This window comes from Copadichromis virginalis, linkage group LG11, assembly GCF_057382275.1.
Source record: "Copadichromis virginalis isolate Kocher_CV1m ecotype Utaka linkage group LG11, C_Virginalis_male_GT1.1, whole genome shotgun sequence".
NCBI lineage: Eukaryota > Metazoa > Chordata > Actinopteri > Cichliformes > Cichlidae > Copadichromis > Copadichromis virginalis.
The window spans coordinates 34,503,455-34,646,131 of NC_140628.1; the positions used below are offsets into that span (position 1 = coordinate 34,503,455).

Consider the following 142,677-nt stretch of genomic DNA (forward strand, 5'->3'; position numbering starts at 1 on the left):
TGCAGTGCAGCTTTGTTCTGGAGCTTCCCTGCTCTTCCATGGATATATACAGAAAACTGACAGCAGGGAATAAAGAACAGAGTAGATATCAATGACAGCAGATTGGTATTTCTTTATATTTAACCTTTCATCATCTAAGTATCATACAGGCTGCCTGGATGTATTGTTTTACTGGCTGTAAAATTAAAAAAAAAAAAAGATCTTACAGGATCCTTTGGATTTTCTCTTTAGCTCAAAATGGTTGAAAAGTTAAGGTAATGTTAATACTGTAGCTGGTAAAATCTTTATGTCTTGATTTCTGTGTTCAGACAGATTGCTTTGTGCATCTGTGAAGGTCCTCTTCTCTCCAAAGCCATTCAATTTGAATTTTGTCTCTTGGACAGAACAGTAATAGAGTCACAGCCTCTTACGATGTACTGGGATCCCTATCTTGGGGGTTTGTTTGTGCTGCAGTGTTCATGCTGGGCTTCTGTCCTGAAACACCATAAAAATGTTCCCTGACTTTGCTCCATTTTCATTCCATCTTTGCTTTGTTCTTAAATCCATTTGAAATCATACCTTAACAAGATTAACCAGAAACACCGGCCTTTATAGTGAACAGCTTCAGCATTAAAACCACCTGTGGCCCCACCTCACAGCCCTTGTAATAGGTCAGATTTGTTAGGCCATGGACTCCAAATCCTCAGAAGATGACTTTTGATATGAAGCAACAAAAAGTAACCACCAGATCCTTTAAATCCTCTGAGATGCTAGGTATGACTTCCATGGATCAGACATGTTTTTCCAGCATGTTTTCCAAGATGCTTCATCAGATTGATATCGGGGAAATTTGGAGGTTAAGTCGTCACCTTCATTTTTCTGTGTAATGTTTCTCAAACCATTCAAAAGACCAATATTTATAGTGGATCAGAGTGTGTTAGTATTCTGAAGGAGGCTAATTTCACATCAGGATGGTGCACAATTAAAAGAAACATTCAGGTAGCTGGTATGTAAAGTCATAGCCACATGAAAGCCAGAACCCAAAAATTCCCAGCAGGATGTCTTCTATAGTGCATCCTACTGCCTTTCCTTCCCACAGATAAACAAGAGAAAGAAAGAAAAATGCCAGGCTACTTACCTCACCTTTTCACAGTCCAGTTTTAACATTTGTACATCTAATACAGTTACTGTCTATAATACAGTCCCGATCAAACGTTTAAGACCATTTGAAAAATGGCAAAAAATCATATTTTGTATGGTTGGATCTTAAAAAGGCTTGAAGTAGAGCTTCAACATGCAACAAGAAGAAATTGGAATGAGACAAAGAAAAATTTTGAGCATGCAATTTATTGAAAACAACACTTAACCTGAAACAGGCTGTTTTACAGCTGATCGAAAGTTAAGACCACATGTCTTTAAAAGGCCAAATCTGTATAAAAATGTGGATTCATTGTCACTTTCTGCCAGGTAGTCACACTGTCACGATGTTCTGGTGGTAAAGGCAAATAATCTTTCCCTTTTTGAACACAGTTGGGTTGTTGAACTGCATAAGCAGGGTCTCTCGCAGCGCACCATCGCTGCTGAGGTGGGACGCAGTAAGACAGTCATTTGGAATTTCTTTAATGATCCTGAGGGTTACAGAACTAAAAAGTCAAGCAGAAGACCCAAAGAATTTCACCAGCAATGAGCCGGAAGATCCAATTAGCTGTCTGTCAAGACACTGGACGATCCTTGACCCAAATTAAGGCTGTTACTGGTGCCGACCGCAGCCCCATAGCCATCAGACGACATCTGAGACTGAAGGGCTTCAAAACAAAAAATGTCTTCAAAGGCCTCGCCTCCTTGAACGCCACAGAACTGACTGTTTGGACTTTGCAAGAGAGCAGCAAACATGGGACATTGAAAGGTGGCAAAAAGTTTTATTCTCTGATGAGAAAAAAATTAACCTTGATGGTCCTGATGCTTTCCACCATTACTGGCATGACAAGCAGATCCCACCTGAGATGTGTCACAGTGGAGGGGGCGCCGTGATGGTCTGGGGTGCTTTTTCTTTCAGTGGAACAATGGAGCAGGTGCGTCAAACAACCACTGGTGATGCCCAGATGTTGCAGAGAGCATCCCTCATGACTGAGGGCCATCACCTGTGTGGTAATGACTGCATTTTTCAGCAAGACAACGCTACAGTACACACTGCCCGCAGGACAAGGGACTTCTTCCAGGAGAATAACATCAAACTTTTGGACCATCCTGTGTGTTCCCCTGATCTAAATCCAACTGAGAACCTTTGGGGATGGATGGCAAGGGAAGTTTTGAAAAATGGACAACAGCTCCAGACAGTAGAAGCCCTTCGTGCGGCCGTCTTCACCACTTGGAGAAATGTTCCCAGTCACCTCATAGAAACGCTCGCATCAAGCATGCTGCAGCAAATTTTGAAGTGATCAACAATAATGGTGGCGTTACTGAGTTGATGTTTGGAACTTTGGTTTCTGTTTTGGGGGGTTTACGGGGGGTTTTGGAGGTGTGGCCCTAAATTTTTGAACAACTGTAAAACACCCTGTTTCAGTTTAAGGGTTGTTTTCAATAAATTGCATGCTCAAAAAAATGTTCTTCTCACTCCCATTTGTTCTTGTTGCATGTTGAAGGTCTACTTGGAACCGTGTTAAGATCCAACCATGCAAAATCTGATCTTGTGCTTCTTTAATATCTGCATTTAGTTTAACCATCCTGAATTAATTAATTTTTCCACGTGCATGGACTTTTCTCTAAACTAGACACAAAACAGGTGCTGCATCTTCTCGGATCGTGGTTATTAGTGCATACTCCTCATTGGACTTTAAACCCACCTCCACTTAAGACTAGTTGGTTTGGAAGGGCACCTAATGCGGTGGACCCCAAGCAACAGCACAAAAACATTACTAATGAATGTTAAATGGAAAATATTAAACACAGTAACCACAGTTTATATTATTTAATAGATTATTTAACAAATGAGTCATTAAAGTTTTCATGTGCATGTGCTAAAGCACAGAGGATGTTCATGTGTATATAAAATGTGAGTCATTCTCAGGCTCATTCTCTGTCACCAGAGTGGCGAGAAGGAAAAACAACCTTGGACATCAAAGAGCCTTTAAAGACTGTCGAAGCCGGAACATTCCTAAGGTCGTCACAAAGACCTGGCCGTTTTGCATACACTTCTCACACTTCCAGGGCATCTCCAGTTTCCTGCACTTCTCCTTCCTCTACAGCTCGCTGGAATTCCAGCTGTTGATAGAGAGTCGCCTGAGGCGAGAGAAGCCCCGTCTTTGCGTTCAGATCCCTGTAATGAACTCCTCAAAACATATACTTATATTTCAGTTCAGTGGCAACCGTAACCCGCAGTGACATGTGATGAGAGCTGCAAGCTACAATATGTAAAGTGCAAAAAGTACGAAAACCCAGACTTGTCTCTGGAGCTCATATTATGGGATGAACACAAATCTTCTGGCAGATACTCACTTTTTGGTGTTTTGGTGGAGGAGAATGTTTTTAAAGATGCAGAGAGATCATGCATTATTAATGTGTTGAGATCTGGGCCTGATTAGCATTATTTTATGTATGAACAGAAAGAACCCGTTCACAGAGTTTCTCTCCTTATGCCAATTAAAGATTGTTAAAGTGTTGCATGGCTGCACTAACTTGTTTAAACCTTTGTCTAAAGATGTATAATACATGTAAACTGAGGTACCAACCCCTCTTTTTTCTTAAATGTTAATCCTCAAAGAATTTTTACCTTTTTTCTTTTTTTCTTTTGGACCGTTGAGCCTCTTGGAGATTTTTTTTACTTTTTTAATGGCTCATTGTTCTAGTTTTAAATCTCTTAACTCTATTCTGTTGGTTCACTCCAGCTTCCACTCATCAATCAACTTAATATCCACCAGCAGGAGAAGGCAGCCTTTTTCACTGAAAAGCTGAAACCATCAAACTCCATGAAGACAAAATCTGCATCCAGAGAAGCGGCAGAAGTAGAATTGAAATCCCTCTAAGTGCTGGGTGAGTAGAGTAATGGTGCACTCCTGAGTATTCAAGAACTCTCTATCTTCACTTATCTCAGCGTTTCAGACCTGGCAGGTTATCTGCCGGGGGCCTGGATAGGTGCAGCTTTGACTTTGTTGTCATTTTGAATGAGCAGTTTTCAAATGTTGACTAAAGGTTCTTCACCCATGCGTTGCTGCTGTGTGCCAGACAAACAAAAAGTATTGCCAGGCTTTTTACCCCAAAGTTTACCATCACAGCCAAATGCCACTTTCTTACAATAATCTGAACCTAGTTCTAATTTAAACTAATTTAAAAAATGTGGTTAGAACATATGGTTTCCTGTTTCACTTGTGTTGTTTGGGTGAGTATTTTTTGTTGTTGTCTTGTTTGTTGGTGAAATCTGCAGCCCACAATCTTCATGTTTTTAACAGACATAACCACACACACACACACACACACACACACACACACACACACACACACACACACACACACACACACACACACACACACACACACGCAAGTGTGTGTTTTTAAAGCTGTCTTGTTTTTTAATTGCTTGCATGTGATGTGTTCATGGGAACGTATATTTCAGTTGTAACAAATAACCTGGGCTACACTTCCTCATAAAGGGCTGTGCATACTATAAATAGTATTTTATTTATAGTTTTTTTTAAATACTTTATTACATGATTATTACCATGTTAGTCTCTCCCTAGTTGTAAAAATCAGTTACCTTTGATCAAGTTCTTCAGTTTTTGTTACAGAAAATGTAAAACATGCATTTTCTGTAATGATGCTTTGATGTGAAGCTGGTGAAACATTTACATCAACTTCAACAACTGACAGCTTTGGCTCCTCCTAATACAGCCACCACTTCCCACCTTCACAGGAGACATGCTGTCCTAATTTCAGTTCAGTCCCTAAACAAAAAGGATACTTTCTTTGTTCTTTTGAAACAGAGACACACAATAGGATCAAACTATTGAGAAAGGCCACATGATTCAGCTGTGGTGAAACATGTGGAAAAAAAGGGGGGGTCTGATCTTACAGTGGGAGGAAGGTGGGTGAGGCCGAGTGTGAAAAATCAGTCTGAATGACTGAAACTGCAGGAGAGAGAAGGCCAAGCTGGATGGGATGACAGAATAACTAATGTGTAAATACTGAATTTGTTTGAGTATGCTGACACCTGGTGGACAGAGCGATTAAACTTGAAGACCAGTTCAGTCTGGGTGTTTAGACATACTTCCATCACTAGAGGGAGACACTGGATTTACTTTTCTGTCTGCAGAAAGGCAGATTGTACCTCCTTCACTGAGAAATGCTGGATTTTTTGGTCAGGCTTGTTACAAACCTGTACTTTTGTGATAGTGAAAGAGGATTTTCTAGTTATTTAAACTTGCAACTGCACATTTTTGTGGCATTTCTGTACTGTACTTTGGTCATTTATCAGATAAAATCTATTATGGTGTTGGAGAGCTGTTGCATATTCTTTTACACCGTTTACTTGGTGAATCTGTCCTGTGTAAATACTTGAATAAATGCCCTTTAAGTGTATCTTTTTACAATAGTAGTTAAAAACCCTGCAGGCTAATTCAGGGTGTTATTTGATGACCACTGTCCCTTTTAATTAAATGGACTATATAAAACATAACCACCCACCCACTCCATGACATGCTGGTCAGTCACAGGAGCTCGTTCAGTGAGAGACTGAGATTACCGAAAAGCACCACTGAACGACACAGGAAATCATTCCTGCCTGTGGCCATCTCCCTGTACAATGCATCCACTTAACACACTGTTTGCTGCTACAACTACACATGTTTCTTTTCCAACTATTTATTTATGAGTGACTTATGTATGTATGTATGTATATATATGTATATATTGTACTATTCTTAGTTAGCGTATTGTCTGTCTTGTCTTAATGTTGGTTTAAAATGGAGCACTGTAACAAAAAATAATTTCCCCCAGGGATCAATAAAGTATTCTGATTCTGATTCTGATAACGGCCCATTAAATAACTGCAAATAAGAAGAAGAACAGGCCAATGAAAAATATGTTTCACTACAGTCAAACACAATTACATAGAGATGAATTACTACTAGCAAAACAAGATGCAGACAAGGGATAAGGCAGAAAAACAGAACAAGTTAACAACAGCAGCAGCAATTTAGCATTTAGTATATGACCTAAGTCCCAGTTGTGTTAAGTCTCTCTGACTGGTTTATATTCAATATTTTAATGCTGATATTTGAACTGAAACTCATAAAGATGTTTTACTAAGTGGACAGAAAAGCTATCCTCATTAGCTCTCCCCTCTCTACTTTCAAATCTTTACTGAAAGGCTAAAAACACTTCTTTGAATCGAGATTGTAATAGTTTGATCCATTTAACATTTCCTTTGCATCTTATTTTTTAAAATGAGAAGAAAACATATCCAGTTCTTTAATTTCTTCAGCCTGTGACTAACCTACAGTGTTACGGTTGTAGGTGCTGCCAGACTGGATGAGTTCTGGTTGTTTTAGCTGCTGTAATGTGCTCTGTCTGTGTCCAGTTAACTTAATGCTAACCAGAGACACAAACCTTGGCTGGAGCTGTTTAGATAGCGCCACTGCTGGTGCTACAGAGAGGAAGACCAAATCCAGATCCCACAGTTTGGCTGTCTGTAGGTCAGCCAGCTGAGCCAACCACAGCTCTGATTATTGCTTTGTACCCGTCTGAACAACCAGATTTTTTCCCCCTTAATGCCTGTACAGTGTGTGACAGCAAATAGGACGTCTGTAAATTTAGGTTCCAGGTGTCTCAGTTCATCCCAGTCAAAGGATTCCCAAATCTGGATTAGAGTAAAAGTGACAATTGTATTTCTGCAAATCCAAGCACAGGCCACGGAGACAGAGAGAAAAAGTACAAAAAAAGCTCTCCTTCCTGGATACTCGAAAACAAACAGAGCGAGGAGGTCAAAAGAGCAGACCGAGAATATGAGGGGTTTGGACAGGTCAGGAAGCTCCGTGAGATGAGATGCCAAGTAAAATAATGCAGGCATGAATGTGTTCAAGAACTGGACCTTGTTAAGTCACTGCAAACCCACAATGTCTGGCATCCTGGACTGTAAAGCAAACTCTGATTTGTTGGATTCAACATGTGTTTGTTTTTGCTGTAGTAAAAACCCTAAAGCAGCAGCTGCAGCACTTTGATTTCTTCCCATTAGTTCATGCAACACCAACATTAGAGGCACATGAAGTCACTTCGCATTAGAGCACCTGAACCCTAAGAGGAACATCTGTGGACAATAGTGCCATCTGCTGGATATTATGTTTCAATTTCATGGTGGATTTAAAACAAATGCTCCCTGCTCAAACCGCCAAATGCAAACAACTGCATGCAAGTTTGTTGTGTCACATTCAAGCTGCAATAAAAGGTGCTATAATACTCAGATTATGCTTCCCTTAAAGAGTCATCAGACTACGGTAACAGACGGATGTTGAAACAATCCACCCCTGAGACACTGCAGCGTAAACATCATGGAGAGAGTTTATAAAGAAACCGGGAAGCTAAGCTGTGATTTTGGTGCTCTGAGGGGAGGCTTACAGACATCAAAGAGTCATCTTGGGAAATTCCAGAACGGGGGAATTCAGTGACACTATTGCTGTGCATTTATGTTGCACTTTCAAAGCTGTTTTCAAGTCTTTTGGACATCCTGGTTTAAGTTTTTCCCATTTTTTAAAGCACAAGATGCAAATTCAGCTTTCAGTTAGGGTGTTGTGCAAATTGCCTATATCTGTGCACCCAATGTCCAGCAATGTCTCATATAACAGAAAAATCTGTATTTCATTTGTTAAAATTCACTCTGAAAATGTTTAATGAATGCTGTCTTGTGTTTAACATACCTGTGATTCAGCTGATATCATAATAAAGCATATTACTGTTAAAAAAAAAAGTTGGTTAGGCAATTTTGTTTCATTGTATTTTTCTCCTGTGTATGATAAAATCACCTTTCTGAGTTTATTTTTGCTTTTGTTCAGTGCCACAGTTTCACTTCAAGACATATTTTGATCTCTGTTGAGTTCCTAATTGTAAAAATTGCACATACATTGTTTTCTTGAGGCCAAGAAATCCTTTTAAAAACATGGATGTAGCAATAAAAAAACAAACCCTTAAATATGAGTGAAGAGTAGACGTTTACAGGATCATCAAAACCTTTAACAGAAAAGATAATACTAATTTATTTAGTCTGAGTTTAGTCTAAGTTAATTTATTTTTTTGGTAATTTAGTTTAAAGACTTCAGTAAGCAGAACAGAGGGAAATCTTTGGATCTGTTGGTCACTATAAAAAAATCGAGTTAAGTCTTTTAATGTTTTCTAATCTTCTTCAGCACTTTCACAGGAAATTTATTATCTGTATCTTAATCCTCTTTGTCCTGGAATGCAAACAAGCAAATGCTGCAGCATTAAAAAGTGGTGACAGCGATCAGCATTGCGGGGGAATAACTTCCACTCAGTCTTGCGTCTTTAGTTACCGTACAGTAGAATTTGGCAGGTTTCGCTCTATTGTATTTCTTTTATTGTGCTGTCTTCTCCAGCCCCCGTACCCACTCCTACATATTTTCTCCATCCCTCCAAGATGACTGTTCCTGAGGGCTAGATGAATTCCACATTTCTCCCCCTCCGAGCTGTCACTGCTCCACACACAGCTGAGGCTCGCCTTAAAAATGAGACTCAGCAGGACGTGGGATCTCGCTGACAGCTACGTCTGAAACAACCTGGTGGAAATGGAGATTCAGTCAGTCACTGTGAGGCTTCATCTGATGCTCTGCTCGATGCAGCCTCGAGTAGCTACCCAGGGTGCACGAATGTGGACAGGTCTGGGGGTGCATGGCGGTGCTGTGGTGAACCACTGCACCTGGTGCTGAGTGGCAATATTGTGAAGATCTGCCACAGCTCGCTGCAGATGAAGGGAGCGTTTTACTTAGTATGCTCAAATTAAGGTTTTTTTCTTAGCCACAGAGGTAATGCAGAGCCAAAGTCAAAATTGGATTCACAAGTAGTTCTGAGTCATGTCCTACAGTATTATTACTGGAGCATTCACTCAAAGCCTGCAGTTTAATGTGTGTGATGGCAGAGTGGAAAAACACTTTTTGTAAAATGCTAGGAATAAAATGTACTTGAATGTTCTTTGTAAATTGATGTTTGTTCTATTTGGTATTGTTTCTTTGACATTAGGTGAAGAATGGAAAGAGAGATGATATTAGCCTTTTTTGGTGTGTTTTGAATGTGAAATCCTGAACTCCAACATAAGCAACTTGACTGTGATTGTTTTGTGCTAAATTAAAAACAATTTTTTGAACCATGTTTTACAGGAAAAGTCTTTCAAAAAGGTAATACTAAACTTTATTTCCAGTCTGTACTTAAAGCTGTTTTAAAGGGATTTTTGACTACTAGAGGGCAGAAATATGTCTTGGCCACAAAACCGTATTTACAAGCATAAACTAGGCGTTGGTGTAAAAAAAAGAAAAAAAGAAGTCTTATCTGTTTTAACAAAAAAAGCACAAGGCCAAGATTGTGTGTGAGAGGTAGCAGCTCTGCTACTTTTGTAACTGACCCTGTTGCATATGTATTTTATAGGAGTTCCTTCTCAAGGCTCAGATGGGGAGGAGAATATTTAAATCAAGCGCACAAACTGATTTGCTAATGTTTGCGACACATCATGTACCACTAATGTCAACTATTTGAAGCTGAAAAAAAGCATATCCTATGTTTTGCGCTTGACATTGAGATGAACTGACTCCACCTGTGTTTCTAAAGCAGCATAACGTTTGTAGAGCACCCATAAAACCAACCACAACTATAAGCAAAATTCACCTGGTTCACTTGTTTGTGTGGGGTTTTTTTATGTCCAGTGGATGAAATTCAGTATTTACTTTCTATTTGGCTTCAGTTTTGGCCTCAACCAACTCCTGGAGGGAATATCTGGCTATTTAGCTCGAAGCTGTTGTCAAACACACGTGTATCTAAAAGCTGAGAATCTTCCGTATTTGATGACCTGGAAGCCAAATTTACTAGAAGGACCTGCAGCTAACTTTAGCATATCACCAACATATAAGAAATCGAACCCAAGGATGATGATGAAACTTTTAATGAGACATCAACAGCTTCATTGATATGTTCTTTTGATCATTAATTAGGTAGTTGGAGAGCTTGTCAGAGAAACGAGGCTTTTTCACTGTGTTGTTTGACATTTTAACGTAACATTTTTAGCTGACTGCACTGACATTTCTAGTCAGCACGCCACTTCAGCAAACAAACATTTTCTATCCAAAACCTTAGTAAATAACCATAAAAATTAATCATTTAACATTCCTATTTTATATTGTGTATATTGAAACACAGTGACAGTGACCTCACAGATGTGAGAGAAAAATTACAGGTCTTTATTTGAAAAAAAGCACAAATACTAAATTCCATGACCCGATACTGGTATTGGTTCAAACATCAAGGGCAAAGACGAGTGCCTTTTGCTTTTGTGCAACATTCTGACATAAGTGCACTAGCACATCAGGGCAAAAGAAACATCCATATCAACCACACTTTGTTTTCCATTTCATTTACAGCCAGAAAGTGTGTGTAGACCTGTGCCAGTATGCTTAAAATCCATCCCCAACCATTAGTCCACACCAGCACAGATCAGTACCTTCAAAGGCTGTGATTTGTTACAAATCACAAACCTTCGGTGTCCGCCTGGCTGACAGACCAAATAATATTTGTTGTGAAGCTCATATTTCATGTATAGTAATGTAATCCCATCATCTGAATCTCCTCTGCTCATCACATACCACGGCCATACAAAAACAAAGCAGCAGACACTCAGAAAGAGAAATGGTGCACATGCATTGACTGATTTATTTATTTGACCCAGTAGAAAGTTGCTCTTCAGTCTCTTAATAAACATGGCGAAGGTTATTTGCATGCATGGGCGGCCAGACCAGCTACCAAAACATAGAGAAGCTCAGATTACGGCACAAACAAAGGGAGTGCAACTTCATTTGCTTCTTAGGATGCCATTTCTCCATTTTATATTTGCATATACTCGTGAATAGATTATATTAATCTTCACAATCTTTAGATCCTGTCATTTCTAACTAAACTAAGCAAAAAAACTGGCATTATCCAGTGTTTACTTGTGCTCTTTGCAGACTCTATCAGTCAGCAGGTCTGACATCCAAACATTGTGTATATTACGAGTGCCAGAAAGAGGGATTAGATGTAAGAAAGAGTTTAGCAATAGGGAGAATTGGTCCAAATTAGGTCCAACAATTATCTTCAATTATGGCAGTGGGAGGACGCAATCGCACATCAGCACTGATTATTTGTGTTTGGAGGCGGAGGGTGCTGTGGGTTAATGGGTGCTCCATCAGAGGAGGGAATGACTCATCTTCTGTGTACATCTCTGTAGGGTTTCTTCTGGGTCTGATGTTATAAACAAGGATGTCCAGAATGGTGAGCAGGTGAAATGTGACAGATGAAAGAATGTGAAAACTATTTATTTAGAAGAGAGATGAGAGGATTAGGGATTAAAATGAGTGAAGTGAGCAATTGAAGGGTGGAAAAGGAAATAGTGATCGGACAGCAAAGGCTTGGGTAGTGAAATAATAATAAGCAAGCAGAGTAAACAGAAAGAAACTATAGGCAGAGGAAGAAAGGTTTAATGAACCATAAAAAGACAGAAAGAAGGAAGAAATAACAAGGAAAGGATGGAAGGAAATGAATCAAAAACAAGATTTTGGCAGAAAAGAAAGCAGGGGTGTGGCGCCAAATCCAAGGAGCAAAAAATAAATAAAAGAAAAATGAATAAAGAGATTTCTGAAAAAACGAAAAAGAAGGAAATAAATGTAAAACAAAGAACAAAGGAAAGGAAGCAATGATCTAAAGAAACAAGCCAGGGCAGAACAATAAAGCCTAAACATTTATTGAACAAAAAAACGCTTGTCGGGAAGAAAAAGAGACACAAAAGAGAGAAACAAAAGAAAGATGATTAAAAAATGCGAGGAAAGTGGGAACAGAGAAAGAAAGAAAAAACACGAAATACTAATAGTTTGGTGGAGCAGGCAAGAAAGAAAAGCAATAACATTTGGAAGTGAAGACAAAATTAAAAAAAATGAAGGAAAAAAACATATGAGGGTGGCCGCTAAGAGCAACAGTGAAAAAAACAACAAAGGAAAGTAACAAAGTATGATGATAGGAAAGAATGAAGGAAAGAGGGGAAGAAAGAAAGAAGAATGAAAAAAGTAACTGGGAAGAAGGGACAGATAAAAGCAATGAAGGAAAGAAGAAAAGACAAAGAAAGAACAAAAGAATAAAGGGAAGGAAATGATGGGAAGAAAGAAGAGGGAACAAGGAATAAGGGGGGAAAGACAGTGAGGACAGAAAGAAAGAATGAAGGAAGAAACTGATTGTTTATGGTTCAGCTACTGAAACACTTGCTGATACAAGCTCATATTAGAACAGAATTAGAGTTAGCACAAAAAGATGCTTTATCTGGAGTTACCTGATTTCTTGTTGCTTTCGATGCCAGTAAAGTTCAGTGAATGGATCTGAAGCTGAAGCAGAGCCGAGCTAGTTGGAAGCAGCTGTGGATTTGACTTTTGTGATGCGAGCTCAGCCCCCCCACCCTTCGATAGGATCTCCATCATGCTGACAGCCATGTTGCAGCTCTGTTCATGATTCAGATGATGAAATATCAGCAGGGCTCGGTGGCTCCTTTCTGCATTCATCTCCTGGGTTGTTTTCTTTGCTCCTCAACTCCTCCGACGGCATTCAATCAAGCCCACCTTCAGTGGGTGAGACAGGACGTCCATCCATTACAGCTCTCTCACACACACACACACACATGTGAACACACACTGTAATAATCCACATGGCCATATTAATAAATGTTGGATTGCCTGTTTAATTAGCAGTGGGTAATTTGAATCCAACAAGCACAACTATTAACCTTTTAACAATTCAGCCTTAAGAGGGACTAAAAAAGGTGAACCCATTCATCTTTTAGCAAGTAACTAATTATGACAGGCAGCAAATGTGCAAAAATCTTTTACCGTCACAATATTTTTATAATTAGGAACATCCTGGAGCAGAGTTATGTTGATTGTGGTTATATAACAATAATTATTTTTAAATCAACATATCCTAATGTCTCTGAAACAGCTCAACTTGGTGAAAATGCTGTAGTAAGAAAACTAACAGGAACTAGAAAAAGAAACCATATTAGCTTCACTTTGTTGGTTTTAGAATCCTCATAATCACTCAACTGCTAAATTGAGAGGCCCCGTTGAATTTGTAAATAGCTCAAAGTACCATGTTATTCCAAAAAGAGCACTTTGTTCTTACAGTGTGTTCAGACTGGACACAATTCAATCCAATTCAGTGTCGTTTATTACAATAGTTGCCTCGGGGGGCTTTGTAAAGACACAACAATAACAATCACACAACCTCCTGAGAGCAAGCTCTAGGTGAGCGTGAGAAGATAAAACTTCCTATTAAGAGGAAGAAACCTCCAGCAGAACTATGTTCTGATTGGCGACAGAGGGCATAGTGTTTGCTTTTTTGTGTTATTCATGCAAACAGAGTCACTGAATTTCTTTTGTACCATTTTGGAACCAAATGTTCAGCCCTAACAGCTAAAGCTGACCTACTTCTTTCCAGTGATGGAAAGAATTAAGTAACTGGAATTAAGTAACAATAGCAAACTTTCAGAGTGTCCTACAATTTTGCTCTCTTTTATTCAAATTCTCCCTTTTTTCTCTTATAACAAAGCAAAACTGAATCCAGCAGATCCAGCTGCCGGCAACTGGCAGCAGTTATATAGTCCTCAATTTCTTATTATCAGTAGCATCATAAAAACCCCATAGTCTATGAGAAAATCTCATAGCATCAAGCTATTGTTTCACAATAGTTTTTTGAAATAAATTTTAACATTTTATTCATGACCTTGGGCATAACTTCTAGGTGTAGCCTGTGGGTGGAGGGTATTGGGTTTGGTGGGTTCGAGAGATCATTTCTCCTTTTTTGCAGATGAATATGGTTCTGTTAACTTTATTGAGCCATGACCTCCAGCTTGTGCTGGAGTGGTTTTCAGCGGAGTGTGAAACAGATGGGAGCAAAACCACCTCCGAGTCCGAGGTCACAGTTTTCACTTGGATAAGGCCAGAGTGCCCACCTGGTGGACGAGTTTGTTATCTTGGAGTTTTGTTCATGAGTCAGTGGAGAGTGGAGCACGAGACTAACACATGGATTGATGTAGAGTCAGCAGTGATACAGATGGCGTACCGGTCTGTTGTGGTGAACAGAGAGCTGAGCATGAAAGCGAAGCTGCTGATTTACTGGTTGATCTACGTTCCAACTTTCACCTTTGGCACTCTGGGAGTGATGGAAAGAATGAAATTGCTGATACAAGCAGGCTAAATTAGATTTCTTCATAGGGTGTGAGGCGCTCAGTCATTTGGGAAGGATTCAGAGTAGAACCTGCTACTCCTCCACGTCAAAAGAAGCTACTTGAGGTGGTTCAGGTATCTGATTTGGCTGCCTCTTGTGCACCTCCTAGGTCAGGTGTTTCAGGGATATCTTAGGGAGATGAGGCCCCATTTTGGCTCAGGACACGCTGGTGAGATTACACCTCTTGGCTGTCTTGGGAAACCCTTGGTCTCCACCAAGAGAGCTGAAGGACGTGGCAAGAGAGAGAGAGGTCTGAGGGAACTCAAGATCTCTATTCACTTCTGCCGTTGTCACCCAGAGCAACAAAAATACAGCCATATTTGTGTCATCACTGCGCCTTTGCGTGGAATTTGTACCAAAAGAAAACTTCACTTCATGTTTGATCTGAAACAAACCATGAGATTGCAGGCCTGCTTGTTTCCTGTTGAATCAGCTCTTTTGATGTGTTTACTTTTAAGACTAGGAGTAAATCTTTCTTTCCTAACCTCAGTTTCCAGGGGACCTCCAATGATGCACACTACCGTATCATTAACTTTGTGTCTTCTCTCTGTTCTGCTGTTTGTGTTTTTTTTCTTCTTGGTTCTTGCTTTCCATAGCTCTCCACCTCAGAAACGGCATGTTTCTGATCTGTGGTTGGCCCAATCAGTGTGCCCAGTGTTTGTTTATTGTGCCTCAGTGCTTCTCTCTCCATTCTCCCCTCACCCAGAAGCAGACACCCGCTGTCCCTAAGCCTTACTCTACTAGGAATAAAGAGTTTTCCTACTTTTGACAAGAACTGCTAATTTTTGTAAGGCCTTCCAATTTAAATTGCCCCAAAATAGCAGCTTTCAAGATTTGGTCCTACAGGAAAGCCTGAATGAAAGCAGTGGCTGCAGTAATAACATCTGGAAGAAAAGGAATACATATGACATAATGTGACATAGTCATAGTGTTAAAAACTCCATGAAAGGAGGAGATAGGTTTTATTTTTCTCTTTCAGACCATCAGGTGCTTATTTTTGTAACCCCAATAAAAGACGTAAAGACACATATACTGATTTCTTTTTCTTCAAAACCTATCCAAATGAAATTAGATTGGTAAAGGTGCAGTGTCGTTTTGGTAACTTCCCACTAAAAGCATTCAGACTTCTGCCTTTCCAGTGTTCACAATGTCATCAACCATAAAGAGCAGTATATTTCCATTCATCATCCTATCTGGATGCATCCTATCTACTCTGAGCTGTACGGCAATGTCTTTTTGAATTGTCCTGATTAACATTTGCCTGTAAAACTGGCTCTTTCTTCTCCTTGTAATCTGTGCTACCTGGCAAACGACAAGCTTTTACCCGTCCGTCTCAGGGTTGTTCATTTGTGTCTAAATATAGTTTTTTTTTCTGCGCTTAAAACAAAACAAAACCCACCACAATATGAAACTTTTATAGAGAGAGAATTTTTTAAAAAGAAGCTAAAACAGAAGCTTGTTGTGAATGGCTGTCCCAAACAAAGAACAAATGATTTGTTTTCAAATTTATCTGAATTACTGCAGCCATAATTTCAAACTCAGCTGCACTCCCACACACATACACACACACATGCATTCACAGACTAAGTACACCGTAGAGACAAATTCCCCCTTGATCTTTCCCATGAACATGTCTCTCCGACTCAGGACTCCCTCGGCTCCCTCCGGGCCACGGTGAATGACTCTAACTATTTTCTCCACAACGAAAACCTCAAACACAACAACAGCAAGTTAGTCATCGCGACCTGCCATAACATCTTGATTTGTGTTATAGCGTGGGAGCTGCAACATGCACACACAACACCGTTCTGCGCAGCACCTTTTGAGGGATCAACTAATCAGTTGTGCATGAAAAAGACTCCCGGTTTTGGAAGCTCCCTGCATCTCTCCCCAAAAAATGATTTATGAGGCCAAATCATTCACAGCACTCACTTCCTGTCAGTGAAATCTCCAGACGTTCTCTTCTGTTTTATACTGTCACGTCCCATCTAGATGGCTGCCTGTGGAATTTAGTGCACTGCTGGATTAGTCTTGTCCGCACATGTGTTTCGCTGCGGGAAGCTCTGTGCTGTTTGACTGTCCTCGTTCGCTTTTAACAGTTTTCCCCCCTCTTTTTATGCACAGACTCACTTCGTGTTTTCTTTACATTTCTTAATCATCTCCTTTGGCAGTGAGTTAAGCATTCGTACTGACAGAAATACAGTGTCCTGTAAGACTTTCAGGCTCCTAAATTGTTCATACCCTTGGCTTTAACTTTGGCTTCATCATTTGGCTTGACGACTTCCTTTCCGATGCTGCTGTGATATTTTATGGCCTTCTGGTCAGGCACTTGAAGATGCTGAAGCACTTGCGCAAGAGCAGACAGAAAAGACAGACAGAAAGGTAATATTTCAGTGACTTCAGTATTCGTCCTGTCTAAAAGATCCACTTTTGCTTTTCACATGCGAATTGACTGTTCACCTCCAAGTAGCGACATGCTCTGGTGGTATTTATTGATATGCAACAGCTTCTAAGCACCTAATTGGCTATTTTGGAACACACCCGACCTGTGATGGCTCCCTCAGCTGCCAGCTCTCCTCCCAAAATGGCTGTCCCAACCACAAGCCTTCGGTTGGCCCAGCACTTTTCATAGAGCTCGGCTGTAAATCCTTTTTCTTTTCCCTTCTCTCTCCCTTGCCCTCTAACGTCTTCATTACCCAAGTTGTTTTGTCAGCACACCATTGGGTGTAACAGAATACCATACTGACCAACATTTAGGTCATTTCCTCCTCTTAAGAGCAGATATTGCTCCGCCGCAAAGGTAGCCGGATTGCCAGATTGGAGCCCTGGGTTGCCAGATTGGGGACCCGGCTAATCTAATTAGAGAGTGAGGGAAAGAGGCCCATGGGGCCCGCAGGACTGGGACTGTGGTGGAGCCAAGACTGGTTCCCCCTTTTGAAAAACTATGCACTGCAAAATACAATGTGGTAATGTCTGCGGGCCTAATTCTTCCGGAGGGGAGAGAGCCGGACTCTGTGCTGCAGACAGCCACATCCCTCGCTTCAGAGAGAAAGAAGGGGGGCAAAAAAGAAAGAGGGAGCAGAAGAAAGAGAGTCCGAGGATGATTTATGTCCTTCTCTACAGACGCAGAAATAAATCCAGGGAACCTAGTGGGGGGGGGCAGGCCGTAAAGCACGAGATCAATTCAGAGCTGGTTCCCTTTTCTGAAAAACCCCAAATGAGCTAAAATCTCCTCCCACGTCAAAGTCAGTCGCTTTGTTTTATGTCATCAAGGCCTTTTATGATAGTGTTCCCATTCTTAAGGGTGGGGGCGTGGTCGCCTGTCTGTTGACATATGAGGTTCAGTATCTGGAGTGAACTCAGGGCTCACGAAGCTGATAATTAGGGTCTTCAGTAGTGAACGTGGTGATAGCTGCGTGGGAGGCCCCTTTAAAAGTGCACCTCTAATTTGAGCCGTAGAAGTTATTGGGGTTATTGCTCCTCGCTTCACCTCCAGCTCTCAGCGGTGTGTGTGTGTAGCCTGCAAGGTGTCTTAGATGTCACTCACGTTTTTATGCATGCGCACGCACACACTCACATGTGTGTGCACCTCCAGGTGGCTGAGCGCTGCGCATATATTTCACACCCACTCTTCTACGATCAATTTCACCTCCTTGCATGCGTCCAGTTAAGTGTGCAACTTTTACAAGTGGGAGAGGGATCAGTTTTCAACTCCCCCAGAAATCCCAGCTTCTTTCCATCTCTATTAAATGGACCTGATGTTGACCAGTAAAATGATCGCTATGCTTATATGTGACCCCTTGAATCTGTCTACAGCACAGAGGCAAAACGCAGCCAGAACATTTCCAAAAGGCAGAATTAAACAAGTGTATATATACAGATTAAGTCAAGATTTTCTTATTTTGCTAAACAGTCTCACTCACAGTTACAAAGAAATGTCATAAAATAAAATGTACTCAGTGGTGCAAATATGCTTTGGTACAAGTGAATTCAAAAAAAGAAACACAACAAAAATTAAATGGTATGATATTGTTTAAAATATTAAATAGCAGCAACACTGTAATACAATTTTAAGGACAACATTGAACTGTTTGTGGGTTTCTTTTAACATCACTTGTTTAATCAGCAAAACTGAATTTTGAGGAGACTGTAAAGAATAAAAATAAGAAATGAATAATAACATCGGACCCGTAACAGAATAACAGAACATTTTTATAGTCAGCTGAGTTTTTTATCTTTCCTTGCAAAGGCTGCATGATTCAACAATAGACAAACAAACTACAGAAAAAAAATATACAGTAAATAATATTGTGAATAAAGGCTTTTCTTTTCCCTCAATCATTTGTTATTATTTATCTCTTTTTGCTTTACTTTGGACTTGTGTCCTGTATTTGATCAAACTTTATATAATACGTAGGTTAATAGCCTAATATTACGAGCTCATTTTCTTTATTACTTCATTTTTTTAAACCTTTCTGTCTATATTTCTTTTTAATCGCTTCTTAAATGAATCAATCATTTTCACTTCAATCTACATGTAAAGTTCTTGATTGAATGAGCTTTTTAATCTTTGTCTCAGCAGCCTGGCTGTACACAATGATATATTTCTGTTTCCACTTTCAGAAGTGTGCGATCAACCTCACACAAGGTGCCTCCAAGACCTACCAAACCTTATGATTATTGATGCACATTGGCCAGTTCAAGCCTTAAACCAGAAAAAACAAAGGACAAAAGGATGTACAAAACCACTTTTGAGATTTTGCAGTCATGTGACCTTGAACTTGTATGTCAACATAAGGTCAGCTTAGGACTAGTAAGGCCACAACTACGCAGGCCTAGAGACTGGTCATTGACACCGGTCATTATGGAAATTTGTATTCCCAAACCAGTTGGTAAAAACCTCCTCGGGACAGCTTTGGTCGCTAGCAGCCACTGCTACACAAGCCAGAAACACAGACTTTTAGTACAAAGTACAAGCTGCAACTTTTGAAAACAGTTGACATCAATGCTTAGGCACAACTTTTATTTTGAAGGCATGAACATTACTCGTCATTGATGAGAGTTTGCAGAAAAATCAGTATTTTCCATGCAAACTGCAGGTGACTATGGCAACCTGCCAGCGACCGAAACAATCGTAAGGAGGTTTTTGGTGCAGCAGTCAGATTTACAGGAACCACTTGCTAACCAGCTGGGAAATACATCCTCGTAATGGCGAACAGCTGTCAGATATGTGACTTAGCTCTAGAGCTGGCTATTCCTGACAAGTTGATAGGCTATCAGATCCAGTATAAATGATGTATAATTAACTGAATACATTTAGTTCATTGGTTAAAGCTTCAACCTTGCTCACGTTCTGGGGATTTTCACGACTAAGATGGTTAACGTGTGATTTAGGGTTTAAATAAATAGCAAATGTTTTGCATAACATTTTCATACGACGTTGAGTCAAATGAGCTGATATCCATCATGCCACACAGCAGACTAAATAATTTGGCACTAGCTGTCATATGACACAACTAAAGAGTCAGAAGTCTTTCTCAGGAGTTGATAGAGACCAAAAGACGGTCACAAGAAAGCTGGATAATTGACTTGGATTCATCAAGTGGCTCCAAACTAAGGCTAATTGTTCCTTTTGTCTGGTGGTTATGTTAAAAGGCGACCATTCACTAATGTGACAGAAGCGGCAAACACTAATAGTGCTGTTTCAATAGAATATGTTTAATTCAGCTGAATTATCAGTGGTTTTCATTTTTAAACAGGAAAAATCATTGTGCAAAATTTTGTTTACCCCTTACGTTTCCCCAGAGCTTTGATTTTGTCACCATGGAAAAAAACGAAGAAAAAAACAGAACATGCCCCTTTTCAAACAGTAAAAAATATTTTGAGTACATTTCACAAACTGTGATTAAAATGATGAATCGATTCCTCAGAACAAATCGCAAACATGCTCCTTTCTGATATTATTATAAACCACACATATCCATTGGTTATGTGTGGAAGCTTTCAGTTTACAGTGGGCTGAACATGAATTTCCCTCATTATAATATAATCGCAGGGATCCCAGAGGAAAACATTTTTTGCTGCAACACAGTTTCTGGCACAACAGCCTGTCTTCCTCTCTCCTTCTTTCTCACACGTTGTAAGTCCCGGACCAAACCCCCTCATCACTCCTCCTCTCAATCTCTCTGACGTTGACTGATTGTGCTTTGTTGTGATTAAAGCGGCCAGATGCGCTGGAGAAACTGGCCAAAACCCCCGTAAACTCACAGCTCTTTTTCTATGCCTGCTCTTTCTTGTGGAGAGCAGCAGGAATGTCGGCCATCTTCCCATCAGCACGGGATGCCACAACACGCTCGCTTTTAAGAGCGTGTTTACAGTGAAACGTTCCGCTGATGTGGGATAGATTTATTACTTATTTACTCTCTGGCTTGGCCCGGCTTTTTGTTGGTCCCACTTCTGATCACTTTCGATGCCTCACGCCAGACCACGAAGTGATGGTGGCATGTAAACACATCCCAGGAGAACTAGAATCAAGGAATGTGTATGTTAGTGTTTGTGTGGGTGTGAGATTGAGGCAGGGAATCAGTGCAAATATATCCATGCAACGTGTGAGTGAGCGCTTGTGCACTTTTCATTATTTGTTAATTCATAAATCTGCGCGCCGGTGTGCGTTTGCACATGCACTTGTGCTTTTGTCTTTAAACTTTGTGTGTGTTTCTGCAAGTTTGAGTGTGAATGTGTGCGATCTGCCTCCCACTCAGCGCTCCCTAATTAGTCGGATGTAATCAGCGCTTTATAAAGGATCAATCAGGTGGAAGATAAACATGGCATGGTTGTGTAACACACTTCATTAGGAGAGAAAATGGAGCCTGTGATCACACAAACAGCTGCACTTTGTGATATTTCTAATGTTCATTTAACTTTCACACTCTGGTTCAGGGGTGAAAATTTTAGCAATTTTCCTAATAGACTGTCTATAATAATAGTTTTGGTTCATTATAAACTGGGTCGTATGTTGTGTTTTCACAGTTTTGGAAACATGGTTTAGCAGGAAAAGAAACACAAACAGACAATCAGGTATGTTGTAATGAATCCAAGTTTAGCTAGAATATCTAAACCACATTTTAACCACATTTGGAGACAGAACAAAAGCAACTGCACTTGTCAGTACGGTCATTCCTTATTATAATACATGATCGTGAAGCAGGAAGTTGGTCTGTAAACTAGGATGGATGTTTACATTGGATAGTTTGGGTAATAATTTAACTGTCCGCCTTTGTTTTTTGCTTTCAGATATGTTTGGTTAACTTTGACGTTTGTCTAACTATCTGACTTTTTGTGTTTCTTTGTTGTTGTATTGTTGGACTTCTTTTTGGCCATTTTCCACGATAACATATATCTGTAAATGACAGGGTAAGTAATCAATAGGAATGGAGACATAAACTAGAAAATTTATAGTGACTTTGTTGCATGAATCTAACCACACAAGTGAGGCGAACCTAGCTCTCGGGTGTTGGAGTTGTGCGTTTTGTATGCCAGCCGTCCGCGCCAACCAAGCCCTTAAAGTTTGATAGTCAAAAGAAGATTGTTTCAATCTACGGCAACATAGCGGGCCTCGGTGACGACAGTGATGACATCTGTTAAGTCGGACACAGCATAAACATGAGGAGCTGGGGTAGCGGTGCAAAGCGGCCTGCAAATGAGCAGAAACGGCTGGTAGGTGCCTTAAATAGTGTCCATTAACTGGATGCAGATCATTTGAGCCATCAGCTGATGTAGAGTGCCCATTTTTTGTGGGGTAGGTAACCTGTCTCTGTGTTGCCCACACTCAAGATTGGATAGCAAACTGATTATGATATTATGTTTTTAGTAAAGGGTTGTAGTTCCCCATCCGTCCATTTCAAGTCAAAATGTCTGTGATAATTAAGTTGGGTCAGAGCAACATTTGAAAAAAGGGAGGACTAACTTCAACTATGGTTTTCTGCATGACAGCCTCTCACTTAACTGAGTTTTGCAGGCATTCACACAACGGTCGAGTCAAACTGCACTGACTTGACTCTTTTCTTTTTCAGCTGTTCTGTTTGCTGCTGTATTAATGCTCATTATTCACTTATAAATCTTTGGCTGTCAAACATATCATCTCAGATTAGACTCTAGAATACGTTCATGATTGACTCAGTGACTGCAATGTGCCCCAGTCGTCATCACCATCATCATCATATGAGGTGTTTGTGTTGATAGGCAGCCTATCAGCTAATATACTGATAGCTTTCACCAGATGTGACGCTGTGCTTTATGTCCAGATATCTCCAGTTTGGTGTTGTGTGCCCAAAGGACATTGTTCCAGAAGTCTTTTGGTTTGCTCAGATGTCACTTTGCAAATCTAAGATGTACTGCTATGTTCTTCTTAGAGAGAAAAGGGCTTTATGTCATGAACTTTAACATTTAGCATGCCAAGTGAGGCCTGTAGAATCTGAGCTGTAGCTCTGGGTTTTTTGCAGTTTCTCTGAGGATTGCACAGTCTGACCTTGGGGTGAAGTATCAGGGACATCCACTCTTGGGAAGACTGGCAACTGTCTTGAATGTTTTCCACTCGTGAATAATCTTTTTTCCCTTCTAGACTTCAAATTCTTGGAAATTTAAACCTTTCCCAGATTGACGAGAAGCAAAAAGCCATACACCTGAATGCTCCAGACCAGCAAAATGCCAAACCTTCTGCTTTTATAGAGCCAGTCACACACATGCTCATGATCAATTAATGAAGATGCATGTGCATCAGCAACCAGCTGCTATGTCTCTTCTTAATTTCCATGGAAACAGTGAGAGTGTACTTCACTTCACATGCAAAGTCAGGTGAACATTTGTTTTCACATTGCATTTAGCACGCTTTTTCATCCACATGGTGTCTTATGGTGTATTAGCACATTATCCTCACAGTATTAGTCAAGTCTATCTTGCATGTGTCGTGTACACCAACATGTAATCTGTACCTCCTCTCTGTGTTTGCACTGTAATAATTTGGTCTTTGTAGAATGTAGCGGAATTTTGGACAAATTGCTGAGAAAGTTATCTGGTGATGGACAAGTAAAAATAAACAGTTACCTCAAAGGGAATTCATTGTATGCAGCTGTTTGTATACTTGGCAAATAGCTGTGAAGCATGCAGCAAACACACATAATGAATTTTAAACTAAAGAGTTTATTTATTCAGAGTTTATTTATTCATTTCACAGAACATCCAAAATTACAGTAACAGTGAGTTTTTGTTCAAGACCAGTCTTTATCCAAATGTCCAATTCTGTCACAGTGATGGGATTTTTTTTTTTTTAGGGCCTTGATGGTTTTGCAGTGGTTTGCAGGAACATTGTCAGGTCACGGTGGCCGAGGCATTTTACACCCACTGCTTTTAATTTCAGTGTGACTTGTGAACCGTTTTATTTTTCTTGTTACACTTTCTTGACATTGCAGCTTTAAAAATAGAGACGTAAATCAATTTTATGGAAAACTATCTGGGATCCAAAGTGGCAGGCTTCCCACTCTGGTTCCTGAGTGAGTCTGTTGCTTCAGACCGACAACATCCCCATTGTTTCCTGCCGGATGATGAACTGCAGTAACGCAACTGTCAAACCCCAGGTGTTGTTCTCTTCTTCTCTCCCTTTCTGTCTCTCCTCTCCTTTTCACCATTTTCTATCTTAGTATGGAGTCATTTTAAGCTTTGTGTAATCACATTTTGCACAAGCATGCAACATTTTCTGTCTCAAATGTCCTACAAAATATCTGCAGGGAGTATATGTAGTTATCATCACCAGTGAATCATGAAATAATGCTCTGTATTGATGTTTCTGCCTCTCACTTTCTGGCTCATTTTGTTTTGGAAAACAGCAACACGAAATCCCTTTTTGTCCCCCTCAAGCTACTCATCAAGCTATCAAGCTGACATGGTCAATACTGCAGGACAACAAAGCATGAACACCCTCAGAATGCATGTAAAGTGTATAACGGGTAATTATGGTTGGTGAAGGCTTGCAGCTACAGGCTGTTGCACCTGTCTAAGTTGAACCAGCTCACAGTGGAAGGTGGAAAAAAAGCAGAAAGAGAAACTGTTAAAATGTGTGTGTTCCCCTCTGTGCAGCCCTATGTTGTGATACCAAATGCACTGGAACATAAATTATAGGAAATCGCTGGAACAAGGTGACCGCACCCTGCCTGTTCTCATTCATTCTCACACTGTAGTGAACAAAAAGCGAGCTGTAGTGAGGTAGGTAACTCACTCTCTGCTTGTCACTTATGGACGCTTGTACTTTAAAGGATCCCTAGGCATCCCATTTAAATTTGATGGGTACTGATTATTTTTCATCCTGTAGGTTTAATGTTGTGAAGGGCCACACTTTAACTCAACCAATCAAACTAACCAAGTATTTTGTGATACCTAAACATAAACTGCAAGTGATGACAAAAGCAAAAAGCAGTGAAATGAAGTGCAAAACACAAATCATGGTCGCTTAACTCACCAACATTTATCTTAGCCCACATCCACCCCTCTAACAACCGTGCAGGCTGCACCAGACAATGGACTTCAAAGAAGTATAACAGGAATCACTACTCAGCCATCCAGCTGTCTGTGTCCGAGTCCACAACAGAGTAAAATCAAGGCTTAATGTAAATAGACCCAGTATCAATGAGTGTCTACATTTGGCAGAGCACTACTTAACATCCTCTTAGTTTCCCTACAACACCAGGAGCATCTAACAGGATGGCAGAATTTAATGCCCCAGGATTAGAAAGTGTTGCCAAGGGCTTAGTGGAAAACTTAGTGTACTGTCACATTTCACTTGAATTCTACAAAACTCTTTCCAAGACTTGGGCCCAAACAGGATTGTGTTCCAATGGCTGGTTTCATTTTTGGACCTGGCTCCCTGTCTGCAAAATACCAGAATTTATTAGGCTCAGATGCCACTGAGGCAGACTTTTTATCTCTCAAGCAAACAAAGTGTAAACAAAGGCCATGCAATGTTAACAGCATTTCATTAGACAAACGATGACTCTTGTTTATAAAATGACAAATGTTATAGAGGATAATTAGTATCATGTTACTGCTATAACAACTACACTGAAATAAATATTTGCTGTTCAGTGTACTATCTTCAAGCTGATGACTGAATTCTTCCAAAGACTCACAGAGATTGTAAAGAAACGATTAGCTGATTGTGGTTTGTGACACAACAAATAAAGAATGGTCCTTTTTAAGTTTTAAGAGCGGCTATGATGAAGCAGCTTTAAATCAACAAAAAAAGCATGTGAACAGTGTGTGAGCATACAATAAAATAACTGCTAAATAATTTGCAAATATTGTACGACAAAAAGTTTATTAATCAGCCCTGCCTTCAAAGGTGAAAAAAGGTGACGTATGAGTCTGCATGAGGTGCCAGGAGATTACTTTAAAAGGAGAAAGACAGACGATTATGAGCCAACATATATATCCAACACAGCATTTAGTTTATGTATGACTTTAAATTTAGATGAAATAGGTGTAATTGATAATTATGTAATCCTTACTATTCCTCACTAGAGGTCAAAGTTGTTATACTTCTGTATTACAGCAGGTTTGTGCTCAGAGTAGGTATCATTATCTTTAGAGATATATACCATATTACTGTTGAGTGTAGTCCTTCAGTGCACATTAAACATTGCAGTTCCTATGCGGTCATGGTTGGTCTCTTGCATTCCAACAGGAAGTCCCTCCTCCTCCTCCTCCTCCTCCTTTTGTTTTAATGAAGCCCCTGGGAGGTTCTGGAAAGCCCTGGAACTGAATGCAGTCCATCCCGTCCAAACCGCCGCCTCCTCTTCAGTCCCAGCGAGCTTGGACCAAACCCTGCACTACCTCCTGCACACTACCCTGTTTCCACAGCAACTGCAAACAGGACGAGGACAGGGTCCTGTTGAATACAGGGCTATGATTTCAACAGATGTCACGACACGCAGGCAACAGAAAGGCTCAGCTCTGGTCAGTTTATAGCGTGACTCCCCATGGAAACGATCCACGGGCAACACATTTTATATATTATCAGGGTTTCTTTTATGGGTCATCATTTTTAATAGGGCAAAACATGAAGAGGACCTCAGCTGGCTTAAAGTGTCACCACATAAAATTCAGGAAATCGATGCTACGCTGTATGACAACCTATTTAACCCTGCTGGTATTTGCACCCTTACAGCATGCCTCTGTATCCTCCTATTGTCCTGGCCATGCGTCATGTCCACAAAGCTAAAAGGCTGTTTCTCCAGTCTCTTGATTGGGCGACGACTTGGGATTGTTCTGGACCACAGTCAGGGGAAATGCTTGGGAACTCCACTTCCCAGCGTGAGAGGAGACCGAGAGCAGAACGGCTCCCGGGAGGCTCAGCCAGTGACCCCTCTGAGTGCAAAATATGCAGAGGTCACGGGGTTTCTATTGGGCAAGAGTTAAATCAGACTGACACCGAGCAGCAATAACCCTTGACTCAAGAGCTGCTGGGGAGACACGCTATTTATTTGCAGGCAGATAAATGTCAAGCAAACGGTGTTGAATTTTTAAACATGCCTTCAGCAGAAAACAATCTGTGATGTAAACTGAGCAGAGTGAGGAATTTCAGCTCAGTCAGAACACGGAGAGGAGATGCCAGAGGAGGAACGTTTTATATCTCTTCACAATCATCTAACAATTTGCACTTTTAGTGATTGGCAACCTTCACATAAATATTGTATTATAAAAGATCTAATCCAATACATCAAATATATAGTGGAATAAGCCAACGTTTACTTTTAAAATATGGGTTTAAGATTAGGCTTATGATCACATTTTAATTTCACTGATATTATTGTGACAGAGACGACAAGCTCTCACATGCTAAAATATGTAGTAATTATAATGTTTCAGTCTATGTAAACTTCAGTGTCTTCAACAGACACTGGACATGTTGCCTACAGTGGCAGGTATCTATATAAATAATGAACGTAGGATACAGACAAGAATATTTCAACAGTTCCATTCAGGATCAGAACTGAAGAAGCTTCCTGGATGAGAGGTGAAACGTCTTCAAGCAACTTAAAGAAGTCCAGACGCTTTAATGATCGTTATACCCAAAATACAATGAAATTATGTGCTGGGCCATTCAGTGTAAAGAAAAACAAGGAAAGCAATTCAAAAAAACTGAAAACATAAACGAAAGACAAAAGAAACGTCAGCCAGCTTAGTCATTTTCATGGATAATTGCACATTTCAGTAGTAGTTTAAAGTACGGTCCATGACTAATATATTAAAATATATTTACATACAAATACCTATACTTAATACTGGTAGATATACTCAAATAAAGTGGTAACAATTCAGATTTTGCAGACACAAATGAGACTGTCAATAACTTTATAGCATGAGAAATGTCAGATGTTTTATAGGAAAGAAAAAAAAATGTAATGTAAGTAACTTAAGTCATAACTTCCATATGTTTCAGTGTAAAAATCGACAATATTTCCCCGTCACATTGTAGATAAGGTCGTTTTTGTCTTATGGATCGATTTAGCTTCCTACTCTTCCTCTGTAATTATGCATTATTTTGGAATGCATGATTTTTGACTATCCGATTGCACTCTGATAATAACTTTGGGGTAATTTGTTTCTTCTTTCCTGTAAAACACCTGGTTAATGACTTCTTAAAATGAAATGCAGTACAATTATTTATTCTTTCCTGTAAAAACTTGAATTGTTACCCCTTTATTCTAGTGTAGCTACTGATAACTATCTGTAGGTAAATATAATTATATCAGAATTTGACAAAAGTAATAAAATTCCATTTAATTCTAGGGGAATAAGAATCTCAATTGTGGGTCATATATTGCTGTGTTATTGTGTTGAAATATCTTATTCAGTTAACTGTACATGAAAAATAACAGTCTAAATGATAAAATAATGAACTGTAATACTATCAGGGGCTATTGTGCCTGTAGGAACTTTAATTTTGTTGCTATCAAGGTTGAATCTGAGATGAGTGGTGGTGTGTTTTTACTTAAGTAAATGATCTGAATATTTTCCACCACTCCTCAGGGCCAGAAATCGAAATATTGTTCTCTCTAGAGAAGCGTGCATAGTGCACAACAAAAAATACCAGAGCTCACTAGTCGATGCCGCATTTTCTGTCTATTAATTTGGATTAGAAATGAGTTAAGTGTAAATATCAAGACCTAGCTTAAAATTAGAGCCCCTTTCTATATAAACATAAAAGAATGGTCCAAGTTGATATTCTTTAATGTCTATTTGGATCCATGTGTGTCACTACCAATACAGGTAACTTTTGCAAAGGACTCTGAAGCATGAGCCAGACCACAGACTTTCAAAAAGGTTTCTTTTATTGTAATTCAGATCAGGGGGAGGGGGGGGGGGATCTCAGGTGAGCCTCTTTTAACAGAACAGAAATGGTCTTCTTCCAGACAGCAGAGATGAGAAATGGATTAATTATGGCCAGAGTAGTACTGAGGGTTTTTTTTAGCAGCGATTTTGATTTGAGTACTTGAGCTTTTTTCTTTCTTTCTTTTCCCAGAACAGGCAGAATAGGGAGTTTTTTCAGGAAATACAGGAAGCAGTGGAGGGTATGGAGGCTGTTGAGTTTCAGGTAAGTGAAAACATAACATGCCAGCTCAGGATTGCAGGTGAGTATTTTCCAGTAGCCCAGGGAGGTCTCAAAGGGTCTGGTGGCAAAGTAGTAGTAGTATGTTTGGCGCACTTGATCCAGGGTAACTGTGAACTCCAAACAGAAGGATTTAGGAAAAAAAACACATTGTAAAGCAGCGTCCAGGTCCTCGCCATTATTTGTAGGATGAAACCCAGAGGTCAAACTCAGAATAGCTCTAAAGGCTAAAGGAAAGACTCTCCACACCTAAGAAATTAACTGAAGTCCTCTAATGTCTATGTAACTGGTAAACATGTTGAACTAGGAAGTTACTCGTTTTAGTGGAGGTTGAAAGTTTATTTAGACCAAAAGATGAGCCGACTTAGAAGATTTGTCCAAGTTTATTTTTATAAACAGCAGTTGCCTCAAGGCATTTTTTTTATTTTAAGGTAAAAACACTAAATGAACACAGAGAAAACAGAAGACCCCAACAATCAGATGACCCCCTCAGAGCAAGCACTTTGGCGACAGTGGGAATGGTGGTAGGATTGCTTTAGGTTCCAAAAGTTTAGCCTCTGGACAAAACTTTCATAAGAGGGCATCAGGTCTAATTCTGCAAGAACCAGGGGAGTAGGTAAGGTTAAACCTGAAGTGACCAAAAAACAGAGACCACCTTGCCTGTCTGGAGTTTAGTTGTCTGGCGGATTGCAGATAGGAACGATTTCAACATTTGACCAATGCCTCCGCTCCACAGCTGACAGCTTGCAGGTCCCAATATTTTTGCTTTGCTCAGCAGAAGTCCGATGTTGTGAAAGGAAAGAGCAGGAATGTAACTTACCGTGTGGGCCTAACCACACCAGAGTCAGAGGCCTCCACCTCCACAATGAACTGTTAAATTAAGCCATTGGTTCCCAAAGTGGGGGGCTGGGCTGGGCTGTCCAAATCACGGACAAACAGTATCCCACAGTTGTTTATGTTTTTAAACCTATTTTGCACAGAGAGACATTTTTTGAAAAAATTGATAGTAATGTGGAATATTATTACACAGTAAAGAAAAAAAAAACTACACGTAAAATATTACACCATAACAATGTTTTTATTTCCTGTTATTTAAAAGAGGTAGCAGTTTATTTTATTGCAACCTGTAAATTATTGCAGTTTACTTTAATTTGTTTAATTGTTTACAGAAAGTTTGAGGTGTGAAATATAATGCAATGGAGTTTGAAAACAACATCTGCTTCAGTGGAAAAGAAAAACGTTTTTGAGGTGATGCGAGTTTTGTGACGGGAGCATCAACCTTACTGTAGTTCATGATGAATCATTGGCAGAAATAAACAATTCTTAGGAATCAGTGCGAGTGCGATTACTGCACAAATGAACCAGAGTTTGATTAAAATGAACTAAATGCCGTAGGTTCAGGAGTGACACCCACCATGTAAGATATTTTAGTCTGTCATCAGGAAAGGAACAGAAAGACAAAAAAATCCCACCAGTTGCCCGAGTCTCGGGAGTCTCTGGATCAGAGTGATGTAGTTGGTTCTGTTATGGGAGCCTGAGGTAAGTTTGCATGAACTGACTGAACCATGCTACACCACTAACCAAGGTGTTCATGGGTAACTTGGTGCTACCAAAAAGGGCTTGATCATATTGGCCAAGCAACATGCATTGATTAGATATCATATGTGTGGCTGCAGAGTCCGTTTGGTTAGATTGTTCTGTCAAAATCAAACAAACAAGCGAGTTTTTCAAAGGACTCTGAAGCAGGGCTTAGATCACAGTGCTCGGTTTTAAAGGCTTTATTTTACTGAATTCAAATCAACTGAGGGAGACTCTGTAGTTGGAAAAATCTCAGGTGACTGTTCACTTAACTGGAACGTTCTTCTCCCAACGAGGAAAAATAGATTAGTTTTGGCCAGAGTTGCACCAAATAATATTTTCTGCCCTCAATTAGACCACAAGGTAGAACCAGCCCAGACGCCACCTGAAAGTGCAGAAAAGGGGAAAGGCTACAGAGAGAGAAAAAAAGCCAGCCACCCATGGAGTGTGAGTGCTTACTGCTACTGGGTTCACATTGAAAAGCTCAGTATAAGCAACACATGTTTACACAAACACAGGAAACTAAGACAGTGCTGGTTGTCTTGTTGTTGAAAAAACACATTCATTTATCTTTGTATTGCCATGTTTCAACATGAAAATCACACTCATATGTATGCAGATCACTTTCATAACCCACCAGTGGAGGTCACTGTTCTCCTGCTGCACTTCCTGTGACCTTATGGACAGGAAGGCTGCAGGACCTATAGGTCCTCAGGTCACAGTGTGGAGAGATTTGGTAGTAAGGATGGATCAGACACAGTGTGGTCTACACACTGGATATAAAGTCAAACACACCGATAATACAACTACAAGACACGTACGTGTAAGTGAATATAATACGGCTGATAATCACAGCACAAGAAGTGACTGAACTATGTTAGCAACGTATTCAGTTTGGATTTTAAGACTGATGCTATGGTTGCAGTCTATCTTGCTATTCTACATGCATTTTTCTATTTCTAGACTAAAACCACTTGAAAGTGTTGCAGATGCTCATGATCAAAAGCTTAAACCAACAAATTTGCTTTGATCATAATGCAAAGACATGCGGAGCTCTTACTATTCAGACCACCAGTAGAGTGTGCGGCTGTAAAAACATGGCAAAATGGCATTTAATCCCACAGACATCCATTACGTAGTACCTTTGCAACAAACAAACTTACCAAAATCTAATTATTCGACAAAAAAGACAAAGAAAGATAAAAAGAACAACTCATGCAAGGAACAATATGTCAGACATATGTTACAAAGATACATGCTAAAGATGAAAGGATTTTCAAAGAGACATATTTTAATCACAATGTACAAATATATTAATGAAATAAGTCTCACTTTTTTTACTTTCTTGTTGTAATTTCTCTGTTCCTAAAGTTGTGCTATTTTCATTGATAAATATCCACCAAAACAAGAACGTGGGGCACTGTCAGGCTGTATAAAATAAAATGCAGCTAATTCCTCTTCAAACTCAAACAGCTGTTTCCAGTTATTTTGATTGATTAGACATCTGGTCAGACTGAAATGTGAAGAAAGAAAAATAATGTGAAGAAAGTGTATTAATGATGATATTGGTGTTATTTGTCCCACCTTAACAGGTGCAACAAAGCTAACAGGAGGGTAAGACATCAGCCAATCACAGCCACACCCACACACCCTACACAAGAGGTTTACTCGGGACAGAACAAAAAAAAATGCTTTAACAGCTGAAATAAAGACAAAATGAAAATTGATGTTGACCTTACTTACACAACTGGAAGTGAAAAAAAGTTGGTTCAAATTCAAATGCAATGTTGCCGTACTTTACACTTTATTATCATTAGCTTCAAAATGTGATCTAAGCCTGCTTTTAGAGCACCAGGTTAAAGTACAAGTATAACCAACCTGGGAGTTGATTCACTGGATGACATTACCAATGCATACATACCCATCCATTTCTGATTTGGTAATAAAGATTAGACTAAAGTTAGGAAAAGATCATCTTTTTGGCTGAAGTTGCTGTGGACATTTTTCCCTGTTAAACCACACTATCCTTCTAATTATATCCAAGAGGTGCCAGTGCCTGAGCACAAAAGTACAAAAGCTGAGTAGTGAAGGATGTTTCACTGGAGGGTATTTTGAAAGAAAGCAAATGAAATCCATCACCCATAAACAAGTTCAACACCAACATTTTTGCAACTCATTGAACAACATTTCTGCGTTATGTAATAGTTTTTTTCTAAAGCTGTTGCAAATCAGTCCTGTATGAACGTAGCTTCTAAGAGACAGTGTTGTAAATGAAACTATCATTGATCCACTATGAAAATAATGATGATGCTGAGCAGAAATCAGACCGATGGCACTGGATTAGGTGTTAATGAGATTTACCAGCCCTAACACGTTGACTTGCATTAGTCAGAAAACAAGTCGGTCCCCCGTATGGTAAGTCGACGGAACAAATTCTCTGGGAATCGTCCAGAAACCCCCAAGAACCCAAAGGGAGAAGGAAGCCGTTAAATCATAAAAGGTTGACTTCACTCTTCTGAATGATTTGCCTTATTGAAACAGCATGTTGAAGCTGGACCATCAGAGGGATGCTGGAGTGATGCAATACGACCAGAGCTCTTCCACAGCGACTGGACCAGGCCTGCAGCATTATGTGCTATAGTGTGGAGCAGGAAGTGTAGTGTGCAGGGTGGTTTTGGTTGGGCGGTAGGTGGGCAGGCGATCAAATCGAACAAATAAAAAATCACTAATGGGCCGGTTCACAAATTGAGAAGTCTGGAGTTGTTCCCCGCCTGGCAACCATTCCCACTCGTTTGGAGATGGTGAGGAGTGTGAAGGGGGTGAAATGAAGGAGGGCGTTTACAAATTTAGTCTGGGAGGAAACGAGCTTAGCACTGCGGCTGGCTGAAGCCGGTGCCGCTTTTGGTTTTGGCGGTTGTACTGGGTCCAGATCTAAATGGAGGTTTTAGTGTGGCGACCCCGGGCTGTTTGAGGTGTGGTCTGACTGGGTGCGGGGGCCCTGCACAGCATCACACACGTCTACTCAGGCTCCAATTCCTTCAAGCTGGAGGCAAAGGGGAACCATCACACCAGGCATTTCCAACCAACCCCCCCATTATAGATGATGATCTCACCCCGGCTGTCCACGGCCATTACAGACACAGAAAATGGCCACCTAAGAGCAGCAAGTGAGTTAGATGACACCATTAGAGGAGCATAACAGACTCTAGAGACACATTTTTGGCAGAGGCATTATCATCAGCGCTGTGTTATGTTTGAAATAACACCTTTTCGGGGGGAGAAAATGAGCCTGTTTTTAGCTTGTGTTTTGAATCTATCAGATTAATTTTGTACATTTTTGTCAAAGGAGCCAAATCATTTTTTCAAACAAAACAAAAGTAACAGGAAAAAGTGGAGTGTGCGAATGTTCCCGGCAGCAGTAATATTAAAAAAAATACTTTGAAAGTAAAAAGGTTTATGTTTAACAAGTGCATTTTAAGCAGAAAAACCTTCCTTCTCAGAGTTTAAACAAAACATTCTTTCCCCATCATGTAAACAGAAATGTGTCGAATCTCATGCGAGTAAAAGCACAAATGTACTTTGCCCATCTCAAGCCAAAATGATTTTAAAGCCGTCACAGGTTTTTCTTTATGCTGTCTCACTGTCACTCCCTGAGAGGGCTGCCGTTCCCTTTATGCAATTGAGCTGTAAACGGAGACAACTTTTACTGTCTCTCTTCATCATATATCACTGACATCCCGCGATCCTGCATACGGACAATATTCCTGACAACTGCTGTAAATCTGCGGCTGAAGCTTGAAAGGAAATGAGCAGCGACGACAGCTTCCACACCACCCGCATACATTCATCCCGACACAGCCACTGTCCCTGTTCTGTTATTACTCACAAAATCAGCTCAGTGTGATATGGTATTTGTCAACGAAGCTGTAGCACATTTAAGTATTGTCTCCTTATTAAGAATCTGAGTCCTAAAAATATGTTCAAGTTAAGGAGCCGGACAAAAATGAGTAAAAACTACTTGCTGCTACTAATTTTAAAGTGATTTTCTATTGATTACAATCATGAAAATTGCTTGTCTTCTAACACATTTAATGCTTGCAATTGTTTTAAAAGAGATAATAATACAATTTATTTAAAAAAAATCACTGTACTCACTCCATCTTGGGTCAGGAGAAATCAGTGTTCTAACTTCTGCAGGTTTCTACTTATTTACAAAGACACTTCAGTTATCACGTCTGTACTTGGCTGCACGCTTTAGAGGCTCACTGAGTGTTATACACTCTGAAGTGTTTCCATATTAGCCGGAGACTAAAACAAGAGGAAAATCTTTAGTACTGATTACGCATACACTGGGCCTTTTTAAATGCTCATATTAGACTCCGAAGCCGAGAGAGCTGGCATCAAAGCTTTTCTGTAGTGAAGCATATTACACATCCGGGCCCGTTAAATTTGGGGATTTGAGTGCAGCAAGTGGCAGCAAGAATAACTGAAAGGATTTAGTTTTATCATAAAGTCTGGTAAGCTGGTGTGCCAGCAGATTTCTTTTTAAATGCAGTATATAAATATATAGTGTTTTGTAACACACTCTAAAGTTGCTGCATGTGGACATACAGGCAGCAATTATAACTTTTCCTAAAAAAGATATTTTACATTATTACGTCTGTGTTTTTCTAATTCGTGTTTGAACACGTGAGCCCCATAACGACATATTTGTTACATATTAACAAATATATAAACATCTTTGTTCACTTCCAGGTGCCATATAAGGCTAATTTACATGCTGAATAAAGGAAATATGAAAACATACAGTTACCCTTCTCTCATTTTTTCATTTCTTTAATGCGTATAACAAACTTTCAACACATTATTTCTTTTATGGCTCTGTTGGATTTTTGTTGTTAGCTCTGTTTGCTTTTGATCATATCATTGCTTGTGTGCTTATCCGTGTACCTCTGTATTGGCCTATTTGCATTTCCAGTTGAGATTTTTCTCTTCCAGGCTCTCAGGGGCTTTTAAATCCAACTACACAACTTCCTTCTATTCTTTTCTTCTAATTTTTGCTCTGTTTTGTATTTTGCCTACAAGAAAAGAAAAAGAAGAAAAAAAGAACCCTTGGAAGTTTTAATAACATGTTAAAGAAATGCAGATATACTTTTTCACTGTTTTATCTTTTGGCTAAAGCCAGAACTTTCACTGTTGCTGGCTGGTAACATTTCAGCAATTAGACAAAGTTTGGTAATTTAGCAGCAAATGACGATGTTAACTTTAAACACCATCACACACTCCTTAAATTAGTGTAAGAAAAGGAGTAAAGTGGTAGTTGCATGTTTGTTTTGGTGACGGTGGCACTGAGCTGTGGTTGCTGTAATCTGTCCTGCCTGTGGGACTGACTGACAGCCACAGGTTGAGCAGCAGGTCTTTTACCTTCAGTTTCTGTCTACTGTAGAGAAAACATGCTGTCCCGAGCCCCGCTTTAAGATCATTGCAAACACAGCCTCTTGGTAGCCTCTTCTTTTGAACTTTTTATGCTTTACACACACACACACTCACCTTAAAACGTCATGTCACATGTCATCACATTAAAAGTCAGACAAACGTGTGCTTTTGGAGGCCAACACAGGTAGCGGTGGATTTACAGCACCACGGTTTGTGCCAGTATTCAGAATATCATCAAATGGGGCCATTTTTATTTCCAAATAAGAGTTGGGTTTTTTTTTTTAATTTCAGAGTTGAAACACATTTGAAAATGCATTTAAACCATCATGCAACACTGAAAATCTTCACTGAATACAAACTAATGACGTTTACTTTTAGGGTTCGGTGCTCTTAAAGGCACAATATGTAACCAGTGTCAGGGATTACATTTAATTTAAAAAAAGAAAAGCTAATTAAATATATATAAATGTCTGAAATATTTAATTGCTTTTATGAGGGCAATAAGACTCTTTGATCCTTCTTTTTTAACAATAAAAGATGTCGGCTTTAACTATGAGTGTATCCCTATTTTACACACCAACACTCTCGCACTTATTCACACACTAGAACATTTTGCCTCATAAAGCTCACAAGGGCCAAAGACTCGGACCGACTGAAAACACCCACACCACAGGCCATCGGTGCAGCGAGACCAGCAATAGGATTGGAAACACGTGTGTATTAATACCTGCTCAAGACCCTGAGCAAATATATAGCCTGGGCTAACCTGCTAATAGCCTTAATTTGTAAGATAAACAGTAGAAGAGTTTGACACTCACTCACCTAAGGTGCCTTTCCTCTGCTGCGCTGCCTCTGCTGCCTTCAGAGGCTTTGGAGGGACTGGGGGGGAGCGACAGCGGCAAAGTTACAGCCTGCCTCCGCCATGCTATCTGTTAAAGTAATTTTCCCTCAAAGAGGAATTAATTTCCTTTCTCAGGCGGCTCACAGAGCCCCATGGCACAGCCTGACTGGATCCCCAGAGCGTGGAGTCATCATGACCGTCTCCCTCTAAAACCTGGCCGAGCCATGAAAGCTCTGAAGCAGCTTTGACTTTTAATTTTGTTTTATAGATTATATTGATTTAATTTATACTGTGTATTCTTTTCATTTATACTGCGGGCAGTGTGCAAGTGTGCTTTTGAGTTTTAGAAAACAGAAGTAGGAAGGAAAGGAGATATCTATCAGATGATTATTCACCTGTATTTCACCGAAAATGTAAAACCCTTAAGTTACAATTTAATTCTATTATATGATTACATTACATAATAGATGTTACATTTTAAATTACATGACTAAGAAAATTTAATTGCATAGAACCATTTTTATAATTCCCCCATTAGGTCAATACCATACAGCTACAAATCATTATTATGTCTCATCTTTTTCTTCCAAGACTTTCTGTCTTAAATGAGGTTGACAGGAGAAAAATAAATGAATTTTATTTGATTTTATTTGAGCTTTAGTTGAGCTCTGGATATGAATAATTAGAGAAAATAAAAGAAACCAGTGACACATTCACAGCTGTTTTCCAGCTGCTATTTTTCCCCTACTTCTCACAAAGAATGACTTTTCTTTTATAGCCAAACAAATTTAAAGAGAGACACTAATGTTAGGAGCAAAGAATTTATGAACAACTTTCCTTCTGTTCATTTCCTTTTCTACACTCGAATACTCTCCACATACTAATATTATACATACACACACACATATATATATATATATATAAATAAATAAAAATAAATGTATATATATATATATATATATATATATATATATATAAATAAAAATAAATGTATATATATATATATATAGAGAGAGAGAGAATTTGTTACAAGCATAGTTTATACAAAAACAATGTGTTGGCATCTAAAATTGTATACAATAGCATTTCCACATTTGCCACGGCAATTATTGGTGATAAAAAAATAGTGGAATAAAGTTTGTTATTTCAGGAAGCAGATTCGTGACCTTCATGACCTCGTATCAAAAGTCGAAATGTATCCATATCGGTTTAATGATGTGTTTCATTTCAAAATGAGATAAACACCATTTCCAAAAAAAAGTCACATTCACAAAATGATTGGTTACACTACATTAAAAAGGAACCGTGGTCATTCTAAGTCTAGCATGGGCAAAACGTTAGCCTTCCTTTCACTCAAACACTTATTTTGGAACCAAACTTTTCATATTTGTTGCCAATAAGTTGCAAGTCTGCGTCGCAGTGACAAAATAGCTCTCTTAACATCACATGATCGTGATAGTGATGGTTTAAAGTGACCTTTAATGGATGCTACAAGCATCCTGCCCGCTACCACCAACTTTTGACAAAGATGGGGTGACACGCTGAGTTAACCCCTGACACCTCTCCTTCGATCTCTCTTCACACTCTCTCCCTTCCCCTCATACGACCTCCCTCTCCCTCCCCCAGCCCCACCCATGAACCATTAAGGCTGTTTTCTTGTAGGAAAAAAAGATGGCCACCCGAGGTCAGATCCAAGTCCAAAATAAATTGCCTTCTTTCCTGAGGCTCAGCCATTTTAATAGTACAGATTTATTATGCTGTGCTTTTTGGAGGGTGATCATATGTATGTGGTCAGTAGCGCGTATGCAGTCTATGACCCAGCCTCCCTCTCACGTTACACCCTATTTATAACATCCCCTGCGCTGGCTCCCCTCGTTCTGCAGTTCCTAGGAACCTCCTTCTGCTCCCAGCCTAGAGCTCCAGTCCCGTGTTCCTCCTGACATCTGAGAGGCTCAGCTGCAACTTGTCCTGGGCTAACTGTTTATCCTGTACAGCCGGGCAACTGGCCGCATGCTCTGGATTACCACAGGACACCCATTTCAAAACACATTTTACTTGCTGCTCTGACTATTTTTTTGTAACTGAAGAGAAAAGTTTTGGGATAGTCAAGGGAGAAAGGGAAGCATCTTGGATATGCGCTTGTGATCTTTCTGTTTTTGGTTGATTTAGTAACATTGCCTCTTACGCTTGCCCTTCTCGCCTTTCCTGGAGGGCCGTGTGTGTGTTTGCACACAATGGATCACACACTGTTCGGCTGCCTGCGGAGCCCCCACGCCCCGGCGCAGGCCCTACATCCCGCCTTCACCCAGTCTCCCCTGGCGCTTCACGGACGCTCGGACCACGTCTCCTACCCTGACCTGGCCTCTTCGTCGTCCTCCTCCTCTACCTCCTCACCCTCGCCCTGTATCATCTCCAGCTACCCGGGTGACGACAGCCTGTTTCCTGGGCAGCACCACCACCACCCTCACCGCGGCCACCTGCCCTCCCAGCAGCATCACCACCCACCTCAGCACCATACATCTTGGCATATCCCGCAGATGCCGTCACCTGGCAGCAGTACTCGCCACAGTCTTTGCCACCCACACTCCCACTCATCCCACGACAATGGGCCCACGCCTTCAGACCTGGGCCACCCCGGTGGGCCCAGTATGTGCGCCAGCACCCCCAGTCTAGGCAGTGGCAGCACCCCTACAGGGGCCTCTTGTGTGCCTGCAGACTTTGGCAGACAGACTTTGTCACCTGCTGAGGCCGAGAAGAGAAACGGCAAGAGGAAAAGTGACAGTTCAGGTAAGAGAAGCTGGGATTTTCTGAAGCGAGAAGTGAAGCAGTTCTAAAGGCAGAGATTTCATTCGTGTGTTTTTTAAAGCTGACACATTGCACAACCCGAGACTTCATGTAAAATACATTGGAGGCATTTCTAAAATCTCTTTGTTCATTATTTTACTTGGATAAACATTTTAACATAAATATCAGCGTTTAAGAAATTCCACACAGAGCTCAAGAATAACAGAAACATCTGTACACATCACTCTAAATCATTCAACAGCACGACTGTTGGGAATTCTGCAGCTCTGATACAAAAACAAAAAAACGTCTGGAAAGCAGTTTGTAGGTGCCGGCTGACACGCAGCAAGGCAGGAGGCGACAGGCGGACTGAAGCGTGGAGCAAAGGCCACATCATAAGTGTGCGGGCACATCTGACTACTGGCATGTTTTGTTTAAAAATCACATCTGGTTTGTTGCGACACTTTTTAGAGAGCTGAGAATAAAGAGGGCAGTAAAGAATTAATGTCATGGATTGTAAAAGACTACACCGGTGCCTCATGGCACACTAAACAACCGGGCGGACGCAAATTGTTTTCATTTACTAAAAACTGCAGTTAAAAGAAATCGCAGGTTTACTGAAGTAAAATGAAAGTGAAAATATTTGAGTGTCATGTTTAACAAAGGCCAAGTTTAGATAGGGAACTTCCTACTGTTACAAAATGAATGTAGCTAATCATATTAATATTTGATCTTTTTTCATTGATTTTAAATTATCTTATTATCACAACAAAAAAAAAAACACCACTTAATTCCTATAAAATTTAAAAGACCATTACAAGTTTCCTTTATTTTTATCTACAGGCAGTTGTATGTTCAGTACAGTAAAGGTCCCGAGGGCAGTGAGCTTTAACAACACCTTTTTGTTAAATTTTACATTTGTGATTCTCCCAAAAATCACCCTTGAACTATGCATGTATAATCATTTTATTGTTCTTAAATCGGGCCTCATTCATACAAATGTATTTAAAAATTCAAAACCACAGATAATTATAAAAAGCACACTTCTCACAAATCATTAATAAATAAACACCTTTTTAATACAATTTTTAAATTGATGCTAAACCAGCTGATGACCTGCAAAACCTTTGCAACCTGCAGGCACCACAATAATCAATCACACAATGACAAATGGCCGGGGTCGGGTCGCAAGAAATCTCACTAGCAAAGTGATATCAGTGAGAGTTTCTCACAGAAAGTCTGCTTACCAGTTTGTTTCCATTTGAGGATTGCAGCCTGTCATTGCTAATCCTGCACCCTTTGGATAAGGTCTCTGTACTCACAGTGCATCATCCGCAGTTGACCGGTGATATTCCCACATCTCCACAGGATACTTGGAGAGTGTGTTTTTTCTCCCTCTGACTGGTTGGGTGTTGCTGTAGCTGACAACAAGTTTATATACCAAAAGTTGGGGAAATATAACAGGATTAACTTCAGACTGACTTTAAATAATAATACAAAACAAAACACCACTGGCACTAATTTAGTTTTCAATCCAAATTCTGCGGTGATTATTAGAAACTCCATAAGTGAACTGAAATATTTGCCATTTTACAACATAAAAAGACAAAGATTTCAACGTTTTATTTTCCTTTGCACTAAATGTCCAGTTGTCCACATGCAAAATGTTGAAATAGTACATTTAACCCATTAATTCATTACTCTACCTCCTACTCCCTTTCCTCTTTTGTCAAATCACTGGAAAACTGAGCCCTTGCCTCCAGATCCCACTTCCTCTGCAACAATAGTCACTGCATACTCGTTACATGTGCAGTGCATTCTCCCAATGCTAACACCAATCATGCTGATTATTGGGGCTAACTAGGCTGCTGACTCATTCAGCTGTCTAAATATCAGAGCGCTGCCTGTTGCATGAGATAGAGCTCTGATTAGGTTTCACCATCTGGACGAGAAACTTGAGCGAAACCTGAATTTAGATACAGAAATAATAACAAAACCCGAGAGCTCACTTCCATGCTAGAGTTTACCCCCTTTTTTGCTCAAATATGAAGCTTCTCGGCTTTCTGTCTTTAATACCCAACTGTGAATGTTTCCTTAAGGAAGGACGGAGGGTCAGCTAATGAGATGAGTCCGTGTGTCTGGTTTCTGGGGAACCTGCAGCAGACTTTCAGCTGCAGTGACGGCAGAGGGCCTTTGCTGAGTTTCTCAGTCACATTTGCACAGTACTGTCAAGGGAGTGGTCGTCCTTTAAAAGTTACTAGATTTTCTGTGGGGAACAATAAAAGGTGCTTCAAGTCTTATTTTGTTGAGGCAGAGTTGTAAAACAGACGAGTGAAGTGCCGAAGGCGTTTTGCTGGCATTCAAAATTTCTTTTAAAGCAGTTTAAGAAAAACATTGCGGCATCGTTGATGTGTTTGAATCCTTTTTTGTGCATAAAAATAAAATTTTAAAAAATAAATACATTTTTCAGTAAAGGGAAAACAACCAGTGCTTATGTTCCCAGCATAAGAAAAATAACCCGATCATTATTTTATCCATCCAATCTTACATTATTTTTTAAAAGCGTCACTCCTGTAATGCGCTAAGTTCATTTGGGAACCCTCAACGATGTGCCCTGTCTGGGTGCATGTATTTTTCTCATATTATTCCTGCTTTTTTGTGGAGAGATGAAAGTTACAGGGAGAACCTAATTGCTGTGGTGTAGTGGCTGGGTCATAAAAGCTCGCCGCTTGTTTCAGCTCCAGGCCTATTGGTCTGGAGCAGCTGGCTCTGTTATACTTTTATTTCTCTTTACACAATGTCTGTGTTTACCAGAGAGAGTGGATGAACACATCTGAAAGGCCTGCTTCAATAAGACACACACTGTAGCAAAAGGACTGAAATTACAGAGAGGGAAAGGCAAGGTCAAGGGGGAGCTGGACACAAGTTGCGGGTCAAGCAATGATCGGTTTCATTTCATAAAACCCGTGAGGGAATTCTTGCAGTCTTATATATGTTTTGTTTGTCCTTGGCTCTAAAACTGTGTGACTACCATACAAATATAACTTTTGTAGGGCAGTTTCAGTTTACCTCTCATCTTCTCTTCAGACTCAAGGGAGTTATTTTGCTTGAGAAAATATACACTTAATTAGAAGGAAGATTCTCTTTATGACAGGAAAACAGAACCAGCAGGGGTCCCCGATGGGACAAATCTGAGTTAAAGTTGAAGTTTCCTCTCTTATGTGGCTTCACACTTTGCACCGTTTGTGAGTCTGGCTCTGAGCTGCACGCCTATTTACAGTTTGGCTTGACGTAGACCTGCTGGATTAACACACACGACAGAACAGGACCGCAGATGAATTAGCATGCAATCGCTGCTGCCTTCAACTGCAATGTGCAACTGAAGCGTGTCCAACAGAGAAACCACAAAGACTGCTCAGAATAGGAAAATTTTGGAGGGCAAATGAGCCGTATGTGTTTTCTTCGGAAAGTTTGTGGAAATACCAAAACAAAAAGTATTTTTCTGGCATGATGAATTAAAGTGGAGATGTCACAAGCTAGGAATTTATATTTTTTTAAGGAAGTGCATAATTTGTTCCAAGTTCCCACTTTGCCCATATTTGTATTACTGATATATGCATTTTTGAAGACGTTCATTTGCAGCTTCCTGGATTTTACATATCTAACATCTGATCTTATGACTGCAGTATATTTGCTTTCTGAAAACTGCAAACTTAATGGCAATCAAAAGACACACAGTTGAAAAATAATAGGATCAAAATAAATGCAAATAGCAGCACTTCAGACACTTTTTCCTTTCCTGATATAAAATTTAAAGCTGGAGCAGCAGACTTCTTCAAGCCAAATTACATCCATGTTGACAGTAAAAGAGCCAGCCTATTGTAATAGCACAGCTGCCGTCGCGCAGACACACATGTGTTGCCGCCCACGAGTCCTTCCAGCCACTTAAAGTATTCATAAACAATGTCTGAACAATAAAGTGTGACTGACAGCTCTCACTGTTTCTCTTACTTTGCCCCTTTTCTCCCCCTGCTGATTTGCACCTGCCACGTAACATTTGCCTTATTTTTATTTTTGCTGCATATAAATCTGCTCTGAGTGCAACACAAACCTGTGTGGTGTTTGGTTTCAGAGTCCCAGGATGGGAATTACAAGTCAGACGTGAGCAGCAAGCCCAGGAAGGAGAGGACGGCATTCACCAAGGAGCAAATCCGAGAGCTGGAGGCAGAGTTCGCCCACCACAACTACCTAACCAGACTAAGGCGCTACGAGATTGCTGTCAACCTCGACCTCACTGAAAGACAAGTATGTTCCTACCCACCACTGTTTGTTTTCCCCTGGGTTTAGACATTATTGAAACCCCCCCCCCCCCCCACCCCCCATTAGCACATTAATGCCATGTTGTGAAAACAAAGGCGGCCTCGGGACGACGAGGAGGCTTTTCAGCTTGCTACTGTGTTTTTGTAACTTCAGTGTGAGGGCTATTGTACTCCAGATGTGGCTGTATGAAGGGACTATCATATTCCAGATGTTCCTGACTATTCTTTCAGGCCATCCACAGTCAAGACAGGGAGACGGGTTTAAGGAAGTGCTGTCTAGCAAGTCACTTCCTCTCTCCCACTGCCCCTGCAAATACAAATTGGTCTCTGAGCGTGGGCCGATTGCTGTAAAATGCAGGCACATGAAATAAATAACAGGAGACAAATGGTTGAGGGAAGGAAAAAGTGTAGTGTCTGTTGTTCTGTGACACCCGTTTGGAAGCTTTAACTCACACTTAGTTGACCCCATGCCAGCAATATTTTGCGTTGTGATAAGGTGTAGTTTGAATGTAAAAAACAGACGTTTTATGAGATGCTCTTAGAAGCAAATCACCACATTAGACCCACAAATTTTTATATTATATATATATATATATATATATATGTATGTGTGTGTGTGTGTGTGTGTGTATCACACCGCATAATATTGCGGGCATGGGGTCAAGTTAGTGTGAGTTAAAGCTTCCAAACGGGTGTCACAGAACAACAGACACGACACTTTTTTCTTCCCTCAACCATTTGTCTCCTGTTATTTATTTCATGTGCCTGCATTTTACATCAATCGGCCCACGCTCAGAGACCAATTTGATAGCATGCATTTATAGCGTGCATGTTGGTTAAATTCCAGAGCTTAGTGGAACACATTAATGATTTTAGTTCCACTTACTCTTACTGCTTTCACATATAAATATGTCAGCTACAAGAAAGTAAAAAAAGTTGCACTAAAATGTATAATAGATTAAGAGGTGATTTGTTAGGGAGGAAAAGAAAAGATTAATCTTAAATTGATTTAAGATTAAATCAAGAAAAAGTCTTGATTTACGACCCTGTCCCCCCATTTAGAATGTAAATAAATACATAATTAAATGCAAATAATTTAAAAGATATATTTAAATGCTAAGATTACAAAAGCCAATAAATAGGTGTGTCAATCTATTTGAGAATCATACATTTTTAACATATAATTTCATTTTAATTTGATGCCAAAAACACAGTAAGAAACTGGAACTGGGACATGTTTCCCCTTGTTGCATCATCCCTTCATTTAACAACAATTGGTTTGGGAAAAGTGTTTGGGAAAAGGTTTTCAGCCTCTTGCTTGTCATAGGATTTCAGCAGTTGAGCCTCAAATTTTTTTTGTTTGCTTTGTAAGCCACCGAATGTTTTAAGTGGGCGACAGGTCAACACTGCAAATAGGCCAGTGTAGCACCAAGGGTCTATTACTGTGCACTGTAAATGTCCTCATTTAAAATTATGTTTTAATAAATTTAACCTAGTTTTTACTGGGCTGTGTGCATTACTTGCATAATAGAACACGTTGTTAAAAAGTTTCTACTTGACTTTTCTGAGAATGGAATATTTCCACGAGTGCAAAGGATCATGGGACTGTTAATGTTTAATTTAGTACTGTAGTGTTGTGATCTTTTTTTCAGTCATGTGTTTAGACTTTGATTCTTGTGGATATCTGATGTGGTTTCCAGGGTTTGTGCTTCAAAGGACAGTGTAAAGGTTTAGCTATTAATAGGATGAGACGGTCAGTGATGCTGTTTAACTGTGCGATTTTGTAACTGTGTGGTGTGGGGCAGAAAAAAACACACTGATATCTTTGTTTCTTAACATGTTATGCAAATAATGTGTAAAAGTACTTTTTTAAAATAAAAGACTTTACAAGTTTTATGAATATGCAAAACTACAGTTGTAAAAAAGTACATTTAACAAAACTGAATAGAGATTTGTTTGGTATATACTCACCAACCACTTTAATAAGCAGAGATTGTGGTCCATACTGACATGAGAGCATTACACAGTTGCTGCAGATTTTTCTGCTCCACATGCATGATGGGAATCTCCCATTCCTTCACATCCAAAAAAGTGCTCTCTTGAACTGAGTTCTGGTGACTATGGAGGCCATTTGAGTACAGTGAACTCACTGATATGTTCAAGAAACCAGTTTGAGATGATCTGTGACATGGCATGTTAGGGGCACGAAGATGGGTACGCTGGGGTCATAAAGGGATGGCCGTGGTCAGCAGCAATACTCGGGCATGTTGTGGTGTTTAGTCGATGCTCACTTGGTATGACGGAACTCCAAGTGTGCCAAGAAAGTTTTCCCTCACACCATTACAACACTACCGCCAGCATGAACTGTTGATGCAAGGGAGGATGAGCCAATCTTTTATGTTGTTTACGACAAATTCTGACCCAACCATCCAAATGTTGCAGCAGAAATTGAGACTCATCAGAACAGCCAATGTTTTTCCAATCCTGTTCTCCAATTTTGTTTCCCGTTCTTTGGTGACTTGTAGTGCATTCAGAGAGGCTCTTCTTCTTGTTCTTCTATCAGCACAAAACTATCTGGCCATTCTCTTCTGACCTCTGGCATCAACAAAGCAATTTTTGCCAAGAGAACTGCTGCTCTTTGGATAGCTCCTCTTTTTCTGACCATTCTCTGTAAACCCTAGAGATGGTAGTGTGGGAAAATTCCAGCAGATCAGAAGTTTCTGAAATACTCAGACCAACCCATCTGGCAACAATAACCATGCCACATTCTGAGTCACTTAAATCACCTTTCTTTGCCATTCTGATGGTTGGATTTAACTTCAACAGAGCTGCTTGACCACGCCCACAAGTCTAAATATATTGAGTTGTTGCAATGTGATTGGCTGATGAACATTTGCGTTAACAAGCAGTTGAGCTGGTGTACCTAACAAAGTAGACAGCTACAGTGTATATTGAGTTTATATGAAAACGTAGTGAAATCTTTGAATCCCACTAAATGTGGTGACTGTAGACTTTCAGAGTAATGTGCTTCTCAGGCTGAAAGCAAATGTAAATTGTAACATGAATGTGAAATGTACCATCCTCTGCTTTTCCATCACATTTCAAAGTCGCAAAAACTCAAGAAAAGGTCCAACTTTTTTTCAGCCTTCTCCAAGACTATCGCAATTAATCTTTACGTGGCTTTACAGAGCAGGAAATGTGTGTGAAATTTTGTCAGCTTATGCAGCATATGTTGTGTGTGACCTCAGTTTGGTCTGGGAAGTAGAGATAGTGAGGTAAATATTGGCAAAGCAATCAGTTCTTGATTTATGTTGTGTGTGCTGTTTGGGGAAATCTGATGGATGTTTTATGTCTTGCAAAAATAAAAATATTTTCAAAGATGGCAGCTGTAAAGCTCCAACGCCAATGCTTGACTGGGTTTAACAGAGAGTTTATTATAGATTGAGAGTAGATAAGAGAGTAGATTGTAGCTACACACCTAATTGCAGTCATTAAATGTTGTAAACAAAAATGTGATATAAACCTAATCAAACTTTGAAGGTTTTAATCAATATCATTTTTATCCAGATTTGACTTGAAAATTTAAATTGCATGAACCAGTGCGTCTTGTCTTCTTTTGTACGTGTATTACATTAGTGCACCAGAGTGTTTCCAGAGAGGCCATTTCCAGAAAACCAAGTGCCTTATAAGTTCTCCCTATATGCTTGTTTCACACCTGTAGATTGACCTACCCAAACCTGAGTTCAGGGTCTTTGGTATTTTGTATAAACTGAGTGTCACTTTCAGTGTAATGTTAAGCAGTTCAGGTACACTGCAGGTGAGTCTGAATAGTAATTTTTTCTGATGTCTTGAGAATATTACTAAATAAATGCTGCTCAGCTTCAGTCCTTGTCCCTCTCCTGCTTTTAGCAAAGACCCCAAAGCCTGTGAAGAATCTCAGGTGGTGCTCAGTCCATTGTACACCCTTAACATTTAAGACAAACGTTTGTGCTGTCAACTAACTTCCTGACCATGTGACTGCTCACCCCCCTGGGAATGACACTCCCCAAAAATAAACCGCTTCCACCCTGCATGACAGGGACAAGCTCGGCTTCCCATCTCATCCTCCCCCTCCCTTCGAGCGCGTGTGTCGACACTAACGGAGCCACTGCTTCTATTTGACGTGTAAACCGTTTTAAGCAACAGCTTAATCATCAGTCTGAGAGACGTAAATACGGTCGGGGCTGTTGAGTCAGGGAAAAACAGGTAGACACCAAGTGCCAGATGTAACCGAACATCCATACATAATTGTTGGTGCAGAAATAGCTGCCAAACTTTAACAGAACGTTGCTGTCGAGAGCATTAAGGCTTCCTAATTACTTTTTGGTGATTTATGTTGAGTTGTGCAACAACATTGATATTTTCTGTCTCTCTGCAGGTGAAGGTGTGGTTCCAGAACAGGAGGATGAAGTGGAAAAGAGTGAAGGGTGGCCAGCAGGGGGCAGCAGCTCGAGAGAAAGAACTGGTGAACGTGAAAAAGGGGACGCTGCTGCCTTCAGAGTTCTCTGGCATTGCGGCGCTCCACCATTCGACGGACTCCTTAGCCAATGAAGACAGTCATGACAGCGACCAGAGCTCTGAGCATGCCCACTTATGATGCACACACATGCAACCCTGTGCCCCCGGAGCCTCCGCCTCAGGACCGTCCTTAGAAGGACTGCTGTTTGCTGATTCGCCATCGTCATATAACGATGCTAAAAAACATGTACAAATGTACAGAGGAATGATGTATAGTAGAGACGGAGTTGTCATGCAGGCAAAATGTAAATTTGATGAACTGAGCACATAAAAGGAGACGGTGCCATTGGTTTAGAAAGTCCTCAATAAATGCCAAAACAGAGAAAAATATTATGAATCTGGAAATGTGAGATCATTGGTTATAGAATTCTTCTGGACAGTACAAACAAATTTGGAAATCATATTCATTTAAACATTCCATGTTTGCCTTGAGAAAAGCAGGCTGTGGCTTTGATTTGCACTGTTAAACATACAGTCTGCTCCTCAATCGGTTTCTACTGTAAAAACTGTAAATTAGAATGTAATGGAGTTATTGGTCAAATCAAGTGCCAGGAAATGAAATTTGCCTAGCTAATATAAATGATTTGTAAATAAATATCAGTATTGTTTTACCTTAACAACGATTCTATACCCAGACTATTCAGCTCGTGCAGTAATAAACACTGATGGTTCTTAAGCTGACACTTTTCTGCCTGGAGATGATGTTTTGCAAACAAATCTGAAACCCCCTTTTCAGGGTCTGTTGCAAATTGAATAAAAATTTAACCAGTGGTAAATGGAATTTCTTATGTACAACTTTTTCCCCCCATTTATGCAGCCATCCACACTTATGAATCCAAGGTGATGAATGTATGTTCCACAAAGTGAAGCCGAAACCAATTAAAAATTGCAGAGTGTGTAGAAAGCCGGTGATGTGGGAGCAAACTAAAATCACCTTTGCCTGGGGGCAGGGTAGGGGCTCCAGCCCGCAAAGGATCGGATTCTGTTACAACATCCAGTTGAAAATAATTTCATGTCTTGATCTCATCTTTCAGCGCGTTGTGATTGTGCATGCTAATTTCTTTAAGAGGCACCACTGCATTTTTTTTCGCTCCCCCAAACCCACAGCATGAGCGTGATTTCTTTTTCCGTTTTCCCTGCCACTTTATTACCATGCATTATTCTTTAGAAAGTATTTACAAATATGAAACACTCACCGTTTCCACAATGTCTTAAATTTTAAGCTGGGAACAGTATCGTCCTCGATGTAACAGACCATATATGTAACTGATAAACAAGTCACAGATATGTTCTTGCCACAACCAGCTTTCCCCTGACCTCTGGAGCTTGGCTGCTGTAATTAAAACAAAAGCAAGTAAGTAAAATTTTCTTTAAGCCTCTAAAGTTTACGTATAAACTCTTGAATAAATATAAAAATTGCCCAACTTCAATCTGCCTGTATATGGCTTTATGTATGCACATAACATCATGCCAAAACCTCTATAAATCAGATCTCGATTTATAGAGGTTTTTGCATGATGTTATGTGCATACAGCTCAAGAGTTGTCTGCCATAGCAGATGTGACACAACCACAGCTACAGAGGGAAAATGTGCATTCCCTGACTGGTTGTCATGTGGTTTCCTGGTGGTTGTTTGCTGTCACTAGGCAAAACTGGTTGCCAACAAATTATTGGGGTTGCCCATAGTTTGCATGGAAGATGCAGGCATGTCTGCAAACACTTGCTAACTACTAGCAAAATGGCAGTAAAGCTTGAAAAAGTGCAAAACAAACTATAAATGGAGACTATTTGACGTCAAAGTAAAAGTTGTACCTTAGAGCTGTGGTCAACGTGTTTCAAAAGCCACAGCTTTTACTTTGAAGGCAAATGGTCTTTGTTTCTGCTTTGTATCACACTTTTCACAGTTTCACTACTGCCTTGTAAGTATTTGGTGAGTGTGTTCCATACAACTTGGAACCAAAGAAATCACAAGGTGGTCTTCTTTAACATGGCAAAGAATGTATATTCTTTGTAACCGTATGTCACAAATGGTCCACAAATTAATGTCATGTGGTTAATGATCATGTGACCACAAAAAAAAAAACTTAAAATAAGGACTATACACAATTACACTTATTCGTATGCTAAGTATGACAGCATAACATATGCTAATAGCCCGGTGAACAGAAAATGTTAAATATTTTATCCAGCAGTGAGTCTTATTATCAGCTAAGGATAGCTCTGGTTGGCTATCAAGCTTAGTTAGCAAGGCACTCATTAATTGTACATCATGATATAGGATGCAATGCACATATTTGCATGGTCAAAAACAAGTGTAAAACAATAAGTAAGGCTAAATCCTTAGAATTTATTTTAGTTGAATGGAACAAAACCCTTCAAGAATCAAATCCTGTTACTTGGTAGCCATCTTGGGCATTTTCTTAGGTAGCATTAAAAAAGTAACTTTAATTTCAAAACTGCGTATATAAAACTTCAAATCTTTTTTTTTTTTTTTTTTTTTTTTTTTGTTTTTGGCCTGTCCCGTTTGGCTCTTTTGCCATCAGAATTGTTGTCTAAAGGCAAAGAAAGATGCCCAACGGATTTACTTTACCAAACTGACCATCCCAGCCTTGCCGTAATGGTCCATTTGATTCACCTTTTATTGTTTATTTTATTTTCACTTACTGAATACGGGACAGACTTGACTGGGGGAAAGAAGGGGAGAAAGAAAGAGGGAAAGAGAAACAGCTGAGAAGAGGGACGGGGGAGAAGGGCAAAAGACAAAAACCAACAGAACGGGCAGAGAAAAAAAATGCATATATCAATCACCTGGATCACCTGCTGAGAAAGAAAAAAGAAAGCAAGCAGAAGAGAACAAGAGTAATAGAATAAACAACATCACAATGATATATGGGAATATGACAGTAAATACTAAATGTTAAACATTATTGTGCAGCACATAAGATCAACAGCACACAGTGTGCTTTGAGGTAGGAGCCAAAAAGGGTGTAGTTTGTGGGTGTGATCACCCGTGTGTACACCTGTGAGCATGGACGCGCTTGTTTTTTGTTTTTTTAAAAGGTTCCTTCATGTAATAATCTGCTAGAGGGTGTGGGGGGGCCACAGCCCCGTCCTCCAGGGCGTGAAGCAGGTGTGGAGGAGATCAAAACTCCAGACATCCAGAGGCCCCCAGAACACAAGAGACCAAGGAAGACCAACAGAGGGGCAGCTGCGCCACTGTCCCGGAAAGAGCTGAGGAGAGTCCCAGATGAGGGCTCACTCAGCAGCCGTGGAGCAGAAGCCAGGGGGAGTTGCAGTGACGCGCCCGTGAGCTCCGCCGGCAGCCAGCTGCGCCTGAGTGACCGAGCCCCAGGCCGAGAGGCCGGGGGCACCCCACCTCCGAAGTGGCCCGAGCGAGCCCCAGGCTCCAGGCCCCGATAAGCGGCCGCCAAGGAGTGAGCCAGTGTGTACCTTAAAACTTCAAATCTGCTTAAACAAAATAAGATTATAAAAACTTTTTTTTCTCCTGCATTTAAGGATCAAAAGGCCTAAAAAGTCAATGACAATCAATGACTTTAGATGATTACAAGTGAAATAACTGCTAGCAACGCTAAGCGGGCGGTGACCGAGTTAATGTTTTATAAACTTTGAGGTAAGGAGTTGAAGTGACTATCAGTGACAGGACATGATACTATTGATTGACTGATAGTAGATACATTATAGGGTTATCAGTTAGCAACCAACAATCTGAGAGAAAGTGGTGCACAAAAAGCAAATTGCCCTAAAGCGGCCCCAATCTTATCAGTGCATTTAAACCTAAACTACATTCAAGGTGTGGTGCTTATAAAAAAATTAATATTCCCTTGTTACCTGATACTGAACAAATAGATGAGTTTAAGTTGTCTTTCTTTAACTTTCAAATAAGCTACATGATTAAAAACAAACAAATAAACAAACAAAAAAAATCTGTGTACACGATGACGACTGCATAAAACTGTAAAAATTAAACTTTCGTTTTCATTTATACTCACAGTATTTACATAGTGATGCATTTGGGAAAACAGACCCCAAATAATACAATGCTACTGTGAATTTGTCCTTCACATGATCAATGACAGGCCTACAACATGCACAGTATGTGTCTCTATGGTTTAAGTAACTTGTCTCCTGCAAACACAAGATCTCACATTTAGTTTATGACCTTTAAGGGTCCAGGTCTACCCAATAAGTTACTGCTGTTTGAGCTCTGTCTAATCATTCGGTTCACAGTAGTTTGGCACTTCTGCACCAATCATGTACCCAGCTTGACTGAAGAGGACACTGAGCTGATTGTCCATTGCAGGTCAGACTTTGGGAAGTACCCCTCATGTCTCTTTAAAACCAAAAAAGAAGTCATTCATCAGCTTGTGCAGCTAGTTTTAAAGCATGACCAAGAATAAATGGAAATGTGTTGAGGGAACTGTCAGCTGTTCTAGTGTGTGGTGATCTTATTCACTCACTTCTGTGCTTGGATGCATCTCTCAGTATGCCTCTGTAATCTATATAAACTGTAAACTATATATAATCTATACATATATGCCCCTTGTCTAGTTCATATTGGCTGTAACCCTGTCGAATACTTTGAACAGTTTTACCTGACATTCAGACAAATAGCAACAGTGCGTGAAGATTAAACAGCTGGATAACTTCACTTCAGCTCACAAAAAACATTATCCACCCTCCAATACACGCAGACAGTAAGCTGCGTAAACAAACTCTCGCGAGATAAAATGACGTCAAATGATACTAATGTATCAGCCTGACCAAAGGTAAACTTTCGTCCTATAAAGGGGATTTAAAGGTAATTGGTCGCAGTAACAGAACCCTGCGGCCACTTTAAACCCGGGCAGAGTCGGTTTCCTCGATGTGAGAAGTTTACTCTTCCGCTTGCACGCTCTCTATTTCGTAAGCGACCTACTTTAGGTGAAAGGGGCAGGGCACTTAGACTGTGAGCAGACGTCTTGAAGTGGTTTAGCAGAACTTCGCACCTGCACAGGTAACAGAAACTCACCTGTGTAGCAGCTGTGAGTGATCCGCTGTCAGATCTGAAACCATGGAATACGATTCGGTGTCGAGGGGAGCCCGAGCCATGTTTTTCATGCTCACACCGAATGAATCATCTTTTGAGAAAGTGGAGGATGTCCCTCAGTATGTGCAGCAGGTGGGTGTCGCCTCGTTCTCGTTCACAACTAATACATCTGGTGTTTTAGGGTTATGCTGAACCCGCCCCATTGTCCCCTCACTTTATCAGATACAGTTGACAGAGCCTTTTCACCTGGTCAGCAAAGTATCGATTTGAGTTGAGTCAATCAACTCAAAATCGGCATATTTAAAACCGTTGAAGTATTCGTCAGAAGAAAAAGGGTCAAACAGTCTGTTTTGCTTCTTTCTAAATGAGACTTTTGAACTGAACAGTTTTTATTCAGAGCACTTAGAGCTCTGGGGAGTAAGTGCATGAGTAAATATGAAGTGAAATTTGAAGTTTAACTTAATAAATGTCAACCTATGGAGAATATTGCATTAAGTATGGAAAAGTTACATTTGTATCAACACAGTAACCAATCTGCTTCAAAGGAGCTTGCAAATAAAAGCGTCTGGACTTCTTTAGGTTGCTTGAAGACGTTTCACCTCTCATCCGAGAAGCTTCTTCAGTTCTAAGGTCAAATGGTGCAAGCTCCTTTGACTACGATGACCTGGATGACTGAGAACCTTCACAGACATAACCAATCTGCTCAACTTGTATAAATCTAATTACTTCTGCCTAATGAAAAATTTATAGCAACGTTCTTTCTTTTCTCCTTCTGTCACTTTACAGCATCTCAATTACTCTTTTATTGTGACAAATGGCTGGTGCAGGTTTAACAACACATGTTTGTTATGAGTTTTTATGAGCAAATCAGGGGAGGAGAACAATTACCCTCGCAGCAGGAGTCCTAAAAATCCACTAACAAGTGTGATAAAGCAAATTTGTTGTTGCTGCAGGGCTTACTGGTGATTAATATTTTGCTTGGGCGTGCCTGAGCAGTTTAGTGACTCGGCACTGTTTACAGCATGTCGTTAATTATTCTTCACCACTGTCATTCTGTGATCCCAACAGGCCAAATTAGTCAAAGGGGGGAAAATCACAATGCAATCTTGTGATTTTTGGAGTTATTTGGAATTGTGGGCTGGGTTGTTGCCAGTTCTCTCAGCTGTTTGGTGATTTGAATGCAAACACAACATTTCTCAGACAGCAGTGATAAAAGTGTTTTGTCAGTCTGCATGTTTTTAGCCAACATCACTAAACTGTGACCTTTTAAAATGGCTGTTTGGGGGGGGACATCTGGTCCACAAATGTCATTTTCCATGTAGGTTTGAATTCAGAAGAAAATAAAATACAATTATTACAACGCCACAACAAACAGTCCACAGAAGCTCAAAGTATACTCAAGTTTAAAAGAAAAAAAGGCTTGTGCAATTTTTAGTTCAAAATATAATTGCGAACAGTGTGACCGCATGCAAGATCATAAAGAACTGAAAATAAAGAAGGTGATGCAAGTATTAAAAAGACAAAATAATGAAGAGAAGCTTTTTTTTTTTTTTTTTTTTTTTTTTTTTTTTTTTGATGCGCCGTTTGAGAATCGGCTTGCCTTGCTGAAAAGTCTTGCCGCAAGCTGTCAAGAACTCAGGGGTGCAGCGGTAAAACTATCTGCTAGATTGGAGATGGGGGTGATGTCGGGGGGTGGGGGTTTTAGGCCAGCGTCCAGAATGATAATCTCTCTCTCAGCGGGTTTGGAGGAGGTCTGCCTACGCAGCGAGCCCATTTGTTTGCTGCAGCTTTGCAGTCTGCTGCCAGATGTTGGAGTGTTGCGTGTGATCACTGGTCTCTGGTGGTGCTCTCGCCTCTGCTTGTGCGCACACATTCACACACACACTTGCATCACACACCTGCATGTTAAAGTTGAATCATTCACATGGGGATTTGTACACGCACACACACTCTCACTTTAATCCACACATGAATACGCACACTTCCTCCCTCCTCACCTGCAGATGTGCTCCTCTGTGGTCTCGTCACGCCTTTCATTCCTTGCTGCTCTTGTGGGGGCCGTGTGTCCCCTTTATGACTGCAGTCACTTGGTCAATGAGCACATTTGAGCTAAAGCTAAGCAGCAGGGCTCACATGCTGCCAAAGTCGTTGTTGTGACCCGTTTGCTAACCCCGTTCCTCACTAATTTGTTCCATGTTTGACAAACCCATCAAGAGGTTATTACGGCTTTCCACGACTGTTACAAATAAAGGCATGTCACTGACTGTTTGCTTGGTGCTCACCATTTGTTTTGTCAAAAGCAGTTATTGTCATGTGTTCATGGCAACTTTTTCTGTTTGCTATTTGGTTCTTACAATGTAAGAAGTTATTCTTTTAAAGTAGGTTTTATTCATTTACAGGCATTTTACCCCATGAAACTCTTTCTGCTGTTGTTCGTTTCTCTTTAAGTGTGAACTTTCAGTTTTTAACTATGTATCTTTAAAATGAGTAAAAGTTGGTGCACATCTTTCCAGATGAGTGTTTTCCAACTTACAAAAACACCAAAAGTTTATGTACAGTCCATTACAATTGAAAAAGATTATATTTATTTGACTTATGAGCATTTTAAACTGCTTTTTAAAATTATCAAACATTCATCTGAAAGAAAAAAAAATACTAAAAACCAACTTGCATAGCAGATGAAGCTCTTCTTAAAATATTATTTGAGGTTATGCTAAAAATGCCATATTTGTTTTCCGAGACTTAAAGAATGAATTTCTAGGCACAGCCAAGTGTTGGGGGGTTTCCAGTTTGGTGCTTTTTGCAGATTATGTGGTGTGCTGTAGGTATTACAAGTACTGCGCTGCAGTGGTTTGTATCATATCTATCTAATAGACTCCAATTCGTGCATGTAAATGGAGAGTCCTCTTCACACACTGAGGTTAATTATGGAGTTCCACAGGGTTCAGTGCTAGGACCAATTCTGTTTACATTATACATGCTTCCCTTAGGCAGTATCATTAGAAGACATAGCATACATTTTCACTGCTATGCAGATGACACCCAGCTCTATCTGTCCATGAAGCCAGATAACACACACCAATTAGTTAAACTGCAGGAATGTCTTAAAGACATAAAGACCTGGATGGCCGCTAACTTTCTGCTTCTTAATTCAGATAAAACTGAGGTTATTGTACTCGGCCCTGAAAATCTTAGAAATATGGTATCTAATCAGATTCTTACTCTGGATGGCATTACCTTGGCCTCCAGTAACGCGGTGAGGAACCTTGGAGTCATTTTTGACCAGGACATGTCCTTCAACGCACATATTAAACAAATATGTAAGACTGCTTTCTTCCATTTGCGCAACATCTCTAAAATTAGAAATATCCTGTCTCAGAGTGACGCTGAAAAACTAGTTCATGCATTTATTACTTCCAGGCTGGACTACTGTAATTCATTATTATCAGGATGTCCAAAAAACTCACTGAAAAGCCTTCAGCTAATCCAAAATGCTGCAGCAAGAGTCCTGACAGGGACTAGAAAGAGAGAGCATATTTCTCCTGTTTTGGCTTCCCTTCATTGGCTTCCTGTTAAATCCAGAATTGAATTCAAAATCCTGCTCCTCACATACAAGGTCTTAAATAATCAGGCCCCATCTTATCTTAATGACCTTGTAGTACCATATCACCTATTAGAGCACTTCGCTCTCACACTGCAGGCCTACTTGTTGTTCCTAGAGTATTTAAAAGTAGAATGGGAGGGAGAGCCTTCAGTTTTCAGGCCCCTCTTCTGTGGAACCAGCTTCCAGTTTGGATTCGGGAGACAGACACTATCTCTACTTTTAAGATTAGGCTTAAAACTTTCCTTTTTTCTAAAGCATATAGTTAGGGCTGGACCAGGTGACCCTGAATCCTCCCTTTGTTATGCTGCAATAGATGTAGGCTGCCGGGGGATTCCCATGATGCATTGAGTTTTTCCTTTCCAGTCACCTTTCTCACTCACTATGTATTAATAGACCTCTCTGCATTGAATCATATCTGTTATTAACCTCTGTCTCTCTTCCACAGCATGTCTTTATCCTGTCTTCCTTCTCTCACCCCAACCGGTCGCAGCAGATGGCCGCCCCTCCCTGAGCCTGGTTCTGCCGGAGGTTTCTTCCTGTTAAAAGGGAGTTTTTCCTTCCCACTGTCGCCAAAGTGCTTGCTCATAGGGGGTCATATGATTGTTGGGTTTTTCTCTGTATCTATGAAGCGCCTTGAGGCGACTTATGTTGTGATTTGGCGCTATATAAATAAAATTGAATTGAATTGAATTGAATTGGTTCTAGCTGCTTCAAGCAGTGACCTCCAACTCACAAGGTTTGCAGCTGAGTATGAAACAGTGTGATAACAATTAGTCCCAAGTATGAATTAGTCCCAATTAGTCCCGAGGCAATGCTTCTCAGCCAGAGAAGGGTGGAGTGTGCACTCCATTTCAGGATCAAACTTCTGCTCCAAGTCAAGGAGTTTAAATATATTGGGACCTTCTTGACTTAGTGGAGAGGGTGTAGAGAGCAGCGTCAGTAGTAACATGGCTGCTGTACCATCTGTTGTGGCGAAGAGAGCTAAGAATGAAAGTGAAGCTGGCAATTTACTGGCCAGTGTACTTGTGTACTTGCCTGCCCTCCTCAATGACTGTGAACTGTGAGTATTGAGTGAAAGAATAAGATCATAGATAGAAGTAGTGAATATGAGTTTCTGGGCTCTCCTTTAGAGATAGGCTGAGGAGCTTGGTCATTCAGGAAGGGTTCAGAGTAGAGCTGCTACACATCAAAAGCAGAAACGTTGATGTGCTTTGGGTATCTGACTAGGATGACCCCGCCCCCCCGACACCTAAAACCTTAGACGTCAGTTTGCCTGAAACGCTCAGCTGTCATTGTCTCTTTTTTTCCTACCAGTGTGCCTACCCGATGTCAGCTCAAAGAATTCCATGTTTCATGAAACTGTGGCTCAGAATGTGCATTGAATACAAAGGTGGATGAATCCATGTGTAGATCAGCCAGTTAGAAGAAATTTGACTGTTTAGGGAGAATGGCCTTAAAGTGATAATGAAGTGGGTTGTTTCTAATAGAAGAGGAACTTAAGAATTGCATAAAGGCACAGTATAAGGTGAGTAAGAATTCTACTGAAATGTGAATCATGCAAAGTTGATTTAGTAGAGGTCCATGATGAAATTGTGGAGCTGGAAAAGGGCACATCAGCCCTTTACGTGTTCCTGTAACATAAGATGCGTAGCTTGTTTACCTGCGGTCTCCATCTACTTACGTAGCCTAACAGACTTAATGCGCTCTCTCTGAACATGTATGACTTTATATTATCAGTGAGCGTGAAGACAATTAGGTTTCTTAAAATAAGATCTTGCTCCTCATTCTATTTTGCTTGGGTTCTGCCTGACATCACTGAAATGAAAGCTTGCTGTTGGTTAGCACTGATGTTTAATTCATCCACTGAGATAATTTCTACCTCCACTGCTGCCATGCTTGGATAAATGTTTTTGTTCACCAATCTGCCAATTGGTTGTGGTTTTATACCCGTTGCTCCAGGCTCATACAGTGAAACAAACATCATGGATCACAAGACATGAAAGTCCTGCAAGCTTTTAGCTCATCTGCCAAAACAAATGCTCAACACAACGGGTAATGGCAACAGAGAACTTGGAACAGTTGTGTTTTCATGGTTTGTAACACTGCTGAATCATGATTTTGTGTCTGTGCAGGCAACTCCTTTCTTTGTGGGACTGATGACTCTGGAGCTGGTGGTGGGCTTTCTGAAGACGGGGGCCCCAGTGATCACAATCAGTGATGGAATCACCTCCCTATCTGCTGGAATGGTCTCCAGACTCCCACTGTGAGTGTTTAGGCAGGTCAGGTCACATAGCAATAGTGCAAGTAAGGCATAATTTGGCTTCTGTTCATTTTAAACACCGTGTTTTTTTGTTTTTGTTTTGTTTTTTTTTGTTTTTTTTATATGGCTGAGCAATGTGGTTTTTTGTTTGCTTGTTTGTTTGTTTGTTTGTTTTTTAGTTTAGGTTTTTTAGTTTATTTTTTTAGGTGCTGTAACTCTGGATCTTGTATTAAAGAACCATTACCTGTTAAAAGTGAGTTCATGTGAGGAGGCCAGCAGGGAACAGATAAATTAGGCGATAAAAGCATGCAGTATGGCAGGTTTAGGATGTGCAACAGAACTGAATATAACTATTAAAACTATTAATCAAACAAACTTCAGCTTACTGAAATTGGTTTTAAGGTGGTTCTTCTAAAATGGTTCTTATAGTGGTTCATCTTCAATGTAAATATAACGTTAGTTTCAAAGTTAGTTGAACATAATCTTTTCTAGTTCTGCATCGTTTTAAAATGTGGATTGAAATGGGGAGCAGTAATACGGCTGAATGATGGGAACTCAAACAGGGGAGGCTTTGTAATACCTGATGTACAAAATTACTTACAAATTAAACAAATTTCTGTCAAGGTAGAACACAAGGTGAACAGATGACTATCGTGATCCTTGGAGCGCAGCTGTACATGATCACAAACTGAATGCTGTACTTGCATAAGCACATTTGAGCTGACACTGAGCTTTGACCTTTCCTCTCCACAGCTTGCTGATGAGAGGCTGTGAGCTGAGCGCTTACATGCATGTGTGGAACCACTACCGCTTGGTGGAGCTGCCCTGGGACTCTGCCTGGACCTGGTGGTTCACCTTCTTGGGAGTGGACTTTGGCTACTACTGGGTCCACCGTTTTGCTCACGGTACCAGTCGTACACTCACCCACAGCTGAAGGGAATTTATTGTGCAGATTTTAATTTACAAAAAAAAAAAGTTTTGTGTAACAAGCTATGTTAATAGTTGTTGTTTTTTGCGTGTGTTCTGAAAACACAATTGCTCCTTTACCTGAAGGGTGCAGCTAAAAAGTTCTGAGTCCTGCCCAAAAAAAACCAACGACATACCTGATTTTAAATTTGCGTGCTCACCTTCTGTTGTGTTCACCATTGTTAGTCAGTCAATACAAACTATAGCACAGGAAGAGTCTCTTTTGTTACATGCTTGTTTGTTTTTTTGTTTTTTTGTTTTAATTACAAGTTTATAGTCATTATTTCTTTGGCTGAAAAATTTGAATGTAGACACATTGTAACATATTAAATGCGAGATTCTATTTATTCAGGAATTTCAACCATAATGAGCACAGTACATTCAAAATATTCTTACCTGTTCCAACAGGTAAGGTTGTTAATTGACAACACATCTTGATTTTGTTTTACTCAACTAAATATCACAACAGGAATAATAGCAAACCAAATCTAAAGTTCAGTTAATTGACTAAAATAGAAATAATAAAAGTTGGATCTTTTTGCCGCTAAGTTGCTCCACGTGGTTTGCGAAGCGTCTTGTTTTCCCTGATATCACACGCAAAATGTTTCCATTCGTCTCTTCGTCCCGTGTTGACATTACTTTTCATTTTCATGGGAAACGGAGCATGGGAGCTAGTTGTACCGTTTCCAAAAAAACCACTGTGCAGTTTCCCAGGGTTGGATTAAATGTGCCCGTCTAACCTTACTGCACAAGAACATTGCTTGTGATTGCATCACTTCCACATTGGTCGCACCTTTCTACACAACTTGATTGGGTCTAGTCTCTCCACAATATTTTCCTTATAGTTGAAGCAAGTGTTCATACATGTCATCATCGTTTTTGTCCTTGTGCGTTAGTTTTTATTCATTGTCTGCATTTCTTTAGAAAAAGGTCGTTGACAAATAATTGCTTTACAGAATTATCACTACCTGGCACCATTGCCACTGGCAAAAGCATAGACCTGAGATATTCCGGTCATTCAGTTGGGGTTGATCCTCCATTTCCATGGCTTATTTCTTCAAGATGTGTCTTGTGTTCCATAACTCCAGGTGCACAAGTATCTAGAGCCACACTGTTTTGTAACATTGCTTGAAATCAACTTATAAAGAGCATTGTCCTGGTCAAGGTTGGTAACTCCTGTCAGTTTGGATTCATGGTGTTTGTTGTAAAATATTCACAATGAGCAATTTGTCAATAGTAATAAAACCATTTAAAACATGTATCCAGGTTAATGCTGCTGAGTTGTGAATCACTCTGCTGCTTTTGGCTGCTCCCTTATTCACAAGAGGATGTCGTAGCAGGTAGCTCTGCATGTTTGATTGTTAGTAGATTTTATTTCATTTTTTTTAATATACACAGAATGCTCTACCTCACAAAATGGCAAAGGGATTTGTCTCCTCTTGGGATCAAACTGGTGATCTTACGCTTGTTAGGCCAGTATGTAAAGTAATAACAAAAGCTGCAAAGTTAGCTGATGATAAATGGCTGTAAAATATTGATTTAGTTGCCATCCCCACAGGGAGGAGTCGTGAAGATAGGATGCACATCATGCTTTTCTGGACGTTGTAGAGGAAGCAATTATTTTTGAGTTACATCCAGCTGCTTTAGAGCTGTGCAGATGTGAGAGGCCATGGTCTCCAGAGGACTCCGGTCTTAACCCAGAGTTGTTGCAGCAGCAGGCTGTATAAAGTCATGTCTCAGAAGTAGCAACGTCCTTCAGAATATGTCTTAAAAAAAAAGCATATTAAAAAAAAATGTACATGTCAAAGAATTTTGTAGAGTAGTGGCTCTACAAAAAAAGGCTTCTCCACATGTCTTGTCTGATGTTCATGCCAGATGCTCAGCTGCCACTCAGCACATCGGAAGAGAGCTATTTATCTGTGGCCTGCGCTGATGTTTATTTGTGTCAGAGGCACATCAAGCTGACCGCTGTCTAGTCCACATAGCTTTGGATGAAAGTCCACTGGTTCTGTGTTGATGTTAGAATCTGACTAAACAGAAGCTGTGTGTTTTTTGTTTTTTTTGTTTTTTTTTTTTTTTAAACTTTCTGCCACAGCTGAACTGGCCTCTGTGCTTTTGAGGTGACTGAGAACATCAGCTCAAGATGCTGGTGGTCAGTTTTACTTTGACTTTTACTGTGCACTTTCAGAGTGCAAGGCATATAACCATCATGGTTATGTCTTTGTGTAAGTTGGAGTTTAGGCACTTTGGAATACAGTGTAAGATGGTAAATTACAATCAGACATTCAGTGTCTGGTGTAACTATGAATGATGAACATACAGCATTCAAGTTTTAAAAATCTACACGGCAACCTCTGTAGTGCCTGCAAAGATGAGTAACTTGGATTTTTTTCTTTCAGTACACACTGTTTAATTGAGGAATAGCTTTAGATGCACACATATTACTTTATTATTTTTATAGGGACATGAGGGATCCTCGTTTCTTGTTAGCATCACCTGCACACTAAACCTTTAAATGATCAATGACCTGGTCATGAAAACGAGTGTCAAAGTACAGATGCGAATTACCTCGTCTTACATGGACTGGGACTGCACCACACTTTCCTGGCAGGATGACAGGATGCTCATATTTTTCTGTGAGCTGAGGAACTCATGAGTCCATGTGGCATCTGTTTTAAAAAGCCTGCTTTCCTTTTAAATGGGAAATGCATGAAAGAAGAAAAATGCATTTTTAAAAAAGTTTAATAACTTAAAAGAAGCAAGTGAATCTGCAAAAAGCCAAAGTTGCAACATAAGACTTGGCTAATGAATACAAAAACATCAGCTTGTGTCAATGTATTGCATCATATTTGAAAAATGAGAAAATCTGTGTAGCTGCTCAGCAGCTGTATTGATGATGATAAGCTTTTATGTTGTCTGGATGCTCACCGGTGATTCAAAGTATCTGTAAATCATTGAGGCAGGGATTGGCAGTCCTATTAATTGGGTCTCTCAGTTCAACTGTTGGGACAGAATAAATCCAAACCACTACCTGATCTGGGAAAAAAAAAAAAAAAAACTGGGCAAGGATCAACTTTCTGACTGGAAAAGTGCAGAGTCCATCTATCATGTATACAAAGCTCCAGATTTTCGTTTTGACAATCCAAGAAAACTGAGTTAAGTAACATTCACTGATTTTAAGAAGTATTCTGTCTGCTGAATAACATCCAATAACACCTGAAAGGCGATCTCATGACGTTTTCCCACTGTTGTCGTCCTCTTGGTGTCACATGATGCAGAGGAATGTCGCCAATACTGTGACATATCTCTGTGGTGTGTTCGGTTGGAATTATTTTATTTTTGAACTGCAGAATCAGTTTTATGTCTCAAAAATGTTCCACTTACTTTCATTTCCTCTTTCTCCAGCCTCTTTGGGTTGTTATTATGGAAGATTGTGAGGTTGCAGATAGTCATCTGGTGCAGTGCTTGCTCAGGAATATAAGCTTTTTCCCTTGTTACCAAAGGGAAGTGGCTGTCCCTGACCACAGGACAGGGCCGGCACGGTCCTCACTCCTCACTCTGGTCAGGCGAGGTCATCTTGGTCAACCATTTTCTGACCTCCAGCTTCTTCCAGAGGAAGGTTCAACCAAAATGTTCCAATGTGAGTGAGGCATGTTTCCTATAAAGAAGCACTGAAGAATGAAATGGATGTAAGACGAGCACTGTTGCCATTTGTTGCCTCAACAGTCTGAACACTGCAACTGTAATTGTAGTGTCCAAATGAATAAGATAGAACTTGTAATATTGCATAATAAGAAAAAGATCACAATAGAAAAATGCTAGAAGAACCAACTACATGCTTGGAAACGTCAGCCTCAGCATGAAATATCACTTTGTTTGACCAGCTTTATGGATATTTTCATAGTTTCCCCTCTTTGACTTCCACATGAAAAGATGATTCAAAGATAACTGGAAGGGCAGCAGTCGTCTGTGCTGATGCCATCTTTACTAAGGAGACCTTATTAATTTGATGTTGCTCTTTCCAGACACTGATCTTGGGGATAACATCAAATTAAAGAAGACTGAGCGGTCCAATGTCCAGCTCTGTTTTTTAATTTGAGCTGGATGAAACTCGGGATTCTCATTCACAAAAGAAATGGCGAAAGCCTTTTACTACACTGTATTTATGGCCTTTGGCACTTGGTGTGATTCTGCTTAGGAAAACACCCGTTGTGGTTAAAGTTGAGGCAAATCTGGAATTCCAAACATTTGAATGACCTTTGCGCACACACAGGCTCAAATGAAGTGTTTGTTTATGCTAACTCCCGATATCAGTATTTGCTTGATCACATTGCTAATACCAGAATTTTCACGAATCATTGCTGTAACTTTACTTGGTACTGCTTGGTAATGTTTATCTATCTTTTCATGAAAGAAAAGATGTAAGTGTTCAATTGCTGACAGATTTCCAGAAAATTTAACTCCTCTGGCCTCTGAAATAATATGACCCTTGGTAAACATTTAGCCGCTAGTTTATCTATTAGCAGCCATAGAAGCCACCTTCTATAAACGCATTGATTCAATAACCTGATGACTGACAAGAATAGAAAACAGATTCCCATTTTAACCCCGCGCTTTTTTTGGGTTCCTTCTCCCCACAGTTCTTTCAGCAGCAGACGCACTATATATGTTAAAAACGCTGCTATTATGAACCAGCCTGAACGCAGATGGTTTTGGGTGAGCAGCAGGCCAGCTTGATTCAGATGCGGCCATGTTGTTGACAGCACTGTTGATTCTGTTTATTCTAACCTCATATCGCGAGTGCCACTAATAGCAGCTCTGCTCTTGGGCAGCATCTATATCCAGGCATGCCTGCCAGAGTAAAGCCATTAATCAGCTAGTCAGCTGTCTGTACTCTGATTATATGTGAGGTAATGGAGTTATGCTGCAGTTGTCTCACCACAGTAACTGCTGCTGCTCACAGAGCTCAGAAACACCAGAGCATCACTTAAAGGTCCTGTGAGATGGTATCATTACTTCCACAAAGTGATGTATTTTGAGACAAGGGCAGTTTAATCTGATTTTAACAGCACAGAACTGGAATTGGTAAACAGTGTATGTTGGCATTTTTAACTGGATTTATTTATTTATTTTTTTAAATACTGGCTAGTGCATTTCTAGATTAAAGTAGTTTTGGATTATTCATGATGCAAGCTGGAACAGAAATATGATAAGAAGTAGCACTCAAAATTCAGTTGTATATGTTGTAATCCTTATAAAGTTGTGCACTTTACATTTATCCATGATAAAGCAAAGGAACTAAACTATATAAAGTGGACACAGGATTATTTATCTTCTACTTTCGGTGACAATTAGATAGGAGTACTTTAAAAAAATTTTGGTTAATCAATTTTAATGTTTACACACGTAATATTAACCCTGTTAATCATTACTTTTGGTTCAGAGAGGACCATTATAGTTAAAGATGTTTATTTACTTCCTTATATTTGTCATTATGCCTCTAATGTGGGCCCTCTCTGACTTTCTCTGCATGCACAGTAGATCAGAAGCAGCAATATCCAGACAGTGGTGTTGTTTAGTTGGTCAGTGACAACAAATTGTTTTGGTCTGATGCAGCATAGGAGGAGGAGAAGCTGGGCAGAGGTAGGTTTCAACATGGATTGCGGTTTAGCAGCAAATATGATGCAGCTGCACCACTGCAGCTGATACTATGTGACATTTTCCAGTGTCACATATCAGCTGAGGCATCAGCTTGATGGCATTTTATTTTTTATTTTTTTTAAGCATACAAGTTAAAATGATTTAGAGTCAAGGAAATGGATGATTTATTAGTTCATACAGACAATTAAATTTAGCTGCAATCCCAGTAGATAACCTGAACTCAACTCGACAAACAAACCTAACTTTAACTTTCTGCTGGTGTGTCCAAACACCCGCTGTCATTCAGCCCTGCAGACAGCAGCAGTTGTTGAGACAAACAGATGTGCTTATCACTGTCCTCCATCCCAAAAGGAGAGCTGGGCAGTGTGGATGTTGTTTAAAGAGAAGCACCTTCTGGCTGTGGGGCAAGGTTGAGAGGGTCTGGGCCTTGAAAAGGCCCCCAGGCAGCCAGGTCTTCATAAATCTTTATTCTGACAGCAAGTTCCTGGCCTAGTGCAGGTTGCAGGGCCAACAGAAGAATCTGGACTCCTGCTTGGTTTGCTGGTTCTGTCTGTACAGTTTGGTCAGGATGTGGGAGTCTCACTCACGCAAGCAGAACAGAGCAAGTGAAAGACCTCATAGGAGGTAAAGATAACATCAACAGTGATCTATAGGCCTCTTTGCTCATACTGTCTGCTCTGTGTGCGTTGAGAGGGAAAGAACTGTAGAATGAGACCAAGAAAAACTGGTCTGATTGAACCTACACATCACAAAGAGATAATATCCACAGTGCCTGTATGTACAGCTTTAACCAAAGTGTGGAAAAGAAGTGTGTGTTATGATCACTGAGAGGGTCGCTGAGCTCAGCAGAGGCCAGAGTCAGGCTGTCTGCTGCCCTCGTGTGCTCTGCTCGCTGCATGGACAGACTTCCCTCTGTCAACAGTTTTGACAGAAGAGGTGATTTCAGCTGCAGACATAGCTGAGGACAAACTTCCACTGAGTGGAGAGATGAAGTGTGAATGTGAAAAATGAATATGAGGATAGATTAGTAAAACTTTTTTTTTTTTACTTTTGAATTTTAACCAAACCTGCATTTTTACGTAGGATTTTCTCATTTCCTGTTAAATTTTTCACTATTACTACATTGCTTGTTCTTGAGTGGTAAGACATTACTTCAGCAATTATTGTTTTTATTTGATTTGCTGGATATAGTCTTTTTATGTAACATTTAAAATGAAAAATAAAATAATGTCTCTCCTTTTCATGTGAATGGGGTCTGATTACCTGAAACATACACATGCAAAACAGTTATTGAAATTTCTCTTTAAACTTGGACATTATAAATGTCATTTAAACTCTTATTATATACTAAAAACTATAAATGGGTTCAACTGTAAATGTTTTTGTCTTTTCATCATATTATCATAACCCTGCTAGCTGAATAAAATGTAACTAAATATATCTGAACTCTGTATTTAATGGACAGTTTTACAAAGGAAACATATCAAATGCTGAAACCAAAATTAAATTTTTTATAATATACTCAGTTTTAATTTGATGCCACCAAGGCATTTTAATGAAGCTGGGAAAGGTGTATGCTAAACAGTGTTTCACCACTTTTTAAACAGTTCAGTAAACCTCTGGGAACTGAAGAGGTGGATTCTGATGTTGGGTCTGCAACAGAAAGCAATAAAAGGGAGGGCAAAGAACTGGTGCTTTGGATTTCAGCACACTGAAATAATGGACGTGGAAATATGATCAATTAAAGCACAATGTTGATATAACAAAATTAAACAGAAAATCAATTTTATTTCTCCTGTCACTTTCTTTGCATAGTTTTTACACCCTGTTTGTGAGAGCTGCAAGTGGGCCTGACCAGGGTTAGTGTGTTTACTTTAGAGTGTGTGACTGAACTGTGTGGACAGCATGAAGTATGGCAGAGATGGAGGAGAGTTGGCTGACCATCCCACTGAGCCCTGCGTTGCTGTTTGGGTTGGCACCCTATCCAAGAGTCCTCCAATCCAAACACTGGAGAGCTGTTCACAGCCCATTAGTCCTGTGATTGACAGGGCAGCCCACCACTCAGAGGGCTGCACATGATGGCTGAAGGATGTTGCTTATTACTGCCAAGTGTTTGTCTCTGCGGGTGATGATTTAGACATCTAATTGATGTAACTGTAAAAGCATTTTATATGGTTAAGAGTGTCAGTTTGGATCTACTCCTATGGTGATTATTTTTCTTTTATTTAGTCATATTTTCTTCTTATAGAAGCATTATTCAAGGTATAAATTGGCACTTGTAGGGGCTTGGTGGTGGCCTTGACTAGAGCTAAATTTATGGATCTCAATTGGACTTTGGCTCTTGTGTTTACATGACTCTGGTTATATAAACACTGCTCCTGACATGGTTTGGATAGATGTAAACAGGCCGTGTCAAAGTTTAACCTAGTCACATTACATGACTGATTATGATTTCATTATTATGGACCTTGATTACGTGCCAGATAATGATTCTAAAAAAAGTTATAACGTAGACGTCCTGCAATATCTCTTCAATTGAGCCCATGTACTTGGACAGTAAGTTTCTGCTGCTGCAGTGTTTAAAATGTTGCAGAACAAACTGTTCAAAAGATGAATGAAAAGGAAAAACATGAACATTTACAGTAAAGGGATTCTGTGGGTATTTTATCCTGGATGAACCCCCATTTTGTTGCAATTGACTCTAGGTTGTAACAAAAAAAGTGTGTCCACAATATTGAGTTTTAAGTGATTTATTTACAGGAGGAAAAGGAAATCAGTTGTGTGGTATGTGGTGAGTCTGTTCTTTAGCCTAGAAATCTCTCTTTTGTGAACAGAGAAGAACAAGAATAAATCTCCAGGTCACAAATGGTCCCCAGTGACGGCCAGCTGTTCAGGCTTCCTCTGCTCCTGCTCAGGGTCAAAAATAAAATGACATGAGTGAGTGTTATTAAAATTGGCTTCATCACACACTGGATTGTTTATGACTTTGAGACCCTGACCCAGGGGAAAATTTCACTTCCTTTAATAATTTCCTAGTTCGAGACTTTCATCCTCAGCAATATTTGGTCTTTAGTGCCCGTTAGTTATTGCACTAATAGGTATAAATATGCCATAGTTGAAACCTTCTTTTTAGCATTTGCTTACCTATTAAACATCACATTTTAAGTGTTTCTATTCTCGGTCTGTTAGCAGGCTAATTAATCAAAAATCTTTTAGAAAAACATTTGAAAGTTCAAAAATGCCTTTATTCCAAGTGAGTCTTTTTTTGGAGGGGGGGTGTTTTGTTGTTTTGTCTGATTTCGTTTTAACGCATATGAACCATGTGCTGTGGCCATACTTATGTGGTAGCAGTGTCTTAGAAAAGAGGAGCGAGCTCCAGGAGAAAGTTGCAAGTTTTGCTTTATCTTTTAGTTTCTTTAGCTTTTCTGCTAGCGGCCACTTTTAAATATCTGCTAGTTTGGGTTCAAGACAGAGATCCCCTTTTTGATTTTTACGATTTGGCTTAAAACCCTTAATAAAGCTTAGTTGGGGTTGAACCAGGTGACCCTGAGCCATCTCTTAGTTGTGCTGCTATAGGTTCAGCCTACTCAGACTTCCAATGTACTGAACACTCATAAGCACACATAAGTGAAACTACGGTTGCATATCACAATCGTAACCTTTAAAAAAAAAAAAAAAAAAAAAATGCTACGCTTTTATTACCCATCTATTTCACACCTGTGACAGTTGATTGTTTCTCCCTGAAACTGGTTCTGCTGGAGTGGGGGTGGGGGATACTACCACCCTATTTATACCAAGTGCCTTCACATAAGGGATTGTCTGGTTGTTGAGGTTGTTTTTGCTCTAATATTGTACGTTCTGACAATAAATAAAAACTAAATGAACTAAATAAGATTACAACTGCTTTTGGTACCTGCAGTTACACTGATATGCACTAGGGGTTAAACAGTTGAGCAAAGCAGTGGCACATTTAGGTTTCCCAAGTTTACTGGGGAACTGACAGTCACAAACATGTATCTCCTGTGGGTGTGGTAAAAAAGTGTCATAAATGTCCATCACCTGATTAGTATGCACTCATCCTTGTTGTTCCCTAGAAATCCTGATTTAAGGCTCACTGGAGGACAGATGGAAGGGCCGTCCACAGCATTTCTGTGCTCTTGCTGGGAACGTGGGCTCTGTGGCACTGGTTCTCACCATTAACGGGGCTTCCCTCCTGAATAGACCCTGCCAAACTATGCAGTGTCCCGCCGAGTCCAGAGATGAGGACATGGGCTTGCAGTGAAGCTTAGCTGTTCCAACTTCCTATCAATGACAACAAACATCAATCTTAGCCGCCCTTAGTCTTGAACCCCGCCAAGCATGACTCCAGTTAGAAGAAAAAAAGCAAGAGCTTCAGGCTGCTGGAATTGAACAAAGGCTGGCTTATCCTCTGAATATGTCTCTTAGCAGGACAGTTCATCTTTGAATACCCTATGGTTCAGAGCGGAAGAAATATCATAATTTTTGTGCTTGACTGTTGTAGTTCAGTCACTCTCCTTCCTTCTTCCTCTCCTCCCACACTTCTCTCCTCTGCCTCATCAGCAGATTTCAGTGGCACTTAGGTTTAATAAAGTTTGAAACAAAATCCAACCCTGTTGCTTCCATTTTGAGTCAATCCAAAATATGCCATTTAACACGATAAATGACACTTCCAAAAACAGTCTGTTACATTTATTCTCACACCTGCTGAAGTCCAGCAATAACCCTGTTAAATATTAGTGGTGTGGACTTTTGCTCAGGAGCGGTAGTTTTCTGGTTGGTTTTCTGAAACTGAATTCTGCCTCACTGTCACTGATTAGAAATGTGTTAGAACAGATCACCATGCTCCTCCGCTCTCTTACCACTCACCTTAGGTTTTCAGCAGTTTGTTTGTTCAGGTGCAGAGACCCGCGACCCATTTTTGTTTCATGACTGCTGGCCTTAATACAACTCACAGATTTGTGAAATGGAGAGGAAGGAAGAGTTAAACTTGTCAACATTATATATTTGTAATTTTCTTGTTTTTTCTATAAAGGTGTCACTGAGCTGTTCATAAACCATTGTCCTCGAAGTGTCTCTTCCTGTGTAGTGTCCTTCCATTAACAGTGTTCTAATTGGTTTGTACAGTGAACACATGAACATCAATATCAGCAACCTGCAAAACGTGAGGCTCTTGGGTTCTTGTTCACAGCTTTCATCTTTATATGGTGTTCTCATGTATGATCTGGTCCTTGGAAATCCTTAGTAGGCTTCTGTAGCTTCTATGTAATGCTTATTCTTTAGTCATTTGTAAGCAAGACATTGCTAACACCAACCAATCCGTAAATGACAAGAGCAGATTTGTCAAATATTGATTTACAACTTTATGTATTGATGGGTAATTTTACAACCCGTATTTTTAATTTCACTTGGACATGTTAGTATGGAAGTTCTTGTAATTATTATTTTATTTTTATTAAGCCTGGACTGTGATTGATTTTGCTCTTGTCTACAACTGAGATGTGAAAAGAACCTTTTACCATCCTTCACTTCAGGGGTGGTCATGAAGTGGTTGACAAAGTTGCCTGACAACAAGGTTCCTGATTTGAGTTTTCTATTCTGTGTGAAGGTTGCATTGTAGCCACACTAGGGGCATGCTCAGGTTAATTGCTGCTCTAATTTGGCCATCTGCGTCAGCTGTGACAGGTTTCAGGCTGTGAAAGTCTTAGATGAAGATTGACTAATCAAATGTAGTCAATGTTGAAGTCCTAGGAATTCCAAAGAGTTGGCGAACCTAGACAGAAAAGATATGGGCATGTCTTGATGAGACAACATTTAGATGAATGAATAATAATAATAATAAAACAATATAAAGTGCCGTTTGAGCCAATTCTAAGCGTAGGTTATTTAATTTTCAACCACCCAATTGTGACCACATTCACACATCCTAATGCCTAATTTAACTCAAATGTAATCGCATTACACAGCAAGGCTGCCATATGAAACTCAAACCTAATTTAATCACTGGGGCTTTTACTATAAGGAATATATTACCATATATAGTCTGCATATAGGGTTATGTGGTTCTGAAGTATTTGAAGGTTACTATTCTCCTTGTACAGCAGCAGAAGCCAAAGTAGCCAGGAGGTGCCAAAAAGCACAGACCAGACGGGGTGGTCCGGAAACGATCTGGAGATCCAGTGAAACTTAACAAGCATGTTCCCTTTGGATGTTAAAATGAAGTGTAACACAGATATTAATGTAGCAAGTATCACAACACAGCAGAGGAATGTAAACTGGAGCACTGGGACATCAAGCTGGACGCTAACCAGCTGCAGCCAAATACCCCCATAGTCATAATAGCCTGAAATCCCTACCCCCTTATGACCAGCAAGGCTCAGGTCTCAGGTTTTCTTCACAGCTGGCCAGAAGCAAGGTTAAAATGGCTCCTCCTGGGGATAAAAGTGTATAGTTGCTTATTTGGGGATTGGGCAGGGTTTGATTGGCATAAATCATTTGTTATACTGAGAGGCTTTAAGGCTAGTGCATGAATTGTATATAGAGGGCTACATGGCTGCTGTCTAATCTTTAACAATGTGTGTGTGTATGATTGCTCTTCAGAGGTTGCTGTCCTTTGGGCTGCTCACCAGGTTCATCACAGTTCAGAGTACTACAACCTTACCACTGCCCTCAGACAATCTGTCACCCAGCCGTTTACCTCATGGGTAAGACAATATTCATTCTTTTAAAGGATGTTTCAAGTGATAGCCTTTGTTTTAAACACACAGATTTTTTTTTCTAATAGAACAACATGATTGCATTCAAACATAAGTTACAGTATTAGACAGTTGTAATTTGAAAAACGAGATTCGGCTAACTACAGTAACTAGCTATCTCCAAAGAGTCTCTCATTCCACAGTCAAACTCCAAGTCCACTGTAGCAGACTGCATCTTTTACTGCTTGTGGTGTAGAAACCTGCTCTGAGCTGGAGGGCCACTCTAAACAGAACCTGTGCCAGGTGCAGACCTGTACAGCTGCAACGTAGAACATGGACTACCACCAGTGCCAGCAGTAGTTTTAGGTTGATGAGATGATGACTTCACTGAAGAGTCAGTTGATGTCATTGTGACATACGTTTTTAATTTAAGCCTGGGTGCATCAAGTGTCATTGCTAACAACAAGAATACAGTGTAATTTCATGGGAAACATTGGATGATGAACGACTGAAATATTGTCTGCATATCCAAAACTTGATGTTTTTTTTTATTTCTCTGCACCATGGAGCTGCCTCATTGTCCAAAAACAATGAAAAAGAAATCTAGTCACACTTTAGTACTAGATAACTTGATTCTTCTGATCACAGTGGACTTGGAGTTTGACTCGTTTACTCAAGTGCAATCCAACTGCTGTAAAGACTCTTGACCACCAAATCTGCCCAAAATATGTCCCTAACAAATGGACTCCTAATATATAACGTCTAATATAAAACACTTTGAGGCAATTGACTATTGGGATTTGGCGCTACATTTAAAAATTGAAATAAATGACAATAGATGGAATAGAAATATTAATTTAAAGTGCTTCACTTAAATCTTTGAAAGCTTCAAGACTCAAATCTCTGACTGTGGAAAGAGTTTTATTCAGTTTTGAATAATAAACACTTAAACCTACAGGACATTGTTACCTGGATTGTTTTACTTTTGTTTAACATAGTCAGTCAGGAAAATAATAAAAGCATCATTTAGCAAAAACAGGCTTGTAGTTCCACCTTATTGGAGCAATAAACCTGTGTTATTGGGACCCTGACACATTGTACTCTGGTTCCATTAGATTTCTGTTGAAATCTTTCTTTCTTCAGGTTTTCTATTTGCCGATGGCTCTGGCTGTACCTCCATCCATATTCGCTGTTCACATACAATTAAACCTGCTCTACCAGTTCTGGATCCATACTGAGGTAAATGCCAAACAGGCTCATTCAACAGTGTATGTGTTTTTTTTGTTTTTTTGGTTTTTTTTCTGTGGAAAAATGCCAAAACAAGGACCTGATTTTAATACTAACCCACGGTAGTTTTCCATATTCTTTGCTTACGTTTTCACTAGGTGTGTATTTATAAGAGATTTGGTGTCAGTATATTATAAATATGACACTGTTTCTGTTTAAAGGTTTGGAATGGCATTTTCCTATAAAAACGACTCACTTGTTATGTTTTTATGTATATATATTTTTCCCTTAAACTGAATCTAAATCATTACTGACTCTGGATGTATGTCGTCATCAAACTGCATTTCCTGCCTGGTTGAGTGGTTGCTTGTAGGTTAATAGTCATTTTTCATGGAAGATCTAGAGTTGTCTGCAAACACCTGCTACCTACTTTCTGAGGAGTAGTGAAACTTAAAAAAGTGAAACATTCCCAAAAAGGAGAACGTTTGCCTTCAGAGTTAAAGTTGCAATATTTTTAAATTGTTTTGTTTGCAGCTGTAAGAACAGCTGTTACTTTGAAGCTAAATATTTTAGTGCATATGTAAGAATTCCTTTTCTAACAATAACGAAATTTCAATGAGGTACAATTAAGTGCTGAAATGAAACGTTTTTGCATGTTATATTTGGTTCTACAACAGACTCTAAATGCCTTCAGGCATTTTTGAGCAGTTATTTAGAAGCATTATCTAAATGGACATTAAGTAGTCACCTGGCTATAGACATTGGATGTTGAGAACTGGCAGATAATCACCTTACCGTTGGGGAATTCTTCTGCAGATTTCAATTCAGGGTAGTTTTTCAAAGTTCTGTTTATCTATGGTGACATAATGTCTGGAAAAATGCTTATATGTCAATTATTCAATGGCATAATTCAGTAACATGGCTGCAACTTCATTGTTTAGTCAAAGAGGTATTACACCTCTATGATGCAATTATAAAATATTTTCAGGCAGCATGTAGCACTACCAGATTAGTATTACCTGAATTAATGTGGTTGTTGTTTAAAGAATCAATAGGAAAATAAAATCTGTAAAGTTGTCTGTCTCTCTGTGCCAGTGCTAATCTGTCTGTTAAGCCAGACTTTTGTGGACTCCATGTTGCAGTGGAGCCTGTATTCAATAAAAAATAATGAGATTTTATGAAATATTCCAAACAGAAGCATGACCATTCTGTCTGCCTTTTAAAGTGACTGAGAGTATCACTTTTACAATCCCCACAATCGTTAGAGGGAATGAATGGATTTGGAACGCCCTCGATCTTTTAGTGCGCTATTAGTGAGAACAGTCGTAATAGTCACAATTTTCTGAGGGATGTAATTTATGCCTTCTGTTTTTTTTTTTTTTTTTTTTGATGTCATAGAATTTACTGGCTCACTATTCGCTGCAGCTTCAGAGCTGGAGTGAAGTGGTGGAGACCCCTTTCATTCAAGATAAAACTCTCACGCTCGGCTGCCAGGCGCAGCCATTATGTGGAAATAATGAATCGCAGAGAAATTCTGTCCAACCACGCACATTTCTCCGTCTGTCATACTGATGTGATCCATCGAAATATGACTTGCAACCAAAAGAGAAACATGAACTGTGTGAAATATGCTCAGTGTGACCTCTTTAATCTATAATGACTCACGGAGGAATCAGTTTGGTACCTTCCAACAAGAAATGAATAAGAAAATGTATTCCTGATGGTTTAAACCTCATGGGTGTTGGACTAGAGAGAGTGTGTGTGTGTGTGTGTGTGTGTGTGTGTGTGTGTGTGTGTGTGTGTGTGTGTGTGTGTGTGTAACAATGTCTTTAACCATTGTCAGGAGTTTTCTGCTATTGCCACAAAGTCTTTTTTCCAACACTGTAGTTGTTGTGCTAACATCACCATAAATAATATTATTTATTGGAGAAATTAACTCTTTTGAGTGTGTTAATCAGGGCAACAAATGTAATTATGGATGTTATGAATATTTGAAAGTGATTCTGACAGCTATAGTAAGGCTTCCAACAGCAATTTGCTGGAATATTTAACTTTTTTTAGTACTAGTTTAGATTTAAAGTTGCCCAAATTATTTCCATCGGCCAGTCTTGGTAGCTGGGTATCGGCCCGCCAGGACCTCTGCTCCTGGCCGCCGCCTGGCTCACAATGCACCCAACCCCTATGGCACCTCCTGCGGGGTCTCTCTCTTAGAGATAGGGTGAGAAGTTCGGCAATTCGGGAGGGGCTCAGAGTAGAGCCGCTGCTCCTCCACGTTGAAAGGAGACAGTTGAGGTGGTTCGGGCATCTGACAAGGATGCCTCCTGGGCGCGGTGTTCCGGGTATGTCCCACCGGGAGGAGGCCCTGGGGCAGAAGGAGGCCCTGGGGCAGACCCAGGACACGCTGGAGAGATTATATCTCTCAGCTGGCCTGTGAAGCCCTTGGTGTTACCCCGGACAAGCTCTAGGAAGTGACTGGGGAGAGGGCGGCCTGGGCTTCTCTGCTTAGGCTGCTGCCCCCGGAACACAGCCCCGGATAAGCGGAAGAAGATGGATGGATGGATATTTCCATTGGTCAGAGAAATGGTTTTGCCAATTGAAAACACTAGGGCAACAGTTTTATTCAAATTCAAATAAAGTTTCATCATTCCACTATTTAATGTTTGTTTCTTAAGCATCCACAGTTTTCAAGAAAATTCATTGTGATCATTGACAGTTTTCTTTGTGGTAGCTACATGAATACTTCTGTGCTGCCACCATCAGACCAGTTATACCAGTTGCCTTCACTTACAGTACTGTAGCATTCCTGCTCTCCAGAAGATGAAACTTCGTGAGTTTACCCACTGCAGCAAAAGGGTTTTCTGTCCACTTCATTCCAAGCAGAATTGTTATTGCATGTAAAGTAATATATATTTGGTACTATTGCTCTGTTTTGGGACCCCCTGCGCCCTTCAACATACACACAGGTGTTAATGACTGCAGACATTACATTGAGATGACTGAATGGGACCAGATGGAAGAAGAGTGATTATTCTAGTGTTTCGACAAACAGGCAGTTGGACTAGTGGCAATAACAGCAACAACTGTTTCATTCTGGTTTCTCTGGGAGATGGAAAATAATAAGTTAGGGTTACTGTCTGAATTTTGTCTTTACTGGAGCATAAATGAAGCAAATAGGACAAAAAGAAATTAAACACGTCAATGCTGTCACTGGGAAACCAAGTAAAGACGGTTTATTTGTATTTTAATTTGTATAAGGAAAATGAAACTTTATTACTTTAAAGTTGATTTTATATCTTTCTTCCAGTTAATCAGAGACCTTGGACCTCTGGAGTGGATCTTGAACACTCCAAAACACCACAGAGTTCATCATGGTAAGAGGACGGTAATTTTATCCAACCTTACGCTGTTTACATCAAACATTGCATAAGGACTGAAAGATTGAATGAGTAGACATGTTGGAGATGTTTTATGGATCAGAGTTAATTCTGAAAATGTTTATATCTATCTATCTAAAATGTGAATAAGTAATACAGCAACCTCACAAATGTAAACTCAACAGGGCGGAACCTTTATTGCATTGACAAGAACTATGGTGGTATTCTGATTATTTGGGACAGATTATTTGGTAAGTCATTTGTATTTGCGTCTTATTGTTTTTCTTTTGAATGCAAGTGAATGTACTTTATTTATGACAGTGTAACTTTTAGTCTGTGATGGCATTTGTAGAGTGTGACAGCTGGATCACCACTGAGTTGTATCAACATTTGTATCTGTTCTAAAATAATAAAATTCCTACAATGGGATTAATTCTTAATGCCACCAGTGCTGCCCCCCACATCTGTTTTGTGCAAAAGGCAAATGGTTCTTCTTGCACTGACTATACCATTTATAGCTGCTGTTGACATGCATTATTTTTAGCCACACAGACCTCAAATACACAAAACTGCATAGTAACCCTTGCACGGGAAACTGTATTTCTATAGATTTTTTATAAAATTTGAAATCTGAACTTTCCCTTCAAAGATTCAAAGCATTCAGGTGAAATACTTTAATTATGATCAAATTTCTGTATGATGGACTTTCTGTACCATGAAAGTCTTCCAGGTGTTGTTAGTTTCTCCTGTCTGTGATGATCTTGATTACTTGAGTTCAGAACAACTGAAATTCTTTGGTTTATGAAGATATTTTACCTCTCATCTGATTTTCTTTAGTTTCAAAAACTATTGGAGACCCCTATTGAGGTTGTCCCTTCGGAGGTGGTCCTGAGAGTGATTGTGAGTCTACATGAGTGAGGCTGTGAACCCAGGCATGGGTCATTATGCTCACAGGAGTAAAGATGTGGAGTCTGAGACATTGCCATGCCACACGGCCATAAAAGTTAAGGTCATCTGGTTCAAGGTTTGAGTGGGGATTGAAATGCCTGCAAAGGGATGTCAAGACTGTGACTTATAGGTGGGGAATATTTGGTGTCGTATGCTTCAATTTGGTGATGATGGCTCACAGTAGAAATAGATGGCCTCCTCTCAAATTGTTGTCATTGTCCAAAATATGAATATTCAGAGGCACTCCTCCTGAAATACCTGGGACTCCATCAGTTTTTAGAACCAAAGAAACATCACAGATGAGAAGTGAAACCTCTTCATGAACTTGAAAAGAAATCCTGTTCCTTTCAACTCAAATGCTTAAGACTACCGTGGCCTACATAACTGAGAACATGCAGACATACCTGTGATGCTTGGGCTTGAAAAATTAAGGTATCACCCAATACTACAGTGATGAAAATAAAACAGTTTGCCACAAATGTCTGTGCAGGGTATCTGTTTAAATCATGAGAAACACACTTCTCTGTAGTTGATGGTGGTTTTATAGATGTTGAATAGATGTTCCTGGTGTTTTTATAGTACCTTATTGTTTTTAGGGTATATGTTCAAAGAAAAGTCAGTTTATGCAAAGGATACTGACTCAAAGGAGCGTTTCTACATTCCCTTAGTAGCATTTTCACTGTTAAACTGGAGGCCGAATTAACCTTTGTTAACCATTGTCTGTCACTAACCCTCTCAGAGTTTTAGCATCTTTTAGTTCATTTTCGTTTTACACTTCAGTTTTATTGTCTTGGTCAAGTGAACAACAGATAAAATCAATGAAAAGCTGGTGAACGTGGAGCATTTAGCATTTAGGAGGGACAAATAGCTTAAAGATGAAGAAAATGCTAATAACAATAGAAACATGTGATTCATTTCATGTTTGTCTTTCTGGTGACACGTTTTCTTTGTTGGATATTTAAACATCTTAAACTTTTAAACCTTAATGTATTACCTCAGGTTTTAAGAATAAATAACAGGAATAGAAGTTTGAGTCATTTATTCACATCATTTTGTTTTGCACACCGCTATTCATACCATCCCCAGGTACCTTTGCTCAAGAAGCCAACCAAGTCGTGTACGGCCTGGTTTTCCCCATCAAAAGATTTGAAATCCTCTATGTGCAGGTTAGTCTCATCTTTCATCATTGATGTGGCTACCACAAGTTGGCGATTGGTCAAGCAGCTCACCTCCATCTGGGTATAAACACCTTTGGTAGATGAGGTGTGAGCTCATGTTTCCCTCACTGGCCGAGTGTCCATTTTGTAACTATAACATTATGACTCTACTCTAAACAAACTGCCCAGTTGAGGTGAAAGAGGCCAATAAAATGTAATGCCAGGTGGATGTTATGATTATTTTTGCTGCCATCACTGTTGGCAGAGCACTGCATGAGCAATGTTCTGCCCAAAGAAAATAGAAACATTCATTCTAGGATTATTGCTGTTCCTTTGTTAGCATTCATCAGTTAAATGTAGTGTTTGATTATGTATTAATGTCTAATTTGGTTGTATTTTTTTCCCTTTTAGTTGCATTACTACTTGTATTTGTGGAAGAAATCCAAAACCTACAAAACTATCAGCAACAAACTGTCAACTTTCCTCAACGGTCCAAGTTGGAAACCTGGTAAACGTCGGCTGGGTGACCACAATGACAATCCAAAGGTTTGCATCATTTCTAAGGACAAAATGCCCTCATGCTTCATTACCCATCATTTTGACAGACACAACACACAGGCCTAAATGACTCAGAGCATTCCTTATTGAAGGACTCGTATATTCTGCCAGTTTTACAAGAAACTGCCACATCAAATAAAAGTTGCAAAGCCTTTGTAGAGGCGACACAATAAGTTTAGTTTCACTGTCTTTAAACACAGTCTGCGTGAATAAAACCACTTGCAGTTTAGCGTAAATGTGCATGTGTGTGCGTGACTTTGTGTGTATGCAGAAAGAAATACAGGCTCCAGCTGAATGCCCCGGTGGTTAGCTTTGAAATAACGCTGATGGTGTCGCATATTTAGTTCCCTCATGCTTCAGACTGCAAAAAAAAAAAAGTCCCCTTTGACTTTACGATTAAATTGGCTCTTTAAACCCAGCAGGGTAATTCTAAACATGGTCAGAGCTGGAACTTAACTGAAATATCTTGAAAGGCTTTATGTAGGCGGCTACTTCTTGATATCTGCTGGTGAAGGAAAGAGGAAAAAGAGGGGAGTGAAAGAGGAAAAAGGGTTCAACGTGTTTCAACTCTGAGAATAAGCAGAGCAGCAGACTGGAATATCTACAGGGTTGGGGATGGGATTTTGAGGGGGAACCCACATGTGATGGTTTGGTTCCTCAAAATCCTGGGAAACCCCCTGAATGAGAAACAGGCATTGCTGATTGGCCAGTTATTTTTCATTCCCATAAAGTCCTCAGGGCTTAATTACTTATTGTCTTGGACAGAAGGGAAAAACAGGTCAAATGACTCAGGGAATTCTTACAGAAGGACTCAGATATTCCTCAGTGTTTAAGGGAAACCGCTGCACCCAATAAATCCTGGATGACTTTGTAAATGGAAAACAACAAGCTAATTTTCACCAGTTCTGAAATTCCACTAGTAGGATGCTAAAGTAAGAAAATGTCTTTTTGAAGAAAGGCACATTGGGTGGGTTTACAAGTTTGTTTGTTTTTTTTTTAAATTAAAGTTTAGCATCTTTTCCTCATCTTTATCATACCCTTTTGTTTTGTTTTTTCACCACCAGCATGCAGTGTTTATACATGGCATATTCTCAGAGTTAGCCACTGGGTGCAATTGCATTCTACAAATGGCATTTTCTTTGTTTCTGTTATTACTGGTAGAGAATAATTTTGCCATGCATGACTCAGATGATTTGCTGGAAATGATTCATGCACATATCTGAACATGCTGCAAAATGGTGACATGCATTTAGAGAAGAAAGTTTGGTGGTTGCAGACGGTTTCCTTTAATCCAGTCTGTTAACCTAATATGAGACGACTGGACCGCTTAGCTCGTTATTTGTTCAACAGATTCTGTTGTTGTTTATGTTCTGTTGCATGTCATAGTACCCTTAAAGTCGTCTTTTTCTTTGTCCAATGGGAGCTATGTGTATCATTTTAAGGCAAACTAGCGTGAGGTGTAGCAAATAATAAAACCTATATTGACCTAACACCCTACATCTAATGTTATTAAAAATTAGCATAGCATTGCTGTCAGTACCTGTGTCAAATGTTAAGGAACATGCCTCAAATGCCCAAGCATGCAGTTGTACAGGGGTACGTTGCTTGGGCATGGGTGACTATAACTTTGTTTGTGTAAACATAACATCTGAGAAAATTTATTGATTATCAATCTGAAATTTTTAGACTATTGTGATAATGCCACAATCATAAAGCAGACATGTGTTGTTGTTGTGTGTGTGGACGAAGAAGTCTTGGTGCATGTTCTATCATCATTTGAACTATTTTAACTATTCACAGGCTTCTGTGAATGTGGGGTAATGTGTCACTGGTTAATGGCTTCAGTTGTTTTTTGAGTCAGAAATAATAGCATACATGATGTTTTTAGAAGATTTTTTTTTGTACTAGTTTTGAATTCAAATGACAGCATGACATTAAAACTGTTACCATCAGGGTAAAATTAGTATTTAAGCCTTGTTGGCTGTGAGAAACTGTTCAAAAATATCAGGGTTCGGGGAATTAAACATGTTTATTTTCCATTCACAGGTTACCGGAAAGGAAGTGCCTCATAATCCCAGCTGGTCACTGCCTGTACAAATTTATGCAGTCATACATTTCCTTTTGGTGCTGAAGACTTACCATGATTTGTTTGAAAACAAGATGGTATGTATTTGTCACATTAGACAAAGTGATTGTTATTAAACTTTATTTGGAGGGTGACACTTCAGCTCCCTTCATAGAGTTCTTTAAATTCCCTTTTTTTTAGTTGGATTTGTCAGATATATAGGATTAAATCTGGGGTAGCTTAGTCTAGACTAACTACTGATTTGTTTAGGCTACTGTAATCCCTCAAAGTATGACAAGGTGGTCCAGAGTTCCCAATTTAAGACTGAGTTTACGTGTTTGTTTTCCAACACTGATTCATCCAGTTATCCAGTTTGTTGTGGCTGGTCCATAATGGAGCAGAGTCCTCTACTTAGCCAGCAGAAAAAGACTAGCTGTGTCTAACATCATGACAGAATGACGGATCAGCATTCCCCTTTAAAGCAACCTTGTCTATTATTTTCCACCCAACAAGCCAAAAGACCCCCTTCCTCCTCCTTCAGGAAAAAAAAGAAAGAAAAGAACCTCCCCAGCAGTTATCTTTGGAAGGATTTTTTTCCCCCAGGCACAGTTTTGGTTAGCCAGAAAGAGCTGTCACACCCAACCTCTTCAAACTCTAAATAAAATGCCCTGTCTTCTCCCCCCCCCCCCCCCCCCCCCCCGATTGCTACCTCCATTGGGGCTCTGTTAGTTGTGGTCACCTCTCACACACACCTCCTCTCCAGCATCGAGGGATCCCCTCCCTTTTGGCGAACGAAACACCAGCTGGTGGTCCAGCAGTGAACACAAACGCCTTAATTGTGTCGAGTCAACCATTTCCCAAACCAAATAGCCTTCAGGATGCAGCCATCAGACTTGGAGGGAAAATAACAAAGTGAGCTCCTTGGCCCAACAATAAATCATGTCACTCTTATGTATTTATACCCACATGTTCGCTAGCTGCTTATTTAGCTTGACAATTGAAGACACGCTGCCGGACAATTTATGTGCTTTGTGTTAATTCGAAGCCATGAAAACATGGCTATTTCAAACAAGTGAAGCTACTCTTCAATTACATCATCATCAGGCCAGTGTGTATGCTTTACATGTACGTATTTTAAACGGTTATTATTAGAGGCAGTGAGGGAAATTGACCATCAGAACTTTTTCTCATTTAAAGTATGTTTGGGCATTTCTACCCAGCAGACCAAAAGTGAAACACACACACACACACACACACACACACACACACACACACACACACACACACACACATGCACAAACACAGGTTTTGCTTTCACTCTTTTGAAGTTTTTGCAAATTACCGAAAGTACAAAAATATTCACTATTTGAGCAAAAGTACTGAGCTTCACTGGTAATCTCTGAATTAAGGTGTTCTCAATAGCATTGCCACAGGTGTATGAAATAAAGCAATAAGTGCACTGTGACTTTACAAGCAATGTTCTAAAGAGCTCACTGAATTAGTTTGCTAATATAATAGGATTCACTGATGCAACAAGTCAATTTTTGAGATTTTTACTCTGCTAGATATTCCACGATCAGATGGTGGTATTGTGAAGTATTTCAGAACAGCTGCAACGCAGATTGTAAAGTTGAAGAGTGCATATAAGAGTGCATGTAATAGTTACCAATGCTCTCAATAACTGACTTAATAACTACAGACTCCCAAACTGCCAGGCATTAACATCAGCACAAAAGCTGTACGCCAGAAGCTTCATGGCATAAAGTCCCATTTGGAGCCTTATAAGTGAAAGTTTTTTTTTCTTTTTTCCCACCACAGTACATTTCAGATTTTTGAAGGTAGACACATGAGCATGGGGGCATTTCTGACTGTAAAATCAAGAGCTACTATAAGCTCATTGGCTAATGAATCACACAGTAGAGCAAGCCCTGCTTTTTTCCCCCCATTTGAATCTAATACAGTAAGAGTGCAATCAGTTCTACAAAATATAAAATGCTGAGACTACTTTACTTTAGAAGAGAGGTTTATTCAGATGTGTGGTCACTTTGGATGATGTCGTTTGTAGAGCTGTCCTTGTTACTTTACATTAACAGGTGTGTTATTTTGTTATCCCATTTAATGGTTTGCTGGAAACACACTCTCCTTAAAATAGTTCAGTATAACAGGAATCATGTTTACTTACCTGATACCTGATTCATTATTACATGTTACTGGCACTGTTTTTTTTTTTTTTTTTTTTTTTTTTTTTTTTGGTTTGCTTGTTTTTTCCTGTTTGATCAGTCTTCATCAATAATGGCCTGGGTAATTAGTTAATTTGCTCATCTCAAGAGACAACATAACACAATCAGTCCTTAAAGTGTTGCCACCAGATGTTAACTGTCATTTCCGACCTCTGCTGATATTGCTACAAGTTGTCAGTTGATCACTTGAAAAATTACCATGACAAAAGAAGCACAAAGTGTTTCTTTAAAAACTCTTGGAAATAAAATGTGAGTTGATGACACTTAGGGCTTTATGGAGGAATTTCTCTCTAGTGTAGTGTCTCAGCTGCATGCCCCCTGGATGATAGAAAGACAAACAAACAACAACAAGAAATAAAGATTAGGTTACTAAATACATCTGGTCTGCTGAGCCTCTCGGGTTATCAGACACAGAAAAGTTCACATAACCTTTGATATCAAAACAATTCTCCTCTCATTATACGCTTACCAAAAATAATGGTATCCATAGCCCTTGAACTCCATTGCAGTGATTAATCTGCCTTAATAAACTATGAATGAAGGTCACCCTAGACTGTCAGTCCTTCACAGATGGACTGAGCTCAAATTATTTCCTTGTCTGATTCATGGAAAACATTATTGTATCTGTGTTCCTGTAAGAGGCTCCTGGTAATATTGTGCTTATGGCAGCTTATGGGTTATGACTTGGATAAACGTATAGAAATACAGTTTTATTGCATCCTGTTGATGGGTTGATTTTTGTGCTGGCAAGCGCGAGCCCTCTGGGTATTTACAGCATGGGAGCAGTCAGTGAGATTTGGCTGTTAGACTCTGTATTGAGTGTCAGAGAAATATAAACCAAAGCTGACAGCCCACAGCATCCTCAGGAGACAATGGCTTTCCAACGGCTGCCCTTAGCCAAGGCCATAGGTTAGAGAACACAGATTAGAGCGTACGTTACTCTTTGTGTTTATGCAAGTCTGTTTGTGTGTATGTTCCAAATAGCTTGGAAAGGTCAGTGAGAATCTGCATTGGATTTCTCCTCCAAAGTTGGTTGTTTTGGCTCCATTTAGGGGATTCAAACTACAGTCTCTTCAACTGTGGTCAAGTCCCCTGTCAAGACCCATCTGGGATGATTAGAGCGTCTATGTAAACTAGGCATGTCAGTGTAAAGTAAGAGGCAGCATATCGTGTGTGCCAGTACACTTATTCCGAAGGTCAGACATGTTTTGGTTGGCATTACAGCTCTGCGGTTTATGACTGCTCTCCCAGTAAGGTCTCCTGTGATTGTAACTTGACTGGCCATGATATTGATTTAAGGGTTTGAATCTACGGTAATGTATTTTTTCCTGACCGCATTTCTCATGGTATGCAAATGTATCTCAATCCTAGATACTGTCCCAGTTAACTATTCTGGGTATGACTGGCTACGTTCTGCTCACTCTCACGTCTCTGGGGTTCCTCATCGACCAGAGGTACAGTACAGAGATTTCTTTATGGATTCATTTTCAAAGAGACTTTTAGAGGATTTAAAAATTAGACTAAACAGTTAAAAATGTCTCGGGGAGGTTAGAGAAAAGCAAGACTGAGAACTATTCTGGCTTTGGTAGAGGTTCTCAAGCTTTGAGTGGCAATCATCCAAAGACTGAATTTGAAGGAATACAAAATGTGGAGTGTTAAAATTAGCATTGAAGTAAAAATGCCAAGTTGATTGTACTTATCTGTTTAGATTTCTTCAGTTGTTCTTTATTCTCCTCTGAGCTGCTAATTCCTAATAATGTATTTGCATCTTAAACTCAATGATTCTGAAAATGGCTTGCTTTTAGACAGTCCAACCTCTTTTGGGGTCCAAGAACGAATCAAAGAAAAACTCTCAAAGAATCTCTGGGAGCCATAGGTCTTTGCCAGCCCAGAGTTAAAGGTCTGAACATTAGTATTAATATTACTGTGGGGTGGTCAGCAGTATGTACCCTTGTTTTCAGTAACTAAACTATGAACCTTGCATTGAATCATTTCATTTCTCTTCATTGTTACCAAATAAAACTCTGCATACTTAGCTTGTGAAATTCACTAAAAGAAACAGAAACAAGATAAAGACACACTCCTACTATACATGCTTTGTTGTGAGTGAATATAAGATTAAATTCAGTTGATGGAAGTACCACAACACTGGAGCTGACTTCAAAGTGGGGCGACCGTGGCTCATGGGTTGGGAAGCGCATCTGTAACCGGAAGGTCGCCGGTTCGATCCCCGGGCTCTCTGTCCTGGTCATTGTGTCCTTGGGCAAGACACTTTACCCTACCGCCTACTGGTGTTGGCCAGAGGGGCCGATGGCGCGATATGGCAGCCTCGCTTCTGTCAGTCTGCCCCAGGGCAGCTGTGGCTACAACCGTAGCTGCCTCCACCAGTGTGTGAATGCGAGAGTGAATGAATAGTGGCATTGAAAAGCGCTATATAAATCCAATCCATTATTATTATTATTATTATTATTATAATTATTATATATCTCAAACCAAATCTCTCCTCATCAACTCTATTTGATCAGCACAGGAAGTTGATATTAGCTCACATTAAAATATAATTATTCCATCTAAGTGATGCGTTGTTGCTTAATGTGTCCTTATATTCAGGCCATCATCGGCTGTCTTGGAGCTATTTCGCTGTGTCGTCATGATGACATTGCTGAGGTACAACTACATGAAGCCCCTTGCACCTTCACTGGCAGTGCCTACAGAGGTAAGTGCAACTGTAATGTGTGGAGTGCAGTTTAAAATAGGCAGCAGGACTTGAGATTTTCTTTTCATTCTACTTAAATAATAAGCAAATATGTGTGCCGTATATGGAAGATGGAATTGGTGTTCATATCTGGAAAGTGAAGCCAGTGCAAAAGTACCTTAAACCTGCATTTTAAAAAATAGATGGGCTGATATTTTATATTATAAATATATAAATAATAAATAGGTGCGCAGGGAAGAAAAAAGCCCTTACACTTAAACACATCTGTGAGCTCTGTCTTGAGAATTATTTAATCCATGTTGCTAGTTGCAAGTCTTGTCTTATGCAGCATGATAATGCAATTTAGCAATTCTAAGCACCTATTATTGCTGGTGTACAGCAGGTGACTTGGAATGTAGGACACACATATTAACAAGCATACAGTTCATGGAAAAACTCTGTTCGTTTGCTTTTTTGGCACTTTTTTTATGATTATTAGACATAACTTGTCTAGGACTGCCACGACAGACACTATAGGCAAAAGTATCGGGCCACATCTCTTAATCTCTGAATTCAGGGGATTTCATAGCACCTAGCTATGAAGTTTGCCTTTGCAAACATTTGTGAGAGAATAGGTTATTTTACGGAGCTCACTGAATTTGAGTGTGGTATTTTTAACAGATGCCACCATTGCAACAAGTCAGTTTGTGAAAAGTCTTTAGATATTCCATGATCAACTCTATGTGGTGCCAGGAAATTGCAGCTCAGCTTTAAAGTGGCAACCAACCTAAAGTTACAGAGTAGGCTCGCCGTGTGCTGAGGCAGACTGTGCATTAGTCGCTAATGCTTTGCTGAGTCGGTCACTGCAGCGCTCATAACTTCCTCTGGTCTTAACATCAACACAAACTGTATGCTGAGGGCTTCGTATTGTTTCCACAAACAAACAGCAAACTGGAACCAACTGAGCCTCAGAAAGAAAGAAACATTTAATAGTCATCGTACTGCGGCTTCAACACGCTTTATGGCTGGCTACTGCTAATGACACGTACTTTTCTGTTTCTGTGGCAACCCCATCAGACCTGCTAAATTGGACTGAGTCAGTTGCACAGATGCAGTTATGTGACAATTCATAAGACAGGTGAACTATGGAGGATTTATATATTTAATTAGCAGTTTATCTGCTCATTCCTGCTGCTTCTCGCTGTTTTCCAAAGTAACACATTGCTTTATTACTAGCTGCATTGTTAAAATGTGCTACTGTGCACCCTGATCTTTAGAGTCACTGCAGTTTCTGCTAAATTTATGATTACAAATACGTATTGCATATTTCAAAGGCTGTTCATTTGCTGGTTTAGCAACATCTTTCTTTAGCATTTTCTTTTAGCAGAATTGATTATTAGTGAATAATGGTCTGTCTTTATGCATTCCTTTGATGGTGTTAATACATCCTGGTAATGATGTTTGCTCTTAGTTGATATGCAAGTTGTAACTGGTTCACATTGCCCATTTGATCCACTAAACAATTTAGTTAAATTTTATCCACTGATTTTGTGATATCATCACTATCTTGAGTTGTTGTGCAACAATAATGGCGGCACCGTTGAATTAACAGCCACCTGTCTAGCTGCCATTTCCCTGTCTCAAAATGAGGTATTCGTCTAGATTACTTACAAAGGTGTTGTCCCTTTCACGAGTTAAACAATCTTTGATGGCGTGTCTACATGCACTGGTCCCAGAGGCCATGTTTACCCATTTTTAAGTTTGTAGTTTGGCCAAGTCTTGGAAATAACATTAATTAGCCACAGTGAAGTTGTTTTTTCAGCTGCAGATATTGGCGGTTACCAGTTAAAACAAAGAATGAAATCTGATGTATTAATCGAGTGCCCGGATCAGCAAAATGCGATGGCCTTATTGCTAAAAGAAAAAAAAAAGTAGCACTAAAACATGATGGTAAAATGGATGTTTAAAAGCAGCGCTGTCGACAGAGAAAAATTTAAATTTGGCTAAAATCTTACCTTGAGTTCTCTTTTCACGTGTGTGTGCGCGTGTGTGTGTGAGCTTTTCATCACACGGCATGATGTTGTTCATCCGCAGTCTGATTTTGCTCATTCATCAGGAAATTGTAGCTGTTTGTACTACTATGTTTCTTTTGGCTCAGCAGCCGAGGTTCAAAGATCATGGAAACAGCAGTTGACAAAACAAACTAACCTCAGGTTAGTAGCTGTTCTGGAGCTTCCAGTCATATCGCATGACCTTTTTATTTAGGTTTTTTTAAATACCCCATACCCCATGGAACTTATACCTTTGATATTCACATTCTCAATGTGGTGACCTTCCGAATAATTTCCAAAAACTATTTCATATAATTTTTCAAAGTACCATAATTACATGTGGTGGAAATCCTTTATTCATTTGACTTGATATAGTGTTTGGCTGCACGTGTAATTCCCTCCATCAAAGCATAGTTCAGCTTGAAAACGAGAACCAGTTTTTGTCCAAAATACATTATATGCAACATTGAAACTGTCTAAACACAAAGTCCAACCAACAACACCTAATTAGTCTGTTATTAGGGTGTAGAATAAAGACTGGGTATACAGTGAATCATTGCATGAGCATGTTTTTCTAAGGCTACTTACTAATTGCTTTCTCTGGTGGTAGTATGTTTTCTATCTCTGTGCATGTTGAAACTAGTTTTATTTAGCATCAGTCTGATTATATACTTGGAGCCTAATTCCAGCTTGTTAACTATGGAAAATACTGAAAAAAATGTCTTAAGATGACAGTGGTATGATTTTCACAGTACAGCACTTAGAAATCCTTACTTTATGAAATCATTGAGGAAAAATATGTGAAGCTCTGGTATTAAATGCGCATATGCCTCATGTATCGTGTTTCTTCGGTTTGTGTGTGTCTAGCCTGTTTGCCTGTAATTGTGTGTGTTGTGTGGTCTGTGTTGTGTGTGTGAAATGTGTGAGCTGGGTGCTAAGTCCAGCCTCGCAGCCCTGTGATCTATGAGTCCAGATGCGTCGCCCAATTGACCATAAAATTGGCGTGCCTTTCTGGCTCTGGCAGCTCAACTGTAAGGCGGCTGACCTCTCATTACTTGCCCTCCCTTGCAGCTTTTTTTTTTTTTTTTTTGTCCTCCCGCTTTCTGCCTCCGCTCACCGCTTGCCGTCTCAGCTAGTGTGAATGAGAGCAACACTTCTGGAACCAATTAACGTCGTCTGCTGCTAACTAGCGCTGGCTGATGAGATTTGCACGTGAGATTTGCAATCGCTGCTTTTATGTCCTCTGACTGCACATCTGTGGCGCTCAGGTGTTCAAATGACAACCCGAGGCTCTCCAACCTTTTCTTTTTCTCACCATAAAATGAAATAAAACTGAATGAATAATAATTCATCTAAAATGAAGCGCGTAACCAATCACCTCGAGAGCAACGAAATGGGGTGATTTATGCTGCACATGCTGCACGGCTGTGTCACTTTGACAGGGCTGTAAGTTTTATGCAGCCGTTTCCTTAAGCAAATCATTAGGCCTCATTTCAAGTCATAGTACATCAGTTTGAGCTGAATGAATGTCTTGCTTGCAGGTGGGGCTCATTGAAAATCCTCACAATTTACTTGAAATGGTTCCTGACATGTTTGTGCCCTTTGTTCAGAAATACAGCAAAGGGGAATATGGTTGAACCACCCCCAGACTTTAAGGTACTCAAGTGATATATGGATCTGACGCGTGAGGCGAACGGCGGGCTCTTTGTTACAGAGGGAGGGCTTGTTTTGAAGTCGAGCCAATCAATTAACAGTCACTCGAAATGTAAAAGGGGTAAATTCCCATTTAATTGTCTTCAGACTCACTGTACATTTGAGAGAGGGGGAGGGGGAAGTACAACAAAAAAAACTAGGTCGGTTTGTGGTCCTTCAAAACCAGTGGTGTGATATACTGCACCCTTAAAACTCACAGTGGTATTTATAGTGGCTCTGGAGATTTCCCTTGTAAAGCTGCAGGCTTGACCTGTAAACCAGGGCTGCCTCTTGCTCCCAGCCGCCCACTCGCCCGCCCAAACCCACGTCTGTGCGGCTCACATGACGGCCTCACTGCTTCAGAGGAGACTAAGCTGGTAACCAGGGCTGATGGAAGCTTTAGCTCTCTGTGCATGTAATATTTATTTGTATTTGTGTGTGCTGTTAGCTTTAATTTGCTTTAATTTATGTCATTTAAATAAAATTTTAATTACATATACATACCACAAAATATTGCAGCTTATAAATATAATCTGTGTCTTTCTGGTGCACAAACTATAGAAGAATAGAAGTTTTAAATTACAGTCAATATTTAAGCACTTTATTGTGCGCAACATACTGAGTTTAAGAAATCATTTATACATTAATGTCAGCTTGGATAGCTTATCAGATTTGCATGCATGATAGACAATTTTAAAACATCTAAATAAACAAAGCCTGTTGTGCTGTGGCTGCACAGTTTAATCATTTAGGTTTGAAATGAGTGACATTTATTTAAGAAGGCTATGAATAACTGTACACTGGTCACAGCGCACTTCTGGGTTTTCTGGTCACACCAACACAACCTTTGCTAACCAGCACTACAAACCAGATTTTTCTTCCGATTATTTCCCATTCTCCACACTGAAACATAAGCTAAAGAGTCTCTGTTTTGATGCAGTGGGCAAGTTTGGGCGTGCATGGGGGTGTGCGAGTTGAAGAGGTCAAAATGAGACTTTCTCAGGGTGAAATAAAAATAGCCGCAGTGCAGGGGTGCACAAGGAGACGGGTCAAGTTAAAATGTTATTTTTCTTTTTTAAGCTTTTGTTCGGGCGGACCTCCTTACACCTCGTAAAGGCAGCTAACCGTGGCAATTGGAGAATATGTAATTTATGCTTAAAAATTGATTTAAATAAACATTTATTTAAATCAGTAATTAGATTCTAAATAACTAAACATTTAATCGATTTAACCACAACGTTGTGCAGTTGAGGATGTCATCACCTAAAAGCTATATTTTTGCCTATGTTTGACCTCAAACATTTTGTTTTATTCTTTTACCCTTTGCGTCACCTATATTTCTGTGTTTGCAGTGTGGCTGGGTGGGTGGGGCATTTGCACTGTGATGTAACACATGGTTTTATGCTGTGTGGGCCTCTGGTTTTGCCTGAAGGCACAAGAAAACAGGCCACAGAGCAGATCGTAGACACTCTGTATCCCAGAGTAATTATGCAACTATTCTCTCAAAGACCACTAACAGCAATTCAAGAGGAGAGCTCATAAAAATTCACCTGCCAGGCTCAAACCAGTTTTTTGGTTTTAGTAAGAAATAAAAAAACAACAACTTTGTTTACAATTCGTTTCCCCCCCCCCCCCCCCCCCCTTCCATTATTCTTGATAGCTGCAGATGGATGTAAAATTTTAAAAAGGCATCCAACTAAAATAATTTTAAAAAGCCAGAGATGCTTTTATTATGGTCTGCTTTTCTTTTCATTTACAGTGACTGAATGGTTTCCTTGTAATAAAAGAATTTAAGTAGTTTATTAGCTCATGCGGGTTTGACTCTTGAAGGAAAAATAAATCTGTGTAATGCCTTTGATTCCAAAACGTATACATGTAAAAAATGTTTTAAACCCTTTAGGATTTTCACTCTCCGTTCTCCTGCTGATACCACTTACCAATCTCTCAGATCCCTTTTCTGTCAGACTAAACGGGAAGATGAGGTGCTCCACAGCTAAATGAAGAGGTCACAACAATATTATTAAGTTCATGTCAAACACAAAGGCTTCGCCTCAATACACATTCGCTTTATCTTCAACAAATCACCATACTTGTCTTTAAAAATTACAGCTCACACCCCGGCTTTCCCACCATCCCAGCCATGAGTGAGCAGATAAGGCAGTCGGCGGTGAGAGGTCGCTGTGTTGTTTCCACTGGACAAAACTCAGGTGCGAGGGGTTAGCGGTCTCTTCTTTTGAAGCAGGAATGTGTGGTGGCAAGAGGCAGTGCTGAGGTTAACAGGCTTGTTTGGGCCTGTGGAAACTCTGCGAGCATGACATCATCTGAGAGCTCGCAGGAATGGAAAAGGAAAGGAAATCTCCTCCCAGAGAGAAAATGGAGGGATTTGAAAGAGAAATGCTGGGTAGGACTGTTCCATTGGAGTAAACAGCGGGGTGGTCGAGCATACACAGTGTGAAATATTATCACTCAATGTGCAGGGGATCGTGCCCGTCAAAGACTAACCACTTGGTTTATGTTGTCAAACCACTTGCCAGGTAAAGTTATGGAAATCTAACAGAAAGTGGACCTTTGGGAGATTTCTAGGAATATTTAGTTTGGCTTTTGCGGTATCAGGTTTTCTGGTCTACAGTGGCTTTCTTTTAAATTTGTATTCCTATTTGTGCTTTAATTCATGGGTCATTCAGTTTGTGATATAGCTTCCGAGCCAGCGTGTGAACCTGACTGAACCTGACAAAAGCTCTTCTGGTGTGTGCATGTGGTTTCTCTCTATTCTAAAAGGCACCGAAAGCTGATTTCAGAGAACTTGAATGCCGGTTTCCAAAGAAGTCTGCTCGCAAATTCAAAACATTACAAATTATAAAAGGTTTAAAGTTCAGAATAAATTAAAGTTTTATACTGTAAAATGTTTCGATAGTGCTGAATGAAGGCTTAGCATATTAATTTAGCTATCTTTATCGCAGTGCAAGCTTTCATCACTCAGGACTCAGTTTATTAATCTCTCTTTCGAGGCTACGTTCATTGGATTACTGGCTAACAATCACACGTCTGATTTTGTAGTAAAATTCTTTGTGGTGTATTTTTTTCCTTAGTAGTTCAAGCTACAGCTTTTTGCCTGAAGTGAGCTGGAAAATGTCTCCTTCTGCCAGGATTTGTGAGCAGTGGGGGGGTTTCAAGTTTGGAAAGTCTTCAAATCTGAGGCTGTAAAAGTTTGAGTGGCTGCTATCAGAGAAGTGACCACAATAAGCACATTCTCTGCTGTCCGGTCACAAAACAAACTGCATGAACTGAGGCTCAATTAATATTTTCTACCCTGACAATTAAAAAGGTGTTTTAAAAAACAAAAAGGTCTGTTTGCCAACAGCATTTTTCTTCTTGGAACTTCATGTGGAACTTTCAGACTTTGTTTGAGTCCTTATCTACCACTTAAAGCCAAAATCTCCAATCCACATTTTAACACCTGCCACATGTTTCTCATGCTGGGGTCCAAACATTCAAGCATGCACCTGCACTTTTACAATCATATAATTGACATGGACCTGGTTTTGGCCACTCAAAATGTGACACATTGCACTACACAGGCAATGCTGACTGTGTGCAGCAGCTTGTTGATAATGTGGTTCATAGTAACAAAAACCAACCAAAATCTTGTTCCTTTCAATGAGCCATACTTTAATGATGAAGATGATAATAAATATAATAATAATAATAATAATACAGTATATTTTTTGTGACTGTCTTTCAACATTTCTTTGGATACTAGCTGCTCTCTAACTCCAGTCAGCTCCTTGTACTCGATCATTTTCAAGGGATTTTTTTTTTATTTTTCATTCAAGCATAAAAAGGCACCTAACTCAAACAAATTTCCAATTTTATCTTAAGGCTGTTGCTACATCACATTTGCCAAAGATAACAGTTGGGCAGTCGTAAAATAGCATTTTTTCAACAGCGTGATGATTCCCAAAGAGCTATTTAGATGAAAACTTGGCGTGTCATGTGATGTGCAGCGTGTCCTTTAAGAACATGAGGAAATTGGGCAAATGGAGGAGAAAGACAGTGACGTGTCTTAAAAAATGTACAGCACATAAACGGTATCAGAAAGTTATGTCCTTAAGAAATTCAGCAGTTGCTGTGTACAGAAAAGACCTAATACAGGACCTGAAGTCTGTCTACTGCTTTGCCAAGGTCTCAGCAGTAGCCATAACAAGGCCACTTATCATTCTTAGATAGTTTTTGTTGGACAAATCCTTCTCTGTAAAGACGAAGGTCTTGAAGCTCTGAGACAGTGACTTACTTGCAAAGGTGACCAAACTCACTAATACTTTCCTAAAATGATGGACTTCTTCCTCTGCAGAAGCTAAAGCTTCATTTTTGCTTATGAAAACCAAATTATCATCTTTGCACGGACGTGTCTTACTGGCTCGTGGTAGATTTGTGTCCTTCTTTCATATTGCTGCCAAATTCCTTAATGTTATCTGTGCTGCTGATTTACGTGTTCTTTTGAAGAGGTCTGATTTTTGTTTCAGATTGCCATAGTTAAATAAACTTAAACTGGGCTGTAGATATTTGTAGAGAAGTTTTGCTGCTGTACCAGTGGTTTGGCTCAGGCCTGTAGAGATGCACTTGGCACCAAACTCCACAGTAGGAATGTACAACAGAGACTGTTTTAATTTTTATAAATGTCAGTGGGTGGATTATAGAAATCAGGGTAAAGATACACGTCTTAGAGGCCCTTGGAGGCTCATTCATGTGTACTTCTTCTTAGAGGAATGTATTGAGCTAATCCACAGTGGACCCAAACATCTTCTCTCGGCTTCATAAAAATACAAACGGGGGCTTCATTTTGCAAGAGCATAACCTCCTGTCTGCTCCATACACTGTTTTTGCTTTCATTTCCTTTTCTGGAGTTTTGCCAAATAGCTCGCCTTCTGCTTTCCTGCTGGCTAGTGTGCTCTTTAGCAATTAACCAGCCAATCTGGCCACCCAGGGAACCACGGTTAATACTGAGGTGATGACTTCTTCTCTTATTGAGGCTGAAGCGGTGCCAGGCTGCTGGACTCTGAAGTGTGCTGAAGAGATATGAAAGCTGGTGTCCTCTGGGTTTTCTCGTATGGTCTCAATGAGGCATAGTGGTCTGGATGAGTTGTAGCTGACCTTACATGTGACCTTCGAAGAGACACATGGTAGATGACTGCAGCGCTCCAGATGTGTAAAGTAAAACTTCTAAACAACTGTATCACTCTAAACTAGCATATCATCAGGCCACTTTGTGTTTTGCTACACTTCGCCATGCAGCCACTACTGTTTCACATGTGTTTTGTCTGGCTGTGTTGTGTGTGCGTGGGAGCGTAACGGCGATATTTCTCATGGCAGCGCTACAGAGTAGGCACTACACTCATTCTCTGGTGGGACGTTAAACTGCTCGGCGTATCCTTCCTGAGTCTGCTCAAACAACCAGCACAGAGACTGTATATCTGCTCATAATGAACAGACAGGAAGTCGTGTGTGTGTGTGTGTGTGTCTCTCTCTCTCTCCCTCTCTCTCTCTGTACACATGTTTTGTGTATATGTGCAGGTGTACTTGTGTGGGACTGTGCACAAAAAGCTACCTATGCTCATGTGTCCATACTTCTGTAGATGAAAATGGTGATTAGTTAACTTCCAAGTGTAAATTTCAAACTTCAACTATTATTTACCGCAAGTATGTACAGAGTAAACGCACTACTACAACTGTAAAATTATGTTAAAGCTGTAATGGAAAGTGTGTAAATATTAATAGAAAAAAAGATTTGGTGTTAAAAGAAATGGATAATTAAAACAAAAATCAGATAACACAGAGATGACAAAATGCAAAAACACTGGAACTAAGTGGATGATCTTAAACAAGAGGATATGAAAGAGTAACCTGGGGGGGGGATTATAAAGACGTCAATGTTTGGCATTTTAATTAGTTTTATTACTCATATATTTGGTAAAGGTACTTATGAACTGTATACAAAACCTGTGGGCTAATTGAACCCATGTGAGAGCAACTTTGAACGTTTTTCCTAGTCCCAGAATAGTCCCACCAGAATTTTTAATGGTTAAAGGTCACTGTTAATTTGCATCATTCCACACCATGTGAGCAAGTGACTATTTCCCCTTGATAAAAGTTTATATAAGACAGGCTAAAATCTATAATATTGTGCATGTGTATAATATGTGCACTCTGGTGACAGTGGCAGAGAAAAGGACATTAAAGAAACTGATGGACATTATGGACAATGCCAGGCATCCTCTGCACACGGCCATTAACAACCAGAAGAGTCTGTTCAGTGACAGGTTGCTTCTCCCAAAGACAAGAACTAACAGACTTAAAAACTCCTTTGTCCCACACGCCATCAGACTGTTTAACTCCTCCCTGGAGGGGAGAGGGAGGGGAAACAGGAGGACAAAGGAGGGGGGAACAACTAAGCTGTAGTGCCTCTTCACCTCACTGTGCAATACCTTTTGTGCATATATATATAATATTCTGTAACTCTGTAACTTCTGTCGGTGCTGTGCTTTTTTGGAAATCGAATTTCCCAGAGGAACCCACCCGAGGGATTAATAAAGTTCTATCTAATCTAATGTGTATATTTTATATACATGTATTTAAAAATAAAATGCAGTACATAAATTTGCACAATTTATAAAATCTTTCTTGCCAAAACCCCCGAAACTTAATTTCTCCCATGTTTTTGTTTGAAGTAAAGAATGCAGAAATTCGTGTAACAATATTCAGACTCTTCAAGATGCTTTTTCTGATCTTAGTGGGTGTTCGTGTCAATCTGAAACTCATGTTAATAATTTTTAACACTACATGAACCTCCAGTAATTAACACCTCACCAGTGAACTAATCAGACACCTGTGTCTGCATTTCTGTTTATTAACAAATGCTATCAAATGTGGCGTAGTTGCGTTAGAGCGCTGGTACGTGGCAAGCAGCACAGAGTTGCTATATAAACTTAAAATTAACCAAATTGTTATAACAAATCAAACAGAATGCAAACTGTAATTTCATTTCTCTCAAGTCTTTAGAAATGTGGCGTTTGGATTATTAACAAGAATTTTATATAGTTTATTTTCACCAGTTCAGCAATGTCCTGATGTAGCACGCTACACCCACACAGGCAGTTTCAAACAAAAAAAGCTCCGAATAATTTTCCGATGCAGTTCAGTCCAGGTCTGGTGGACTGTAGGCAGCCATATGGAGAGGGAGCTCTGGAAACATCCCATTACAGGTCATATATCACACGTCTGACAGCAGCCATTCTGCCTTGTTTTCATTTCAATCACGAGTGCAGCTGCAGTGGAGAACAGCAAGACTCCGCCATGTTAACCCACTGAAGGCTGGAAGGTTGTTACTGTTATTGTTAGAGGACACTAAGGCGCACCCTGGGGTGTCTAATGTCTCCTTCATGCTTAATATCCATCAGTGGCACCCAAAATGACCCAGCTCAATATGGTGTTGGATGAGTGTGGTTCTCAAGGCCAATACATGTGTGGGAACTGGTCACATTGAAGCGACATTTCACTGAGAGTAAAGCACTAAAATGTTATCCAGGCAGAGATAATTGTTTACTTACAGTAAAGTTGGTTAATCGTGATTAAATGTAGCTTGAAACAGACACACAATAGGTGTTGCAAGTCTTTAGATGTCAACTAATCTATATGTTTATGCAGACTTGAAATTTATACAAAGAGCCGCCATGCTTCATTTCATCCCTATTTTAGTTTTGTAGTTTTTGAATTTTTAAGCTATTGCCAAAAACAAGTTCTAGCTTAGCCAAGTGAAGAAAACAGTTTTTCAATGAATGCAGTTACATTTCAGGGAGATGCATTTTTATTATTTATCTGATCTCATTGATAATTTAGGTAAACAAAAACATGACATGACAAATGTCTATTTTTGTAACACGGTGCAGTTTATACAAATCAGAAACTACAGCTGAGCATCCTTATTAAGAATATTTAAACATTACCACTATACTACATAACATATTCGACTACGATAGAGTATTACTAGACTATTTTTTGGTATCTAATAAACTGGCATCTTGAAGTAACTGAGCTGCTTTTGAGCAAAACATGTGGTGTGCATCAATTTCTTAGTGGAGCTTGGAGCGTGACTACTTTCTAACCAGACTGGTATTGAAATGGAATAAGCAAAGGTAAACAAAGAAACAAGAAAAAACCTACAGAACCACATGTTAGTGGCTCCTTGAAGCACTACCCTTAACTAAGTGCTTTCTGCCCCAAACTGAGTGAGTGTGAGTCGATCTGCTGAGATGTCTACTTTGGGAGTCAGTGGTGTCTGGCCGTAGTGCTTATTTGTAGATGATCAAACCTGCTTCCTTCCACTATGTAATCTGTCCCACATGGATTTCCTACAGACTCTATATACATGTAGCATAGTGGCTCAAACGGAGAGATGGGAACAGGGAAAAATTGGTGCCCTCAACATGCGGCTTTGATAGAAACCTCTGTCAGGTTTCGGTCCTTAGTTTGAGTGAAATGTGATTTGCGAGGTTCTGCCAATTCTGCATACTGCTCTCGATCTCAATCCATCTTAGACAAACACAATGCAGCTTTACGGATTTGTAATCTTCCATCTGTTTTTCCTTCTGGGAGTTGTTGAAACTATTGAGATACCTCTACCCAATATTTTGCAGAGGCAGATCGCTGATTTAAAATTTGAGTTTCTACATGATTCTCAAGCCTTATCAAAAACACACTGAACCTAACTGAAAACATCTCACTTAGTGATAGTTTGTCTATAGCATGTTTTTGTCTTTTACTTAATAAATGTAGCAGTAAATTTATTTTTATTTTATTTTTTGCTGAAGTGTTGTTATCAGAAAGTGTTTTCTTACAACTTACCAAAATGTGTGTTGTGTTCCTGTTTTGCTAATCTTACCAGACAGCTGATCAGTGTTTGTATATCCGAGGTGAACTACGCTGATCAAAATGCTCGCATTAAAAATAAGTATCTGCAGTTTCAAGGAGGTTTTCCTCTGACTTACATTCAGATATTTTTATCAGTTACTCAACTTTATGAAGATAGATATTATAATTAACAGTAACACTTCATTATTATTATTTTTTTGAGTCAGTGACCAATTATTTCTCTTAATTACGTTTTAATGAACTAAATAGAACTAATATTACCAGTGCATTATAAAAAGTTAGTCTTAGGTTCTTAAAAAAATTATAATACCCTTCTTTACAAATGTTCTCCAGAGTAAATCATTCAATTCAAAGTTGTTTGTATGAATGTAGGTATGTTTTTATTTCAGTAGTACTACTCATAAATGTATCAGCAGCATTTTAATGTTAGATGGCAAAACTACAGGTATTTTTTATCTACTTTATATACTGTTAGATGGTTTAATCTGTTTGTGTCAAAACACGTTTTGTAGAAAACCCTTGGTGGTGTAGCTGCCAATTAAATGTAGTGTGGAAAAAGTTTGATACCTTCCCTTCAAATCTATTTTCTTTTATACTGCTTCCCATAGGCACTTATATATATATACACACACACATACACTTGTGATTTTTTTTTTTTTTAAAGTGTATATAAGTACTGGTGTTCAGTGTTACAATCAACGTCATTTGAAAAATGAATGAGACTTTGGTTTGATTCTATCATCACATTCCGAGTTCCTTCTTTGCTTTTGTTTCATCCAGTGGTTCATACAGCAGGGAGGCTGTTCTCAGAGCAGGTAGCGAGAGGTGGAAAAGCAGAGAGAGGTCTGTGCTGTACGTCCTCTCTCTGTCTCTGAGGAGAACAGCTGTCGTGTCCAGGAAGAAATTGGGCTTTTTTTTCCCTATTGGCCTTTTTTGCCTATGATGGACAACGGTCTGATTTTGGCTTGAGTTGTAATGTAGGATGCAGTTTATGAGCCAGAACCCAGTGAGGAGTGGAGGCAAGGGCTGTTTTGGGCAAAGCCCCCCTTCGTTCTCTCTGAATAGCAAGGTTCCCTATGGCTGTGACCCTTGTGACCCTGTTGTGAGAGCATCGGGGGAGAAGCCCTGCTTCTTAACCTCTAAGCCTACTTTCTGCATCATCCTGAGACTGGCTGCATCTGAGGTGTCTGTTTTCTTTCAGTTGCAGCATTGCTTTCACAGTTTAACATCATGTTGTAATAGAAATGTTTTTTTTTTATCTATTTTTTTAACTCTTGTGACAGCACAACATTTTATAGGCTACACTTAAGCTTTGTAAATTAAAGAGCATGTATACATACAAAAGTGAGCAAATATACAGCTTATAGTACTTTCAGTGCTCAAATAGTTCTAAGTGGAGGAGACCTTTTTTGTAGCTCATAAACCAAATGAAGAAAACATTTACATAACATACAACGTATTCTCTGTATATTGTCAAGCACCTATAAAATTGTATTACCACTATGTTACAAATAAATTAGTTTTCATTCCAAGACCATCATGCCCTATAACTTGTATACATAAACTCAATCCATCCACTAGCGATAACCACATCTTGATCCCAGTCACGTAAAATGTTGCTGTTCTTTGAGGCACAAGAGTTCTGTTGGGCACAATTGTTAATCAAATTTGAATGCGAAAGTTATCAAATGTAAACATTTTCTTAGTCTTTTGCAAGCTTTGCAGTCTTGTGGCCTGAAAGTGCGACCATATCAATAGTTCACAATTTAAAAAAATTGATCAATGACATAATCTCCCTAAATCATTTGTTACGTCCATTTATGTAAATAGAAAGTCAGACTGTGAGCTCAGGAAGTTTTACAGAGTTGTTTTCTAGTCAAAGTTTGAACAGATTTCACTGTGATTTTGATAGCACAGCGCTGCAGTTGCAAGTTTTTAGATTTTTAGTTTGTTTTTTAATTTTATCTCCCAGTAATGTTGGTGGTAATGGTAATCTTAACACAAGTATTAACAAACTGCGGTAGTTGTCATTTTGAATGAAATGGATCAACTCGAGTCTTCTGATCCTAACCACCTCTGTCAAACTTGTCCAGGCCTTTGTCTCCCTCTCTCTGCTGTACTGGGCTCTGCACAGCATCGTCTCTCAGCTGCTCGGCATCAAGAAGAAGGCTAACTGATCCAGCTGAAGATGGCACAAAGTGATGGATGGAAAACCTTTGGCATTGTCATTGCTGAAATAATTTCCATATTATCATGATTTTAATCATTTTAAACACTGTGCATCACTTTATGTAGTACTGATATCTATATGTTCAAGATAAAACTATTTTTTGCTTGATTAATTTTTACAAAATTTTATAAGTAACTTCAAGGTTCATCTTAAAGGTTTTTGTCATGTAAAACTGTCACAACCCAAGGCAAGGTGCTCACCATATGTTTTTGTTCTCCAAAACAACTCGTTCTGTTTAATGAAGTCATATTTTTTGCGTTTGCTTAAAATGTGTTCAAGTGGTGCTGCAGTAACTAACTCGCTTAATTTCAAAATAGTCACGTTTATTTTGTTGTTTCACATCAGTTACTATGCAACTATATATACTTTTTTAAAACAAATGTTCTCATTGATGAATGTTAATCTTGCATCTGAGTTTCAGTTTTTTGCACAACATTGCACAGTGTTTTTTTTCTTTGCTCAATTAAATAAAGCATTGTAATTTTTTGCCTTATGTAAGACTCCTTTAATGTCTTAAAGATTCTAGAGGGTGTGCAGCTTGTCAGATTCAACTTAGTTTTGAAACATCAGATTAGTCATGTGAATTATTCTTCCCAACCTCCAGATCTTGTGTGGGAGTGACAAACAGTCCACAGCAGATGGTGCTGTCATCACTCATAGTTGGTTTCTTTTCAATCAAACATCTTGTTCTCAAGAGACACCTGCTCAGCCTTTTAACATTAAGGCATTTATCAAAAGCTTGAGGTTGAGTAAAGGAAAACAAGCCTGATCAAAGAAAGCAACCACCTTATCGGAGTGCTTGTTTGATTTAAAAGACAAAAAAACCCCACATCAGTACAACATTTTCGGCATGGAAATTCAATTTTTTTTTTCATCTGGCTGCTGCTTAAGCTTCATAAGTCACCTTAAAGCCAGAGTCATGAAAGTATCTGGTGATCCAAATGAAAAGTGTGCATTTAAATTAATGTTGAATGAAAGCTGAAGGAGCAAAAGCTAGAAAAAAGGAAAAAATTAGAAAAAGGAAAAAGCGTAAGTGTATGGGAGTCTGACAAGAGCCATATAGTGATGGTTAGATGAGAGGGTCAGAGCTACCCCACAATGGTAGCTCTTGTGAGGTGTTCCTGGTCTGCAGTGGTCAGTATCTATCAAAGGGACCAAGGTAGAAAAAGTGGTAAACCAGCAATGGGTCTTGAGCAGCCAAGGCTCACTGAAGCACGTGTTGAGCAAAGGCTGGCCCATGTGGTGTGATCTTACAGACCAGCTACTGTAGCTCTAATTGCTGAAAAATTTGGGGGGCCTCCATGGTTCTTGTTTCTCTAGCAGATCTCACAGATGCTCGATTAGATTAAGAGCTGAGAGAGCAGGGAAGGGCGACAGGTAAGTGAAGAGAGCGATGTTGGAGTATCGTGAGAGACTGTGAGATCTCTGCATCATTGAACATGGCGCACCACTGAAAACATTTTAGCTACTAATGTTTTTTTCTGCAAGATTATTCATTGAAGGCTCTTAAGGCAACAACAGGAATTACAGTGGCTTGCAAAAGTATTCGGCCCCCTTGAACTTTTCCACATTTTGTCACATTACAGACACAAACATGAATCAATTTTATTGGAATTCCACATGAAAGACCAATACAAAGTGGTGTACACGTGAGAAGTGGAACGAAAATCATACATGATTCCAAACAAACCATGACACTTGGACACTATTTTGAGTGTGTTGTTTTTGCGAAACCATGTAACAATGTAACTGTATTCGAAACAAAGCCAGCTTCATGGTAAATGGTAAATGGCCTGTATTTGTATAGCGCTTTTCTAGTCCCTAAGGACCCCAAAGCGCTTTACACAACCTGTCATCCACCCATTCACACACACATTCACACACTGGTGATGGCAAGCTACAATGTAGCCACAGCCACCCTGGGGCGCACTGACAGAGGCGAGGCTGCCGGACACTGGCGCCACCGGGCCCTCTGACCACCACCAGTAGGCAACGGGTGAAGTGTCTTGCCCAAGGACACAACGACTTCATCACACAACAGCAACGTAGTGGACATGTTGCCATCCAAAAAAAAAACCCCTTTCCATCTTTGACGCACGCCTGGCCATCCTCAAAATCCTCCATAAAGATTTTCAGGCATTACGCCTGCAGCAGGTGGAAACATTCAGGTCTGTGAAATTCCTCACTGAGGGTACGGCCCAGATCTCAGAAGAAATGGTTTTTTTTTTTAATCTAAGAAACTGTCATCGAGCACCACATGAAGGACAACTTGGTGTTTTCATGAGTACCAGAGAAGGCAGAAGAGGACCCCAAAACAACAGCGAGTCATTTCATCCAGACTCACCTCAAACTTCGGAATATGTAGTTAAAAACATCAGCTTCCATCGTGTCCATTGTTTGGGAGGTTGACGAGCTGATGCACGCAGAAACAGACCAATTGTGGCTAAATTTGAACACTTTAAACAAAAAGAGCTGGTGAAGAACTGTGGCTGGGAGCCTGTAGGAACGGACTTCAGTTTCAATGACTGGTTTCCCAAAGAGATCCTAGTGCAACGCAAGGTCCTGTTCCCAATCCAAGATAAGTTTATTCCAGGAGGCTCCTGACTTGTCATCACTAACATCGTGCCATGGCTGTGCCGAGTCAGGCGAAAAAACAATGAAGATTTTGATGTTGTTATTTTTCTTAAGTCACTCAAAATGGTTCTTGGGTGGCTGCACCACCTTATTCCCCTTGTCACCTTTCACATCTCTTCTTGTCTTCTTCTGTACTCAGCATAATTTATGCTATGTCTCCAGTGCTACAATTTACCACATAAACATATGGAAGTCATACAGCCATACCAAAAACACACACATCAATATACACAACAGACATACACAACCATGAACACACCAACATACAGCTATACAAGACAGACAGACACACACCTCTTTAGTAAACATTCAATAGTCTAAACATGACCATAGTGAGGTTTGTCACTACTAATCTACAGTATCTCACAAAAGTGACTACACCCCTCCCATCTTTTCATGGGACAACATTAAAGATTTGGCACTTTGATACAATGTAAAGTAGTCAGTGTACGGCTTGTATAACAGCGTAAATTTACTGTCACCTCAAAATAACTCAACATACAGCCATCAATGTCTAAACCACTGGCAACCAAAGTGAGTGAAAATGTCCAAACTGTGCCCAAAGTGTCAATATTTTGTGCGGCAACCATTATTTTTCAACACTGCCTCAACTCTGTTGGGCATGGAGTTCACTAGAGCTTCACAGGTTGCCACTAGAATCCTCTTCCACTCCTCCATGATGACATCATGGAGCCTGTGGATGTTAGAGACCTTGCGCTCCTCCACCTACCATTTGAGGGTGCCTCACAGATGGTCAATAGGGTTTAAGTCTGGAGACATGCTTGGCCAGTCAAGTACCTTTACCCTCAGTTCATTAAAGCATGTTTGGGGTTGTTATCATGTTGGAATACTGTCCTGTGGCCCAGTTTCTGAAGAGACGGGATCATGCTCTCCTTCAGTGTGTCTTAGCCATATTACTGTATGTCTTGATGCATGCTCAATCATCCAGGTAAGTAAATCCCAAAAAAGTTGATTCTGTTCATGTGCATGTAGGATTTTCAATGGGAGAAACGTTTAACCACTCATCCAAGTGACTTCTTCAGTCCCAGCGGACTGCAGGTTTCTCCAACCTTATAAACAGTACATTTGCACAATTTAAACCAGCCCACTGAAGCCGAGGAGTGTTGCCCCATAGCAACAGAGAACGACCTCTCTGAGAGGTAGGATTTAAACCAAGTTAAAACCGTACCTTTGAGACCAACAACATGTTCCAATCTTGATAGAAGAATGTTGTGGTTAACCGTGTCAAAAACAGCAGTCAAGTCAAGTAAAACTAAAACCAAAGCCAAAGTCATAGCCAAAGTAACCATAGTAATAGCCAAAGTCAACAGTTAAGAGAAGATCATTAAAAACTCTAAGTAAGGCTGTCTCTGCGCTGTGGCGAGGTTTAAAACTAGACTGAAACTTTTCATTAATACCATTTGCATCTAAAAAGGCTTGAAGTTGTTTTAGAACTACCTTTTCCAAAATATTTTGGAATTAAAAGGGAGTTTGGAGATGGGCCTGTAGTTAGTGAGACCATTAGGGTCAAGATTTTTTTTTCATAATAGGTTGCACAACAGCATGCTTAAAGACAGACGGTACACAACCTGATGACAATGATGCATTCAGCAGAAATAAGATACAAGGACAAATAATATGTAAAGCTTCCTTAACGAAACGACAAGGAAGAATATCGTGTAGGGAACCAGAGATTTTGAGATGATCAATTATATCTTTTAAAGCAGAATAAGACACTGGATGGCTGCAAACTTTCTGCTTTTTAATTCAGATAAAACTGAGGTTATTGTACTCGGTCCTGAAAATCTTAGAAATATGGTATCTAAGCAGATTCTTACTCTGGATGGCATTACCTTGGTGTCAGGGACCAAGCAGTAAAGCATAAAGGACACAGGTGGTTTTAATTTAAAAAAAAAACAAGGGGGGTTTTATTGACCCAAAAATATGAAAATAGATTTAACAAAGCCAAAACCTAAACAGGCAGACCAATAAAAGAGGTCAACTCAATAGACTAAACTCAAGATAATAATTAACAAAACCTCAAACAAAACCTATGAAAAACTGACCTGCTGAAATGACACACAGGGGAACTTAAATACTGGTTTAGCTAAACCAAATGACACACATGGGGGAAAACAAGATGGCTGCCGTATAACCAACTAATACAAAACAATTAAACAAACATGAAACACCCCCCAGGCAATGAAGCATGTGGTGCAATCCAATTAAGCTGTCAGTGGTACTTCAGGTCTCCCAGCCCTTTGCCACACCTTTTGCCAGACAAGAGGAGAAGCCAACCCCCAGGTAACTTAAACAAAGATGTATTAACATAACATAAAACAGAACTTTGACATTGCAAGGTTAATATGTGTGCACGCCATATAAACATTGGAAGGTGTGATGGAAAAATAAATACATTTAATAAAGAAACAATATTGAACAATAAGTAGAATATTTCAAAGTAGTGACTGTAAATTAAACTAAAGTGAATCAACGGGTGGTGAGGTGTGGAGCTTACCATGTGTGGCATGCCATCTCATACCTCCCCTCTTCAGAGCTCTCGCTGGAACAGCGAGAGAGCTAGTCAGCAGTAAGGTTCTCCTTGCCTGGTACGTGGTGGACAGTGAATCGGAATGGCTGTAAGGCCAGGTACCAGCGGGTAATTCGCCCATTTGTGTCCTTCATCTGCTCAAGCCACTGGAGTGCTTTGTGATCAGTTTCCAAGGTGAAGTCTCTTCCCAGTAGATAGTAGCGGAAGGAGTCCAGGGCCCACTTGATTGCTAAGGTCTCCTTCTCTACTGTGGAATACCGAACTTCCCGTGGAAACAGTTTCCGGCTGATGTAAGCCACTGGATGGCGGCCTTCCATGGTTTCCTGAAAGAGGACAGCTCCCAGGCCCCGATCTGAAGCATCAGTCTGTAATATGAACGGTTCATCAAAGTTGGGACTGTACAAAACCGGTTGCTTACTTAGTGACTGTTGTATGTCATGAAATGCTGCCACTGCCTCCTCTGTCCACTGGATGTGATTGGGGGAACGTGATCCCGTCAGGTCTGTGAGCAGAGCTGCCCTGTTGGAGAACTGAGGGATGAAACGACGGTAGAAACCTGCCATGCCCAAAAAGGATCTCAGCTGCTTCCTTGTTTGGGGCAGGGGGGCTGATTCCATGGCCTCGATTTTGCTGACCTGTGGCCTGATAACCCCCTTGCCGATGACATGCCCCAGGTATTCTGTCTCAGCAGCGGCGAAAACACACTTTGACGGATTCACCGTAACCCAGCTGAGTGCAGGTGGTCCAGAACAGTTCGCAGGTGTTCCACATGCTCCTCCCAGGTGTTGTGTGGATAACAATATCATCCAAGTAAGCAGCAGCAAAGTCAGCGCAGTCATGTAATACCTGATCCATTAGCCGTTGGAAAGTTGCTGGAGCTCCATGTAGTCCAAATGGCAAGACTGTAAATTGGAAAAGCCCCCATGGTGTTCTGAATGCTGTGAACTCTCTGGACCGTTGAGTGAGTGGGACCTGCCAGTAACCCTTACACAGATCTATTGTGGTCAGGTACCTTGCTTTTCCCATACGTTCAAGTAGATCATCAATTCTTGGTGTCGGGTAGGAGTCAAACATGGATATGGAGTTCAGGTACCTGAAATCAATGCAGAACCTCATACTCTCATCCTTTTTGGGTACCAAGACCACAGGGTTGCACCATTCACTCTTAGATCTTTTGATGATCCCTAGGGATAACATCAAATCAATTTCCTTCTTCAATGAAGGCAACAGACGTTCCGGGATCCTGTAACTTAATCGTCTCACAGAGGCACCTTCTCGTACCACAATATCATGTTCGACAATGTCAGTTCTCCCCGGATTCTCTTGAAAGACTGCTGATTTACACATTTCTCTCACATGCTGCTGCTTGTCCTCTGGGAGATGGCTGAGATCATAATCCAGAGAGCCAGCAGGTGGTAGATATTGCTCATCTGCTTCATCTTCTTCAGGCACTCGCCGTAGGAGCATTGCATCTGCCTTGTGTTCAATACGCTCCACCCACTCCTTCAGAAGGTTTATATGCAAGACCTTGCTGGAGCGCAACTGCCCTGGGGTGGACACCTCATATGTGGTGGGTCCCAGCTTCCTCATGACTTCAAATGGCCCCTGCCACTTTGCCAACAATTTGTTGTTGTCACTGGGGAGGAGCACGAGCACCTTTTGTCCTGGCTCAAACGCACGCTGACTAGCAGATTTATCATACCAAGACTTCTGCTGCTGCTGGGCCTCCACCATATGTGATTGAGCAAGTTCACTCATTTTCTCCAACCGTTCTCTCATCTGAATGACATAAGACAAAATGTTCTTGGGTCCCTCCTCCGCCTTGTCTCCCTCCCAGATCTCCTTTAACAGAGTTGGAGGGCCACGAACCTCATAACCATACAACAGCTCAAAAGGGGAAAAACCTGTGGAGGCTTGGGGGACTTCTCTATAAGCAAAGAGTAGATATGGCAGCCATTGATCCCAATCGTTACCACTGTCGTTGACAAACTTCCTGAGCATCTGTTTCAATGTCTGGTTAAACCGTTCTGTCAGCCCATCAGTTTGAGGGTGGTATGGTGAAGTTCTCAGACTCCGGATACCCAACAACTGATAAACTTGCTTTAACAAAGTAGACATGAAGTTAGTGCCTTGATCAGTTAGTATTTCTCGTGGAAACCCAACTCTTGCAAAGAACTGCACTAAACAAAATGCAATGGGCTTGGCCTTTATAGATTTTAAAGGGAACACCTCAGGATATTTTGTGGCATAATCTGTTACAACAAGCATGTAACGATTTCCTGCTTTGCTCCTCCCAACAGGCCCTACAATATCCATTCCAAGATGCTCAAAAGGAGTGCCGATGACAGGGAGAGGTTGGAGTGGAGCTCTATGGGGGATTTTAGCAGATGTTATCTGACACTGTGGGCAACTTTTACAAAACTGAGCCACATCTTTGCTAAGACCGGGCCAGTAGAAATGATGTTTGATGCGAGCTGTGGTCTTGTGTTTACCAAGGTGGCCAGCCCACGGAATAGAATGCCCTAAGGTGAGAATGGCGTTTCTAACCTTCTGGGGAACCACCAGCTGCAGCACCGACCCCTGCTGACAATAGAGAATGTCATTTTGCAAGATGTACTCACTGTTAAGAACCTGCTCCACTCCAGGTTCCTTTTCTTTGGCCTTCCGGAAAAGAGATATTAAAGATTGATCAGATTTTTGGAGTTCAGCGATTTCAGTTGGAATATTAAACCCTAGGGGTGCCTGTGTTGGCTCAGCGTCTGTTAGTGTATCCACAGGTGAAAATTTGAATTTCTCCTGCCTTCTTTGTCTGCGGGTCTTCCATGGCTTCACTACAGTTATCTCAAACTCCTCATTAAAAAAAGGAAGGGCACTCAGGGTCTCAGAGTGGGTACTGACTTGCTTAGCCTGAGCTCTGGTAACGGCTACATTGCACTCCTCAGTCTGCTCAGACTCCAACAAATCAAAAAGCACAGGAAGGTCACGCCCTAACACAGCAGAGTAAGGCAAACTGTTCACAACACCCACATTCAGCAGACACATCTGGTCCTGAACTTTAATGTAGATGTCAGCTGTCGGATATCTTTTCTCATCTCCATGGACACAACAGATTGAAATTGTATCACTGGTGCGAACAATATTAGGTGGGGCAAAATCTGAGTGAATAAGAGACCGAGAACTGCCAGAGTTAAGAAGGGCATTGAGTAGAACCCCATTCACTTCAATCTGACTCATTTTGATGGATTTGTCACTCTCCTACTCATGATCAGCATTAGAACGGGGGGCAAAGCACATTTGCACCATTTTAACAGAATTTCTTGGGCACATAGGTTTTGTATGGCCCTCAAATCCACAAAGATAACAAATGAGCTTCTTACCGGAGGCCTTTGGTGGTCTAGTGGTAGACTGAGGGGTCTTACTGGTGCTTGTATTTGCTGAATCCAGATGGTTTTGTTGAGGTATCTTCCGGGTGTCCCTCGATGCCTTCCATGCATTATGGCTCCATGCTTGGCCCCTCTTTCTGGCAGCAACAAAAACATCAGCTAACCGAGCCGCTTCCATTGCTGAACCAGGGTTGTGTAAAGAAACAATATGGAACAATAAGTAGAATATTTTAAAGTAGTGACTGTAAATTAAACTAAAGTGAATCAATGGGTGGTAACGCTGTGAGGAACCTTGGAGTCATTTTTTACCAAGACATGTCCTTCAACGCACATATTAAACAAATATGTAAGACTGCTTTCTTCCATTTGCGCAACATCTCTAAAATTAGAAATATCCTGTCTCAGAGTGATGCTGAAAAACTAGTTTATGCATTTATTACTTCCAGGCTGGACTACTGTAATTCATTATTATTAGGAAGTCCTAAAAACTCCCTAAAAAGTCTTCAGTTAATCCAAAATGCTGCAGCAAGAGTACTGACAGGGACTTATACAGCCACATATCACCTAGCACGCAAGTGATCAGCATGGCTGAGGGAATGACATCAATGGAACATCAACAACAAGACTGCAAAAGGAAGCAATTAGGGACATCCGATCTACGAACTGAGCCACTGGAGCATCCGTATCTCACCTTCTATACAGACAGATATTCATACAGGGGAGGAAATTTGCTATGGAGAGATGTGGAACATCGGTACAAGGAAACATCACACAACCTGCCTTAGCTCAGATGGCAGAAATCGTGGCTCTCACCAAAGCTCTACAACTTTCAGAAGGAAAAAGAGTAAAACATCTATACAGACTCAGCAATTCATGTCAATGGACCACAATGGAGACAGTTTTTACAGCCAATATTCCAGTAAAACAGAAAGAACAATTGGAAGAACTGATACAAGCTGCCCAAGGGAAGTGGCAGTGAGGAAATACAAGGACATCAAATGAACCAAACATGGCGGGAAAAGGAAAAGTACCACCTTCTCTCTTCCACACTCTGTTCACCAGCATCTTGTTGTTTTTCTCCCTCTGCATCAGGTTTTCCTTCAGGTGTGACATCCATTATCACTGCATTCAGGGTTGCTGGATGACTGGTGTCCCCAGGTGTGCTGTCAGATTTAGGCAATCTAAAACAGTCAGGTAGTTCAGGGTAGAGTTTAAGCACAGTAGAAACTCCAGGAGTTGTAGTTGGCAGCCCAGTTCTTTGTGATGATGACTGTGATTTTTGGTCTTCCCCTTGTAACTTGCAGTCTGGATCTTGGATTCTTACTCGTCTTCCTTTTCCTCTTAGCATCCAGTAGCACATATCTATTGTCATCATGTGCTCTCGCTTTTTGTCAGTTTCCTTCCTCTTGGAGTCTCCTGATTTCCTTCCTTCTTCCTTCCTTTCTCAGTGTGCTTGCTCATATTCTTCATTAGCTTGTTTCTCTATTTGGAATATGGTTTCACTCCTGGGTATGTAATTTCTTGTTCCATTTGGGCGATCGTGGCTCAAGAGTTGGGAGTTCGCCTTGTAATCGGAGGGTTGCCGGCTTGGACAGTCTCGGTCGTTGTGTCCTTGGGCAAGACACTTCACCCGTTGCCTACTGGTGGTGGTCAGAGGGCCCGGTGGCGCCAGTGTCCGGCAGCCTCGCCTCTGTCAGTGCGCCCCAGGGTGGCTGTGGCTACAATGTAGCTGCCATCACCAGTGTGTGAATGTGTGTGTGAATGGGTGGATGACTGGATATGTAAAGCGCTTTGGGGTCCTTAGGGACTAGTAAAGCGCTATATAAATACAGGCCATTTACCATTTGTTATCCAGTGTAGATCTTGCTTTCTTATCCTTTATACCATCCAGCATCCGGTTGTTGACATATTTCTCTAATTGATCCAAATTCTCCATTCTGGGTGAAATTGCAATGCTCGCCATTACATTTTTATTTAAATTCTCTTTTTATTGTTTTTGTTCAAGTTCCTCCCTTTTTCTTTTTTTCTATCTGGTTTTTGTTTTCTTCTAGGAACAAGGGCTCCCTTACTCCCAGGTCTAATTATTATTACGTCTGTCTTTTATTCTTTGAAACCGAAACCGAAATTCAACTTCACCAATGACTAAGAATTAGACACTCAATGTCTATTTTGAAACGATGACAAAGCAATGGTTTTCTCTTTTCCCAAAACTGCAAATATCAATTTTAACAATAAAATAATACTGAAAATAAAAACTGCAAACTTAATGATTTTAATTCAAAGCAAGCAAAATCACAGCTATTCAACCCAGCTGGTAATTAATTCAAAAAAGAAAAACACTGTGTTGGAGCTATTTGTTCTTTATTTTTTATTATTTTGAAATTAGTTAAAGTTTGTTAGTTTATTTATATTTTGGGGTTTATTTGTTGGTTAATATTTTGTTTTAAATGATTTGTTTTGTTTGTTGTTATTTTGTTAAATTAGTCAGTAAGAGCTGTAGGGCCATTTTGTTTCTATAAATAAAGAGACTGGTATAGGACCAGCATGCATTGGGGTGGGCCTATGGATTCTCAGTGTGCTGTGCATCTTTATAAAGTTTGAAATAATCCAAGAAGACAATAAAAATGTCGGATATTAAGAGTAAACGAGAGGATGACACTGAGATGCAAGCAGAGAAAAGAAGCGTTAAATTTACGCCAAAAGGTTTGGATTTGTATATAAAGACATGCCAAGAAAAGTGCAGTTCAATGTGTAAGCAAGCATCTAAGTACATGGGGAAAATTTCCGCTTTAATGACCTCACATGAAAACGTTAAGGAAGTGTCTTCTGAATTTTGGAAGTTTATTAAATGCTATCAAGATGCAAACGCTTTGCAAGAATCCTTTTTAAGTTTGCCACTGCCAGAAGATGAAGTGAAAAGGCAAGTTGCACATTTTCAGTCGAAGGTGACAGCATTCTCTGTTTTTATGGACAAAGTAAAGGTTTGGTTGCAGGAGGCGGGCGAGCCGTATACTGAACAAAACAATACTGTTCGCAATGATAAAGCTGTTGAAAGTTTGGATGAAATAAAACCTGAAGACAGTGTCTCTAATATCTCAAGTGTAAAACCACCTTCAAAAACCTTGTCACAGCAAAGTCGAATTTCATCAACATCTTCCGCATGCATTAAAGCTGCGGCTGACAAGGCAGCGCTCATGGAGCGACTCGCTGCATTAAAGAAAAAACATTCTATCGAAGCGCAAGGATGTTCGAATCTAATGCAGCAAGTTGTTTATATGAAGGAGTTGGATTTGCCCTCAAATATGAGAATGGTTGTTATGAAACTTCCATACAAATTGAGGGAAAAATGGAGAGTTGTTGCCTATGAACTGCAGGAACAAAATGGTTACAGAGCAGTGTTCACTGATCTGGTTGCCTTTATAATAAAACAGGTAAAAGTAGCATCAGATCCAGTGTTTGGCAACATCCAAGACTCACAATCTGGAAGCAGCTTTAAAGCTTCAAGTTCTACCAAGCAAAGGAGAAAAGGAAGTAGTTTTGCCACTAATGTCAGTACAGTGCCAGGAATCAAAGCTCAATCAACTGGAAGCAGAACAACTTCCGTTGTTCTGCGTAGTTGTTTGTTTTGTTCACACAGCAACCATTTACTAGAGAATTGTAAGCAGTTTAAAGCTAAAACGCATCAGGATAAGTTGACTTTTATCAAGGAAAGGGGAATTTGTTTTGGTTGTTTAAAAGTTGGTCACACAAGCAAAGACTGTAGGAGTCGTTTGGATTGCGACGTGTGTCACCAAAGGCACCCAGGGGTTCTTCATATAGAGCGAAAGGATCCAGGTGCGTCTTCGGAACAAACTCAACAGAGGACAAACTCTAATGTCAACTTTTCAACTGCAACCACTCAGACATGTGGGTATATTGGGGCTGGTCATGAAGTTGATGCAATTTTTTTCTATAGTTCCAGTTCAAGTTAAGAGCCAAAAGAGTAATAAAATTGTGCAAACTTATGCGTTTTTGGATCCTGGAAGTTCAGGTACATTCTGTACAGAAACTTTGGCAAAAAGGCTGAATGTAAAAGGTAAAAAGACCAATATCTTTTTGAGAACAATGAGTCAAGATAGGATTGTTAGTACACAAGTTCTGTCTGGTTTGGAAGTGTCTGGTTTGGAAGCAAATGATTTCATGCCATTGCCAGATGTTTTGACTCAAAAGACTATGCCAGTTTCTACAGTTAATATTCCCCAGCAAAGCGACATCGATCAGTGGCCTCATCTTAAACCTGTTAAACTGTACAACGTTAATGCAGATGTGGAGCTACTGATAGGCACTGATGCTTCCAATGTTTTGGAGCCATGGAAGGTGATAAACAGTGTGGGAGGTGGACCTTATGCTGTAAAAACAAAAGTTGGCTGGGTCATAAATGGTCCCCTGCGCACTGGAAGTAACAGTGGAAATAAAACCAACTGCACTGCTGTAACAGCCAATAGGATTTCTGTTGAGCGTCTTGAAGACATGTTGATTAAACAGTACAATCATGATTTTAATGAAAGATCATCAGCGGAGCAGACTGAAATGTCTAGAGAAGATCTGTGTTTCATGGATATTGTTAGTAGTTCAATAAAGCTTATTGGAAATCATTATCACATTGATTTGCCTTTCAGGAGAGAAGGTTCCAGTTTGCCAAATAACCTCTGTGTCGCGGAGCAGCGTCTCCAGAGTCTCAGACGGAGATTTGAAAAGGATACTCATTATAAGGATGAATACACTAAATGTGTAAACAACATGCTTGAACGAGGATATGCCGAGTTTGTGCCTGTAGATGAGTTGCACAAAGATGATGGAAAGGTGTGGTACATCCCTCATCATGGAGTGTATCATCCCACAAAGGGCAAATTAAGAGTTGTATTTGACTGTGGAACAACTTATAAAGGAGCATCATTGAACAGTCAGCTTCTACAGGGACCTGATCTCACAAACTCGCTGGTTGGGGTTCTGATCAGATTTAGACAAGAGCCTGTTGCATTAATGGCGGACATTGATTCCATGTTTCACCAAGTTCACGTCTCAGAAAAACATGTCAACTTTCTCCGTTTCCTGTGGTGGCAACATGGCAACACTTCAAGGTCTGCACAGGAATGCAGGATGAAAGTGCATTTGTTTGGAGCTGTATCTTCGCCAAGTTGTGCAAATTATGCTCTACAGAGAACTGCAGATGATAACGCACAACAGTTTCCAGCTGAAGTGGTTGATACAGTCAAAAGAAACTTTTATGTGGATGATTGTTTGAAATCTGTTGCTTCAGAAGAGGAGGCAGTGCACATGGTGAAGAGGCTGACAGATATCTGCGCTAAAGGAGGATTTAAGCTTTCAAAATGGATCAGCAACAGTCGCACAGTGCTCATGTCAATCCCAGAGGAAAGAAGAGCAAAGGAAATTAAGGATCTGGATTTGCACACAGATCAACTTCCAGTTGAGAGAGCACTGGGTTTACAGTGGTGCATAGCAACAGACAAGTTCCAGTTCAGAACCTCCCTGCAGGACCGTCCAACAACCAGAAGGGGCATTTTGTCTGTGGTCAGCTCACTGTATGATCCTTTGGGAATCTTGTCTCCCTTCAGTATGCCAGCTAAACTGTTGCTAAAAGAGCTTTGCCGACAAAATTTGAAGTGGGATGAAGTTATTCCCCACTCTCTTTCCCAGAGGTGGCGTGATTGGCTGGAGGATCTCCAGCTGATTTCAAAGTTTAAAGTGGAACGTTGCATTAAACCAAATTGCTTTGGAAGACCAGATAGGGCACAACTTCATCATTTTTCTGATGCAAGTCAAGATGGGTATGGAACGGTGTCATATTTAAAGTTGGAAAAGAATAACGTCACGCATGTTGCTTTTATCCTGGGAAAGGCTAGAGTTGCTCCTCTCAAGCAAACTACAATTCCCAGGTTGGAATTGACGGCTGCAGTTCTTGCAGTTCGGGTGGACAGGCTTCTGCAAAAGGAGCTGCAAGTCAGGTTGGAAAAATCAGTTTTTTGGACTGATAGCACAACAGTACTGAAATACATCTCCAATGAAACCAGAAGATTCAATACTTTTGTTGCAAACAGAATTGCTGTTATTCGGGAAGCAACAGATGTGAATCAGTGGAGATACGTTTCTTCTAAGGAGAATCCTGCAGATGACGCATCCAGAGGTATGAGAGCTGGGGATCTCCTCAAATGTAGGAGATGGATAAAAGGGCCAGAATTTCTCTATGAGTCAGAAAAGGAATGGCCTAAACTGGATGTGGAGTACAGTGTAATTTCTGCAGATGACCCAGAGGTCAAAAGGGACCTGACAATGAATGCCATTGTGAGAGAATTACAAAATCCTACCAGCTATTTTATCCTCTACTTCTCGTCTTGGGCAAAACTTAAAATCTCTGTAGCCTGGCTTTTAAAGATGAAAGAGGTCTTGGTGTTGTTGGCACAGAAGAGGAAAGAGTTGCTTGCTGCAGGTTTGAATAAGAATGATCCGGAAGGTCAGAAAGAAGTGGAGATAAGAATGGAAAGATTTAAGACCACTTTGAAGAAAGGAAATCTCACTCCAGAAGACTTGGCAAAGGCAGAACAAGCTATTCTTCAATATGCACAACAACAGAAATTTACGACTGAAATGGCTTTAATCTGCAATGGCCTCAAAGGAGTCTCTAAGGGAAATTGTCTCTACAAACTTGATCCAGTGTTGGATGCAGGAATCCTCAGAGTGGGTGGCCGATTGAATAAAGCAGCCATGCCTATGGAATTAAAGCATCCTGTAATTTTGACAAAAGATATGCATGTGTCAACACTGATTTTACGCCATATCCAACAAAGGTTGGGACATGCAGGAAGAGCACACATGTTGTCAAAACTAAGACAAAATTACTGGATATTAAATGCAAATTCTGCTGCCAGGAAAATTATCTCTCGTTGTATCACGTGTAGACGCAACAGAGGAAAGTTTGTTGAACAAAAGATGGCGGATCTGCCTGAAGAGAGAGTCCTGCCAGACATAGCTCCATTCACAAAGGTTGGAGTGGACTATTTTGGACCTATAAGTGTTAAAAGAGGACGAAGTCTCCTTAAAAGGTATGGAGTTCTTTTTACCTGTTTCACCAGTCGTGCAGTACATCTGGAGATTGCATATACACTTGATACGGACTCTTGTATAAATGCTGGGAGGAGGTTCATCTGTAGACGAGGCCCAGTTTCGACCATCAGATCTGATAATGCTACAAATTTTGTTGGGGCGAATCGAGAGTTGAAAGAAAGTTTGACTGAGCTGGACCATGCCAAAATTCAAAAGGCTTTTGTTCAGGATGGCATGAAATGGAACTTCAACATTCCAGCAGCCTCTCACCAAGGTGGTGTGTGGGAGCGTCTCATTCGTTCAATAAAGAATATTTTAGCCTCAGTTCTTAAGGAGCAAGTTCTGGATGATGAAGGACTCCACACAGTCTTCTGTGAGGTTGAAGCTATAATGAACGACAGACCCATTACTAAAGTTTCAGATGACTCAAATGATCTTGAAGCACTGACACCCAATCACTTGTTGTTGCTGAAAAATAAACCAGTTTTTCCACCAGGACTGTTTCATCCAAGTGATTTGCATGTCAGGAAAAGGTGGAAACAGGTACAGTACATGGCAGAGTTGTTCTGGAAGAGATGGCTTTCTGAGTACCTACCTCTGATGCAAGAAAGACAAAAATGGATGAGGACTAAAAGATGTCTTATACCTGGAGATGTTGTTTTAATTGCAGACGCTACAGCTCCAAGAGGATCATGGATGATGGCGAAAGTCTTAAATGTAAACCAGGATGCAAAAGGCTTGGTGCGTTCTGTGAGACTACAAACAAGGACCAGTGTTTTGGAAAGGCCAGTGACAAAACTTATTTTGCTACTGGAAGCCTCATCGTGAAGAAAATCCTCAATGAAAATTAAGGATTTGTTTAAGGGAATAGCTCCTCCTTTTGGGACTTTAAAGTAATTGTGATAGTATGCACAATTAGGGGCCGGAGTGTTGGAGCTATTTGTTCTTTATTTTTTATTATTTTGAAATTAGTTAAAGTTTGTTAGTTTATTTATATTTTGGGGTTTATTTGTTGGTTAATATTTTGTTTTAAATGATTTGTTTTGTTTGTTGTTATTTTGTTAAATTAGTCAGTAAGAGCTGTAGGGCCATTTTGTTTCTATAAATAAAGAGACTGGTATAGGACCAGCATGCATTGGGGTGGGCCTATGGTTTTTTACCAGAGCAGGAGAAGCAGTAGGAAGGATCTTGTTATTGCTTGCCAAATGGATAAATAAACCAAAACCAAAACTCTCAACTAAAAGGTTTGGACAATGGACTTCTTTTGCCTGTGTACGAAATATTACCTCAGTGCAGCAGTGGCTTGTGGACTTTAAGTTGCGGGACGTTTGATCATTCAAAAGTAAAGGAATTGCCACTACACACTGTATTAAACTAATAAAAGATGAGATCAACCATGCCAAAATTCAGCTTAGGAATTAACTCAAAAAGAATCTCTAACAAGACTTGATAAGAAATTAATCAAACATAATAAGATTTGATTTATCAATAAACGTAACAGTAATTATTTCAGAATCGAACAAAACAAATATGAGAATGAATTGAGGAATTGATTCACTCAGTTAACTATACATTAAACAGATAAGAGTCAATCAAAGAAAATTATACAGCATAAACAGAATAGCAGTTAATTTAGAACTGTTAACATTTATCAGTCCGACAAAAATCAAATATAAGATCAAATGTAAAAGCAAAAACTAACCCCAAGACTATTAACTTGTCACCAACTGATAATGAAAAATTAATCTCAAGATTAACTGCAAGGATCAGAAACATATACCGGAAATTCTATAGCTTTCAGCTGATTACAGACAGATAACAATATCAAATTAAACTGATCAATATTCAAAAACAGACACAAACAAATGCCAAACTTTATAGCTGTTTCCTGATGTCAGAAATCAATTTAAGGGAGAATCAGAATAGAAACCCAATTAGCGGTTAACTCTATAGCTGTTAACTGATAACAACAAATTGCAAATCAGTAGAAGGATCAAAAATTCAAAAAATAAACATAAAACAAATACCAGTTAATTCTTTTAGCTACTGACTGACGATAACAAACAAAAAATAAGAGTCAATTTAATATTTATCTTCAGAAACACCAAATTGTTTATCAAACAAAACCAAGTCAGACATTTCACATTTAACCATATCAGATAAAAACAAAACCGTAGGTCAATTTAGTATTTAAGGTTTCAAAATCATTAAACTGTTTATCAAACCATTTAGCCTAATGAGACGAAAGTTAAACTTTCTGGAGATTTTTACTGTGCTATGCAAAAAACAATCACACAGCATTTCATAAAAAGAATATCACATCAAAAAAAGCAGTTGTGGTAGTCTAATGCTTTGGGGCTGCTTTTATGCTTTGGTAACTGGGTGACTTGTCATAGTTTAACATAAAAAATATATATATATTTTTTTCTAAAACATTAGAAAATCCTTCAGGAGAATGTCTGGTCATCAATTTCTGCCCTGAATCTTTAGCACACTTGAGTTATAAGGCTGAGCAATGATCCAAAGCACCCCAAATCTCTCTAAGTTTCACTATTCTCCTCGTTCTCTTGTTTCTTGGGTTGAATGTTCCATTGCAGTTTGAAATCAGTCAATCCTTGACTTGTTAGCTTGGCTCTTAGCTGTGATAGAATGGAAAGATAAGTAGGTTGCTCTTTCAGTTTTTGTTTGTTTGTTTGCTTTTTTTTTTTCCACAAGCAAAAACAAGGATTTTACCTGCTGGAGGATCTGGGCATTAGTTGCAGAGTCACTTAAGTCAACATCAGTCACAAACTTCAGCTTCACTGTCGTCCTCAACTTTGCAACTTAGAAGGAGACATGTTGTTATAAAATAACAGTAAGTTTTGACAAATTGAGAAACAGGAGTTAGGGTTAGTCAGGACAAGTTTTCTTTATGTGTGTGTGTGTTATTGAACATTTACCTTGATGGCAAATGAAAACATATTTTATTGTACATATGTCGTCATCCCACACGTGGAGGTTATTCTCCACCACACAATGCTGGTTACCCGGAGGGTTATTTGGGCTGGAACTTCGCCAGTTTTTAAAGGAGCTCTGACTCTTGTCAGACCAGGTCCATGGCACTCGGTACAGACCGATCCAAATGTCATCACTGTTTGGTTTTAATGAACTGACCTCAGCGTTCTCCTCACTGTTTTCGATCACTGCCAAGTTCATGCTTAGTTTTATGCAGTGTTCTCGAGCAGAGGTCCAAGTTTTTGTAGTAGAGATGTACATGTAGTTTTTCTTGTTTTGCTCTGTAACTGCAGCAGATAGAAAATGAACCAGTGAGGGGGAAACACATGAAGCAAGTGTTTAAGCATCCATGGCAGATGATAGATGTTCAATTTATTAGGGATATTAATCAGTTAGCATTGCAGTGAATGATTACAAGTTTTGGATAATCAATTTAATGTTTTCAAATAAGTTCAAACTTTTTGAGCTAAGGTTTTTCTTATATTTTATACAGCAAATCTTCAGTGATGCTTTCTGTCAAATCTGCCAGTGAAAAATGCAGGTGAAGTCAGTAGTCAGGTCAGTAGGTGAAATCCATGAATGAAAATATTTTCTTACCATTGTAGCAAGCAAAAGCTTTGTTTTCACCACAGTTTTTATCGTACCACTTTCCTCCAAGACCCATTATCACACAGGTTTCTTTTGCAAGATAATAATCTGGTTGAGTAGAGTCCCAGTTGTGGTAATCAATTTTGCTCGTTTCACCAGTTATTGCCCATCTCCAGGAGTTGGTGTCATTGCCTAACGTATTCTTCCAGGATTCAGGGTCATCCTGCAGTCCAATCCATGCCCAGTCGTAGGAAAAAGATGAATTTAGCCTGCTTATATCATCCATGCTTTCAATGGTGGCCAGGTCTGTGTACTTCTCTCTGCAGTATTGTTGAGCGTCGTTCCAGCTAATTTTTTTGTCAACGTAGTAGTACTTACGAGGAGGGAACTTTGAGCAGGAGCAGAGACTAAATCCTTAACAATGATAATAGATAGTATAAGTAGTATTAGATTCCTCACAGTACACACAAGAAAAGGGTAAAACAAACATTAAAGATTCGTTTTGCCCTTATAATTTTTTAATTTTTTTTTTGACAGGCTACACAGGGTACCAGTCTACTACTATAAAAACTGCTAAAGGAGGGCAGTAACGTTGCAGTAATGACCAAATGTTATATGATCAATATTGAATTCAGTGTTTGCCATTATATTTGGGATTTAAGTATCTGCATACAGTTTTTGTAATAGAAAACATTTTTATTTTTAAACATATCCCAACAGCATATTTTACTTCGTTGCTGGGGTGATGAATGGGTCATAACTACTCGATTATCTCAACCTTGTTTTAAGGTTGAGATCTGAATGCTCCACATATGAATGCAGACGATGAATTGGCCACCCTTCAGTCAGTCAGTCAGTCTTCGACTTTATTTTCATATGTAAATCATAAGACAAATTAGCTGGTAACATGCTCTGCAGCTCTCCATTGAAACAGACACATGGAGCAGAGCAGTTGCTCATAAAAGAGAGACGTGAAGTTCTTGTCCCTGAAAATTTATGAGTGAGAGTTGAGGAAGTGTCTGCATGGGAGTAGTTCATGTTATGCACAGTGTCAAAGGTATAGCTTTAGAAGATCATTTTTAGGGGTTTATATAATGCCTGGAAAAGGAGTATCAAGTTATTGTTTCACCTCTTTGCACCTCCTCAAAGTTTTAATAAAATGAAACATATAATTCTTTTTGACACACTGTTTTCCTTTTCAACTTTACAATTCAAATCACACATTTCCATTATACAAATTTGGGATCTTACCAAAGAGAAGGAGAGTCAGTGTTGGGAAACAGCCCATTTCTGATTTCACTGTAAAGAGAAGGAAATAGGTATAAATAAAACACCAACTTTAGAGCTTTTGCATTACTTTGCATTTGTTTCCAGTTTTCTCTGACTGACGTGTTAATCAGTTAAAGAATGACATAACATGCTTTTGAGAATGAGAATAAGCTCAGAAAATAATGACTTTAAAAGTTTACTTTGGGGATATGTTAAAAAAAAGAAGATTACTATTGTTAATAAATAAATATATATTCTTAGTGCTTATTTTCTGATTATATATTCTTTTATGTATTTTAATAAGAGAGGGCCAGCTCTGAGTGTAAACTAGGTCGCAGGCTGACAGGAAACTGCATGCTTTTGCAGAGCACAGAAGGTGCAGACGGAAAGGTGCGATCTGATATGAGGCGGACACGAGACCGGTCTAAAAAGATTTAAAGGTAAGCACAAGCCTGTTCAAAGAAAATGCAAATTTGTGCACATTGGATGAATTCTAAATTATCTGTTCGCCGAATGGAAGATCTCAACCTTTAAATTGGCTCAGGAGTGGTTAAATTAAAGTAAATTATAAAATCTGGTAAGTAGATTTCGGGTGACATGTCCATGGTAATTTTGGGTAATTTGTGATAAATTAAATTAAAGTTTGGGGATATTTGATGAAAGCTTATTGTTGTTAATGCTGGGGTGAAGTTCAAAGTTGTTGTGACGTGTGTTTTGAAAATATACGACACTAGATATGGTAAATGGTAAATGGCCTGTATTTATATAGCGCTTTACTAGTCCCTAAGGACCCCAAAGCGCTTTACATATCCAGTCATCCACCCATTCACACACACATTCACACACTGGTGATGGCAAGCTACATTGTAGCCACAGCCACCCTGGGGCGCACTGACAGAGGCGATACTGACAGAGGAGATACTTAAATTGTAAGAAATAAATGTATAAAAATTACAGTAAAAATTGTTCTAACAGTCTAATTGCCCAGATAAATTATTTGTTTACTTATTTTACTGTAGACACAAGAGAAAGAAACAGATTTTTTTTTATACTACATTATGAAAAAACAGGAACTTTTCTGTCATTTAATTGTTTATCTATTACTTCATCACTTTGATGTAGTTTGAATGGCTCTGGGGGACGTCTTACAGCTAAGAGTCCAAAAGTTAAGCCCTCTGTCACATTGTTGAAAGATGTCTTTCATTTTCTTTTTCAGTGTTTATTTTTGGTCAATATTAAACTAAAAAGAGACAAACACTGTTCATTTATTGACATAGAATATATGCAATAGAATGAATACATATTGTTCCATCTGTAATTTCTATGTAAAGAGACAATAAAAAAACATTAACAATAACAAAATCTAAATGTATTATAACACTCAAATGGTGAAAATATAAAGATATACTTACAAGTTTGTTTTAAGGTTGAGATCTGAATGCTCCACATATGAATGCAGACGATGAATTGGCCACCCTTCAGTCAGTCAGTCAGTCTTCGACTTTATTTTCATATGTAAATCATAAGACAAATTAGCTGGTAACACGCATCCAATAAGTCACTGTGACATACTTGACTAGAAGACCAACAGTGATGTTGTGTAAAAGAAGGAGATGAGATGAAGCTCAGATCACTTTCTACATGCAGCAAGATGTTAGAAAGCTTCAATCACTTCGCCGGTAGTTGGATGGGGCCGGTCCCTTCTGGGGGTCCTTAAGGATCAGGACTGTCCGGCCTTCTGTTAGCCAGAAGGTTCCACAGAGGCAAGCTCTGAGCACAAGATCTATAAAGGCTGGAGTTCATCACACCAGGCAAGATCCCATGTGCTGTGTAAAGATGCCCCTGAAACAATCCAGCACATAACAGCAGTGTGCAAGATGCTAGCAGGCAGGGCATACATGAAACGCCATAACTAAGCAACATATGTTGTATGTACTTGTGCAAGTAGTTGGACCAGTACATACACTGTAGGCAAATATGTGTTTATGTGCGCTTAACGTATAATGCAAACTTATAGATTACGATCCAGACACAAAAAACTTTGTGTAGTTCATTTTGATGGGGTTGTAATTCACATTACTGCCCCATGAAATCACCAGATTAATTACAGTTTTTGAAAAAAGATCAAAATGAGCAAAATCCCACAGAGCTGGAAACATCTGTTTCTTCTGTTGCAGATAGTGCTGATTTCTGTGGCTTCAAACATTTTAACTGATCTCACTTTAACCTCCAGCAGCTGTTAAAATCAAAACACTTACTGTGACATGACTGCTGAAAGGGATGTGGCCAAGCATTCAACTTGTTGCAAGGGTTGAAACCAAGGTAGGGACCACATAGGACACATTTCACACATTCTTGTCCCTTTTACATTATGGTGGTACCCACAGAACTGTCATGCCTTGTGGTGTTTTCATCTCGCCAGCCTGCTTCACCTACTGAAAACATCATTTAACAACATTTCAGGCAGTCGTAACTAAAATGAACTTTTGTTTTTTCCTCCTCCCCCACATACTTACAAACATCCAAGTAATATTTCTTTGTAGTTGCCTGGTGTTAAAACCTGCAATGCAGAGGCAGTGTTCTGCTCAATGTAATTTAAGGTTGTTTAACATTCCTTTTTTCTAACTTTAAACCTTAGTAAACAAAAATTATTAGATAAACAGCTAATTGCCTCCAACTCTCACACAATGATAAAAGGTTTTTGCAGACTACCCAAACACAAAATGCAGCAATTCTACTTCAACAATTCAACTTTTTTTCAAGATCTATTGAGTCCAGAGTCCAACCTAATATTTCTGGCTCACAGTATTTCTGGTGCATTAACTTAAACATACAGCAAATGTAAATGAAAAAGACAGAAAACCAAAGATGCCAGTCTCAGTTTCCTGAATGAATGTTGTGCATATTCGTGCCTCTCAGTTGAGTCCTGGCAAAGTCTTCATAGCCTGTGTCCTGTTGTTGGGAAGGTTTACAGTAGTGGTGTGGACTTTAATAAATTACAAAATAACACAAGCAAAATAATATAGAGTATTGAAATTACATATTGAAGTATTTGCATTATTTTTTGCAAGGGTTATAACATGAATGTCAGCTGATAATGCCTTCAAATTATGAAGAAGTGCAAACAAGCTAAGTACAGCTCCATAACACTGGTGGTGAGGCCTGTGGAGGAGAATGATGCCTTTAGCTAAAGCTGTCACTCTGAGTGAAATTAAGGAACCTGATTATGTGATGGAGGGGATGCTGCCAATATCAAATATGTAATGACATAAAGTCAATACACTGAGAGGTCGATTTAATGAGCTACCAACTCTCTGAACAATATCACAAACAAATGGAATGGAATAATTATTTGTACAAATTTTGTTTCTGAAAGTAGGGCTATAATGTAATGGATTACTTTTTTGATAGTAGTAATCTTGATGTGGAGTAAAAGAAATTGTCTTTAAAAGTGATATTGCACAATGCTGCATGTGAATTTCTTTCTATGGTTGGAACAATCAATTTCTGACTAAGTCTGAGGACGTTTTTTTGCTATTCTTGATATTATATCTAAGGTTTTGTTACTATTACAGTTATTTTTCAGTTATTTATTTATAGAGCTAGAGTTTTAAAAGTTATATTTAACTTTTAGTTTTTACCTTTTGTTGGAATTCCAATAGAAACTAATTAACATTAAACATGATAAAATTTGTACCTGCTGATGTAATGAACAGTAATAAAAACTATTATGGAAAACAAATGTGTTGCTGACACCTTCAAACTGTTTTTCAAAATCCCGACTCCTCCATGCTACAGAATGGATCAGTCATTAGGCAGTTAGTTTGCTTCAGGCTCGTGTTATGTTCAGTCTATTTTTACAAATCATTTCTGAGGAGGAAAAAAAACTAAACAGAAATGCTATGAAAAGAGTTTGTTTACAATTCTCTTTTCTACAACAATAAATATGGAACAATGGAAACATTTTAGGTATAGGTGTAAAATGTGTCATTTTACTAAAAATATAACAATTAATCTGTCAACAGTCCTCCTCCTTTCAGCGGTGTTCGAATTCTCTTCAAAGGATGTATTGCTTTTAAATTTATCCACTGACAGAATGAGATGCTGGCATATTGAGCCCAGCGTGAATTAGCTTTCACCTTACTAAAGAGGTGTAAAGGGGATTCTGCCTAAAGCTTCAGTGAACAGATAGAGGAGGTGCTGCTCTAAATACTTGATCAATAAGACATCAATGAGAATTAGGTCTCTCTGGGCTTGTTGCAATGTAAAAGAGAACAAAAATAAACCAGGAATCATTTTGTCCTCCACAATATAATTGCTGTTATTTACAATGATAACCTCTGAATTACTTCATTTGGTTAAGTTAAAAATGTTTTGACCTAAAATTTGTTAGTAATGATACAGGTACGAGTGATGGCTGTAAACTTGTAAAAAGATGGAATATACAAAGGTCTTTCAGTGAAGTCATGGCTATTAATATCTGTGAGTCATACAACAGAGTTTTAACTCAAAGTTCAAAATCGATCATTCAACAGTTTTCATCTTTCCCCACCAGATTGTAGCTCTAAGTCTCGCCTACTGAAGAGATGCAGTAAATCATTAAACAGATCCAATGATTAGGTGCATGTAACAAGCTAAAACTTCAGTATAATTGTGTGTATGTGTGTGTTTTATGTTTTAATTGCTATTTGTTAGAATCTTTACATTATTTTAACAAGTGTTAAATTTTCTATAACAGATGCAATGTAGACATCTTTTTTAGAAAATATTAGCAAATGTTATTTAAACAAGAGCAAATGGTATTTGAAGAGGCTATTTTCAGCCGTGGATTATTACACATTTGTTGCCCCAGGGAAGTATTTACTGCAGCAAATATGGAACCTAAGTGCGAACATCCATCACAATAAAGGGGAATCCATTGCTGTGATCTGCGACACAAAGGCTGTGTAACAGTTTAGATACAGGCAATATTAAATGAGTAAATTATGCATTTTGATCTTTTTATTGAAGAGATTTAAAAAAGAAATCACATGGTTTATTGAAATATAACACAAAAATATGTAATCCCTGAATGTACAAAACTGCCCAATAGGCAAACTATAAGATACTTTGGACCTGAAACTATCTGCCGGTGAGAGGAAGACGAATGATTGATGATTTTCCACAATCTGCAATGCTGCTTAATAAAATGTGTCATTCATTTGGTTCATCTTAGCAGCCATAAAATGTAGGGGAGACCGGGGATAGTTGTAACATTTTTGACATTTCTGTCTGTAAATTGGAGCTCGTTTAAGGTAGTGGATTCAAAATGTAATGCAAAGTATTTACATGTCTCTGCTATTAAATAGTGCAGCTATTTTCTCTGCAGCACAATTACCCATTGCATGGTATGGCCTCAAACACAAAGAGTGAAATGTTACAATTAACCCCATAGTCTGGGTTAGTTGTAACATATCCTGGGGTGAAATGTAACACAATGAAATAAGGGTACTAATGAAACATTAACATGTAATCTTTGTTTATTCAACACATGAATGCACTTAGAGCCATTTATGTAGCTATGTGTGTGTGTGTGTGACAGAATGCAGAAATCTAGCTTTTGAACATATTCCAACCCCCCAAAAAAGACAAATTATGGAATTTTCTGCAACTGAATATTTCATTAATTTTGGTTGGTCTTCCTTGAGTTTGGCCTCATTGGCTCAGTGGGCATTATAACCTACAACTCTTGCACCAATTTTGAACATAACAATGAAGCTGAAAAAATGTAGTTGTTCACCAGCATTGCAATTCCATTACTTTTTATCATGGCTTACCTTGGTGTGGTTTGCAAAGTGCTTCAGAAAGATGAGGAAATCTGTTTCTTGCACCCATCCTGATTTATTTCCACTACCAGTACTTCCTACTGGTCCATCTCTGACACAGAGGTCTGCATAATGTATGTGTTGGAACACAAACAGTGGAGGAATTGTGTTGCCAATGGCATTAACCGCATATACAAAAGTGACCAGTGAACCTCTCTCTGCTGATGTCGTTGCCCCAACTTGTTTAATATAAGTTAAAGTAATAGTGTGGTAAGTTGTAACATCTGCATTATTGTTACAACTAACCCAGACTGTTGCTGTTACAACTGACCCAGACTCCTATAGCCATGAACTAGCTAACATTACAGCCAACGGCTAAAACATTAGCACTAAAGACTTACACAGAATATATCCCCATAGACATACAAATAACATAATTTAAATTTGATGAGTTTAACTGCAAAGCAGATAATGCTATTAAACATTGAAATAAAGTAGAAAAACTTACTTTTTGGCATACAAATTACTTTTTTTCATGTTAAATTGTCTGTGTTTGACAAAATGTGCTGATTTTTCACATGTGATAGCAGAACTGAATTGGGCATGCACAGGATGAGTCACATCATTTGAAACGTAGCCCTGATTGGAGAAATTGGAAGTGTTACAACTAACCCACGTTACAACTATCCCCGGTCTCCCCTACTGCAGCAGATGTCCACACTGTTGACATTTAAGATGATGACTTCTTTCACGCCTTCTGGCTATGTAGACCATTTCAGGGTTTTTATTCAGAGGTCATGGACACTTGGCTCCATCCAGAACTCCTCTCTGCTCATAAATTTCTGCTCTGAGCGAGCTCTCCACACTTCAAGTCAGACACTAGGCCTAGTTTGCAGTATTTGTTTTTAAAGCTTGAAAATTAGCCAAGACCTTATCTGATTGAAGAGACAGAAACCATCTATCACCCTATAGATGAATTTGCTGACTAAACATCAGTTTCGAGAATCTCCAACAACACGTGCTCTCGCTTCTTACAGTTTTTTGCAGAGTTGATTCCTCCTGCTTTGCACTCAGACAGTTTAATTAAATCAAGCACGTAAATTGATGGATCCTAAATGTATTACTGATCTTGTCATTTGAACTGCAAAAAAATAGAAAATGGTAAATGGAATGAAAATATGAGGTTGGAGAGACGGCGAAGAATGCAGCTCTTATTCTGCTCTGAATGAAGGTAGTGTCATGCCAGTTTGATAACATCGCAGCACTTGTTAGTGTAAGGATGTGTTCTGCTCACTGGGTCGAGGCCGATCACAGCTACAGTACCTGGAACAAACACACACCTGATCATTGTTAATATCGGTGCACAGTGCTGTATCTAAAACCTTTTGTTGCTTTTTGTTTTTGTTTTTTAAATCCACTTTTATTCAAATGAAGCATAAGATTTAGGAGCGCACTTCTGAATCGTTGCCTTGCATTGTTTTTATTTACTACTCAGAAAGTCAGCAGCCATTAAATATTTTGATCCTGGTAAAACAAACATTTGGAAGCAATCCATCATGACTGCTATGGTACTGATTAATAGTATTCAGTCAACCTTTATTATAACCATTATAAATTAATTAATAATCTTAAATTAAACTAATGGAACTTTTAGTTAACTGATTACGTTAATAACTGATACATAAAATAATTTATTACTTCTGTACCTTGTTTAACAAATAATAATTTTATGAATGTTAATATATTTAAAATGGACTCCATAGCTGATAAAAATGACATAATTACAGTGGCTTGCAAAAGTATTCGGCCCCCTTGAACTTTTCTACATTTTGTCACATTACAGCCACAAACATGAATCAATTTTATTGGAATTCCACATGAAAGACCAAAACAAAGTGGTGTACACGTGAGAAGTGGAACGAAAATCATACATGATTCCAAACATTTTTTACAAATAAATAACTGAAAAGTGGGGTGTGCGTAATTATTCAGCCCCCTGAGTCAATACTTTGTAGAACCACCTTTTGCTGCAATTCCAGCTGCCAGTCTTTTAGGGTCTGTCTCTACCAGCTTTGCACATCTAGAGACTGAAAATTTTGCCCATTCTTATTTGCAAAACAGCTCCAGCCCAGTCAGATTAGATGGACAGCGTTTGTGAACAGCAGTTTTCAGATCTTGCCACAGATTCTATAGTAACCTCATTAGGTATATGTACAGGCAACAGAAAACTGAATATAGGTTATTTAGAAAGCTTAAGTTTGCAGTGGAAATGATTATATCTACAAATAAAGTCAAGAATTGATTTTTGCTGGTTAAGTATTGGAATTTTGTATTCAAGGATGTGATGAACTTTACATGATTTTTTATGAATAATATCACAAATGATCAGCTGACGGTGAGAGGAATTTATTCCCACATGTGAGGTGTTTTGAACTAAAGTGTGTCGAGTTAGCAAGAAGTAACCATGGCTGTTCTTACAGTACACTAAAAGCAGGGATCACTGTTGTTATGAATTCACACTATTTAAAAACGATAAAATAAAATAGAAATGATACCCAGTAACTTAAACCCTCATTTTTGCTGCCATTATATGAAGAGACACAATAAAACAAAGGCAAAGTTCCATACACACAGAACAGTTGAACTGTATGAATTAAGATCAAGATATTTGATACAGGACTGAGTATAGGGCGACCGTGGCTCAGGGGTTTGGGAAGCGCATCTGACACTTTACCCTATCGCCTACTGGGCCCTATTTCAGGAAGCCGGTTTAGTGGAAAAACTGAGTAAGTATACCCTGAGTTAACAAAAACTCTGGGTTTTCGGTTTCACAAAGCGAGTTCAGCTGAAGCCTGAGTGAGTCACTATGACGACACACTCCGTGAAGCTAACCTGCCCCCTAGCAGGTTTACTACAACTAACCCTGACTGTCTCCGCCCCTTTGTCGGAAACCTGACAGTAGGAAGTGTCAGACATGGCGTGCCCCTTCCTTGAAGAGCCAGTAGATCGTGAAGCCCAAATTCTCCGCAGAGCTCTCCGCCGGGAGAGAGTGATTAGAGCGCGTTTGGACATTTTATCATTTCCTGATGATTTCCTGTGTGAACGTTACCGTTTTTCAGCACAATCTATAAGTTATTTGAATAACATCCTCAGGCCTAATATTGCTCATGTGACACATCGCGGACATCCTCTCAGTTCTGTACATATTATTTGTATTGCACTTCGGTTTTTTGCAAACGGGAGCTTTCTGTATAATATTGGTGACGCTGAGCACGTTTCCAAGGCTACCGTCTGTCGGGCAGTCAGGAATGTTACAGTTGCACTGAAACGTCTCCTGTACACGTTTGTGGTGTTCCCCGGTCATAGACCCACAAGATTTATCAAAGAGGGATGCCACAAAATTGCAGGTATCAGGATGAACAAAACTTAATTTATGATGTGGTGATACTTGAACTACTACTTAAATTTTACATTTATTTTCAGGGTTCCCAGGCGTGATTGGCTGTATAGATGGTACTCACATTCCAATCATTGCTCCTTCAGTAAATGAAGGAGACTATGTGAACAGGAAGTCTTTCCACAGCATTAATGTACAGGTACATAGTTCCCTGTAGCATTTCAAACTAACAGATTATTTCATTATAGTAATGGATGCTAATTTGTGTTCTCTGCACTGTGAAGATCATGATGCTGCCAACATTATCACAAATGTGGAAGCCAAGTGGCCAGGCTCTGTCCATGACTCACAAATATTCCGTGAATGTACACTGAGCACAAAATTTGGACATGGTGAGTTGAGAATACTTTAAAATATATAAAGACTAATTGCTTCAGGGACATTTGAACTGAAGTGTATCCTTCTGTCTTAGGAGAGTTCACTGGCTACTTGCTTGGTGATAGGGGGTATCCATGTTTACCCTATTTGCTTACCCCTTACCCTGACCCTGAACCGGGCCCACAGCAGCGATATAATCTGGCTAATTGCAGGACAAGAGCCAGAATTGAAATGACTATCGGAATGCTTAAGGCCCGGTTCCAGTGCCTGCAAAGACTCAGTCACCCCAGAAAGGGCATGTGACATTATTGTGGCATGTGTGATTCTTCACAACATTGCCACAATTAGAGGAGAACACTGTCCTTCTGAACCAAACATCAGCAGTGATCCAAACCATGAACATCCTGACCCTCCCACGGACATACAAGATGGAAGCGCAGTCAGAGACACCATATGTCACAATCATTTCTTTTGACCCATCACCTCAACATGTTGAAAGAAGAATAAACTGATTTTTTGTTCAACTGGCTTTATTGGTCGCCTGTGTTTCCTGTACACAAAGTATTAAAAGATGTAAACCTCATAAAGTGTCTCTGTTGCTTCCTCCTCTGTAACAGCTGTCAATGTTTCTTCATTATTTTCCTGTAGTAAAGAAATAAATAACATTGCTGTTCTACTGTAACCTCATATAATCTGTGGAGTATTACTCACAACTGCATGTTGGTCTGGCTCAACAGGAGGCTGCACCAGATGCAGTACACCACCACCATCAACTGATAGAATATGAGGTTTATACAGGTCACTTATAACTTACAAGGGACCAAATGGCAATTAACAAACATACCTATCACCTTACACTTCATTGTCATTATGCTCTCAAAGACAACCAAGACTGAGGGAAGGCAAAATCAGTAGGAAAATAACTTCACTACAAAATACTCCATTATGGTAAAGAGTTTATCAAATGAATGAGCAGCACTGCAAAGGTGACTGTGAAGAAAGGATGTATGCCCATCATGTATTATTTTGAATTCACCCCCTATGTAGGCACTTGTGTCTTGCGGGGTTATTGACTCAGAGGATGTCCCCGCAGAGATGCCTTCAGCCACAGGGCGCCCACTGTTTTGGCTGAGGGCCAACTGCTCAGCCTCTGTGAGTGGTGGTGGTGGAGGACCCCCACCTGTTTTTCGGGCCTCCGCTTTTTTTCTGTTGGCTATAACGGGTCACCTTTGAGCATACAGAGTAAGCAAATATGTACTTGTAATGTGCTCAGATAATTTCAATAAGTGCTTACAGAAAGAAAATTAATGTAGCCTCTAACTGCAATTGATTTACATCGGACAAACAGACCAAGCACTATGGCTCATAATACAATTACACCTTACCTGTTTGGACTATATTTTTATATTTCATTTTTACTTGCTGCCAGGAACGTTTGGGGCCTGTTGGGTTGCACCTGCGCTCACATCACGTCACAAAATAAAATGTATAAAATAACAAATAAAATAACATATGATAAAATAACGTGTTAAATGGGTGGAAATCCCTCGATCAATGTTTATATTAACACTCACGCATTGACTCTGTCGGCTATGTTTTGCCATGCATGCTCTCTTTCTTTTGCAGCTGTGGCTGTGTTACTTTTTTCCGCGGAATTTGCGTGTTATCGGCATATGCTGCCATCAGAATTTCGGCCTCAAGCGCTGTAAGATACATTGACCGCGCCTTCTTTCCCTCCGTCTCCATGGTGACTCGCTTAATCTGTGCTCCACTAATCAGGGCTTTATGTATCCTCGTCCGCGCGCTTCACTTGGGGTTAAAGCAACTCCGCGTTGACTGAACTAATTGTTATCAGCCTTTCTGAAACCGAATATTCCGAGTTGGACAGTTCGAGGTTACTCAACCCTGCGTATCGTTTTTCACTCTGAGTTTTCTAAACCGGCTTCCTGAAACAGGGCCCAGGTGTTGGCCAGAGGGGCTGTTCTGATATCAAAAGTTTTTAAGGTAGACTGTTTTCTTGGATTTGGTAAATGTTTAAATATGCAATTGTAACTCTCTGGTGCCACCTTAAAACCTGTAGTCTGTAATAGGACATGATGTCATTGGTAAACAGGAAGTAAGTCTGTGAATTAAGGAGAAGGCATGTGCAGCATGGTGGCCTTAGCCAGATAAATCCAGTAGCATCCACATACATCCTATGCCTTTGGTAGCATTGTGGGTATGTATAGACTTGTTTTATATTTTATGTGCATGTATAGACCACTTTCTTTCAAGTAAGTTCATTTTTCTGTAAGTTTAATGATAAAACCAATCTTATGCAGTCTAAGCTAGCAATCGCTTATGGAGCTAGTTAACCCTTTAAGACCTACCATAGAACCAAGTCCGCCAGAGCTTATATTATATTTTTACATGCTGTGGAGCCATTTTTGGGAGCATTTCAAGTTGCTATACATCAATACAACTATTATAGCCCAGATTTTAATAATATGTATTCATTAAGTGCATAGTAATTACATAAATTGCAAAAAAGTGCAATAAACTACAAAAAAATTGAAAATCGTTTTTGATTTTTTAACATATATTTGTAGTTAGAGAAATTTAAGAGTCTTATCCCTCAAAACTGTAAATACAAAAAAGTTGCACAAAATAGTTTCCCACCACAGGAAATTTATTTTGAGTGTCTTCATAGTTTTATTTTTGAATTTTTATACACTGCAGGAAAAACGAAAATAAATATTATACTGCAAATTTGCAAAAAAGCAGCATATGCATCAAAATAAACTATTTCCAGCAGTGCAATATGAGTCCTAAGCATCCCAGAAACGACACAGAAAGTCATAAAGTCAAAGATAACTTTTAAAAAGAGCAGTATAGGCCCTGAGGCCCTGATCGCAAAAAAGACTACATTTCCGCGAAAATGACGTCACTTCCGGTTTCGGGCAGGTAATGGCGGAAATGCAAAAGTTCGCGCTGACGTCTATTCCAACGTAGGAAGTGTTTTGAACAGCTGATCAGATCGGTAAAGCGTGTTTCTGGAATATTATGTTTTTGTTCCTGCAAGCGCTTTTTATGCAGTTTTTGCAAAGCTTTATGTGGAAGGAAACCGTGACCTAGGACAAGCTGATGGCATCAGATGTAAGTACAACTCCTCCGGTTTCATATGCAAAAAAAAATTTTTGCGCTAGCTTACGTGGTTGCAGTGCTACTGGGATTTAAAAATAGTTACGCATAACAGAGCGTTCCCGCTCCGATCGGCTCTAAAGGGTTAAAGGGGAATGACAAACGTATTGGATGCATTCATTATAGCAAGACTTGTTAAAATCATAATTTGATGTTTGTATTTGACTTAAAAAGGGAAGTAATTCATATGAACATTGCATGTTGACATATTAAAAAACTGGGTTAATATATTTTCATCGTTATATATGTACATGGTGAATAAGTACAGTGATTATGCCTTGTACTGTTTGTTACAGTTTCACCTTTCCCTGTGTCAATAAACCTGTGAACCGGGAATCGTGTCGTCAGAGTCTTGATGTGGGGAAGGAGTTTAGCTGACTGCCCAACCATAGCAGAGGCAGTACAGTGAAACCACACTTCCTAGCGGGCAAGATAACGTGGAAACACCGACAGATGGTAGGGAGACCATCATCACAATCAACTAATGGACAATTAGCACATCTAAGCAGAGATTCGCTGAGAAATTGTTCAGTCCAAGTCAGAAGAAACAACCATGTCAAAAACGCATTCGCACGCTCCTTCTGTGCACTCCTATGCATCATCAACTGGGTCTGCTGCAGCCAAGGCACGAGCACGTGCAGAAGCAGCAAAGGCTCGTCTTTCTTATGCTGAGGAGGAAATAAACCTAAAACTAGAAAAGGCTAAATTGGAAGCCTCAATGCAAATGCTAGAATATAAGAAAGAAACTGCTGCAGCCATTGCGGAGGCAGAAGTGCTAGAAGCTGCAGCTGATATCAATAGTGAAAGACGTAGTTGTGACCTTGTACTAGATTCTGACCCTCTAGAAACTATTCAACGAACACAACAGTATGTTGCGGACCAAGGCAAAGTATCAGAGACAGAGCATCAGCGGCATGAAAGTGTTACGCCAACAAAATCACAGCCGTTCCCCAGCTCACATGGAGTTCAGATCTGTAAGGAAGAAGATGTTCACGAGCCACGACAAGTAAGATTTGAACACAGTTCTGCTACTCCAACCCAGAATCTCAGATCTCAAAATGACTATAGTGGTGCATTTCCCTCAGCCTATCCCATATCTCCTAACGCCAACTATGGCAGCCCCAACCCAAATGATTTTGTGAGATATCTTGCACGCCGTGAACTTGTGTCTACAGGCTTACTTCAATTTAATGACAAGCCACAGAACTACAGAGCCTGGAAACGCTCATTTCTATCTGCAACCAGTGGCTTAGATTTGACTGCGAGTGAAGAGATGGATCTTCTTTTAAAGTGGCTTGGCAAGGAGTCAAAAGAACACGCAGAGCAGATCAGAGCAATTCATGTTAATCATCCAGGAGCTGGGCTGGATATGATATGGGAAAGACTTGATAGAACCTACGGCTCAACAGAGGCAATAGAGGATTCTCTCTTCAAGCGCATTAACACATTTCCAAAGGTAGGAAATCGAGACTATACTAAGTTAACAAAGTTGAGTGATCTTCTGATGGAACTTCTTTCGGCTAAGGATGAAGGAGACCTACCTGGACTTTCATTCCTCGACACAGCAAGAGGTGTCAACCCAATCGTGCAGAAGCTCCCCTTTCGTCTGCAAGAAAAGTGGGCTTCAGCTGGCGCATCGTACAAGCGGCGAGAGCATGTGCCGTATCCGCCCTTTACCTTTTTTGTAGAGTTTGTTAGCCAGGAGGCTAGCATTGCCAACGATCCAAGCTTCAACTTCATCACTCAGACAGACATCAGCCCCAGGACTGAAAAGTTAGCGTGGCAGCCAAACAAGCATAGAAGAATCTCAGTCTGTAAAACGGACGTATCCTCCAGAGCTAGTTCTGATTCTAGTAAGTTCTCATCAAAGCTTGATGATTGTGATAAAGTATGCCCCATCCATGGGAAACCACACCCATTACGCAAATGTCGTGCATTCAGAGAAAAACCGATTGATGAGCGCAAGATGTTCTTGAAGGAGCACAATTTGTGTTTCAAATGCTGTTCAGCATCATCGCACCTTGCTAGGGATTGCAAGGTCAAAGTGCAGTGTTCTGAGTGCAAAAGTGAAAGGCACAACACAGCTCTACATCCAGGGCCTGCACCTTGGATAGAAGTGAAGGACCCTGCTCCAGACCATGGCGGGGAGGAAGTTGAAACTTTGCCTCAATCGGACATCACAGCCAAATGCACAAAGGTTTGTGGGGGAGATCTGATGGACCGATCCTGTTCCAAAATATGCCTCGTGAAGGTATATCCAGCTGGGAACACAGAAAAAGCAGTGAAGCTGTATGCAATTTTGGATGAGCAAAGCAACAGGTCGTTAGTTCGCTCACAGTTTTTTGAAGTGTTTGGTGACAAAAGCCCATGTGCGCCATACATACTGAGAACATGTGCAGGAGTAAAAGAATCAGCAGGTAGGAGGGCAAGTGGCTATGAGGTGGAATCTCTTGATGGGACTGTCCGCATTCCATTACCCAGTTTCACAGAATGCAATGAAATTCCCAACAACAGGGATGAGATTCCAACCCCTGATGTCGCTATTCATCATGCACATTTAAAGTCACTGGCACACCTCATCCCAGATCTGGACCCAAATGCCCAGATCATGCTTCTCCTAGGGCGGGACGTTATCAGACTACATAAAGTCCGCAAACAAGTGAATGGTTCACACAACCAGCCCTATGCTCAGAAGTTAGATCTGGGGTGGGTTGTTGTGGGCAACGTGTGTCTCGGCAGTGTCCATAGGCCATCAGCAATCAGCTCCTTCTATACAAATACCACAGAGCTGCGAAGGCCATCTATCTTTAACCCATGCCCTAATGTGTTTTGTGTTAAAGAAAGGTACAGCGCCATCCAGGTTGCAGACCATCTTCCAACATGTCCTGAACAAGAGTCCATCTGCGATGTTGACCATCTTGGATGCAATGTGTTCAAGAGGACCAAAGAGGATAACCAAGTTGCTCCTTCAATTCAGGACGCTTCATTCATGAAAATAATGAAGGCTGGACTACAGAAAGACACAAATAACAGCTGGGTAGCCCCTTTACCCTTCAAGAGTCCACGTCAGCAGCTTCCTAACAACAGGCCTCAGGCACTGAAGCGTCTCAAGTCTCTCATTCACAACTTTGAGAGGAAGCCTGAAATGAGGGAACACTTCCTTAGCTTCATGGAACAGATGTTCAAAAATGGTCATGCAGAGTTGGCTCCTCCGTTGGGTGAGGAGGAAGAGCGATGGTATTTACCAACATTCGGTGTGTACCATCCCAAGAAACCAAAGAAGATCAGAATAGTTTTTGACTCCAGTGCTCGATTCAATGGTGTGTCACTCAACGATGTGCTGTTGACGGGGCCTGATCTGAACAACACACTGCTGGGTGTATTGATTCGCTTTAGAAAGGAAGCTGTTGCATTCTCAGCAGACATAGAACAAATGTTCTACTCTTTCTTGGTCAGAGAAGAGGACAGAAACTTCTTGAGGTTTCTATGGTTCCGTGATAATGACCTCTCCAAAGACATCGTGGACTACCGCATGACAGTCCACGTGTTCGGGAATAGCCCCTCGCCTGCAGTGGCTATTTACGGCCTGCATCAATCCGTTCAAGTCAGTGAGTTCCATGGTGACCCTGATGTAAAGCATTTTGTGATGCGAGACTTTTATGTGGATGATGGACTGAAGTCTCTGCCTACAGTCGAAGCAGCTATCAACTTGTTAAAGAAGACACAGGATGTCCTCTCCAGGTCTAACCTGAGGCTGCATAAGATCGCAGCAAACAAGAAGGAGGTCATGAGAGCCTTTCCTTCAAGAGACTATGCAAGTGACCTTAAGCAAGTGCACTGAAGCACCGCAGCAATTTCCTAATGTTGTAAACCTGCTCAACATTTGGCAATAAACCCCTTTCTGATTCTGATTCTGATTCTAAAGATCTTGACCTTGATGCAGACACAGTACCGATGCAGCGCAGTCTCGGGCTCAACTGGAACCTTCAAACAGATTGCTTTGTCTTCAGTGTCTCCCAGGAGACGAAACCTTATACTCGCCGGGGAGTCTTATCTATCATTAACAGTCTCTACGACCCTCTTGGGTTTGTAGCACCAGTTGTCATACAAGGCAAGGCCATTCTGCGAGAGCTCACTGCTGAGAATGGTGACTGGGATGCGCCATTACCTCGAGACAAGGAGGAAGCTTGGGCCTCGTGGAGAGCTTCACTGACAGAGTTGTCAAGTCTGACGATACCCAGACCCTACACTGAAATTTCACCATCGACAGCTGTCAACAGAGAATTGTGTGTTTTCTCTGACGCTTCAACAAAAGCTATTGCTGCAGTAGCATATCTTAGAGTCACAGACACTGCTGGAAACCAGCATGTGGGGTTTGTCATGGGAAAGGCCAAGCTGGCTCCTCGTCCAGAGCACACAATCCCGAGATTAGAGCTCTGTGCAGCAGTACTGGCTGTTGAGTTGTCAGACCTGATCTCAGCAGAACTTGATCTTCAGCTTAATGCTGTGACTTATTACACAGATAGTAAGGTGGTTCTGGGCTACATTTGTAGTGAGACCAGGCGTTTTTATGTGTATGTAAGTAATCGGGTCCTGCGCATTCGAAGATCCTCCAGTCCACGCCAGTGGCACTACGTGGCCACAAACCAGAACCCTGCAGACCATGCAACGGGTTCTGTTGCTGCAGGCACTTTAAAAGACACCAACTGGCTTAGTGGACCCAGGTTTCTGTCCAAACCAGAGCAAGACATCCCTGACATCACCTTTGATCTTGTGGACCCAGGTTCAGATCCAGACATCCGACCGCTTGTGTCCACATTAAGCACTGCCACAGCATCCAAGCAACTTGGGTCCCAACGATTCACCAAGTTTTCTTCGTGGCAGTCACTGACTCGTGCAATCGCCCATCTGAAACATATTGCCAGTTGTTACAACATGATCACAACAAACAAACCTTGTAAGGGCTGGCATCTTTGTAAGACAGGATTTAGTGTTGAGGAATCCACCCAAGCCTCAGACATCATCATTCGAACAGTCCAAGAAGAGGTTTATGGCGAGGAGATCAAATGTATCATAATACACAAAGAGGTTCCCAGAAGTAGTCCTCTGAAAAGTCTCGATCCCTTTATTGATGCACATGGCCTACTAAGAGTCGGAGGTCGTCTTCACTATTTGAGTCTTGCTCAGAGTGAGAAGACTCCTGTGATTATTCCAGGGAATCATCATATTGCAACCCTGCTCATTAGACAGTACCACGAACAAGTTCACCATCAAGGGCGTCTCTTTACGGAAGGGGCCGTCCGTGCAGCTGGATTTTGGATAGTTGGTGGAAAGAGAAAAGTGAGCAGCATCATCTACCGATGTGTGACATGCAGAAGACTTAGAGCTCCAGTAAGCTGCCAAAAAATGGCCAGCCTTCCGGCAGATCGTCTCTCAACAGACCCTCCCTTCACAAATGTTGGCCTTGATGTGTTTGGTCCTTGGAGTGTTTCTGCACGCCGGACTAGAGGAGGCCTCTCACACAGCAAAAGGTGGGCCGTGATTTTTACATGTATGAGCGTAAGAGCCGTACATATTGAAGTCATAGAATCCCTCGACACATCCAGCTTTATCAACGCATTAAGGCGGTTTCTAGCAGTTAGAGGGCCGGTCAAAAGTATTTGATCAGACAGAGGCACTAACTTTGTGGGTGCTTGTTAGTCCTTGAAGATACCTTCTAACATCGACCACAGTGGTGTCAAGTCTTATCTGTCAGCCCAAGGATGCTCTTGGACATTCAACCCTCCACATGCCTCCCACTTTGGTGGAACGTGGGAAAGGATGATTGGTCTGGCTAGAAGGATTCTTGACTCCATGTTCCTCCAGCTCAAGGGGAAGCTGACCCATGAAGTGTTGGTAACTTTCATGGCAGAAGTAGCAGGCATCATTAATGCCCGGCCTCTTGTTCCTGTAACAACTGACCCCGACAACTCATTCATTCTTACGCCAGCTGCTCTTCTAACACAGAAGGTAAACTGTGTTCCTGCTCCTCCAGGAGAGTTTGGAGCCGCTGACCTCTACAAGCATCAGTGGAGACAAGTCCAGCACCTGTCCAACACCTTCTGGGACAGGTGGCGCAAGCAGTTCCTTCCAACATTGCAATCACGTAGGAAGTGGCAGTCATCTAACCCAAACATTAAGCCAGGGGATGTTGTTCTCCTCAAGGACAGTCAGGTACAAAGAAATAAGTGGCCACTTGGTCTGGTAACACAGACCTTCCAAAGCAAAGATGGTAAAGTTCGCCAGGTCGAGGTCAAGGTCATCAAGCCAGGAGGAGAAACATTGTTTGTGAGACCCATTACAGAAATAGTACTTCTTCTGGCTTCAGATGTCTAGGTGTTGAACTGTCATTGACAAAGTGTGGTGGCGTTAATCACGCCAGGCGGGGAGTGTTCTGATATCAAAAGTTTTTAAGGTAGACTGTTTTCTTGGATTTGGTAAATGTTTAAATATGCAATTGTAACTCTCTGGTGCCACCTTAAAACCTGTAGTCTGTAATAGGACATGATGTCATTGGTAAACAGGAAGTAAGTCTGAATTAAGGAGAAGGCATGTGCAGCATGGTGGCCTTAGCCAGATAAATCCAGTGGCATCCACATACATCCTATGCCTTTGGTAGCATTGTGGGTATGTATAGACTTGTTTTATATTTTATGTGCATGTATAGACCACTTTCTTTCAAGTAAGTTCATTTTTCTGTAAGTTTAATGATAAAACCAATCTTATGCAGCTTAAGCTAGCAATCGCTTATGGAGCTAGTTAAAGGGGAATGACAAACGTATTGGATGCATTCATTATAGCAAGACTTGTTAAAATCATAATTTGATGTTTGTATTTGACTTAAAAAGGGAAGTAATTCATATGAACATTGCATGTTGACATATTAAAAAACTGGGTTAATATATTTTCATCGTTATATATGTACATGGTGAATAAGTACAGTGATTATGCCTTGTACTGTTTGTTACAGTTTCACCTTTCCCTGTGTCAATAAACCTGTGAACCGGGAATCGTGTCGTCAGAGTCTTGATGTGGGGAAGGAGTTTAGCTGACTGCCCAACCATAGCAGAGGCAGTACAGGGGCCGATGGCGCTTCTGTCAGTCTGCCCCAGGGCAGCTGTTGCTTCCACCAGCGCTATATAAATGCAGTCCATTATTATTATAGGAACATATATTTATAATTAATGAGGCCTACAGGCTGATGTCAGTATTCTCACTTTTATTTCACAACTTTTAACCTGCAGAATGTATATTTCCCCAGCCATGTACAATAAGCATACCCAAACCC

The 142,677-nt window shown here is 40.0% G+C and overlaps 3 protein-coding genes across 3 annotated transcripts; 2 read left to right on the plus strand and 1 right to left on the minus strand.

Moving 5' to 3' along the window:
• Window positions 1–38,888: 38,888 nt before the first annotated feature.
• On the plus strand, window positions 38,889–49,455 carry meox2a (mesenchyme homeobox 2a). Its single transcript, XM_085472167.1, has 3 exons — window positions 38,889–39,785; window positions 43,915–44,087; window positions 48,519–49,455. The coding sequence occupies exons 1-3, from the start codon at window positions 39,233–39,235 to the stop codon at window positions 48,735–48,737; spliced, it is 945 nt and encodes a 314-aa protein (XP_085328293.1). The 5' UTR covers window positions 38,889–39,232; the 3' UTR covers window positions 48,738–49,455.
• Window positions 49,456–53,400: 3,945 nt separating this feature from the next.
• agmo (alkylglycerol monooxygenase) lies at window positions 53,401–102,564 on the plus strand. Its single transcript, XM_085472168.1, has 13 exons — window positions 53,401–53,837; window positions 59,442–59,572; window positions 60,323–60,474; window positions 72,815–72,918; window positions 74,053–74,148; window positions 77,441–77,507; window positions 77,696–77,761; window positions 79,545–79,624; window positions 80,027–80,161; window positions 82,220–82,336; window positions 85,850–85,932; window positions 87,089–87,194; window positions 101,935–102,564. The coding sequence occupies exons 1-13, from the start codon at window positions 53,730–53,732 to the stop codon at window positions 102,016–102,018; spliced, it is 1,329 nt and encodes a 442-aa protein (XP_085328294.1). The 5' UTR covers window positions 53,401–53,729; the 3' UTR covers window positions 102,019–102,564.
• A 15,670-nt stretch (window positions 102,565–118,234) lies between these two features.
• On the minus strand, window positions 118,235–121,675 carry LOC146699201 (asialoglycoprotein receptor 1-like). Its single transcript, XM_085472169.1, has 4 exons — window positions 121,332–121,675; window positions 120,680–121,021; window positions 120,474–120,562; window positions 118,235–120,379 (listed from the first exon to the last, which is right to left on the minus strand). Exons 1-4 carry the CDS (start codon window positions 121,606–121,608, stop codon window positions 120,281–120,283), a joined length of 807 nt encoding a protein of 268 aa, XP_085328295.1. The 5' UTR covers window positions 121,609–121,675; the 3' UTR covers window positions 118,235–120,280.
• Between the last annotated feature and the right edge of the window lie 21,002 nt (window positions 121,676–142,677).

Bases quoted from the DNA above. Each gene is read 5' to 3' on its own strand.
- LOC146699201 (XM_085472169.1), bottom strand. From the start codon at position 121,608: ATGGATGATATAAGCAGGCTAAATTCATCTTTTTCCTACGACTGGGCA. The intron at 121,022-121,331 runs GTAAGAAAATAT...TATCTGCTGCAG, and splicing joins AGCTTTTGCTTGCTACAATG to TTACAGAGCAAAACAAGAAA. The intron at 120,380-120,473 runs GTAAAATCCTTG...ATTCTATCACAG, and splicing joins ATGCCCAGATCCTCCAGCAG to CTAAGAGCCAAGCTAACAAG.
- agmo (XM_085472168.1), top strand. From the start codon at position 53,730: ATGGAATACGATTCGGTGTCGAGGGGAGCCCGAGCCATGTTTTTCATG. The intron at 60,475-72,814 runs GTACCAGTCGTA...ATTGCTCTTCAG, and splicing joins GGTCCACCGTTTTGCTCACG to AGGTTGCTGTCCTTTGGGCT. The intron at 80,162-82,219 runs GTTTGCATCATT...TTCCATTCACAG, and splicing joins ACCACAATGACAATCCAAAG to GTTACCGGAAAGGAAGTGCC.
- meox2a (XM_085472167.1), top strand. From the start codon at position 39,233: ATGGATCACACACTGTTCGGCTGCCTGCGGAGCCCCCACGCCCCGGCG. The intron at 39,786-43,914 runs GTAAGAGAAGCT...GTTTGGTTTCAG, and splicing joins GAGGAAAAGTGACAGTTCAG to AGTCCCAGGATGGGAATTAC. The intron at 44,088-48,518 runs GTATGTTCCTAC...GTCTCTCTGCAG, and splicing joins TCGACCTCACTGAAAGACAA to GTGAAGGTGTGGTTCCAGAA.